A 133826-nucleotide genomic window follows, 5' to 3' on the forward strand; every position below is an offset into this window, starting at 1 on the left:
TGCATTATCTAATTTAATCCTCTCAATAAATCTATACTAGTATCTCTCCTTTTTATGGAAAAGAACACTATGACACAGAGAGGTTAGAAATTGCCCACAGGCGTACCTGGGTGGCTCAGTGGGTTAAAGCCTCTGCCTTCGGCTCAGGTCATGATTCCAGGGTCCTGGGATCGAGCCCCGAGTTGGGCTCTCTGCTCCTCAGGGACCCTGCTTCCTCCTCTCTCTGCCTGCCTCTCTGCCTACTTGTGATCTCTGTCAAGTAAATAAATAAAATCTTAAAAAAGAAAAGAAACTGCCCACAGCACACAGCTAGTAAACATTGGAGCCAGGATTTGAACCCAAGCCATTTCAGTTTTTGGGCTATGTTAGCAAAAAAGGAAAATTTATCATAAGAGGGTTGTTATACAACCAAGGGCAGAAATTCAGATGGATTGCGGGATGGGCTGGAACCAGGAGATAGAAAGCTATTGGGAATCCAGGTCTTATTCTTTGATTCTCCTCTCTGCTTTCCAGACTGGATGTGGTAACTTTGATGGGTAAAGGGAAAATATCAACTAAGGGGTACAATAGATCATTTCACTAATCCTGAATTTTTATTTGTCTTGGAAAATTCTAGCACTATCCTCAACTTTGGAGGCCTGCCCAAGTCATTCTATTCTGTGTTTGGGGGAGGGAGGGGTCTCAATTTCCTCATTTACAGAATGAGAAGTTTTTACCACAGGATTCCCTCAGGTCCCTTCCAGTTCTAAAATTCTATGATCCTAAGTGAACCTCCTAGGGCAGAAGCTCATTAATAATAGATTTGAATGTGTGGGTTTGGGGGATAGAATAGAGGAGGGTTCTGAGGAAAGAGGGACAGAATAATTGTTTAAGTGGAGCCTCAGTGTTGAATTACTATTTAGAGTTGGTATCAGGTAAAAGCCTTTGGGCTTTTAAATGGAGGACAGAAAAGACTTCTCGCCTTGACCAGACCCAGTTATTCTGAATGGGATCTCTCTGATCTACGAGCAGTACTCTCTCTTTCTGTGTGTGTGAGCCTGTGTGAGTGTGTGCATTCCTGTATGTGTGAGCGTGTGAAGTAGCCCCCTTGCACAGTGATGTAAGCTGGCTTATATCTCTTTTCTCAGCTCAGAATTTTCTACAGGGCTTTCACCTAGGCCACAGGAAGAGAGCCAGAAGGCAAACCCAAACAGTTGAAGGGCCCCTTGAGCAAGTCGCACATCCATAAAATGAGAGGTTTTGTCTACGTAACCTCTGAAGTCCTGCCCCATTCTGAGCATTTTGTGGTTCTTGGACTGAATTGAAAGCAGCTTTCCTTTTCCTAAATGTTATGTCCTTGGACCAAACCTTGGTCTTTATTCCTCTTCTCTGTTTATACCTGGCTGCCCAGTTTCTTTTTCTGGGTCCCCTTTCTTCCTTGACTCCTCTGAATCCTACTTGCTTTTTAACTCCTTTGGATCTTCTTTGTTTTCTTACATTTTTCTGCAGAATGCCACCCCCCCTACAAGATTACACCCTTATCTGCATCCTGGCTCTTAACTGAGGCTGTCTCCTTAGGCTCCACCAAGGGCCCCCTGGGATCCCCTATAACTGGTCCCTTTCACAGAAGCACACCTTTTTCCAAAGCCAGAAGATCAGGTATTCAGAGGCTCAGGTGACAAACCTGTCAGGTTACAGATATTGTTTCCTGAAAGACCACACTATAGTGTCAGTGGCAACTCTGGCTGCCTGTGGTGCTCTGCCCTTACCTGGCTATCCCACGCAAGGTGAGAATAACCAGAACTCACCTCTTACCGGTGCTCACCTGGAAACATGGCTCTGAGCCTCTGGCCTCTGCTGTTGCCGCTATCCTGTGCAGGTGAGAGGAACAGCAAGCAGGGCTGGGGATGAAAGGGATGGTTGCTAAAAAGAGACTTAAGAATGCAGAGATTAACTGGTTTCTATAAAAGACAAAGGAAGGCGTACCTGGGAGGCTCAGTCAGTTAAGCATCTGCCTTCTGCTCAGGTCATGATCCCAGGGTCCTGGGATGGAGTCTGCATTGGCATTGGCAATTGCTAACTAAGCAAGGAAGCCTGCTTCCCCTTCTCCCTCTGCCACTCCCCCTGCTTGTGCTATCCTGTTTTTTCTCTGTCAAATAAATACTAAAATCTTAAAAAAAAAAAAAAAAAAGATAAAGGAAGATGGGCAGAGACTGGAGCTAGGGAGAAAGCGAAGGTTAAGAAAGCAGGTCAAGGGGAACCTGGGTGGTTCAGTTGGTTAAGCAGCTGCCTTTGGCTCAGGTCATGATCTCAGGGTCCTGGGATTGAGCCCCACATCAGGCTCCCTGCTCAGTGGAGAGCCTGCTTCTCCCTCTTCCTCTGCCTGCCACTCTGCCTACTTGTATTCTCTATCTCTGTGTCAAATAAATAAAACCTTAAAAAAAAAAAGAAGAAGAAGAAGAAGAAGAAGAAGAAGAAGAAGAAGAAGAAGAAAAGGAAGCAGGTCAAGACTTCCTGTAGGCTGATTCAGTAAAGGGACTCAGCTCACCAAACCCTGAGCTTCATCTTCAGATCTAAGCTAGGGCTGGGTTCCAGGGCAAGGCTGAATTGGGTTCTAGGCTCTTCCCCTTGAGTGAGCTCCTGTTTCTCTCTTTACAGTGACTCTGGTCCCTACTGGGATTCAGTCCCTGGACCCTGAGCTCTCCCTCCTGAAGTCATTGCTCTCCACCATGGACCAGGCTCCCCCCGGGTCCCTCAGCCGCTCACAGTTCTCTGCACTCCTAGCCAACATTTCTTCTTCCTTTGAGCCTGGGAGAATGGGGGAGGGACCCGTGGGGGAGCCCCCACCTCTCCAGCCCCCTGCCCTCCGGCTCCACGATTTCCTAGTGACACTGAGAGGCAGCCCAGACTGGGAGCCAATGCTAGGGCTGCTAGGGGATGTGCTGGCACTGCTGGGACAGGAGCAGACCCCCCGGGACTTCCTGGGGCACCAGGCAGGTGTGCTGGGTGGACTCGCAGAGGCGCTGCTAGGAGCCTTAGTTCCTGTGGGACCCCCTACCCCTACCCGCCCCCCATGCACCCGTGATGGGCCCTCTGACTGTGTCCTCGTGGCTGACTGGTTGCCTTCTCTGCTGCTGCTGTTAGAAGGTACACGCTGGCAGACCCTGGTGCAGGTGCAGCCCAGCGTAGACCCCACCAATGCCACAGGCCTTGATGGGAGGGAGCAAGCCCCCCACTTTTTGCAGGGTCTGTTGGGTTTGCTCACCCCAGTGGGGGAACTGGGCTCTGAGGAGGCTCTTTGGGGAGGCCTGCTGCGCACAGTGGGGGCCCCCCTCTATGCTGCCTTCCAGGAGGGGCTGCTCCGTGTCACCAACTCCCTACAGGATGAGGTCTTTTCTATCCTGGGGCAACCAGAGCCTGATGCCAATGGGCAGTGCCAGGGAGGTGAGTGCTGCCAGGTCTGCTGGGCTGTGGCAGGGCAAAGAAAGGGTGAGACTGGGAGAGTCCTCTTCTTTATTGTTTCCCTCCTAGGCAACCTTCAGCAGCTGCTTTTATGGTAAGTAACTCTCTTCCCAGGAACGGAGTTCTGACTGGGCCTGGGAAGTCATCAGTCTCCAGGGTGGAGGAGAGAACTGACAGGAGGGGTGTTGTTTAGTGGCTTTAGAGCGTGAATGACTAGGTTGGTGTCCCAGCTCTACCTTTACCTAGCCATGTGACCTTGGGGAGATTACATTCTCATTCTATGCCTCAGTTTCCCTACTTATAAAATATAGATAGTATTAGCCCCATAGAGTGAGATTGAATGGGTTGATACTGTACGTATAAGCCACTTAGAACTGTGCCTCGCACACATTTCATAAATTTTACCCCATAGAGATGGGATATGGGAAGAAAGGACAAGACTGGATTCCTCCATCACTTACTATTTCAGCACAACAATGCCAGAGCATGGTCAGATTTCCTCAGTTGCTCGGCAGACTTCCTGAAATGAGGCCAACCAAGGGTTGGACCTAAGCTACCTAAAAGCATATGAAGAAAGGAGAAAGAAAGGAGCCAGGTGGACAGAAGGGACTCCAACTGGGGCTCCTCCTAGATGATTTCCTGCCTTGGCAGGACAGATCTCTCTCCCATTTCCACCTAAACCAGTAACATCTATGGTCCCTGGGACCTTTTGGAAAAGCCTATGCTTGCTGCCCCCCTTGCAGGGCTCTGGGCCAGGGTCAGAATGTTCAACTGGAGGAAATGTAAACTGACCAGATGCTGCATGCTCCTCCCTCTACACTCAGGGGCATCCGGCACAACCTTTCCTGGGATGTCCAGGCGCTGGGGTTTCTGTCTGGATCACCACCCCCACCCCCTGCCCTCCTCCACTGCCTGAGCACGGGTGTGCCTCTGCCCAGGGCTTCCCAGCCCTCAGCCCACATCAGCCCTCGCCAACGGCGAGCCATCTCTGTGGAGGCCCTCTGCGAGAACCACTCGGGCCCAGCACCACCCTACAGCATTTCCAACTTCTCCATCCACTTGCTCTGCCAGCACGCCAAGCCGGCCACCCCGCGGCCCCCTCCCAGCCCCGCTGCCATCTGCCAGACAGCTGTGTGGTATGCAGTCTCGTGGGCACCAGGTGCCCAAGCTTGGCTCCAGGCTTGCCATGACCAGCTTCCCGATCAGTTCCTGGAGGCAATATGTAGCAACCTCTCCTTTTCAGCCCTGTCTGGCCCCAACCGCCGCCTGGTGAAGCAGCTATGTGCTGGCCTGCTCCCACCCCCCACCAGCTGTCCTGAAGGCCTGCCCCCTGTGCCCCTCACCCCAGAGATCTTCTGGGGCTGCTTCTTGGAGAACGAGACTCTGTGGGCTGAGCGGCTGTGTGGAGAGGCAGGTCTGCAGGCTGTCCCTCCCAGCAATCAGGCCTGGGTTCAGCATGTGTGCCAGGGCCCCACCCCAGATGTCACTGCCTTCCCACCCTGCCACGTTGGACCTTGTGGGGAGCGCTGCCCAGATGGGGGAAGCTTCCTGATGATGGTCTGTGTCAACGACACCATGTATGAAGCCCTGGCACCCTTCTGGCCTTGGCTCGCAGGCCAGTGCAGGATAAGTCGTGGGGGTAATGACACTTGCTTCCTAGAGGGGCTCCTGGGCCCTCTTCTACCCTCCCTGCCGCCACTGGGACCATCCCCATTGTGCCTGGCCCCAGCTCCCTTCCTGCTTGGCATGCTATCCCAGTTGCCACGCTGTCAGTCCTCTGTACCAGCCCTTGCCCATTCCACACGCCTACACTATCTCCTGCGCCTGCTGACCTTTCTCCTGGGTCCAGGGGCCGGGGGCACTGAGGCCCAGGGAATTCTGGGGCAGGCCCTGATGCTCTCCAGTCTCCCAGACAACTGTTCCTTCTGGGATGCCTTCCGCCCAGAGGGCCGGCGCAGCGTGCTGCGGACGGTTGGGAAGTACCTGGAAGAGGAGGAACTGCCAACCCCACTGGGCTTCGAACCCACTGAAAGCGCCAGCTCTGTTACAAACAAGATGGAGCTGCTGGCTTGCTTCAGTGTGAGTGATCTGCCAAGGTGAAAGCCCTGGGAACAGAGGGAAGGACCTCCAAATGATTTCTCTAATGTTGAGAGGATAATAGTATAGTATACTCTAGTGGTTTAGGCACATAGCTCTGGAGTCAGACAGGCTTGGGTTCACATCTTAGTTCTATGATCGACCTTGGACAAGTTACTTAACCTCTCTGGGCAATACTTTTTTTTTTTTTAATCTATAAATGAGGGTGAATACTCATGCCAATTTTTTGGTAGGGTGGCTGTAAGGATTACATAGATAAGACATGTTGTGGGTTATGTATATAGCAAGGTACAGAAACATGCGATAAATGTTATCTCATTATTCTGACTCTTTGACTCTCCCCCTTTCTGCTCCAGAAGGGAAAGGGATCAAGTTGGAGGGCCCTAATTCTGTCCCTAGAGAGTGAGACTCGGAGGCTGGCAAAATAGAGGAAGATTAGGCAGAAATGAGAAAAATTCAGGGCAACTACAAATCGGAAGACTTGGGTTCTGGGGTCAACTATGTTACAAATTAGGGTGGTGTTAGGCAAATAATTTAATTTAGGTTTTCTGGGCTTCTGTTTCTTCTCTGTAGAGTGAGGGGACTAGAATACATAAATACCATAAGTCATTCATTGGTTCCCTGTTTTATGAAAGGCACTTTGCTAGGTTCTGCAGGGTATGTAAAAATTCCTTACTCCACGCTGGGGTCCACCTTTCTCAAGCCCTGCATCCAGTGAAATGATTTTAGACAGATTCATAGCAATTTGGTTCCGATCTCCAAGTATTTATTTATTTATTGAGCCAGCAATGAGCCCGGCATGGAAAGGGATACAGGAGAAGTTAGAGACATTGTCCCTGGCCTAAAAGAATTTACTATCTGAGGAGACACACATCCTAGCTTCAGACAAAGAACAAGCATCCTAGGAAGAGGAGTTGGAGTGCCTGGGGAAGCTTCAGGAGGGACAGAGGAAATATCTCCTGGCATCCTATCTGTCTCCCTACCAGCCTGTTCTATGGGATCTGCTCCAGAGGGAGAAGAGTGTTTGGGCCTTGCAGATTCTAGTGCAGGTAACTGTTGGAGAGGCACATGGGTGGGCTGGGTCACAACCCCATGAGGCTGTATCTACCATAACCTCCCACTCCTAGGCATACCTGCACATGCCGCCGGAAAATCTCCAGCAGCTGGTGCTTTCAGCAGAGATGGAGGCTGCTCAGGGCTTCCTGACACTCATGCACCGTTCCTGGGCCCAGCTGCAGGTGGGTATTGAGAGAGGGGGAACCAGGGTGGAGGGAGAAATCTAGGAATCAAGGACACTTAGGACCTGGTGTGCAGCGGGCTTGCCCAGTGGAAGGAGGATCTCGAGAGGAGATCGCAAGGATACTGAGCATTTCCAGAGCCAGCATCCATTCCTGTGCCCCCCACAGGTACCACCATCGGAGGAGCAGGCCCTGGGTCGCCTGACAGCCTTGCTACTCCAGCGGTACCCACGACTCACCTCCCAACTCTTCATTGACCTGTCACCACTCATTCCCTTCTTGGCTGTCTCTGACCTGATGCGCTTCCCACCATCTTTGTTGGCCAACGACAGTGTGTGAGGACCCCGCACCACCCCTCCTGATCCTGCTGGGGTCAAGCTGACCCCACCGGCCTAGGGCAACCCAACCCCTTTCTGAGATCCTCTCTGTTAAAATTAGGGAGAGTCTCCTTCTTGCCTATTATTGTAGGGCTGCAGAGAACTAGGGGACAACTGTTTGGAACAGGGCCAAGGGCTGAGAGCCATTTCTCTCCCCAGCCTGGCTGCCATCCGGGATTACAGCCCAGGAATGAAGCCTGAACAGAAGGAGGCTCTTGCAAAACGCCTGCTGGCCCCTGAGCTTTTCGGGGAAGTGCCTGCCTGGTCCCAAGAACTTCTGTGGGCCGTGCTGCCCCTGCTCCCCCACCTCCCTCTGGAAAACTTTCTGCAGCTCAGCCCTCACCAGGTAGGACATGACCCTCTTAACTTGACCAGCCCATCTTGTGCTAGGTGGGACAGGAGTCCTGGTCGGCTCCTCCCCATAAGAGTCCCACATGACCCCAATACAAGCTGCACCTCCTCATCTCAGATCCAGGCCCTGGAGGATAGCTGGCCAGCAGCAGGTCTTGGGCCAGGGCACGCTCGACATGTGCTACGCAGCTTGGTGAACCAAAGCGTCCAGGATGGAGAGGAGCAGGTGCGCAGGTGAGTGGTTGTGGGGTCGGTGATCAAGGTCACATTGGGAGAGCGGCGAGGATGGCTGCTAGATAGGTTGGGGTCCTAGGAAGGCAGGGGCAAGAAAGTAGGCAAGGGACACAGGCAGTATTGAATTCCGGGACAGAGTCCTATCTATGGCACCCGTATTTCCTAGTTTAGTGGTCAGAATGCCCACTCGCTGTACCCACGTGGTCCCCACCTTAGTGCCAGCTTCCGTGACCACATGAAGGACAGCTTCGTGCCCTTCTCAGGCTGGGGTCCCTCGCCTGTTTCCTGAGCCCTGAGGAGCTGCAGAGCCTGGTACCCTTGAGTGATCCAATGGGGCCGGTGGAACGGGGGCTGCTGGAATGTGCGGCCAATGGGACTCTCAGCCCACAAGGACGGGTGAGCCCCTTGACACAGGCCTACAAGACCCCAGGCTTTTCTTGAGTCAGTGTGGAGGGCTCGCCCAGTCATCTCAACCACACGCGAGCACAATAGTGCCAGCCCTCCTGGACCTCTGCCACCTCTGTTCCTTTATCCATGGTCATTCTTATCTGTTTACCACCTCTTCCAGACCTATGCCATTTGGTTTATGAGACCCCACACATACCCTCTGAGATCTTCAACCCAATCTGTTCCTATCCCAGCCCTGGTTCTAAGTCCCAGACCAGGCCCTAGGAAATCCAAATGCGGGATCAGACAGGAAGTTTAAAGTTCACTTACCTTTTCTCTCCAGTCCCAAAAATTCTTTGGTTACAGGTGGCATATGAGCTTCTGGGAGTGTTGCGCTCTTCCGGAGGGGCTGTGCTGAGCCCCCGGGAGCTGCGAGTCTGGGCCCCTCTCTTCCCTCAGCTGGGCCTCCGCTTCCTGCAGGAGCTGTCAGAGCCCCAGCTAAGAGCCATGCTTCCTGCCCTGCAGGGAACCAGTGTCACACCCGCCCAGGTGGGCCTGTCTTGCTCTCTGGTGTCTACCCTCCAGCCCTGGGAACACCAGTCAAGAGAATTACGATCAGGGATACCATTAGTTCCTCTAGAGCCTCCTCCTTTTTCTCTGTCCCAAGGAGGGACCCCTCATACCCCCTTCTTCAGATCAAGAAGATCCATGGCCAGGCTAGTCAGTGGGGGTGGTAGAGAGGGAGCTACAAGTTTTAGAGGGTAGGCCCTCGGGACTTGTTTCAAACCTGGCTGCCAGGACCTGAAAAGCTGCTGTCTCCTGTCTCCTCCCACCTTAGGCTGTTTTACTGCTCGGTCGGCTCCTCCCCAGACATGATGTGAGTAGCAGCCCCTTCTCAACATCCTCCAGAGGTCCTTGTCCCCCTTTCCCTGCCTCCTGCATCTGCCCCTTTCTTCCCTCCATGCTTCCTCACCTGCCACTTACTGTACTGGGTTTGCTGCTCTTCTTCAGGACTCTTGTCTCTCTTGCTCCCCAGCTGTCCCTGGAGGAACTCTGCTCCTTGCACCCTTTGCTGCCAGGTCTCAGTTCCCAGACACTCCAGGCCATCCCTAGGCGAGTTCTGATTGGGGCCTGCTCCTGCCTAGCCCCTGAACTATCACGCCTCTCAGCCTGCCAGACCGCAGCATTGTTGCAGACATTTCGGGTATGAGAATGGCAGGGAGGATGAGGCCCTTAAGGATGTGGGCTCTGGGGAAGGAGCAGGGAATCTTCCCTTTGGCCAGGGAAGGTCTCCCACACTTCCCCACTTTCTTACACACACACACACACACTGGCAATTTTCATGCAGGGGAAAGATGGAGTTAAAAACATAGGTACGACAGGTGCCGGTGCAGCTGTGTGTATCCCTGGTCAGGTACGTGTGGCATCTCCCAACTAAACTCCTCTCCCCGTCCAAGGGCAGTTTCATACGGCTGGTGCTGCTTCACACACTCCCCCCAAGAGTCCAGGCTGGCTCTGTGCCCCCCCTCCCCAAGACATTAGTTGCCCTCCCCAGTTCCAGAGAACAGGAAAGCATGATCCACACTGGCCTAGAATGTCAAGGCCAACCACCCTGCTTTCAGATAAAGAAACCAAAGCTCAGAGAGGACTTTAGTCCACCAGGTGCCCAAATAGCAGCAAGACTTGCCCGCAGTCGCCTTGAGGTGAGGGCTCTCAGGCGTGCACCGCTCTAGTGGCACAGATCATCCAGTCTTATCCTAGCTGTGGTCCTTTCCTGCCCCCATGGCTCCCTTTACCTACTGCTGCACTGCGACACTCACATGGCCACTGGCAGCCTATCCCCACCACCTGGCCAGACTGCCTGCTTCCCCTACTCCCGCTGAAGCTGCTGCAGCTGGACACCGTGGCTCTTCTGGCTAACCGGAGGCGCTACCGCCAGCTGCCCTGGTCTGAGCAGCAGGTAATTCTCTCCACTTAGCCTAGGACTACCCACTGTGTCCCACCTCTTTTACCCAGCAGCCCTACATTGGGCACTTTAGCCTGAGCATCCTTTATATTTTATAATATGACTTGCTTGGCTCATTTCTTCTCCCTCCTCCCTAATCCTCCATTTCTCTGTCTCTGTCTCTGTCTCTCTGTCGGAGAGGAATGTGCATTTGGGAGAGCAGGAGGCTAATGGGATCTACACGGTGGGGAGGCAAGACTGGGTCCAAAGCATCTTAAGTTCTTAGGCAACTATCTCTGCTGGGGTGCTGCTCCTCTTTTTTCTCTTGTAGGCACAGTTTCTCTGGAAGAAGATGCAGGTGCCCACCAACCTGACACTCAGGAATCTGCAGTGAGTAACCTGTGTTGCGCAGTGAGTTTAATTCAACTAACAATTTTTGAGCACTTACCATGTGCCAGATACCATGTGATGTGTTGGGAGATGTAGGGATGAATGACACATGGTGCCAGCCTGTGGTCCCCCTCTTGGCTCTTTCTCCCTTTACCCTCCTGCCCTCCCACAGGACCACAACTACCCTGATGAGTCTATCTGAATCTACCCAGATTCAGAAAACCTGGGTTCATGTCCCAGCCCTGACATGTATTTGCGATCTTGGGCAAGTCATTTAATCTCTCTAAGCTTCAGTTTTTTCCTTCTATAGAATGAGAATTAAAATGGTACCTACCTCATAGGATGTGGTTATAAAGATTAAATGAGATAAGGCATGTAAGGGACTTAATAGAGTGGCTGGCCCTGTGCAAGCTCCCAATAGACATTTGCTGTTGTTAGTTTGATCCGGTTAGTTAATCAGAACCACTGGCCAAGGAGAATAAACAGGAATAAGTAAGTAGAAGAATCATGGTCTTCAGAATCTAAAGATCTAGCTCTAGGCTCAGTTTAGCATGTTTGTAGGAGAATAATGTGGGGAACTTCGCTTGACCTCTGTGAATGTTTATTTTCCTCTCTGATAAACAGTGATGATGTGGGGAGCCAATGAGAACATCCGTGGAAAATCATATCTCAAACTATAAGTTACTGTAAATGAGCATCTGTACTTGTGTTGATACAATGAGCAGACAGACCATGGCATGTGATGAATGAGCATCTGTCCACTCACATACCTACAGGGCTCTGGGCACCCTGGCAGGGGGCATGTCGTGTGAGTTTCTGCAGCAGATCAACTCGATGGCAGACTTCCTTGAAGTTGTGCACATGATCTATCAGCTGCCCACTGGGGTTCGAGGGAGCCTGGTGAGAGGGGGTGCTTAGGCATTAGTTGGAGCAGGGAGGCAAGGACCCTGGATACAGAATCCGGTTCCCAAACTTAAGTCTGTCCTGACATGTTTCCCTACCCTGTCCTACAGAGGGCTTGTATCTGGGCAGAGCTACAGCGGAGGATGACCATGCCAGAGCCAGAGTTGGCAACCCTGGGGCCAGAACTGAGTGGGCTAGATGCAAAGCTACTCCTGGATTTACCGTAAGTGCTCTGACTAGAGAAACTGGCTCCTTAGAAGTCTCAACTTGGGGTAGAAGATCTGCCCTTAGGAAGTGCCCTTAGGTGGTGTTTTTTTTTTTTTTTTTTCTTTTTTTTTCTGATTGTTCCCTGATACCAGTTATAGCCCAAAGTGGAGGATTCTATTCAAAGTTGCTCTATGTCTTGACTGGTTCCCAGAACATGGTCCCAACATGGGACAGCTGAGGGTGGGTAACACGATGATGTGGCCTTCCAAGCAGTCATAATATAATAGGCTACATTAATAGAGATAGACTATCTAAGCTGAGGGGGGCAATGGTCCAATTCTGCCCTAGAGGATTATAGTCTGTTTAAGCAACCATGTTGTCAGTGTGTCAGTGGAGTACAGAAAGAGAACATGTATGAAACATGCATGATAAATGCCTTCAAATACCCCCAAAGGCTATCAAATAGAAAATAGATGGGCATGTTTCTGAAGGGCCATATTGGGCATTGCAAGGACAAAGGAATAAAAATCAGAGTCTTGCAAAATATAAGGAAAATTGATGTAGTGAATTCCCAACATCACAATTCAAGAGGTGTTCAAGCCTAGGCTGGATGGTCCCATAGCAGGAATGTTGTACAGCACATTCAAGTATGGGTAAGGGTCGTGGGGAGAGAAAACTCATGAACCTGAGTCCTCCTAACACAGACTCTGGGAGTTTATGAGTATCTCTCATAGGCCTCTTTTTCCATTTTACCCCCATCTCTACCCCACTGCCATCTAAACTGTAAGTCAGGGTAGAAAAAGGCTGGTGTTAGCCTTCCTAGGGATGAGGTGGTGGTCAAAGTGGTTGACTCCATCCTTACATTTTTATAGGTCTTTCCACAGATTTTTGCCCTTGTGCTACACAGCCTAGTTCCAGATTTGGCAGCCCTAGAATATACAATATCACTCCCAATTTGGGGGCAAGAGGGCTTAAAAATAAAGCCATTCAAATCTTTTTAATTTAGATAATTTTAGAATTCCAAGGACCTAGATAAGGTGAAAGATCCTAGACCATGAGCTGGAAGACCTGAGTCCCTCATCTGTGAAAGAGTAAGAAAAATACCTTTCTTACCTCAAAATCTTGTCATAAGGATCAAATTAGAGAACACCCAAAAGAACTTGGTAAACTGTGTAGCATGATACAAATGAGAGAGGACCTCCTCCCAACAGGTAGAGGAAGGGTGATGCTGTAGAAGAGAGGAACTGGGAGTAAGATCCCACCACCTCTGGGAACCCGTCTCCTAATCTATCAATGGGGTTGATAACTAAAGATAGTTGATATTTGGTGCTTTGGGTTCCATTAGATGGTAGGATCATTGGTCATTTCTTTTCGGGAATACTAGAAGTATGTCATTCCTTTTGTTCCCTCCCTTTAAACACTATGATGGGAATTGCATCTGGGGCAATTTAATATCAGATCCTGTCAGGGACATAAGGTTTATTCTGATGTTACCTCTTTTGTCTGGGCAATGTGGTGTTCTGTGGTCTCTTTTCAACAGGGCTCATTTCTGAGGGCCCCTGTTGTCAAATTGTTATAGGGTCCGGTTGATGGAGAGACTGTCCAATGAATCTATTATGTTGGTGGTGGAGCTGGTACGAGGAGCTCCAGAGCAGCTGCTGGCACTGACCCCACTCCACCGTGTAGCCCTGGCAGAGAGGGCCCTACAAAACTTGGTAAGAGTCCAACCTACCAGACTCAGAGTTGCTGCCTGGATCATTTTTACCTCTCAGACAATGCTCTCTGTCTTCTAGGCCCAGCCCCACACTTTTGATGCCAAACAGGTTCTTGTCCACAAGGCCCTAGCCCCTAGATCTACCTCCAGGTTCTATTCCTTGAGAACCTGCTTCTTATTTCCTATCCACATTCACTGGAGTCCCAGAAATCCTTTGGATTCCATCTCTTAGCCTTTCTGCCTCCACCTATCTGGGCTCCTGATTTAAGAAAGTAAACAATGGCAGTGAACATTATAGGGTTTTGAGTTGGGAGCTTGGAGGGAGAGAAGAATCAAAGATTTTGGTGTCTTGATCAAAGAGTCTGGTCGTCTGAGTCAGAGATGCATTGTCCCAAGGCCTGATGCCCCTCTCTAGGCTCCAAAGGAGACAACAGTCTCAAGGGAAGTGCTGGAGACATTGGGCCCCTTGGTTGGATTCCTGGGGATAGAGAGTACACGACGGATCCCCCTACCGATCCTCCTGGCCCATCTCAATCAGCTGCAGGGCTTCTGCCTAGGAGAGCCATTTGCCACAGAGCTGGGATGGCTCCTGTCGCAGGAGCCTGTTCTTGGGTATGAACCTTCGGAAACTTCCAATTCTAACTCATCCTACACCCACCCTCTTAACCACCATCATCAGTGGCAGCTCATTTAATACACTCAAGGGTCCTTGGAACCCTGAGTCCCCAATCCTAGCATGTCCTCTTTCCCCCTTCCTTTCCATCACAGTTCTCTCAGCATCCCAGCCCCTGATCTTCTTCCTGTCCCCCAGGAAGCCAGAGTTGTGGAGCCAGGGTGAAGTAGAACAAGCTGGACGCCTAGTACTCACTCTGTCTACCGAAGCTATTTCCTTGATTCCCAGGGTGAGGTGAAGGAACAAGGGAGGGAGTAAGGGCAGAGAGGGGACTGGTGAGCTGGTTCTGGGGAGCTAAGGCCAAGGAGGTGTGGGGCAAGGGTTGTAAAGCCTGAATCTGGGGAAATTACTAAAAAGAGAAAAGACTTTAGAATTAGAGCTGCAGCAGCTGGCTCTGACCTTCCTAGATCTCTGCACTCTCCATATCACTTCTCACACAGGAAGCCTTGGGACCAGAGACCCTGGAGCGGCTCCTAGAGAAGCAGCGGAGCTGGGAGCAGAGCAGAGTTGGACAGCTATGTGGCGGTCCACAACTTGCGCCCAAGAAAGCCGCCTTGGTAGCTGGGATTGTACGGCCTACTGCAGAAGATCTCCCAGGTGAAACTACCCAAATATTCTTAAGTCTATTGGAGTGTATAGAAAAGAATATTCAGCAATGGAATCAGAATTTTAGGCTTTAGGTATGATGTGCCCTTTGGGAAGATTTACACACTTTCTGTTCTCTGGGCTTGGTTTTCTAATCTATAAACCAAAGTGGTTAGCGGGATGATCTTCAAGGTCTTTTCTAGTTCTAGGGTTCTATAGCCCTAGAAATTTAGAACCCATTGCACTTTGAGCCCAGGATTTCCCTTTTCCTATTGTCTTATCCCTGTTAACAGTGACCCAGCTTGTAGGCTCGGCTCTGTGCTAGAGTATGGAGCTGACTGCTGGTAAGATGCTTAGGATGTAGGCAGGGGACCCTCTGGGACCTGAGACCTGGGTTCTGATCTAGACCTGCCATTAAATCCCTAGGCAACCTCTTTCAGTCTTCCATTTATATAATGTGGAGCTTGTCCTCTCTAATCACTTACTTCTTCTAATGTCCTTTGAGTCCTGTAATTCTCACACTATAGTAATCCTTTGGCCCATAGTGTCCACATTGCCCTTTCCAAAGGTTGGAGGGGTCATTCCATCTATAGATATCTCTCGGGGCATAGTTTAGTTCCACACTGACTCCCTGTGCCTGCCTTACCTCTTCAGAACCTGTGCCAAATTGTGCAGATGTACGGGGGACATTCCCAGCAGCCTGGTCAGCAACCCAGATTGCGGAGATGGAGCTCTCAGACTTTGAGGACTGCCTGGCATTATTTGCGGGAGACCCAGGACTTGGGCCTGAAGAACTACGGGCAGCGATGGGCAAGGCAAAACAGGTTAGGGATGGAGAGGCCAACATGAGGAAGCTGGTTGGGTGCAGTGTGGAACACAAGGAAATGGATAGCCGGGTAAGAAGTGGGAGAAACAGGAGATTAAAGAATTAGAGAGTTTGGATCCTGAGTAGGGAGTCAGAGGAAAGGAAGCTAGTGCAATGGGTAGAGGGAAGAAAGCAGTGGTTACCAAACTTTACTGTGTATCAAAATTATCCAGGGAGTAGGTTTTTAAAATGCTGATGCAAGGGTCCCATGCCGCTCACTGAAGAATCATCTTAATGCTATGGGGATCTACATTTTAACAGGCATTCCCAGTGAATCTGGTGCACATAAACGTTTGGAAATCATGGACTAAGAGTGTGCTATTCTTCCCTACTGAGACTCTAGCATCTTTCAGTAATGGCCTAGTCAGAGGAACCTTAAACCATCCTCATTTTACAGCTGAGGAAGCTAAAGACCTAGAGAGGCAAGTGACAGCTAAGGTCAGAGGCATGACTAAGACCCAGCATTCTGACTCCTAGAGCAATGCTTTTCCATTCACATTGTTCTTCTCTTTCTCCTAGTTGTGGGGTCCTCCCCGGGGATTCCGTCCTGAGCAGATCCTGCAGCTGGGTCGGCTCTTAATAGGTCTAGGAGAGCGGGAACTACAGGAGCTGAACCTAGCGGACTGGGGAGTGCTGAGCACCCTGGGACAGATAGATGGCTGGAGCTCTGTCCAGGTAACACCTTCCCTTTTTCTACTACCTTCCAAACATCCATTCCACAGGTCCAGGCTTCTAGGTCACCTAAAGCCCAAGGAATGTTTTCCTGTCACCCTCCCTGGCCATTCTTTCTATTTTTAAATACCCCATATTTGTGGCACTAGAAACTCTGTGATTTATTCACTTCGAGCCCCTGCACAGGTAAAACTCCCTCCTGCCTATTTTCCCTGGCCTTCTAGTTTTGGATCCTCAACCTTCCCCATGCCTAGTGGAACTTCTGGTCTTAAGAATATAAGTATATAGTTCAGTAGCACTTGTCACTTCCCTAATCACTTCCTCTTCCAAGAATTCCCCATGATTTCTCTCCTTATTCTCTGCCCTCCATCCCCATATCAGCTCCGGGTTGTGGTCTCCAGTTTCTTGCGGCAGAGTGGCCGGCACGTGAGCAACCTGGACTTCCTTCACCTGACTGCCCTGGGTTATACGCTCTGCGGACTTCGGCCAGAGGAGCTACGGCATATCAGCAGTTGGGAATTTAGGTCACCTGTGGAGGGGGGTTGTGGGTGGAGGTGCTGAGGTAAAGGTGGACTCACTGGGGTTGGAAGGCTCATGAAGGAGTGGTCCCAGGGAGGAAGGGACCTCACTTGAAGCAGTCTCTACTCCCATCTCACAACCATGCGCCCTATCACCGTGGCTGAATCTTCCTCCCTTCCACCCCACTCTTCCACAGCCAAGCAGCTCTCTTCCTGGGCAATCTGCATCTCCGGTGTTCTGAGCAGCAGCTGGAAGTTCTGGCCCAGCTCCTTGTACTGCCTGGTGGTTTTGGTCCCATCAGTAACTGGGGGCCTGAGATCTTCACTGAAATCGGCACCATAGCAGGTAGGGAGGCCGGACCACTGCTGGTTCTTGTTGTCATGGGTTGGTTTCTGTACCATGGCTGGACTGGGTGGAGGACTGCTCTGGAATTCTTCAAGGTGGGAGTCTGAGAAGATATTTAGGTAAGAGGTTGAAGATGTGTTGGGGAAGGTGTATGGTACTTTGGGAGAGGTTGGAGAAGGTCTGTAGGTTTGAAGAGAAGGGGGGAGGGCGGTATACAACAGCGTTTGAATGTCCATCCCACTTGCTTTAACAGCAGGGATCCCAGACCTGGCTCTTTCAGCACTGCTGCAGGAACAGATCCAGGGCCTTACCCCTCTTGCTATTTCTGTCATCCCTGCTCCTAAATTTGCTGTAAGTATTGATGGGCTGGCGTTTGGGGTGACCATGAAGAGCCAGGGCCCAACAGGGGCTACAGTGGATGCACTGATTCCTGTCCCCACCCCCAGGTGGTGTTCAGCCCCACCCAGCTATCTAGTCTCACAAGTGTTCAGGCTGTGGCTGTCACTCCTGAACAAATGGCCTTTCTGAGTCCTGAGCAGCGACGAGCTGTGGCATGGGCCCAGCACGAGGGGAAGGAGAATCCAGAACAGCAGGGTGAGTTCCCAAATGCACAGCCTGACCTCCAACTCCTGACCCAGAATCTGACCCTGGACTTAGTTCTCTCTGGCTCGTAAGACTCACTCAGGGAGATCCCTGGAATAAAGGGATCTAGGCAGATAGCTGCCATCTATTAGTGGTTCCTGGGGAACAGAGGTATAATATTCCTCCCATTCTCTGTCTCATTATAGGTCGAAGCACAGCCCGGGGCCTTCAAGACTGGTCACAACCCTCCTGGGCCATGGCGTTGACCATCTGCTTCCTTGGCAACCTGCTACAAACCTGTCTCTACAGTTAAAGAGAGAGATTGTTGGGAAAGAAACTTTAATAAAGTGCAAATGGAAATGCATTCTAATTATCTTCAGGAAGCCGATGAGGAATATGGGTAAAATGCTAATGCCTTCCACCCACCTGAGAATCAGTGTTCCTGGCATGCCATATCTGGAGACTTCTTTCCATCATAAATAACCCCACTGCTTCTTTTCCTTTCCTGGAGGCTAGTCCCTCTTCACCCCACCCATGAGAAATAACACAGACAGCTAGAGCACAGCAAGGAGTCTTTACTAGGACAGAAGGGAGTTGGGGGCATCCAAGGCAAGTAGAATGGGCCACATTAGAACAAGCAGAAGTCTTGGGGATCTTGAGTCATCTTCTGGGGAGGGGGATTTAATGCTTATTGTGGACAAGAGGAGGAGGGATGCGGATATCCTGGCCTCTCTCCAGACGCCGTTCACAATCAATCAAATAGTTCACGCCATCGATGACCAGCTGCACCAGCTCCACCTGAAGAACACTAACCCTTGATCTCTGCCTCCCATAACTTGAGTTTCCTTCTTCAGCACTGATTTGCCTGCTCTAGGAACTCCTTTCCAGTTGCCTCCCCACTCAACCTGAATTTCATTTCAGATTCCTAGGGCCCATTCACCACCATATTTCAACCCCCACAGACCTATACCTCTCCTAACCCTAATCCCTAAGGATCTCACCTCTGACTTGCCCAGTCGGTCCAAATTAGAGATGTCAAAGACACTGCCTGTGGCAGCTGTGTCCACTCCTCCAGTACCACGTTTCTGGAGCCTTAAGTTCTCCAGGATCTTTGGGAAGCGGCTATCCTAGAGGGGAAGATATAGGGGTTGGGGGCAGGGTCAATAGGGGCAGAGACTGGTTATGCCTGGAACGAGCTCAGAGCCCTTTCCCCTGACATTTCTAGCCACAATATGTCTGGCACCTTTCCAAAATGCTCACCCCCTCCCAACCACACACAGCCACTGTCCTCACTCATGCTCCACTCTAACCCCACAATTCCTTTACTTTGCTTAGCAGAGGCAGTTTGATGTGCACTCCTGCCCGAAGTCCAGTGCCCAGGTTAGACGGACAGGTCAAGATGTATCCCAAACGCTCATTCCACATGAACTCCCAGCCACGTTCCTGGATCAGCCGCTCCACCTGAGTCCATAAAGGCTCTGTTAGTGAAAAGTCAGGGATATGTGAACCCTCCCTTAGCCAGACCTACAGGAACTCTATATCTAGAACCAGAAACTTGGGCTGTGAGAGAATGACACTGTGGGGTGTGTGTGTGTTTGTGTGTAAATGGTTTGTCATTATCATGCATACAAGGTAATTTTGATGTTGCAAGCCCATAATGGTGTGATTACAGCAAAGTATCTTACATGTGAAAGAGGAGAAACTTGGGAGAATGATGCATTTGGGATGATCTAGGGAAATGAGTGGGGGTGGTAGACTGAACTGAGAAAGGGATGATTATTCAATGAGCTCAGCATACATGGATTATCTTTGCTTTGCTAATGAGCCTAGAGTTTGGAAGGGTTCTTTCACACATAAAATGAGGGTGTAGGCTTTGCAACAGGAAGAGGCAAGAAAGCCTTCTGTTAGCTGTGGAAAAAGCACATGTGAGAAGGCAGAGAGAAAGGTGCAAACAGTCCAGAAGAGCCGGACTCATAGTTAAGGGTGTGCGTGAGGGGGTTGGGAGGGAAGTAAGGGAAGGGTATTTTGTTTCACTTGAGCATCCTAATCATGGAGATGGCCATTAGAGTTCAAGACACAGGGTATCTGCCAGAGTACTGGACATGAAAACTACCTGAGTAAAGTGGACTCTATTCATAGTTCAGAAACAAAACAAAACAAAACTATGGTATAGGGGGCATATTTAACAGGCTGGCCAAGGGGAAACCCTTCCATCTAAAAAAATAATAATAGGAGCTAACATTTCCTGAACATTTATTATGGGCCAAGCATTTCACATGCATTATCTCACTTAATCACCACAATAACATAAAAATGTAGGAAGCCTTATTATCCCAGTTTTACAGATGAAACACCTGAGGCATATCATTTGAAAAGTACTTCCCTACCCACTGACAGAATATGTTATCTGTTATTTGCCAAAAATAATAAAAACTTCCCAGCTAGAATCTAAAAGAAGAGGAGCTGTCTTTACAAGTTCAAAATAGAATTGAATATAGGAAAACATACAATAAGAACTGGGTTTATAGGGATTTCTAATCTAGAATAGAATATGGAGACCTAATCCATATAAGACTAAGGAATTCAGTAGAGCCACACATTCTGGAACTTATGCCATTCCATCTTCCATTTTCCCCAGTCTTCCTCCTGCTCTCAGCTTAAAATCTAGACATGATACTTTAGTGAAAATGACAGAATCCAGAGCCAAGACCTACCTTGGCTCAGAACTGGGTGGTTACATTGGAATCATGGACACGCCAATCTTTTACTCCCTACCATGATCCAGGCTCAAATTTTTCCTTATTTGAACACTCCACAAATCCCAGGCACTGGGTTACTCCTTTGTTTATATGGCAACTGCTTTATTTACTACCTTGTACTCATGACATTCTTTCTTTCTTTCTATTCTTGTGTGACCATATATCCTGGTTTTCCCTCAAGAGAGTCCTGATATATTGTCCTGGAGTGACTGATGATAATCCCCTTTGCTATCAAAAGTGTCCTGAGTTGGTTGATAAATTATATAGTCTAGTCTTTGGTTTTTCCTTATGTCCTCCCACACAGTTCCCTTATACACTCTTCTCCAACCTCTTTGAGGCCTCGACAGAATCTTTCAAACACTTTCTTCATGTTGCCACCCTTCTCCATAGAGATGACCCTTGTATGATCCTCCTCATTCACCCAGATCAAGAAGCTCTTCTCGTTGTTGTGCCTGAGAACGGAAAAGAAGAAAAGACAGGGATCAAGAGGCAGGTCCAGAACTGGAGGAGATAAGAGGGGAAAAAAGGCACTTAAGGGACATGGGGACAAAAGAGGTAAGGTAAACCTCATACCAGATCCCACGAGCATCTGGCCAGTCTCGAGCCATTCCTGCTGCAGTCAACAATGGGGACACAGGCTTATCAAATAGGAAGTGATCCTGAGGCAAGTAAAAGAACTTGGTTTAAGAATCTTCACAGTAGCCCCTAGGCCCTCTGGCCCACCCTCCCCCTGGTTCTTCTTTCCATCTGCTTCTCAACCCTGCTCCTTCTCAAGGCCCCTCACATCAATAAGCTGCTGCTGTTCAGCCTCCGTCATCTCACTGAGCCGATAGTAACGTCCAGCCAGGTCACCCTTCAGGCCACTCAGTGCATCTACTACAACACGTTCCACCTCTCGTCGCTCTGCCCGAGTGCAGGCTGGAGGAAGACTGAGTCCGCGGATACTTCGGCCAGTTCTGACTCTCGAGGACAATACATACCTCTCATCAAAGTAGCCAGAACGTATCTAGGGAATAAGAGGAATTAAAGTCACAGGAGCACAGTGGGAACTGAGGGCCTTGGGGATCCTTCAACTGTAAGGATTCTGCATGCATTGGTAGGAGTCCAGTCAGCAAGTACTCCAACGGAAGGGGAAGGGGGCATTAGGAACCCTCCCTCAAACCGCCTACTTTGGGGTATGGTCATTCTCATTTTATACAATTCCTCCCCGCCCCCCAACCAAGACAAAAATCTCAACAGTCTAATGACTCCAAGTCAGGAAATGATTAAGGTGAAGGGATTAGAAAACAGAGTGTTTTACATAAGGCAAAGCAAATCAGAAGGGGAAATGTCTGACCTACCTTGCTGGCATCCAGGTCAGTGGTATGTTTCATTGTTCGGGGGTCATATCCATTGTGTCGCTCTTGTATCACAGGATCAAACAGCTCCGCAAATACCTGATGAGGAATTAAGAGGGAGAGGGTGGTTAAAGAGAGGGGATCCCTTTCCAGGCTTTAGCTATGGACTCATTTCACTGGGTCAGAAAACGTGCGTATGGAAGTGGTCCAGCCTTAAGGGAAAGTGAAGGGTCTGTAGGGGGAAGGTGCTGGGATTACTGGGAAGATGAGTTGGGTCACCAGGGAGACTCTGGGGGCCCCCTACCTCATAGGTCTCCTCATCTCCAGCTACCATGCCCACAGTCTTGATGAAGGGGTGGCCGGGGTTGTCCACGCCAGTCTGGATACACTGATCTAGCGTCCAACCAGTGGGTGTGGTCTTGTCGCAGAGCCGGGCATAGACTGCTGGGGTCAGGTGACTGGCCATGCAGTTGTTGTGCTTTCGGAGGTCTGGGTACTCAGCGCTAGGGAGGGGGCACCCAGTAACCATGGAGGGAGAGCACAGGGGGCCTAGACCCAGGGCAGTCAGCAGGGAGCTATCCAGTTAGCCATGACTGGCTTTGCTCCTTGGGAGGAAGGGAGATTAGAGGGAGCCTAAACCTTGGTAATCTCTTTACGGACTTTCAGGGTCTATTCTTTCCCAACAGTTCTAGCTTCCTCTTGCTAACCGGCTCAATTCCCCCAGATTTGCTCAGTTCTTTCCTACCATTAACACAACATTAGGGATGGGGGAGGGGAAAACCCAAGGAGGGGAATTCAGGAAATGGGGGGAAACAGCAGGAAAGCGAAAAGGATAGTTCCTGGTTTCTCAATTAGGGATTTGGGCAGAGTGGGTGCAGCCAGAACTCACAGGGCCAGAGCGGGTCTTGGGGGCGGGGACTGCGGGTTACAGGTCCCCAGGAATGCGTTTAACCTCACGGTTTTGGCCTCAATCCCTAACCCACTGAGGTCTCCAGACTGTACAGCACTCCACTCCAGAGCCTTCGTGATTATAACCCTTCTCTGTTGCCCGGGTCCTCATCTCCATCCCCATCTTCGTTCCCGTCACCACCTACCCCCCCCCCCGACACCCCTGCGCCTCAGACACTGATACCTCGGGGGATACAGCCTTCGTCGTTCACTGGCGGCTCTTACAGGTTCCGGGCGGAGCAGAAACCCAGCGGCTAGAGACCCAGCTCCAGCCAAAGCCAGGAGCCTGAGCCCCGGGCGGGCGGACAGCAGACGAGAGAAGGGACCAGCCATGCCTTGAGGGTCCGGCTACTCAATCCCGGAGCGGGAGCTGGCGGAGGGCAGGAACGGGAGGGAGGATGCAACCCGGAGGATTGAGGACCGGAACTCGATGCGAGGCTGGAGCCGAAATGGGGGCCGGAGTGGAGGCTGGAGCGGGAGATGGAGCGTGTTCCAACCAGACTGCAGGAGAGGCGCAATGAGCGAGCGGCGGGTGGTGGAAGAGAGGGAGGCCCCAGCCGCAGTCTCCAGGGGTGGGGCTCACGCAGGCTCCGCCTTTCCGCCTGCGACCGGGCTAGGTGTGCGGGGGCAGAGGAGGTAAGCTCCGCCAGGTAGATTAGGGGACCGGAGCTCCCCAACTCTAGGCCGGGGATGCGGGCCCACTTGAGAGGAGGTCGCCCAGATTTCAGCACCAAGTACAGGACAGCACCCGAGGGGACCCGAGAAAGCCGAACACCCTTCCCCCAAGCTTCTCCACTTAATCGGGAACCCGATTCGTCGCTCTGGGTGTGAAGGGGTGACTTTGCACAACCTCTTCTCTAGTTTTTGGCCTTCCCCAGTAACCTCTTCATATCCTCAGGGGAGGCGGCCGCCAGGAGAAACCGCAGAATAAGTACAGATACCAGAGAAAGACAGGAAGAAAACACACAGAGGCAGACACTGGAAAAGACGCTGGTGGCTCAAGGTCACCTTTTCCTTAGAACCAGGAAGAGGACTAAGGAGCCCTTCTGCCCCCCCTGTGCTATTCTTACAAGGTTGTGGAAGCATTCCCTAAGAGGAACCAGAGAAACATTAACTCTTGCCCATTTATATTGTGTTTCCTACCCCCACTCAGCCCCCAAGCCTGAAGCCCTGTCCTGCCTCCACTTCTCATGATCTCCCGCTTCTCCCCACCCCCCTCTCCTCCCCAACCTCTACTTCACTTTTGATCTTTTAATTCTTCATGCTTTATTCAGGTTCAGAAGTGTTTGCTGCCCACGGGGCTCCCTCTGAGTATTCTCTGCAAGCTTGCCTACCTGTTCGTTGCACTGGATATGGAGCTTGGGGTTGGGCTGGGAATCCTTAGTTTCCTCTTTCTCTTCTCCCTTCTCTTCCCTCTTTGTAGCTTCAGTTCCTGGGTGGGAGGAGAGTGTAAGGTGAAGTGAAGGGTGTGGTGAGATGACTAGGTGTAGGAATGGAACAGGCAGGCGCAGGTCTCCAATCACCACAAGTGTTACTTTCTTGGCTTCCTAAGGCTATTTAATACAGTGTGTAAAGGGGAGTGGTGTTCAAGGGCCTAAGGTTGCCAGGGAATCTCTCCCTTCCTACTGGTCCTCTGTCTTCTCTTCTCAAAAGGTGTATATTCTGATTTGAGAGGGTGTGTTCCCACAGTTCAAAGTGTGACTTGACTTAGGTGTAACTTGACCTTTGATTTGGCAGGAAAGAGAATGAATGCTGGAGCCAAAATAGAGATGTGGGGCTTCAGTATGGAAGTCAGGTAAGGTGGGGTGGGTATGGTGGTGTTAGTCCCTTATCTCAGCTATCTTGGTATGCCCACAAGATTGTAAGATACTTGGACATCTTATTTGAGAAAGAGAAATTCCCTTCACATGGTCCTCTGGCCCCACTGAAGAGGCCCTACTGAGTGAGATTCCCTTCATTTCTCTCAGGCTTTCCTTGTGTTCCTTTTTCTCCCCTTCTCATTTGTTGGTATCCTTAGAAGCCATCCACCTTTCTTTTGTGTCTGTCATTTAATTTTTTCTTCTGGTAAGAGAGCAAGTATCGGAGAACAGATAGAGTTCTACAGTTAAGAGTCTCTTTTGGAGAGATGGAAAATGTTACCTGTGGGCTCATTGTCTAGGTTAAGGAGTAGTCATGAGCAAGCAAATATAATTACTTGGAATGGTGTATATTTACCCAGATAAAGAAGGGAGATAATTTTCCAGAGTAGTAGGGTTGTTATTTGATTGAGAGGGTGGTTACTATGATTAAAGAGGTAGGAAACAAGAAGAGAGAATTACAGAAGGAAAAATACGACTTGCCCAGAAGAATAGAGAAAGCACTCAAGTTTGGAGACTAGCCGTTCAAATTTGAATACTAGCTCCACTGAGAAAAGACATGATGTGTGTACTTTTCTTATTCCCTGTGAGCCTCTAACAGCCACATTAAAGCTCACCTTAAAAAATTATCCTATGGCATGCAGGAGGTAATTGATATATATGTATTTGATTTCTTTAATGATAATGATACCAATACTACTTAACATTTATAAGGCACTTTACAATTATAAAGAACTCTTGTATGTGTTATTTCATTGAATTGGATTGTTCCAATGGATAACCAGGGACTCAGCCTACATTTTTCAGGGTGGGGTGAGAAAGACAAGTTAATTACCTAGAAGATGGTTTAATAACTTGATTGAAGGGTTGGAGTGGTGGAGAGAACACGAGCCTGAGTAGAACTCGGGAGGATTCTATTTCCCTTTGGGATGGTCCTTAGAATCATCCCATTCTCATTCAGGATGCCTTGGGGGTCAATATAATGAGGCACCTGACTGAAAAAGTGGTAGGTGAGGTTGCAGAAGAGAAACAGGGAACTTGGAATTGTCTTGGCCAAGGAAACCTAAGTAAGGATGAAAAGATAAGAATAAAAATGCAAACACATACAAAATGCTTTCATATAATCAGTACTGTATGATTAGTTTTTTTGTTGTTGTTTTTTTAAGATTTTATTTATTTATTTCACAGAGCAAGAGAGAGTGTGAGCACAAGCAGTGGGAGTGGCAGACATAAGGAGAGAGAGAAGCAGGCTCCCCATGGAGCAGGGAGCCTGCTGTGCTCCATCCTAGGGTCCTGGGATCATGACCTGAGCCAAAGAAGACACTTAACTGATGGAGCCACCTAGGCGCCCCTGATTAGATTTTTAAGCCACTCTCTTTCAGATGAAGAAATGGAGGCTGTTAGAAGTTCAGTGGCTTGTCCAAAGCTGCACAGCTATTAAAGGCAAGGCCAGGATTCAAACCCAGGTTTGTCTGGTTCCAAGGCTGGAGGAGGGGTAAAGAACGAGCCCAGTGTGGAGATCAGAACTATCTTGTCCAGTCTTCTCTGTCCATCCATTTTCTTGTCTCCTCCATAATAAGTCTCTTTGTTCCTTTCCTTAACTTTCTGATTTGTTTTTCTCTTTGTCTCTTTTTGTCTCCAGTCTACTCCTCTATATCTGTTAACATTTATCGGCTAAGTATGTCATACTCCTTTTGTTTAAACAAACAAACAAACAGAAAACCTGGTTTTGTTTTCAAGGACGTGCAGTGGCACAAAATGTACCTCTTCCTCTGCATCTTGCTTCTTTCCTGCTCTTGGTCTCCCTGTAAAGTTTCTGTCAAAAACCAAGCATCCGGGCTGTGCCGTGCCAACGCAGTTAGAAATCGGAGGAAGGGGAGCATCAGGTTGCATTCCCTCCCCACTGCCGCTAGGGGCCACCCTCCTCCACGCAGAAGTGCGGGCCAACGCAGCCTGACTCTGTTGCCGGTGCGCGCCCTCCGCTGATTGGTGACACTGCAGGGAAGCCGCGCTTTGATTGGGCTGCTGTCAGGTGTCGCTGACGGCAGGTTCGGCTGCGCGAGCGCAGGGAGGCGGGTGAGCGAGGGCCGGGGGCGGTGGGGGAGTGGCTGGGGGCTGGGGGCGGTATCTGAGGGGGTGGGCTGGGTAAAGTGGGCTCGGTTGGTGCTGAGGGCAGTGTTTAGTACCCGCTGGGGGCAGCTTCGGAAAGAGGCCGGGCGGAGAGGCCTCAATGTCAGCGTAGGGAGAGTAAGGCGGGGGCGGGCGAAGGCTGGTGGAGTCGCATCGGAGGGCGGTATTCGTGACCGGGACCTGTGTGAGGAGAGACACCCGAGGGGGTCAGCGAGAGAAGAGCCGGGTTTGAGGATTTGCGGGAGGAAGAGGGAGTCCTGCGTGAGGAGCGGAGGCAGCAGTGGAGCGGGTCAGGGTGGGGAGGTCTGCGTGAGGAAGGGTGGAAGGGAGTCGACGCGGGAGAGGATCGCTAGAGGCAGGGGTTGTTGCAGAGAAGAGGGGACCCTGGAGAAAGCTAGTGTGAGGACGGAACGGATCGTAGGCATTCTTGGTGGGGAATCACTGAGCGTTCGATATAGATATGTTACCAAGTGTAGTGACGACTCTGCGGGTTTCGAGGGCTGCTTAATGCTGGAGAATGACGGAGTGAGAGAGGATTAGTTGGATTATTAATTGGATTAGTTGGTCAGTGGTGGGGGAGGGGCAGCAGTGTTGTGAGTGGTTGGGGAGGGTCAATGGAGAGTCATTTTTAGCAAATTAGGGGAAGAAAGAAGTATGGTTGGGTTGATAGAACAAGGGCATCGGCACAGTACATCAGTGTCAGAATATGGGTATGTATGAAGGAGTAAGCATTGCAGCTATAGGGAATTTAGGTGGGAAGAAGATCGTGTTGGTGGCCTGAGGAGTTTTACCTTGTTGGAAATATTCTGCCTGAACTGTGTATTGTTTCCCCCTTTAGCACTAATGGTGCCCTGTATTAAGTGCGTGTTGATTAAGGAAATTAGAGGACTCCTGCAAACAACCCCGAATTCTAAGGGATAAAGAAGTTTACCCTCTCTTCTGCCTTTTTAGATCTGATTTAACATCCGTGTTTCTGAGATTACCCATCCGCCTCACCCTTTCTCCTTACCTACCTACCTTCTCCCCACCTCTGACCCTCCCTTTTTTTCCGTCCATTTGCATTTATTCAAGCGGGCGTTAGACTGCCCTTTAGCCCTTTTGTAGAGCTTGAAGTTTTCTTTTGTTTCGCAACAAAGTATTGAAGGAGAGGGGGATGGGGAGAAGGGCCCAGAAAACGGGAATAGCTCTTGGAATACCACATCAAATCCCAGCCTCTCAGAGGTACATCTAAATAAATCCTGGCTTATATCATAGCTATTTCTGTCAGGCTTCTATCTTTGCTTTGTTAACTATAAATTTAGGCCTTTCCATTTCTCTTTAGCCCCATGCTTGTGAACAGACTCTTTCCCATTCTATTACACTCCACCCTGCCCAACCCCATTTTAAAGTTATAATAGAATTTCAGGAAAATGACTCTATACATTCAGTAGAAAACCAGGAAGGACTTAATGGGATAAAAGGGTGAAGGATTAGGACTCTTAGACATGAGGGAAAACCCCTGCTTCAGATAAAGGATAAAGGGTGCAAAAAAAATTCAGCTTACTTAAACTATACAGGGACCTTGGGAATGCCACAGAGCATGGAAGTTGGGTCAGTTCACTAAAAAGGAGTTCAAGGAAATAGTGTATTAATCAGGAGGGGGAAGTGTATGTGTAAGATCTGCAAGAGACAACTGGAAATGTGGCGGTGGTGGTGTTTCTTTTAAGATTTTGTTTACCTGAGACAGTGAGTGAGAGAGCATAAGCTGGGTGAGGGAGAGGGAGAAGATGATTCTCCACAAAGCAGGGATCCCTATGTGGGGCTCAGTCCCAGACCCTGGGATCATGACATAGGGCTTGGTCCCAGAATCCTGGGATCATGACCTGAGCTGAAAGCAAACGCTTCACTGACAGCCACCCAGCCTCCCAAGTCCTGGAAATGTTAAGTACTGGAAATGTTAAGTCGAAGGAGCATGTTGTAGTTGAGTAGTGGAGTTAAGCAGATGGTAAAGACTAGAAAGGTCAAGGTCTGCATAAAGGTTAGCTCTAACTTTCTAATTGCAATGGAAGGATTTAAAATAAAAATACAAAGTAATTGTTGAAGACTATTTAAAAAGTCCATAAGATGAAATCCATTTACTTATGGTGTTTGTGGCTTTCATTAGAGTCATTGTTTAGTATTTCTGAGAACTTTTAGAGAATGTGAAAAATTGCTGCTGGGTGACTCAATTATATTTTTGGAAAAAAGCAGCATATACTTATCCCTGCAAGTTAGTATTAACAAATGTTAACCTTTTGTGTATTTGCCTTAGATTTTGACATATTTCAAAAAATTGAAGTAAACATTACAGATAAATTTGTAAAGTTCCACTCAGATCCTTCTCACTTCATTTTCCCCTCTCAGAGGTAACTATCACCATGACTTTAATGTCTTTCTTTTCCAGTCCATATTTTTAGGCTTTTACTAATTATGCATACAGTCCTAAATTTATGTAATATTTTTTACTTATGCAAACTGAATTGTACTGCATGTGTATTTCTGCAGTTTGCATTTGGAAATTGTCCATATTGTTACAGCTTTGATTCATTTTTAAAAACTGCTGTTTTAAAAATTGCTGTTATCATTTGTATTACTACACTGTATTTATCCATTCTACTTGTGACCTCTGAATTTTCAGTTCTTCCTGTTACCAGCAGTAAGGTTATGAACATCTTTGCCCATGCCTTGTTATGTGGAAGAGTTTTTTACTGCAGAAATTCTCAGCCTCGACACTACTAACATTTTGGACTGGATAATTCTTTGGTGTGGGGGAATATCCTATGCATTTTAAACTGTTAAGCAGCATCCTTGGCCTCTACTCATTAGATGTCAATAGCACTAGTTGTGACAACCAAAAATGCTTCCAATCAAATGTCCCCGACCAGCATAATCACAATTAGTTAAGAACCACTGTGGTAGGTGTATGTATGGAGAAGTGGAGCTACCAGATTGTTCTAACTCAAGTGTAAGTTTTAAGATACTCTACTGATAATGGCTCTAGACAAAATTTTATCCTACTTGAGCTTCTGGTGTAAGGAACTTGACTTAGAACAGACTTGGGTCTGTAGTACCAGGACATGGTAGAGAGAAAACTGATGTTTCGGTCTAATAATGGGTTAGAGGCTATTGTATGGATACCTGTATCCTCAACCTCCCAGTCAGCACTAGACCTCTTTCCTTGGCAGATTTTTCTGGACTTGGGCATTTGTCTTTTAAAGTAGAACACGTGAGGGAGGGACAGAGGTTATAGAGGATTTTAATGTTCTGATATAATGCTAAGGACATAGGGTTCCCTCAATAAATCTTTTTTGAGTTAATCCTTGGTAGGAATGAAGATGGGGCTTAAGGTCAAAAGCAGTAGAGCGCTCACATTCCCTCTGCCCTTTAATTAAATTTCTGAGTTCAACACTACTGTGGGGAGATGGTAAAGGGATAGGGACATTTTGGAATGAATCCAAAATGTGAAATGTCACTCTAATCTTTTCTTCTGGTAGGAATCAACAGTAGCCTTCCATGAGGAACTGCCTTTTCCACTTGCTGCTGGAGTTAATGGTGTTTCCTGCTGGCAGAATCGGGGACATGCCAGCATTGTAAGGGTTAACCTGCTTATTCTCTCACCAGTCTCATGGTTGGGAAAAGGAAAACCTTCCTTTTCTCTTAGGCATCTTTAGTCATGTAAAGTCATAGTCTGTCAAGTCATAACTCATGTGCCTCCTTTCCTGTTGCTCCTTCCTTTTTTTTTTTTTTTTTAAGATTTTTAAAATTTATTTGACAGAGAGAGAGATCACAAATAGAGAGAGGCGGGGGGAAGCAGACTCCTTGCTGAACAGAGAGCTCAATGTGGGGCTCAATCCCAGGACCCTGAGATCATGACCTGAGCCAAAGGCAGAGGCTTAACCCACTGAGCCACCTAAGCAACCCCCTGTTTCTCCTTCCTATCATAGTTTTGTTTCGTTTCCCCTAGTCTCCTTGTGGTTCCCTCTTTATCACTCCACATGCCCCATTCCCACCACTATAATAGAGTTTGGATTCTGAGCTAATGGGATACCCTCCATTGCAGAGCGGGATGAGTGGGTGCTCCGGCGGGGATGTGGTCACTGCCGGCCAGTGAGGGCGAGAGTGCCACAGCCCACTTCTTCTTGGGAGCTGGAGATGAGGGCCTGGGCACCCGTGGAATAGGCATGAGGACAGAAGAGAGTGACAGCGAGCTCCTTGAGGATGAGGAGGATGAAGTGGTAAGACTAAGGAAAATGATATAACTTGGTGTTGGGACCCTTTTCATAGAGAGTTGAGATTCCATTGGTTGGAGACACTTCTCTGCTCTCTTGAGATGCATAGGTTTCCTGTTATAAACAGACCTTATCCCGATTAAGTGGAGAGGCAGTAGAAATTGGTTAGATTACCTCTCTTTCAATCCCCTGCCATTATGCTCTCATCCTGTTGTATCATTGTTATTGGTTCTCTGGCCCTTTTGCCTGACCACACATTTCCTGCCATGGAAAGACTCCTATTCTTTAGGCAGTAGGAATCCCTACATGCACTCCATTCTAGACTGAGTTAGGAGACAAAATTTACTCCATAGTAAATGTTACTACAAAGTCCTGACAAGGAACTCTGTGCCCAGAGGAGATGAGATGGGGTTTCTTAATAAGGATGGTCTCAGTGGAAAGTTCTTAAGTTCCTGACAATACTTCTTCTCTATAGCCTCCTGAACCTCAGATCATTGTTGGCATCTGCGCCATGACCAAGAAATCCAAGTCCAAGCCAATGACCCAAATCCTAGAACGACTCTGCAGGTTTGACTACCTAACTGTTATCATACTGGGAGAAGATGTGATCCTCAATGAACCTGTGGAAAACTGGCCATCTTGCCACTGCCTCATCTCTTTCCACTCCAAAGGTTGGAGTCTGGAGGAAAATGGGAGGGAATAGAGTTGGGAATGGTGGACTGGGAAATTACTGTCAAATAGTACAGAGGTCATCAGCTCTTCCTGACCTACTGGAGAACAGTGCGGAGAGGTTTGCTTTCCCAATATCATGGAAGAGTTGCTGGAGGTGGTTTAAAGGTCTCATGTGAAGCTCAGAATCTAAGTCTCTGAACGTCTCTGACTGCACTGTGTCTCTGGAAGGACTCTAAAAATAATATCTTTTTCATTTTTTCCTGATTGATATTCTAGACTTGGGAAGTTGGGCAGAAGGACAAGTAGTTGGTTGGATGGGTGGAGGAGTTTAGTGGGAACTTTAATACATCTATTTCTCTTGATCTTTTCTCTCTCTCTTTCACGTTTTTTCTTTGATCTATTTCTTTTGTCTATCCCAGGATTTCCTCTGGACAAAGCTGTTGCTTACTCCAAGCTTCGAAACCCCTTTCTTATCAATGACCTGGCTATGCAGTATTACATCCAGGATAGGTATAGCTTTCTGTTGATTGGTGGGATGGTTGGCCCTGAGATCATATCCATTTATAGAGCCCTCTCTGGGAGGAGCAAAGTCAAACAAACATGCCTAATTTTTGTATCATGCCCTCTTGAGTTCTCTACCCTGATATCTACCAGTTCCTCAGCAAATGAAATCCCTAGCCTCTTCCCTTGGTCACCATTGCCCACCTCTCCCAGCTAATTTATTTGGGGGCAACAGGAGGGAGGTTTACCGGATCCTGCAGGAGGAAGGCATTGATCTGCCTCGGTATGCTGTGCTCAACCGGGACCCTGCCCGGCCTGAGGGTGAGTACTTGGCTTTGTCCAGTCCTGCCCTGCCTTGCGTTCTATGACTTAACCCAGTTGTCCATCCTCTAGACATCTCCATATACTACTTATCTCAGTGAGCCTTTGGTTATTGGGTTATGTGAGAGTTAGAGCTATGGGTCTTTTAACAGAGCCTTGGACTTCTTATGTAGGTACTACTATATTTATATGCCACATAAATATTGCTGTACCCATTACTAACATGGTCATAGAAATTGGGGGATTATGGAGATTAAAACTCAGAGAAATGGGAGTTGGAGGTATTCTACAATTCTCAACCCTGGAAATGACCACATACCTTTCAGAATGCAACCTGATAGAAGGTGAAGACCAGGTAGAGGTAAATGGAGCTGTCTTCCCTAAGCCATTTGTGGAGAAGCCAGTGAGTGCAGAGGACCATAATGTTTACATCTACTATCCCAGTTCAGCTGGAGGAGGAAGTCAGCGCCTCTTCCGTAAGGTATGGGAGACATTTGAGCATTTGGGGAAGTCAGATAGGTAGAAGGACAAGAATGTGGTTGTGGGGAGGGAAGCTGGAGGATGTGAGGACAATGTGGAGGCAACACTTTTTTCTTCCTTTTCTTCCTGAAGATTGGCAGCCGAAGCAGCGTTTACTCTCCTGAGAGCAGTGTCCGAAAGACAGGATCATACATCTATGAGGAGTTTATGCCAACAGATGGCACAGATGTCAAGGTTATGGTGGATATAGGGATTTAAGAAGTCATAAATGTCTGGGTGGGATGGGGTGCTTGGGAAGCAAGTAGAGGTGTATGGAGAGATTCATAGAAAATAAAGCGTGAATGTGATTTGCTTTTGTATTCGGGTGAAGATAGTGAGAGAAGTGGACCTTTACATGTTACTATCAGAACAAGGGCAAGGGTAGTATGGAAAATGGTATAATGTTGGTAAGTTATTTCTTAACGAGGACTAGATAATAGATCTGGAGGCTCAAAGAGAAACTTTCATAAAGATATTTTGGTGGGACTCAGTGAGAAAAATGTTGGTCTCCTTGTTCTTTGTACTCAGGGTTTTTTATTTTTGTTTTTACTCTTGAAACTAGTTTTCAGACCTAGTGCTCATATTATCTTCTCATATGCAGGATGAGCGGTGGGCATACTCAGTGATGCTATGTACCTGCAGGTATATACAGTGGGGCCTGATTATGCCCATGCTGAAGCCAGAAAATCTCCAGCTCTGGATGGGAAGGTCGAGCGAGACAGTGAAGGGAAAGAGATTCGATATCCAGTCATGTTGACTGCCATGGAAAAGCTGGTGGCCAGGAAAGTCTGCGTAGCTTTTAAGGTGGAGGAAGGCCCATGGTGGGTGGTGCTGTGGAATGAGGGCACGAGACAGGAGCAGGGGTCTGGGAAGAAAGAGTGGCTCTCTTGTTTTCATCTTGCCTCTTTCCACTGCAGCAAACAGTTTGTGGTTTTGACCTTCTTCGTGCCAATGGTCACTCCTTTGTGTGTGATGTCAATGGCTTCAGTTTTGTCAAGAATTCAATGAAATACTATGATGACTGTGCCAAGATTCTTGGGTAAGGGGCACAGTGGTCTGGACCGGGCAGAATGGGCTTAGAGAAGAGAGTTAGAAAGCTTTTGTTTTATTTTAAATATTGTAAAAAGGACTTATGAGTGAGAAAGGAAAACAGGAAAAGGGCTCCTTACCTTCTTGCCTTCCTAACGTTGCACTCCCCAGTTAAAACTGTTAACAATTTTATACATACCAGTGTGTCTTCTTCTCCCATATATAAGCAACTATATTTATTATACTAAATGTGATCATACTGTAATACTGTTTTGAAACTTTTTTTTTAAATTTACCACAAGTTATTTAAAAATGTGGAAAGAATGATGAATATGGTGAGTATTCATGTGTTCACTGTCAAGCTTTAGAAATAGAATATTAAGAATTGGGGTACCTGGGTGGCTCAGTTGGTTGAGTGGCTGACTCTTGATTTCTGCTCAGGTCATAATCTCAGGGTCCTGGGGATCGAGCCCTGTTTTGGGCTCCACGCTCTGTGGAGAGTCTGCTTAAGGATTCTCCCTCTCTCTGTGCCCCTCCCCCGTTACATTCTTTGTCTCTAAAATAAATAAATAGACCTTTTTTTTTTTTAAATTTTTTTTTTTTAAATTTATTTATTTGTCAGAGAGAGAGGGAGAGAGAGCGAGCACAGGCAGACAGAATGGCAGGCAGAGGCAGAGGAAGAAGCAGGCTCCCTGTCAAGCAAGGAGCCCGATGTGGGACTCGATCCCAGGACGCTGGGATCATGACCCGAGCCGAAGGCAGCTGCCTAACCAACTGAGCCACCCAGGCGTCCCGATAGACCTTTTTTTTTAATGAGATTTTATTTTATTTTGTTTGATAGAGAGAGACACAGTGAGAGAGGGAACACAAGCAGGGGGATGGTGGGAGAAGGGAGAAGCAGGCTTCCTGCCAAGCAGGGAGCCCAATGTGGGGCTCGATCCCAGGACACCAGGATCACGACCTGTGCCAAAGGCAGCCATCTAACAACTGAGCCACCCAGGCACCCCTAAATAAATAGATCTTAAAAAAAAAATAGAATATAGTTGAGGCCCCTACCGTCCCCTTGCTAGTTACATCCCTTTCCTTCCCACCCAGATATAACCACAATCCTTAATTTGGTGTTTGTCATTCCCATGCAATTTTTTTTTTAAAGATTTATTTAATTTAGAGAAAGCGAGAGTGTGGGAGAGAGAAAGTGGGGGAAGGGACAGAGGGAGAGAATCTCAAGCAGACTCCCCAGTAAGCACAGAGCCTAATGTGAGGCTCAGTCTCAAGACCCATGAGATCATGACCTGAGCCGAAAGTGTCAGAAACTTAACCAAACAAACTGCCCCTATCATTCCCATGCATTTGTTAATACTTTACTACATCTTCGGGGAGTTTGGGGGGCATGTTTTTAGACTTTATATAACGTATTCTTCTATAACTTGCTAATTTTGTGAGCTTTATTCACATGTGTGGTGCCAGTTCATTCATGCAATTCTTCATGTTTCTCCTAGGAACACCATCATGAGGGAGCTTGCTCCACAGTTCCAGATCCCATGGTCCATCCCCACAGAGGCTGAGGACATTCCCATTGTCCCTACCACATCTGGCACTATGTGAGCAAAAGTATAAAATCTGGAGTAACCTACTTAAGGCACCTGAGTCAGACCAGTGGTTACTTTCTGACATTACCATCTGACTAGTGGAGCCTGGATATCTTCCAGGCATTTTCCTTGACTTTGCCTATATGCCTAATCTCAGATAGTTTTTCCTCTGTTCTTTGACATGTCGAATAAGATGAAATGATGGGAGTTGGCATGAGGTGGGTTAGAGGAGAGGCTCTAACAACATTCCCTATCTTAGGATGGAACTTCGTTGTGTCATTGCAATTATCCGTCATGGGGATCGTACCCCCAAACAGAAAATGAAGATGGAGGTGACACATCCAAGGTAGGAAGAATGTCCTAATTTAGACAGATACATTCTTATGAAGGAGATGGGGATGGGGCAGCTCCCCAAGGTTTTAACTGTCTCACTCCATACTGAAGCTTTTCCTTATTTCTTCAGATTTTTCAGTCTATTTGAAAAACATGGTGGCTACAAGACGGGTAAATTAAAGCTGAAGCGGCCTGAGCAGCTACAGGTAATGTGGTGACTCTAGATGGGAAGGAGCAGAAAAGATCGAGAAAATGGGATTGGGTGCCTCAATGAGAGGCCAGGATGGAAGAGTAACTTGCCAGGATTTGGGCTCCAGCATGGATGTCCTGTCATTTCCTCTAGGAGGTGCTGGATATCACAAGGCTGTTACTGGCTGAATTGGAGAAAGAACCAGGTGGTGAGATCGAGGAGAAGACTGGGAAACTAGAGCAGCTGAAGTCTGTGCTGGAGATGTGAGAAAGGGAATAGGAAAGGGGAGCCAATGACAGTGAGAACTGGATACTGGGGTACAGAGTAAACTGTGAGTTTATCTTACAGGTATGGTCATTTCTCTGGGATCAACCGGAAGGTGCAGTTGACCTACTATCCTCATGGAGTAAAAGCTACTAATGAGGGGCAAGGTAAGATATAATACCCCCTTCTCATTACCATTCAAGTCTCCTCTTATTCTTAAACCTTTAGATGACTTCTACCTCAAATCACCTTTCTGGGCTCCTCAGAAGTCCTGACATTTAGATATCTCCACTATTTTCTTTAGATGAGACCTATTCTTTGCCCCTTATTCCTGCAGACCCACAGCAGGAGGCCCTGGCCCCATCTCTACTGCTGGTACTGAAGTGGGGGGGAGAACTGACTCCTGATGGCCGTGTTCAGGCTGAGGAGCTGGGGCGAGCTTTTCGCTGCATGTACCCTGGAGGACAGGGTGAGTATTTTGGAGGTAAATAGCAGGGCCTGGGTAAGATGGTTAGAGAATAAGTTGATGGAATGAACATTTAGAGGCAATGGGGAAGTTAATGGGGGAAAGAGCATTCTTTCTTCCATGTGGGTATTTATAGCAGTCCATTCCTGTTCCTCCCCTTTACCCTCAGGTGACTATGCTGGCTTCCCCGGTTGTGGGCTACTTCGTCTCCATAGCACTTTCCGCCACGATCTCAAGATCTATGCCTCTGATGAAGGCCGTGTCCAGATGACTGCTGCTGCCTTTGCCAAGGTGAACACTTAACAGTTCTCCCACAGTCCCAGCTTCCATTAGGTAGAGGAACCAAGAGTTTGGAGATGTAGTTGGAAAACGTTAGGATGTTTATGTGCTGTCTCAGAGAAGTTTCTGCTTGTGTCTAACACATTTTGTACTACTGAGAATAAGCTGAGAATAATTAGTGGGGATAGGCCCTTGACCTATAACCCTCCTCTCCAAGCCAGCTCCCATTTGATCTCTGGGATCTAGGCCTTCTAGGCCTAGAGGAAGTAGACTGGAAGGAAAACTAATAGATGTCATGCTTCCTCTCCAGGGCCTTCTGGCTCTAGAAGGAGAGCTAACACCCATTTTGGTACAAATGGTGAAGAGTGCCAACATGAATGGGCTCCTAGACAGCGATGGTGATTCCTTGAGCAGCTGCCAGCATCGGGTGAAGGCTCGACTGCACCATATTTTGCAGCAGGATGCACCTTTTGGTCCTGAGGACTACGATCAGGTCAGGCTCTCCCTATTTTTGTGCCCAACCTACCCCCATCCCAAATTCCTAGAATTCTAAGTAGTAGTGATCGATAATGGTAGGCACTGCTTTCTGTACAATATCTCCTTTAATCCTTACCCTTTGAGGTAAGTATAGGTCTATAATCTCTTATCTACAATTTCAGAAACAAAAGATTGGGCACCAAAACCTGACATGATAAGACTATTTCTAATTCCTGTTTATTTTGTTTAGTGTAAATAGTCATATATTGTGCTGCAGAAATATAAATGTGTTTAGTTATGCCCTAAGCCCTGTTGGAGGTATTATATAATATGTGGCATATGTACTGTATTAATTTCCTGAAGTTTGAAAATTCTCAGTTCTGAAACTCAGCAGGTCACAAAGTTTCTGAATGAAATAATGTTTCAGTTGTTTATTGATGCATAAAAGACTATCCAACTCAGTGACTTAAAATAATATCCATTCTATTATCTTACTCATAATCCTAGGCTCAGCTGGTCTTGACTGGGGTGTCCCCTTTAGGGACAATTTTAATTGCCCTGCTACTGGCCAGGTTTTGGGGCTGAAACCATCTGAAGGCTCGACTGGATTGCTAAGATGGCTGGACTATCTCCTTCTTGTTCTCCCTATAGTCTTCTCCTCCTGCTTGCTCTCCCTATAGTCCCTATAGTCCCTATAGGGGATCAAGCCCCTGCGCTGGGCTCCCTGCTCAGCAGGAAGCCTCTTCTCCCTCTCCCACTCCCTCTGCTTGTGTTCCCTCTCTCACTGTCTCTCTCTGTCAAAGAAAAAAAGAAAAGATCTTAAAAAAAAAAAGATTTTATTAATTTGTCAGAGAGACAGTACAAGCAGGGGGAGCAACAGGCAGAGGAAGAAGTAGGCTCCTCGCTGCACAAGGAGCCTCGCTGCACAATCCTAGGACCCTAGAATCATGCCCTGAGCCAAAGGCAGAGGCTTAACCGACTGAAAAACACAGGCATCCCATAGCCAGACTTCTTAAATGGTGGTGTAGGACAGACACCACAGAAGCAGAAGCTTCCGAGCTGGTTTTTTTTTTTTAAGGATTTTATTTTTTTAGTATTATTTTTAAAATTGTATTTATTTATTTGAGAGAGAAAGCACACATGCACATACTTGGAGGGAGGGGCAGAGGGAGAGGGAGAAAGAGTTTTTTAAGCAGATTCTGTGCTGAATGTGGGGCTCAAGCTCACAACCCTGAGATCATGACCCAGCCAGAACCAAGAGTCAGATGCTTAACTGACTCTGCCACCCAGGCACCCCTATTTTTTTTTTTTTTAAAGATTTTATTTATTTATTTGACAGATAGAGATCACAAGTAGACAGAGAAGCAGGCAAAGGGGGAAGGAAGCAGGCTCCCTGGTGAGCAGAGAGCGCAATGCAGGGCTTGATCCCAGGACCCTGAGATCATGATCTTAGCTGAAGGCAGAGGCTTAACACCGAGCCACCCAGGCATCCCGGCGCCCCTATTTTTAAGGTTGTGATCTCATGTTTGTGAGATTGAGCCCCACATCAGGCCACCCTCACTAGGGAGTCTGCTTGAGATTTTCTCTCCCTCTCCACATGCCCCTCCTGCTCATGCTCACTCTCTCTCTCTCTCAAATAAATTTCAAAAAATACTTTATTTTTAAGTAACCTCTACACCAAATGGGCTTGAACTCACAGCCTCGAAATCAAAGAGCTGTATGCTCCACCAACTGAGCCAGCTAGGTGCCCCTTCCAAACTCTTTTTAAAAAGTGTAGGCCCAGAATTAATTAATATAATGTAACTTTGTGGTTCTGTTGTTGTTGTTGTTTATTGGTTGCAAGCAGTCACAGGGCCTGTGCAGATTCTAGGCAAGGGAAGGTGACAAAGAATTAATGACTATATTTAATCCACCATAAGAACTGTGGACTTGTACTACTTTTCTCCCATTTTTTTTTTTTTTTAAAGATTTTATTTATTAATTTGACAGAGAGAAATCACAAGTAGACAGAGAGGCAGCCAGAGAGAGAGAGAGAGGGAAGCAGGCTCCCTGCTGAGCAGAGAGCCCGATGCGGGACTCGATCCCAGGACCCTGAGATCATGACCTGAGCCGAAGGCAGCGGCTTAACCCACTGAGCCACCCAGGCACCCTACTTTTCTCCCATTTTGCAGATGAGAAAACCTAGGCTCAGAAGAATTGAAGGAACCTTTCCAAGGTCACTCAGCTAGTATGAACCCAAGAAGTCTAACCTGAGAGCCCAGGCTGTTAGCCACTATAGTACATTGCCTCACAGTATTAATCACAGTGGGTGCCATTACCCAGTGTCATCTTTTTTCTATCTATCCAGCCATGATTGACTAGAGATCACGTGCCAGACAGTGATTTTATGCCATCCTACTACTGGTATCTTATTTCTGATGAGTTCTTTTTTTAAAGAAAATACCTTTTTTTCTTTTTTTTTAAGATTTTATATATTTATTTGACAGACAGATCACAAATAGGCAGAGAGAGAACAGGAAACAGACTCCCCGCTGAGCAGAGACCCTGATATGGGGCTCGATCCCAGGACCCTGGGATCATGATCTGAGCCAAAGGCAGAGGTTTTAACCCACGGAGCCACCCAGGCATCCCAAGAAAATACCTTTTTTAAATTGTAGTACCACTTGAATCATTTTTTAAAACGATTCTTTTTTAATTTTTTTTTTTAAGTACTCTTTACACTTAACATGAGGCTTGAAATCACAACCTTGAGATCAGGAATTGCATGCTCTTTGAGCCAGAGGAATAATTTTTAAGCATACAGTTCAGTGACATTAAGTATATTCAGAGTATTACGTAACCATTTCTGATAGGTTCTTCAGTGAGCTAATAGCTGTGCACATTGCCTGGAGAATGTCATCTTTTGTGTTTTTCTCTGAGCAAGACTTGATAAGGGCAGGACCTTGCTCTCTTATGTTCCAATCCATTGCTCAATGTCAAACTCAAAAAGCTAAATCTCCCTTCCTTCTTTTTATTAGCAAAAAGGACCTGGGTTGAATATGTGCATTCTACCCACAAGCCTCTTGTCCCTTCCCCATTCTTCATGGACTATTACTGTCCTGAAAGCTTGAGCTGGAGCCTCACTCTGAAGCAGGGCCTTTGCTCTAGGTCAGGCTAGCATTTCGTTAAGAGGAATAAGATTTTATTATCTCTGTTACCCATTAATGAAACATTCTGTGGGGATTTTTTTTTTTTAATTTATCAGAGAGAGAGAGAGGGGGAGAGAGTGAGCACAGGCAGACAGAATGGCAGGCAGAGGCAGAGGGAGAAGCAGGCTCCCTGCTGAGCAAGGAGCCCGATGTGGGACTCGATCATGACCTGAGCCGAAGGCAGCCGCTTAACCAACTGAGCCACCCAGGCTTCCCCATTCTGTGGGGATTTTGAAGGGTTTTGGTTTAATCTTTATTCCCCAGCACTTCCCTTCCTTCCTTCCTTCTTTCCTTCCATTCTTTTTTTTTTTAAAGATTTTATTTATTTATTTGACAGACAGAGATCACAAGTATGCAGAGAGGCAGGCAGAGAGAGAGGAGGAAGCAGGCTCCCCGCCAAGCAGAGAGCCCAATGCGGGACTTGATCCCAGGACCCTGAGACCATGACCCTAGCCAAAGGCAGAGGCTCAGCCCACTGAACCACCCAGGCGCCCCTTTCCTTCCATTCTTAATTCATTTCTCTTTCTTTCTTTCTTTCTTTCTTTCTTTCTTTCTTTCTTTCTTTCTTTCTTTCTTTCTTTCTTTCTTCTTGAGAGAAAGAGAGCGCATACAAGCAGGGTTCAGGAGAGAGGCCGAGGGAAAGCAGAGGAAGAATCTCAATCAGACTCCATGCTCCATGCAGGGCCTCACGTAGGGCTCAGTCTCAAGACCCTGAGATCATAACCTGAGCTGAATTCCAGAGTTGGACACTTAACTGACTGAGCCGCCCAGGTGGCCCTCCCAAGTATTTTCCATGTATATATTTTAAATTATTTATATATATGGGGCTCCTGGGTAGCTCAGTGGATTAAAGCCTCTGCCTTCAGCTCGGGTCATGATCTCAAGCCCCATCAGTCCCCTCATCCTAGAACTGATAGTATGCCCTGTAGCCTAGGAATCTTCATTAGAGTGAACCTACAAAATGGATCTTACTTGTGGGTAGTTTCTGTAATAACCTCACAGGATTCTGGTCAATTTATTACCAGTTTATACAGAGCCTATCTTGCTTTTCATCTCCCTGTGCCCGTAGCTGGCTCCTACTGGAAGCACTTCCCTCCTCAACTCCATGGCTGTCATCCAGAATCCTGTGAAGGTCTGTGATCAGGTATTTGCCCTGATTGAAAACCTCACTCACCAGATCCGGGAACGGATGCAGGACCCCAAATCTGTAGGTGGGTATTAATAGTACTATCTTCCCTTCAAGGTTTCAGGTATGGATGGGTTCCTCAGGCACTCCTGTGTCCTCTCCTAAATGTCTGAGACAAGGCAGTCTCATCCCTCTGATTTGACTGCAGATTTTTTAGGGTCTTTTTTTTTTTTTTAAGATTTTATTTATTTGGGACACAGAGAGATATAGAGGGCACAAGCAGGGAGGAAGGGCAGAGGGAGAGGGAGAAGCAGACTCCCCACTGAGTGGGGAGCCTGATGTGGGGCTCAGTTCCAGAACCCTGGGATCATGATCTGAGCCAAAGGCAGATGCTCAACTGATTGAGCCATCCAGGCTCCCAGGGTCGTTTGTTAAGAAATAAAATCTTCGGTTCATTCTGACTGTCCATCTTCCTTCCAGACCTGCAACTCTACCACAGTGAGACACTAGAGCTTATGCTACAGCGTTGGAGCAAACTGGAGCGTGACTTCCGACAGAAGAGTGGGCGCTATGATATCAGTAAGATCCCTGACATCTATGACTGTGTGAAGTATGATGTGCAGCACAATGGGAGTCTGGGACTACAAGGCACAGCAGAGTTGCTCCGTCTCTCTAAGGCATTGGCTGATGTGGTCATTCCCCAGGTGTGTGTCCTAGCCTAGGGGTACGGGCACTGGGAAAGGAAGGGGAGAAAAGCAGAAAGGAGGGATGGTGCGGGGCCCAGGGGAAAGAAACTTAAAGAAAGAATAAGTTGAGTTGCTGTAATTCTCAGTCTCTGCTCTGGCTCTGAGTAAGTCCAAGAGGCTAGCTGAGAAACTTGGAAGAGGGGGAATGTGGTGGATTTGAAAGAAACCCTAGACCTGAGGTGAAGAAAAACATCATCTTGGGCCTAGGAATATGAGGCAAGAGAGACACAAGATTCACTGAGGTACTTATTCCTGGCCTGTGGCCCCTAGGAATACGGGATCAGTCGGGAGGAGAAACTGGAAATTGCTGTGGGCTTCTGTCTTCCACTGTTGCGGAAGATACTACTTGACCTGCAGAGAACCCACGAGGATGAGTCTGTCAACAAGCTGCATCCCCTGTGAGGGAGGGCTGGGAGGGGTGCTGGATGGAGGGAGGGGTGTGTCAGGGAGCCCTTGGGGGAATATAGGTTGGGACAGCTTGGGGAAGGAACCAAGAATAGAAGAGATCCTGGGGCGGAAAGGAGAGAAGTATTTGAGATGGGAGGAAGGAGTTTGTGGAAGGGTGGGAAGAGGATTATGTGATGGTGTGAATGACTTAGCTCTTATCTCAGGTACTCCCGAGGGGTGCTCTCCCCAGGCCGCCATGTTCGAACACGTCTCTATTTCACCAGTGAAAGCCATGTCCACTCCCTACTCAGTGTCTTCCGTTATGGGGGTCTTCTTGATGTAAGGATCTTTTCTCCTCCAATCTATGAACGCTTTTTTCAGCATTTTTTTACTCTCCTCATGTTTCTCTTTTACTGCAAGCTTTCTGTATTCTCTTTGTCTCCCCGCCCCTTCCTTAACTCCCTTGTCCTTGGGCATTAGTTTTCCTCTTCTTGTGTTCTGTAGGAGACCCAGGATGCACAATGGCAGAGAGCTTTGGCTTATCTCAGTGCCATCTCAGAGCTCAACTATATGACCCAGATTGTCATTATGCTTTATGAGGACAACACACGGGTGAGGAGCTAACAGGGTGGGGTGAGGAGGGTACCCCCTCTTTCTCCTCCTTCCCATTTTAGAAAGAAACTTTCAAATCCTTATAACTTGTAGAATTCAGCGATGTTTGATACGGAAGCACAGCATGTCACAGAGAGGAACCTGGAGATTCCTACTGGAACAGAAAGTATTTGGGGTGTTGAGTTAATATCCATCAATATCCATGAGCCAGAGAGATAACATAGAGTATAACTCTGCATTAGGGAGGGTATAGAATTTGGGTTGATGTTATAATGAGTCTTTTTCTCTCAAACATTAACACCTTTTTTAATCTGGCTCCACAAAGATAAGTGTGGTGTTGTATGGATGTGTATGTTGTATGTATGTGTTAAGTGGGCTATTGTGTGTACTGTAGCACAGCTGAATGACTGTGGGAGATAGATGGAAAGAGTTGTGGAACTGGGGTTTAGAAAGTCTTATGGAGTGGTGGATCTCAAATGGTGGAGGTGAGGGAATGAGGATCCTTTAACACTAGACTATAATTAAGGGGAAGATATAATAGATCAGCCCCAGAATGGAGTAAGACATTGAAACATCAGCCCTGGGAGGATATATCCTCTGAGTTCCTTTCTGTTGTCCCTGCTTGGTCTTCCACCACCATATCCAACTTTTCCCACTGCCCCTTCATCTGTTGATGCTCCATAGGATCCCTTATCAGAGGAGCGGTTCCATGTGGAGCTACACTTCAGCCCTGGAGTAAAAGGTGTTGAGGAAGAAGGCAGTGCCCCAACTGGCTGTGGATTCCGTCCAGCTTCTTCTGAGGTGGGTCCAAGTGCTGGGATTTCAAATTAAAGGACTTAGGAACCAAGTGATGGGAAACTTGGAAACAGTGTAAAGAAGTAAAAGGATTGGGGAGTCTGGGATTAGGAGGCTAGAGGCCATAAACACCTTTCTGATCTGTTCCTGATTTTGGGTAGAATGAAGAGATGAAAACAGACCAAGGCAGCATGGAGAACCTGTGCCCAGGGAAGGCGTCAGATGAACCAGACCGGGCATTGCAGACTTCACCCCAGCCCCCTGAGGGCCCTGGGCTTCCAAGGAGATCACCCCTCATTCGTAACCGAAAAGCCGGCTCCATGGAGGTAATGGGAGGGGCTTGAGAGAAAGAAGTGGTGGAATTGCTCATAGGGCAATATCCATGAATCCTCTGAATGCCCTTGGGGGATTCTTGGGACCTTAAGCAGAGTCCTCCTGTCCCTGGTAGACATGTTTTACTTCATTTCTCTTTCACAGCTGGTCTCCCAGTAAGTAAAGCTCCTTAAACTGGCTGCTACTTCTGAGATTAAAGAGATGCTAGTGAGTGGTACTTGAGATTAGGATTTTAAAAGATGAGATTGAGGAGGAGGCCTCTGGATGAATGTGAAAATGCTGTTCTTTAAAAGGAAATATAGTAGAAACAGCATGAACTCTGGGCTGAACTCCCAGTCTGATACTTATAAGCTGTGTGACCTTGGACAGGTAACTTCTCCAAGCTTCAGTTTTTCATCTATGAAACACAAGCAATATCTATCATATAGATGCTTAGTAAACAGTAACTATAATAATAAATCAGTAGCTATTAAAGACCAGGCTGTCTCCATCTCTTTGTTGCCTTGAGTAAAATTATAGCTCAGATAGGAGCAATTACATGACACTTTAATATCATCCTTTTAGGGTTATCTGTACTCATCCCAGAAAGGGAAGCAAGTCTGAAGGGCTCTTTGTCTTCCCTCTGTTCTGAGGAGGATGGTTATGGGCCTGGACCTATGTCCACTGTTTTTGGTGTCTGTCTCTAAGACTTGATTCTAGTTCTCTAGCCTAGAAGGAGGAACTATTATAATGTCACATTGTGTCTAGCTAACTCTGCTGATATTTTTGTTCAGGTCTTTTTTCTTGGAAAGATTTTTTTTTTTACCCTCTTTGACTCAGTGACACTCTTTTTGACCCCATGATTTATCCCTGTCTCAGGAAATTTGTCTGACTGGGGTCCTGCTTTGACAGATAAATCTATTCACCTGGCTCTGTACCAGCTCTCTGTCTTAAAGGAATTGGTCTTTCATTTAGGAGTATCTCAGAAGAATCTGTAACTAGCTTATATAGGTTCAGCCAGGTTTACAGTTCAGATTTTGGAGAAAGCTAAGAAGACAAACTACAGTCTGCTTATTCTTTTCTTCCTGATTATTTTACTGTAGGTTTGATGTTATGAATACTTGGAGCTTCTTTAGTAGGGGTTGGCATTGTTTTCTCTTTGAGGTGTAAGTTAACTTAGTATCTGCAGTTCACTAGTCCCCTACTGACTAACGTGGATCAATCAAGTGGACAAGAATGACGTGTAATCTTACATCAGTAAGCTGCTTCTCCACATCTAAATGTCTTACCCATTCACATGGTCTGCCAGTCTCTCTGGCACAGTTGTGCTTAACCCTTTTTCTTCCTCTGGTTTAATGAGTCGAGAGACAGGCAAAGCAGAGCTCTCAGACTTGGTGAGTTGGCTTTTGTTCTTTGAAGCCTACAGAAAGCTTCCTATTGTAATCGCATTTCTTTGTCTTAGTTCCTTGTGTTGCTTCTACTATGGCTTATCCAGGATGGTGGTTGCCCAAGACATGCTCCTCCGCTTTGCAAGAAAATCTCCTCTCTACTCCTTGGTCACACAGCCTTTTAATATTAATATTTCCTTTTCTTATTCTATAGGTATAGGCATTGCTGTTCTTATCCTTATCAACTATAACCCTCCCCCACGCATCCTTTCTCCTTCAAATTTTTGGACAGTTTTAGTTTTAGAATACAGAATCTGTGCCTTCAGTTCCGCTGTGCCCTAGATGATCATCCTCTCCAGACTTAGAACTAGCTCTGCCCAATGGGCACTGGGGCTTTTGGGAGCCTGGGAGTTAAAGGAGCTGTGACCGGCTTTCCACCCGGTCTGATTGCAGGTCATGAACATGCAGTGCACGGGGAACCTGGACCTGATCCCCTTGCGGGGACGGCGCCGCAGGAGGTCAGGAGACCTCCCCAGGCCTTCCCCAGCCATCGGCCTACAGCCCCGGGCTGTGTCCACCACTCACCTGGCATCCTGCACACAGGTGTCCTCCCCCCTACTTCATCTTCCTTTCCTACCTCTGTCTTTGCCTTTTGGGACCTAGGAATTCCGAACACTATCTGGGGGTGGTGGGGTATGTGTGTGTTGTGTTTCGTGTGATTAGGCCCTTGTAGCCTTTTTAGAAATGTCTCCAGATATGGAAGGGAGGGTTTCCTGGTACAGATAGGAAACCGAGTGTGGTTGCCATAACCACAACTGTCCCATGGAAAGAGGAGAAGGTAGCCAGACTTTCCTTCTTATCACGGCTCATTTATTGTGATTGGCTTTCTGAGTCCTGTGGAAGATTAAGGAACCCTTCTCTGCTGACTACTGAGAATGGTTGAATAATCATTTCTCAGATTTGGGATAGAAGGGCTGTGGGGACAGGCATCTTGGAAATACAAGTGCCATCTGGTATATAGGATTCCCTGGACAGTTCCATCTGCAAAGTACGCTCTACATTCCCTTTCCATTCTTTCTCCCCATTAAAAAACCTTTGGTTCGTACAGATTTTCTGACATTGCTTGGCTTTATAGGGGCAGGAATTCGGGACCTGGGTTTTAGACGTCTTGGTTGAGGTGGCAAAATGATAATATAGAGTCCTTTTTCTCCAGGTGCTTTCTGAGACTTCATCTTCGAGGCCTGGTGGCTACCGGCTCTTTTCGTCTGCACGGCCACCAACAGAGATGAAGCAGAGTGGCCTAGGTATGGTTTTCCAGCATTTCAACTGTAGTTGGGAAAGGGTGTCTGTCTGTTCTAAAAGGTTCTATTGTGGGAAACCTTAGTTACGGGTGTTGGGGTCATCTATTCAATGAATTGTTGGGTGGGGCTAGGGAGGATGAATTGGGAGAAGCCATGTTTAGGTGTGAACTTTGATCCCAGGTGATTGTTTCCATTCCAGGAAGGTGTTTGTCTTTCGGTTTTTTTACACCCACCCCCATTTCTCTGGCTCAAGGGCATTTTTCTGGCTTCCCCTCTCACTCCTTATCTGTCCTCCCGGTCTAGCCCAGACCTTAAGGGACCATGGAGACTCTGAAACTTCAGAGTTATCAGAGACAAAACTATAGAGGTACTTGTGACCTCCTCATAAGTGTCCTGTTGTTCATTTGGAGAACTTGTGCCATGTCTTCCTCTGAGACCTATGTTTATTATATCCCTGCTCTGGCCCCTCCTACCTCCATGCCCTCTCCTTCATCCTCTCCTAATTCTGTAATTTTTTTTCCTTCCTTCCTGAAATTTGAGGGACATATCTGAGACTGGTGTAGTGGCAGAGGCTTCTCTCAGGACTTTGAGGGAATGTCTCTTGATTTTTTTGATTCCTGGAGAGGGGTGGAGAACATCATTCAACCTTTCCTAAGAACACAGACTGCAGGAAGGACCAAGCCTCAGAGGGTATTGTATTCTTTGGGGGTGGGGAGTGGTCCTTGGGAGGGGCTATCTTTGAATACAGGGCCTTGTGAGCCAGTAAGTAAAACTGGCAGTTTGAGACAATTGTGTGGGGTCTGGACTTGGTCCTCTGGCTTCTATCTTGTCCTATTATTCTTTATCTCCTTTCATTTTTCTGTTACTTTTGTCCTTGACACCCAATTTCCTGGCTGCAAAATAGTTAGCTTTTACCAGCAAGGGGGAAAAAGGTTTTTGTAACTTTCCTGGCTAATTATATGGGAGTAGGTTGCCTTCTGGATCCCTGAAATGAGGTAGATGGATTGGGGCATGAAAAATAAACGACAAATATATAGATCTGTGACATGGACTTCTCTTCCCAGAAGTTTCAGTAAAGAATTGGTTTCAGGTAAGCTGAAAATGAGAATAGTTGTGTCTGGTCCAGTTAAGTAGGAATGCTGTCAAGAACGAGACCAAAGTATGAACGTGGGACTGGTTGACAGAGGTGGTAGTAAGGTAGACACTACTGTCTGAGATGATCCTAGGCCTGGACAGGGCAGGATTGGCAGGACTGCACCAGAAAATTATTTAGTGAAGGAAGTAAATGTAGAACAAAGCTTTGGTCGTCTGAGATAAAGCCAGTTAGTTTCAGCTTCTCTGAAGAAAAGTAGACATATTTAACAGTCTATATTATTCTCTGGAACCCCATTCTAGAGCCAGTTTACATATGAAAGGTAGGAAAAGTTGCTGCATAGAGCAGCAATCTTGAATTCCAGATTATTAGCCATCAAAGTTTTCTTGATTTCTATAGTGGTCTTGAAATGCTGAGACCCCTGAAACCATGACCTGCCCCTTGTGGGCTCAAAGGAATTTGACCTTCTTTCCATTCTGACCATCTCTGCTATGTTAAGTTCCCAAGCCACACCCAGGTTCTTGGCTAAGATGGATTTGGAAGTAGAGGGCCAAGTCCCATAAACTTGGGTATCAGTCTCATCTCTTCCTCCCACTCTGTCCTCATGACCTAGAGTAGAAGAGAGGACTATAGAGTCCCAACCCTGTTCTCAGTCGTATTTGGAGCATTGACTAGTTTATTTGCTTCAGAGATTTTTAAAGTTTTATTTACTCCTCTGATTGGCAGTATACTCACTTTGCTTTCTTTGAACTTAATGTGTAGGCTTTGAGCACAGGGCTTATAAGGCTTATAACTTTTGAAAGTAGAAAAAACATGGCTTTTTTTATTGTTTCCTATTTACCAGGTCTTCCTCCTTATTAATAGGGCCCTCAGCACATAGTAGGCATGCTCTCCATGTAATCTCTGGACTCCTCACATGTCTTCAATTTGTGTCTGTCTTCACTTCTTTCTTCTTGATGAAAAAATAGTTGTTTCTTTTCTGACTGAACACAATTGATATTCAGAATCAGGAGACCTGGATTCCAATCTAGTTTAGCTTCTGGGAAACTGTATGAACTTGAGCAAATGAGATCCCTTTTGAATCTCAGTTTCTTTACCTCTAAAATGAGGAAACTGTACTGGATGATCTTTGAGTCCCTTCCAGCTTTAAAAATTCAGTGAGTCTCATACATACTTCTTTTCTTGAGAAAAGTGAAAAAGGCCTGAAGAGAGATAGAAGGAAGGGAATGGAAGGACTTAGGAGGAATTGGAACTTACGTGAATTTGGAATTTGAGCTGAGTGCTCAAAACCTAGTCTCTAGTTTCAATCAAAGTTCTTTCCTTTTAAGTCTATAAGGGGACTATAATTCTGGCTTCTTCAAAATCTATATCCAGGTTAAGGAGCACTGAATTAAATCTAGAGAGATCTACCTATTCTTTTCGTATTCCTAAGTTGTACCTGGAGAGCAGAGTCTACCCCTTTCAGTAACTTTGACTCCCCTAATATGACTAACCCTGTATTTGTAGTGACCTCTTGTATCTACCATGTAGATCTTCAGCAGAATCCCTACCTTGCTTGCCCAGTGTAGCTATGGACAGTAGTGAAATCTGTTTGTGGTTATGCGTAGTGGCCACATATGGGTGGTTCTGAGTGACTATGTGTGTGTGTCTTCATGTTGGCATGTGAAGTTATGTGTACTTCTGTGTGGTAATTGCAGCTTTGTGTGGCTACTAATGCACTCCCGGCCTTGCAGGCTCACAGTGCACAGGGCTGTTCAGCACCACAGTGCTGGGCGGCTCCTCCAGCGCCCCGAATCTTCAGGACTACGCCCGCAGCCATGGCAAAAAGCTACCACCTGCCAGTCTGAAGCACCGAGATGGTATGTGGGTGGGTTTTGGGGGGCAGCTCTTTTCTTCGTTTGTCCCCCAGCACAGATACAGCTCAAGAACCATTCATACTTAAGATGGCACTGACACTGGCCTTATAACAAGTTGCTTCATCAATTATAGAGGGGAGAAGGAACCAAGACCCCACCCACCCCTCCATTTGCATTCCCTCTCAGTGCAATAAATACTACTTATTTACGCTTACCCCTTCATAATCTCCCATATACAGTCCTGCTACATCAATTTACTCCACCTCTATATTCTTTCCTGGATTCTGGCCTGTAGAAGTAAGGACCAAGGATGATGATGATCCATGGTCAGGAAAAATGCAGTGGAGTCTTGACTCAAATCTAGGAAATCAGGGATGGGGAAGTTGGTCAGTCAAGGCAGGAAAGATGATACGGAAAGAGAGTGGGGGAAGGGATGAAAGGTTTTGCACAGATTTTATTTCCAAATGACCATAAAGAGGATGTGGTGGTGAAATTAGGGTTGTCTGTGGAGCCATATTGTGGTAGAGATGACACACAGATTCCTACAAGAAGATTATTCCAAAGGAGAAGATTGAAATGTGGTAGTCAGGAATCCGAGGGGGGTGTTGGAGCAGGTCATACACTAACTGTAAAGAAAAGAGTATATTGCGGGCAGATTCCAGAGCAGAGGGTGGGGCCAGGGGTGGGTATAATCCCCATGATGTCTTTTCTCCCCAGAGCTCTTGTTTGTCCCGGCCGTAAAACGATTTTCTGTGTCGTTTGCAAAGCATCCGACTAACGGTACGTTTGCTTCTGACTCAATGTCATTCCCCCTCATGTCACCTCCAGATACTTAACCTCTGAGTTCTGACACTGACTTTGCCTCTGCCTTCCACTATGTTGACAACGTGCTGTCTCTGAATGAACCGCTCACTAAGTGTCCCTCTTGGGGCATACCCTTTGTTGTGACAAACTTTAGTCTTGGCTGCAGCCTGGCTGCCCTATCTGTGTGGCAACTCAGGGACTTATGTCCATGGTCACCATCATCACCATTCTGTCACTTTTTTTAGCATCATCCCCAAAACATTAATTAAACCCTTCCCTTTCCCATCACATGACTGCTGGGTTTTATACAAATTAAACAATGGTTCTCCTTCATAGGAAGAGAATAGTATTTTCTTTATCATTTCCATGTCTTCTTTTTTCCCCTTACTCCTCAGCTTATACAATTTTGATCTTTCTGTTTTTTTCTCCAACTCCTTGTTGGAGTGAATGACTCATTTGTTTCTCTTAAATGGAGCAGTGCTGCTGCAGTTCCCCATTCCCAAACATACCCCTATGGGTACTGGTCTTGAATTTATGGTTTTCCATCACCATATTCTTAACCACCTATCATTGTGTGTATTTTATGTGGCTCTTGTGCTCCCGACATCTGCTTTATGTTACTACTAACTTAGGGTCTGGGCCTAGAAAATAGGAGCCCAGATTGATTTGGGATAAAGAAAGACGGGAGTAGGAGGCAGTAGGTAAAGGAAAAAGGGATTGTAACCTGAATTATACAGCCTAAATTACCATACAGTTTCCCTGTAGACCCAGCCTACCTAAGACACTGGTATTTCAGAGAAGCTTGAACGCAAGTTGAAATGTCTCCTGGGAATTCGGGGGTGGGGGGTGCTTGGGAATGAATAATATTTCAAAAATATTGAAGAATTGGTCTAGCCGTACTAAGGTGTAAGAGTTTAGAGATCTGTGTAAACTAAAGGGCAGTGGTCTCTTTGTAGGGTGTGGCAGGGCTTCCTCCCTGTTTTATCCTTTATATTCTTAGTTTCTCTTTGCCTTGTATCTTGTTTTCAAGGTAAATCCAGTTTTCTTATACATGGTTTTCTTCTGTCCAAGTACTAAGTTTCTCCAAAGGAGGTAAAATTAGCTTGGCTTCCTGGCTGGAAAAAACTCCTTAGCCAGTGGCAACTGCTAGATTTTAGCCCAGTCAGGCCATACCTCTCCACTAGGCACTGCCAAATTTTAAGTTGCCTAACCCCACCCCCTATCCCAGCTCCCATTTGTGCCTCTAATAGGAGCTCCCCTTTCAGAGTGGTGTGGCTGTGCCTCCAGATATAGTTTCAAATTCTTCTGGCCTTCATGTGCCCCAGTCATCGCCAGAGTAGAACCTCATGCACCAGCCCCAGCCCCCAGCTTGGGACTTGGACTTAGGAGAAGTGTTACTTAGAGTATAGAATCTAGTACTGGGAACTTGGGCTCCTGAAATCAGAGTTAAATCACTGATCTCCTAGTTCTTAGGCTTTGTGAGAAAAGATCCAGATTCATAAAACAGATCCTCAAACCTATTTATCTCCAGTTCCCTGAGGCCTTGATTAGCAGCCTCACCGATTAAAGAAGAGATGAATTAATTCTACCAAAAGGAAGAGAAGAAGAAAGACCTGGATAATTCAGTAGAGTACAGAGAGTAAATTCAAGATCTCCTCTAACACCCTGCACACTTCCTCAGGGGACTTTTGGCCATTCTTCTCCTTGTACTTGAGTTTGGAAGCTAAAGTGCTTGAGAAGCCAGAATCTGGGATCTCCCTGCTGGTATCAGGAGAAATGTGGAGCTATTCTGTCGCTTGCTGAAGATTACCTAGACTTAATTTGTTCCTAAGGACATTATGAGGGCTCTATCCCATGGTCAAATCTTGCTTGACTGAATAGCAGTTACAGAGGGGATGTTCTGTCTGCAAATACTTATGGCACATTAGTGACAACAATATGCACCCTACTGTCCCATTGTCATCATCTCTTTGCTGTGCTGTCTCGCTTTGAAAGAGCAGCTGGAAAACCTGGACCTAGCTTTGGAAAGGAAGCAAGGCAGTACTGTCTCCTTACCTTAATGACAGAACATCTCTCAGCCATCCCTGCTTCAGTAGTGGATACAGAGTCCCCCGAATCCTGAGATTTATATGAACATTTCTTTAAAATCTGTATATTTAGACAAGAGTAAAGGCTGATTAGTCAGTATCTTCATTTTCACATACTGATTCTGTTTTTTACATACTCTGTTTTAAAGGACCTTTATACCTGGTGTCTTGTCAATCTCCTTTGCCATTTGCTTAACACCAGCCCTGTTTATGGCTATTGTAGAATCTCCTCCAGAAGACCTGGTCTGAGCCTTTTCAGCTTCAAACTTGACCTTAATACCCGATACCATTCTTGACCCTCTTCTCTAAGTGACTTTGAATCTTTGTATCTCTATACCAACTTTATAAATACATTGGTTTGTGAAGCAGGTCACAAGTAGGGTTTCTCTAGGAATGAACAGGGGCTCTAGAGCGCTAATCAAGACTCCAGCTACAAAACTGCCCGCTTACCCCCATCCAGAATGATATGATTGCTGTCTGTAAGCACTGACTTAATTATGCACAGTGAAAGAGGGGAGGGCCTCGCTGTATGATGATGTCTCACTAGTCCCTTCTTTTAGACTCATTGTGATGCCGATACTCTTCTTCCCTGTAAGAGATACCCAGTTGTTCTGACCATCTCTGCTTCTCTCTTAGCTCACCTTGGAGCTGAGTGGCCCCACCTCCCAGTAATGCTTGTGCCACTCAGTGCCCCCCTCATTGTCTCTCCCTCTTCTCTTTCTTTATCTTTGTGCTTCCTGCCGTGGTCCTCCCCCATCCCCTCCAGAGCTGCTGGATGACCAGCACCCTGTGGTCCGGTTGCTGCGCAGTTTTTCCTCTGACTGTCCAGGGGGCCGGCCAGTCTCCTTGGATGCCACGCTGGCGCATCACCTGCACCAGTGCTCCTACCACCTGCGCCTCTTCCGGAACTGGCTGCGCTCAGGCCAGGATGACCCCGAGTGCCTCTACGGTACCCCCTGCCACCAAGCTGGCTGCTGTCACTGCCCTGGCTGGGACTGACTGCTTTGCTTATTGCACTTCTGGCAGGAGAGCCCACCTATTCCTTTCTCCTATTTACCCTAAGGTTATGTGACTTGCATTTAGTTGCTTGGATATGGGATTGGAGCCAGACTGCCTGGTAGCTGTAGCATTGGCTGCTCTTCCCCTTACTGTTTTCCTTCGTTATTGCCTCCTAATGTTACCCATTCCCAATTCTGTTCGGTATAGGAGTAGTCTCTTGCCCTGAAATCTGTTCTTGTCTCTATAACCCGCTGCTAATTACCATCCTCAGATGCAAGCGTTTTTCTAGTAGCCATGCTGAGGAGCTAGAGACTGTACTCCTCTGACGCTCCTGCCACAAGAGTACGGGGGTGGGGTCGGGGCACGGAATTGAGGCACAAAGGTCTTAATTGAATCTTTGAAGCAAACAAGGGCCAGAGTTAGAAGATGGTCAGGTATAATCCTTTCTAATTATAGGTTTTACTCGTTAGTGAACAGGAGGCTATGTCTTACATAGATATTGCTGTCCTGCCTACTATTAGTTTCTTTAAGGAGTTATAAAGAAACATAAGAAAGATTGCAGGCTGAAACAATGCTTAAGATGACAATGCTTCTTGATCCTCCCATGGAAACATTTTTTTTCATCAACACGCTCTGGGATTAGGGTTATATTTAGGTTTACCCTTTACCCTAACCAGACTGGTGAACCTACATTGGGATTGTTAGGTTCAGATAGAGAATCAGAATTTATTCTTCTTCCTAGAGATTTTCCTCATTTTCCTGATGGAATAGAGAAATCCTAGCAAGTCGGGGGTTTTCCAGTGAGAGCAGAAGGGAGAAGCTTTGATGTGATGGAAATGACCAAGAAAGAACTTCCATCCCCCAGCCTGTTCATGCATGTTTTTTCCCTTGGCTGAGCTTCATGTGTATTGCATGCTCTCCAGCTTGCTTCCAGATATTCTAGCCTTTCTACCCATATCCCAAATCTGCATGAATCCTTCTTCAGATTCCATGCCTTCCTCCTTAATCCGGTTCTCTTTACACAATTCCTAAAATCTGCTGTTTCTTCCCAGCTCCATGACCTCCCTGCCTCATTTAGACCTTCAGTTTCACCCCTTACCTCTGGACTTTTGTTTTATTCCCCTAGAAAGAGCAAAAGCAATATAGGTGCTTACCCTATTGGAATTCTGTTCGTTTTTCAATGGGTCATTACAGGCTCTCCATGGGTAGGATGAGAGGTGATTTGATTCACTTGGAGGCCTTAGCAGCTAGATTTCTTAGGATTCTGGAGGTGAGAAACAGACACCTGTAGGGGCTCTAAAGAGTTCCCTCTCCTGAAATCTTGGATACCCCATACTCCAAAAGCCACGGATTCTTCTGATGGCTCTCAGGGACTCTCCATGCTTCCTTGGACAGTTGGGGTGTATCTGGCAGGAATAACATTGACTTTGCCCATCTCTTTTCTAATAGGATTTGAAGGGTGTTCCATGGTGCCTACCATCTACCCCCTGGAAACACTGCATAATGCCCTTTCCCTGCGTCAAGTGAGTGAATTCCTAAGTAGAGTCTGCCAGCGCCATACTGATGCTCAAGCACAGGCATCTGCAGGTATGGAGAATACTCTTCTTATCTTGTAGCCCTGTCTCTGTCCCTACTCCTGTCCTTCCTAGAATGTGAGTAGTAAATTAAAAAGATAGGTGCTCCAAAAAGACACAGAACTAGCCTTGAAAAAATTATTTAATTGCATAGGCCAGTTCAACATCATAACTTCCCAAGTTAATTTATAAATTTAACATGATTCCAACAAAAATGCTGTTTTTCTAAAGTCAGACAAATTGAAAAGTTTTGAAAAGGTGTTTTTTTATATATGTTTTTTCATTTGAGAGAGAGAGAGAGTGTGTGTGTGTGTGTGTGTGTGTGCACATGTGCGTGTGCACAAGCTGGGGGGAGGGGCAGAGGAAGAGGGAGAAGCAGCCTCCCTGCTCAGAGAAGGGACCCAGGAACTGGGTTGATCCCACATGGGGCTCTATCCTAGGACCCTTGGATCATGACCTGAGCTGAAGGCAGGCACTTAAGCAACTGAGCCACTCGGGCACCCCAGAGTAATGAAAAGCTACTAGCCCTATCAGATTTTATAACATTCCATAAAAATTCTATAACGAGGGGTGCCTGGGCGGTTCAGTGGGTTAAGCCTCTGCCTTCAGCTCAGGTCATGATCTCAGGGTCATGGGATCGAGTCCCACATCGGGCTCTTTGCTCGGCAGGGAGCCTGCTTCCTCCTCTCTCTCTGCCTGCCTCTCTGCCTACTTGTGATTCCTGTCTGTCAAATAAATAAATAATCTTAAAAAAAAAGTTCTATAACAAAAACACTGTTGTATTCATACATGAATAGAGAGAGACCAATCAAACAAAATAGAAGACCTAGAAGTAGATGAAGTTAGCATTTCAAAATATTGGGGGAAAGACAGACTTTTTTTTTTAAGATTTTATTTGTTTATTTGAGAGAGAGGGAGTGAGCACGAGGGACAGACCGAGAGGGAGAAGCAGGCTCCCCACTGAGCAGAAATCCTGATGCAGGGCTCAATCCCAGGACCCTGCGATCATGACCTGAGCTGAAGGCAGACACTTAACCAACTGAGCTACCCAGGTACCCCAAAATTTTTCAGTAAGTAAAATTGGCACAGCTAAGTGGTCATTTGACAAAAATTAAAATTGAATTCATACTTCATGCTATATATTAAGATATTTGTTCATATATATGGAGTTCATATGTTTCAGAAATCTAAATGTAAAAATTAAGCAATAGGTTGCTCCAAGGGTTTGTCCTTCACAGAAACACCAAAAAAGTCAGTCAAAAACTATCAGAATCTGTTTTGTCAGACCTCTGGAAAATAATCAAAAGTTTGCAGCAACCAGAAAAATGCTAATTCAAGAAAGAGGCACCCTAAGAATGGCAGGAAGCTTCCTATCATTTTTCTTTCTCTTATCCTACCCTCTCCCCCACCTCAACACCAGTCTTACAGATAGCAGAGCATGGTGTCAGTGTGAAGCTCTGGTCCCTATTTCCTAAAGGAGCAGAACAGATTTTATTCTCAAAGAATTGTGTTTATCTAACTTAGCTACTCTAACTTGTCTGACTTGAAGAACTGTCACAAGGTGCTTACCTTTGTTTCATTGAATCAGGGCAGGAAAGTAGCTATGCAGAAAGTGTTCCCTGAAAACATTGTAAGGCAAATGAACAACATAATGCTGCCTGGGACAAAAATTATAATTGAGGCAGACAATAAGTGTGCTGAAAGCCTGGGGTGAAAACTTAGGTAGAGAGTTTCTTTGGAAAATTAAGGCATTCAGTGGATGCCTGGGTGGCTCAGTCAGTTAAGCGTCTGCCTTCAGCTCAGGTCATGATCCTAGGATGAAGTCCCTCATCTGGCTCCTTGATCACTGAGGAGCCTGCTTCTCCCTCTGCCTGCTGCTCTCCCTGCTTGTGCTCACTCTCACTTGCTCTCTCTCTGACAAAAAAATAAATAAAATACATTAAAAAAAGGAAAATTAAAGCATTCAAAAGCCCCCACATATACTAGGGAAGTTAGAAGCCATGTGCATGCCTAGGGAGGGACACAGGAGCAGAAAACACAAGAGACTACCCTAAGATTTTTCCTCTGCCCGAACTCTAGACACAGCACAGGCAAGAATTGAAGGCTAAGAGGGATTTATAAACAGTCTAGCTAAATGTTGAAGGAATACCTCAACAAAGAACCAATCTGCAAAGACAGAGAATTCCCCTCCCCTCCCTTCGCCTCCTTTCCCCCCATCTTCCTCTTCCCTTCTTTTGGTTTTTGGCAGTCAAGGAAATTCTTGTCAGAATACTAGCTGTGGGGCACCTGGGTGGCTCAGTTGATTAAATGTCTGACTTCAGCTCAGTTCGTGATCTTGGGGTCCTGGGATCAAGCCCCGTGTCAGGGAGTCTTTGGGGAATCTGCCTCTCACTTTCTCCCTCTCTCTGCCCCTCTCTCCCTGCTTGTTCTCTCTCTCTCTGTCTCAAATAAATAAAATCTTGAAAAAAAAAAAAACTAAAAAAACAAAAAAACACTAGCTGTGAAATAAGCTAAAGGAACAGAGATTTCAGAGACTACATATGACAAAGACAGACTTAACAAAAATAGCTTAGAAAAGTCAATAAACAGCCACAGCCCACAGCAAACAAGCCCTGGCGGGGGGTGGGGGGAATACTCTGATATTCAGAGTTAGCAAAATTACAATATTCAAAATGTCCAGTTTTCAATAAAATATGCAAAGATACAGTACAGTATGGTTCATTTTCAGAAGAAATGAACAGAAACAGTTGGTAAAGAAGCACAGATGTTAGACTTACTGGGACAAGGAATTTAAATCAGCTATCTTAAATATGTTTAAAGAGCTAAGGGGAATGATAGAGAACTGAATGAAATCAGGAGAATGATGTCTCAGCAAATACAGAATATCATTAAAGATACAGAAAATATAAAAAGAAACCAAACAAATTCTGAGAGTGAAAAGTATAACAGAAATGCAAAATTCACTAGAAGGTGTCTTGGAAGATATGAACAAGCGAAAGAAAGAGTCAGCAAAATTAAAGATAAGTCATTTGAAAATGTCTAGTCTGAAGAGGAGAAAGAAAAAAAGATCAAGAAAAAAATTAACAGAGCTAAAGAGATCTGTGGGACACCATCAAGAATATGAACATACACAGGTGCCTGGGTAGCTCAGTCAGTTAAGGATATGCCTTTAGCTCAGGTCATGATCCTGGGGTCCTGGAATCAAGCCCCACATCAGGCTCCCTGCTCCTCGGGGCACCTGCTTCTTCCTCTCCCTCTGCTGCTCCCCCCAGCTCGTGCTCCCTCTCTTTCTCTGTCCAAAAAAAAAAATCCAACCCAGCATATGCATGATCAGAGTCTCAGAAGGAGAACACAGAAAGAGGCAGAAGAAATATTTGAAGAAATAAGGGCTCTGAAGAGCTCTTTCTCAACTTGGATAAAGACAGAAATCTATACATCCAAATAGTTCAAACACCAACAAGGATAAATTGAAAGAGATCCGCACTAAGATATACTATAATCAGATTGTCAAAAGACAGAAAATCTTGAAAGTAGCAAAAGAAAAGCAACTTATCACATACAAGGGATCTTTAATAAGATTAACAATGAATTTTTTTTAAGATTTTATTTATTTATTTGACAGGCAGAGTGAGAAGCATGCTCCCTGCTGAGCAAGGAGCCCCATGTGGGGGCTTAATCCCAGGACTCTGGGATCATGAACTGAGCCAGAGGCAGATGCTTAACCCACTGAGCCACCCAGGTGTCCCTAACAACCAATTTCTCATCAGAAATCACAGAGGTGGGGTGCCTGAGTGGCTTAGTGGGTTAAAGCCTCTGCCTTCGGCTCAGGTCATGATCGGAGAGTCCTGGGATCAAGCCCCGAATCAGGCTCTCTGCTCAACAGGGAGCCTGCTTCCCTTCCTCTCTCTCTGCCTGCCTCTCTGCTTACCTGTGATCTGTATCTGTCAAATAAATAAATAAAAATCTTTAAAAAAAAAATCACATAGGCCAGAAAGCAGTGGGATGACGTATATAAAGTGCTAAAAGAAAAAAAAAATGTCAACCAAGAATTCTTTGTCTAACCAAACTGTTCAGAAATGAAGAAGAAATTAAGACATTACCAGGTAAACAAAAGTTGAAGTTTTTCACAAGTAAAACTGGCTTACAAGAAATGCTGAAAGCTTGGGGCGCCTGGGTGGCTCAGTGGATTAAGCCGCTGCCTTCGGCTCAGGTCATGATCTCAGTGTCCTGGGATCGAGCCCCGCATAGGGCTTTTTGCTCAGCGGGAGCCTGCTTCTCTCTCTCTCTCTCTCTGCCTGACTCTCCACCGACTTGTGATCTCTCTCTCTCTGTCAAATAAATAAATAAAAAATAAAATCTAAAAAAAAAAAAAAAAAAAGAAATGCTGAAAGCTTTTTGGGATGAAATAAAACGATACTAGATAGTTACTTGATACCATACCAAAAAATGAAGAACCCTGGTAAAGGTAATTATATTGGTAAATATAAAAGTCAGCATTTCTGTATTTTTGGTTTGTAACTCCTTTTTTTTTTTTATTTATTTGACAGTGAGATCACAAGCAGGCAGAGAGGCAGGCAGAGAGAGAGAGGAGGAAGCAGGCTCCCTGCTGAGCAGAGAGCCCGATGCAGGGCTCGATCCCAGGACCCTGAGATCATGACCTGAGCCGAAGGCAGAGGCTTTAACCCACTGAGCCACCCAGGCGCCCCTGTAACTCCTTTTTTTGTTTCATGTATAACTTAACACACAAATGAATAAAATAGTCATTATAAGTCTGTATTAATGGGCATGCAATGCATAACGATATAATAATTTGTGACAATAACATAAGGTGAGGACTGAGCTTTATAGGAGCAGAGTTTTTATGTTACTGAAGCTAAATTTGCCATCAATTCAAACAAGATTGTTATAAATTCAGGATATTAATTGTATCTCCATAGTAACCACTATGAAATATCTAAAAAATGTACAGAAAAAGAAATAAGGGAATCAATATGATACACTACAAACATCATTTAAACACAAGATGAGGGGTGCCTGGATGGCTCAGTCAGCTGGGTGTTTGCCTTCAGCTCAGGTCATAATATCCAGATCCTGGGGTTGAACCTATGTTGGCCTTCCTACTCAGCAAGGAGTCTGCTTCTCTCTTTCTCCCTCTGCTCCTCCCCACTACTTGTTCTCTGTCTCAAATAAATAAAATCTTAAAAAAAAAAAAAACCACAAAGATGTTAGTAATGGAGGAAATGAACAAAATTTAGTCTAAGATGTATAAAAAATAGTGAAGTGATAGAATTAAGCCCCTTCTTATCATTGATTAGTCTACATTGTAAATGAATAAAACTCTCCAATTAAAAGGCAGAGATTAGCAGAATGGATGGTTTTTTAAGAATGGATTTTTAAAAATATTTATTTATTTATTTTAGAGACAGAGAAAAACTGAAGATGGGGAGTGGGGAGGGACAGAGGGAGAAGGAGAGAAGTCCCAAGCAGACTCCCCACTGAGGGTAGAGCCTGATGCAGGGCTCAATCCCACCACCCTGAGACCACAACCTGAGCTGAAACCAAGAGCAGGATGCCCAACTGACTACCCCCCAGGCACTCCAGCAGAATGGATTTTTAAAAAAATCATCCAACTGTATGTTGTCTACATAAAATTCACTTTAGATCCAACAGTACAAATAGGTTGAAAATGAAAGAATAGAAAAAGATATTCCATGCAAATAATAACCAAATGAGAGCTGGGGTAACTATACTAATGTCAGATAAAATAATCTTTAATTCAAAAATTGTTCTAAGAGACAGATGTCATTATATATTGATTAAAATGTTAATTCATCAAGAGCATACAAAAATTATAAACATACCCACCAAACAACAGAGCCCCCAAATATATGAAGCAAACATTGACAGAATTAAAGGGATAAGTAGATAGTTCTACAATAACAGTTGTAGACTTTAATATCTCACCTTTAGTAATAGATAAAACAACCAGACAGAAGATCAGTAAGGAAACAGAGTTTCAGTAACACTCTAAACCAGCTAAACCTAAGAGACATCTAGAACATCCTACCACCAACAAAATACAGATTCTTCTTAAGTGCACATGATACACCATATGGTAGGTCACAAAAAAATGTTAAATAATTTTAAAAGATTGAAATTATACAAAATACCCTCTCTAGCACAGTGGAGAATGGCGCTAGAAATCATTAATGGAAGGAAAATGAAAATTCACAAATATGTTGAAATTAAACACATTCTTAACCTTCTTCAGGTCAAGGAAGAAATCACATGGGAAATTAGAATATACTTTGAGATGAATGAAAATGAAAATGCAACATTCCAGAAGTTATGGAATGCAGCAAAATCAGTGCTGAGAGAGAAATTTACAGCTGTAAACACCTACATTTAAACCCAGGAAAGATCATATGGGGCACCTGGGTGGCTCAGTGGGTTAAAGCCTCTGCCTTCAGCTCGGGTCATGATCCCAGGGTCCTGGGATCAAGCCCCATATCGGGCTCTCTGCTCAGCAGGAAGCCTGCTTCTCCCTCTCTCTGCCTGCCTCTCTGCCTACTTGTGATCTCTCTCTCTCTCTGTCAAATAAATAAATAAAATCTTTAAAAAAAAATAAAAAAATAAGCCCAGGAAAGATCATAAACCAAAACCCTAACTGTATACCTTAAGGAAGTAAGAAAAGAACAAACTAAACCCAAAGCTAATAGAAAGATTGAAATAATAAGGATTAGAATAGAAAACAGAATCAGCAAAACCAAAAGTTGGTTCTTTGAAAAAAAATCAACAAAATTGACAAACCTTTAGCAGATTAAGGAAAATTGAGTGTTGATGCAAAATAACCAAAATAGGAATAAAAGTGGAGACATTGCTACTGACCTTACAGAAATAAAAAGAATTATAAGAGAGCACTATGGGGGCACCTGGGTAGCTCAGTCAGTTAAGAATTTGCCTTCAGCTCAGGTCATATTCCACACATCTGGCTCCCTGCTCAGTGAGGAATCTGCTTCTCCCTCTCCCACCGCCCCGCCCCCACTCATGGACGCATGTGCTCATTTTCACTCTCTCAAATAAATAAATAGAATTTTTTTAAAAAAAGAACACTATGAACAGTTACATGCCAATGAATTACATAACCTAGATAAACAAATTTCTAGAAGCACATAAACTATAAAAATTGACCCAAGAAGAAGTGGAAAATCTGAACATAATCTATAACACAGAAAAAGACTGAATCAGTAGAAAAACTTTTAACAAAGAAAAGTCCAGGATAAGATAGCTTCACTGGTGAAATCTACCAAACAGTTCTATGAAGCCAGCATTACCTTGATATGAAAGCCAGACAAAGACACCATAAGAAAACAATAATTCCTTATGAATATTGAAGCAAAAATTTCCTGTATTTTTTTGGATAGGTGCGATGCCCAGTGAGGGGCTTGAGCTCATGACACTGAGTTGAAGACCTGAGTTGAGGTCAAGAATTAGATCTTTAACAGACTTAGCCAGCCAGGTGGCCCAGAAGCAAAAGCTCCCAATAAAATACTAGCAAACCAAATCTAATAGCAAGTTGACAAAGTGAGATTTATCTCAAGAATGCAAGGGTAGGGGCGCCTGGGTGGCTAAGTGGGTTAAAGCCTCTGCCTTTAATAATAAATAAATAAATAATAAATAAATAAATAAATAAATAAATAAATGATAATAAATAAATAAATAAATCTTTAAAAAAATCACTTTGAAAAAAAAATCACTTTGAGGAAAATAAATGGTGCTGGGAGAGATAATATTCTAGATTAAAAGAGACTTTGGAGATGTGACAAAATACAATGCATGGTTCATATTTGGATATTACTATAAAAGACATTTGTTGGGGGGGGCACCTGGGTGGCTCAGTCCGTTAAGTGTCTGCCTTCTGCTCAGGTCATGATCCCGGGGTCCTGGGATCAAGCCCCATATGGGGCTCCCTGCTCAGTGGGAAGCCTGCTTCTCTCTCTCCCTCTGCTGCTTCCCCTGCTTGTTCTCTCTCTCTGTCAAATAAACAGATAAAATATTTTTAAAAATAAAAAATAAAAGACATTTGGGGAATAATTGTGGGAGATTTAAATATGAATTGGGTATTAGATGATATTAGGGTATTATTTTTAAATTTTGTAACGTTTGTTAATGGTGTGTGGCTATGTAGGAAAAATTCCTTATATTTTAGAGATGCATATTGATGTATTTCAAGGTAAAATGTTTCATAATGTCTGTCATTTTTTAAAAAGAACTTCCTCATGAAGAAATGGGTGAAACAAATATGGCAAAATGTTAACACACTGATGTGGTAAATATAGGAGATGAAGATATCAGTATGGATTGTACTGGTCTTCCAACAACTTTTTTTAAAAAGGGGGAATAGGAAGAGAGCAAAAATTATTTGAAAATATTCATAATATAAATTTTAAAATATTAAAAACAGTTTATATGAAGGGTCCTTAGGAAATGCTACTTTTCAGCCTGAGAATGTGTAAGTTTGCTTTGACTTATGTTGAGAACGGTGACTCTTGAATGCTTCCTCAAACTTTTTTTCCTTCCTTATTTCTCCCCTGTCTATCCAGCCCTCTTTGACTCTATGCACAGCAACCAAGCCTCAGATAGCCTATTTTCCCCACCCCGTACTCTTCATTCACCCACCCTACAACTCCGGCAGCGCTCCGAGAAGCCCCCTTGGTGTAAGTAATCCTTTTGGAACTGCCTGGAGAAAGGCCAAGAGGGATGGAGGGATTGGTGAGTGAGAGACCTGTCTCATGAGGGAAATGAAGATGAGGGTTGAAAGACCAAGAATAACCAGTAGGGAAACCAGTCTCATCTGTTTCCAAAGTGAGGGAGGATTTGTTTAGTCTGTCTCATTATCTCCATTCTCCATGACCCCTCTGTTTCATTGGAGAGGCTCCTTAAAGGTAGTGTCCCAGAGGGTACTTTGGGGGAACAAAGGACAGAAACTTCATTCTCCTCAGATTCCCATTTGGTCTCTATACCTTTCTCAAGTACAGATGACTTGAGAGAATACCTGAGTGTATAGAAAAGCTGGGAGAAGGAAACTAGAATTTGCTACTACTTTCTACATAACCCTTTTCTCAACTTGTCTGTTCTCAGCTGTTAGTTCAAATTGAAGTGCTGCTTTTTCTCATCTCTTCTTTATAACCTCTAGCCTATCACAAGGTCCCCCTGGGTGGCACAGTTGGTTAAGTACTTGACTCTTGTATTAGGCTCAGGTCATGATCTCAGGATTGTGAGATCGAGTCTGCTTCAGAGTCTCTCTCTCTCTACCTCTGCCCCTCCCACTGGTGCTCTCTAAATAAATAAATAAACAAACAAACAAACAAATGAACAAATAAAATCTCTAGCCTATCACTAATTTTCCTTGGTAACAGTGTGAATAGTGGAGTCACAGGGACTTCCTAGTGTAATTGTAGGAGATCCTGGTGACAGAGAGAGGATAAGAACCAGAGACACCAGTGATGGAAGAATCCTTTCCTTATTCAACCTGCCTCCAGAAAATAACTAAAATCAAACATGGCTTTTATTACTTCATTGGATAGGAGTGAAGCAAAAATTCATATTTCAGCATTGGGTTAAACAGTTGCAGATCGGCACCCTGTATGCAGAAGAAACATTCCGTTCCGACACCAAGAGCTCTTCCGCTGAATTTCATATTATCTTACATTCACCTTGTCATTGCTCCTTTTATCTCTCTCCCGGAATGTTTATAGGTTTTGTGCCCCTGGAAATCTTTTTTTGAGTATAGTTGATATGCAATGTTATACAACATACTAGTTCAACAAGACTATACATTATGCTGTGATCACCACAAGTGTAGCTACCATCTGTCATAATACAATGCTAGTACATTACCATTTACTCTATTCCCTGTGCTGTACCTTTTGTTCCTGTGACTTACTCATTTCATAACTGGAAGCCTGTATCTCCCACTCCCCTTCACCCATTTTGCCCAGCCTCTCACCTCCCCTTCACATCAGCTTGTTCTCTGTATTTTAGGTCTAATTCTGCTTTTTATTTGTTTGTTTATTCTTTTTTTTTTCTTTTTGGAGTCTGCATATAAGTGAAACCAGTGGTGTTGGTCTTCCTTTATTTCACTTAGCATAATATCTTCGAGGTCCATCCATATGGTCACAGATGGTAAAATCTTATCCTTTTCATGGTTGAGTTATATTCCTCTGTGTGTGTGTGTGTGTGTGTGTGTGTGTGTGAATCTTCTTCTTCTCCTTCTGTTTTTTTTTTTTTTTTAATGCATCTGCTTTATCCATTCATCTGTTGGTGAACACTTGGGATATTTCCATAACTTGGCTATTGTAAATAATGCTACAATAAACATAGGGATGCATGTATCTTTTGAAGTTAGAGTTTTCATTTTCTTTGGGCAAATACTCAGTAGTGGAATTATTGGATCATATGGCAATTCTATCTTAATTTTTTGAGGAACCTCCATAGTGTTTTCTGCAGTGGCTACATCAATTTACATTCCCACCAGCAGTGCACAGACTTTCCTTTTTTTACACATGCTCTCCAGCACTTGCTATTTCTTGTCTTTTTTTTTTTTTTAGTTTTTATTTTAATTCTAGTTAGTTAACATAAAGCGTTCTATGTTATTTCTTGTCTTTCTGATTCTAGCTGTTCTGACAAGTGTGAGGTGATTTCTCACTGTGGTCTTGATTTGCATTTCCCTGATGATTAGTGCTATTGAACATCTTTGCATGTGTCTGTTGGCCATCTGTATGTCATCTTTGGATGTCTGTTCAGGTCCTCTACCCAGTTTTTAGTTGGATTATTTGGGGTCTTTTGGTGTTGAGTTGTGTAAGTTCTTTATATATTTTAGATGCTAACCCTTTATTGGATATAACATTTGCAAATATCTTTTATCATTCATTACGTTGCCTTTTTGTTTTGTTGGTGGTTTCCTTTGTTGTGCAAAAGCTTTTTTTTTTTTTAAAGATTTTATTTATTTATTTGAGATAGAGAGAGCGAGAACACAAGTAGGCAGAGAGAGGGGTAAGCAGGCTCTCTGCTGAACAAAGAGCCTGATGTGGGGCTTGATCTCAAGACCCTGAGATCATGACCTGAGCCGAAGGTGGAGGCTTAACCCACTGAGCCACCCAGGTGCCCCTCCTTTGTTGTGCAAAAGCTTTTTATTTGAATATAGCCCAGTAGTTTATTTTTGCTTTTGTTTCCCTTAGCCTCAGAAGACATGTCTAAAAAAATGTTGCTACAGCTGATGCCAGAGAGATTACTGCCTGTGCTTGCTTCTAGGATTTTTATGGTTTCAAGTTTCACATTTAGGTCCTTGATCCATTTTGAGTTTATTTTTGTGTATGGTGTCAGAAAGTGGTTCCGTTTCATTCTTTTGCATGTAGCTATCCAGTTTTTCCAGCACCATTTACTAAAGACTGCTTTTCCCCCTGCTATATTCTTGTCTCCTTTGTCATAGATGAACTGACCATATGAGCATGGGTTTCTATTCTGTCCCATTGATCTATGAGTCTGTTTTTGTGTCAGTACTGTTTGATTACTACAGTTTTGTAGTATATCTTGAAATCTGGAATTGTGATACCTCCAGCTTTGTTCTTCTTTCTCAAGATTGCTTTGACTGCCTCTGGAAACTTTATATTTCTCCTGCTTCTGCTTTTTTCTTTCTTTGAGAGGGAGAGAGAGAGAAAGCATGAGGTGGGAGAGGAAGAGGGAGAAGCAGACCCCCTGCTGAGCAGGGAGTCCCATGTGGTGCTCCATCCCAGGACCTGAGATCATGACCTGAGCAAGAGGCAGATACTTAACTGACTGAGGCACCCAGGTGCCCTTCCTGCTTCTGCTTCTGTCTGACCTCTTTGATTTGCCTGAATCAAACCACTAAGTGAATATTAAGGCTACTTCTATCCTTGGGTAACTCTTTCTTTTTCTTCTTGTTTTTAATCTACTATCACATCTTTGACTCAGTATGAGGTATGAAGCTTCATTGGTAAATATTTTCTTTAGAGTTTGTCTGCCGTAAATAGGCCCTGTTGGCCCAAACCATGTTCCTCTTTCTTCTGCTTGAAGCATGCCACCTGTGGCTCTTTATAGAAAAGAGAAAACTGGCATGCCCTAAACTCAATGGCTGATTCAGCCTTTTCAGGCTCAGGCTTGCCAGCTTTCCCAGGTTCTCTTTGATGACAAGATATTCAGGTGCCCCCTATATCCAAATTCTATCATTATTTATATTAGAATACTTTGAATATAAAATTAGAATATCATTAATAAATACATTTACAAAATGAAACGTAGATTAGTCCCCTGCTAGAGGTCAGTGAAGTAGTAGAGATTGGGGTAGGAATTGTCCCCCAGTGTAATTGAGCCCTTCATTTTATTACTTTCAATATGGGATAATTAATTTTTGTGTTGTATATATCTTTTTTTTTTAAAGATTTTATTTGTTTATTTGATAGAGAGAAATCACAAGTAGATGGAGAGGCAGGCAGAGAGAGAGAGGGAAGCAGGCTCTCTGCTGAGCAGAGAGCCCGATGCAGGACTCGATCCCAGGACTCTGAGATCATGACCTGAGCCGAAGGCAGCGGCTTAACCCACTGAGCCACCCAGGCGCCCCGTGTGTTGTATATATCTGTAACATCCACAAGCCTCTAACATTGTGTGTCCCAAGACTTAGAAGGTTCTTGACCTTGGATCCATGGATGGATTTCAGGGTTAAGTCTTTGAGCCCCAGGAATTATTTGTGAAAATTAGTACAAATATCCATATGTATATTTTTCTGGTAAGATTGCCCATGACTGTCATTAGAGTTTCAAAGGGTTCAGTGACCCCCCCCACCCAGGAAGATTAATTAAGAAACTTTGCTGTTTAGAGATTCCATGGAAGTCTTCAATCTTCAGGTAATTTTCCTTCCTGCTGTTTTCATTCACAAGATTTTTTCTACATTCTCCTGCATAACTGCCTCTTGGGCTATAAACAATGATTACCTTTGCCCCAGAAATACATCGATTGCTTTAAAAAAATAATTCTTTACAAAAGATGTACCTAGGATTTAATTGGGAGTATTTCAATGGAATTTAATTGGGAGTATCTCAACAAAAAACAAAAGGCCATTAAACCTCATTCCCTCTCCACCCCACATGTTTACCCTAAACCTACAGAATTAGAATCTCTAAAGATAGAACCTTGAAATTCGTATTTTTAAAAATTACCTCATTATGAACCACTGGGATACAGCTTGGTATGCTTCCAAAGTAGGAAGTAGACCATGTGAATTCAGAGTTGGGTTGGGGGTATATTTTTGAAAAAACTGGATGAAGTGGGACTCATCACTCTCTCCTGAAGTCTTAGATGTACCTTAGCGCTCCTGTGTACTCCTGTAGTGTACATTAGGTCAGAGTAACAGTTCCTGAGCTGGGCTAATTGAGCAATCTCTGCATAGCTTGGGAAGAATTCAGACTCTAGCATTTGAACTGCATTCACAGAATAGAGCCTGACTTGGTCTCCTGACTTTGTTTTACAGACAGCAGTGGCCCTTCCAGCACTGTGTCAAGTGCTGGTCCTTCCTCCCCCACTGCAGTGGATGGTAACTGCCCTTTTGGCTTTAGTGATCAACCTTCTGTAAGTTCACACATGATTGAAGAACATCAAAGCCTTGGGATGCTCCCTAGGAATGGAGAACAAGAGTTCCCCATTGAGGGGGTGCAAGAACCTTTTGAACCAAACCAGTCTTCACAGGAACCACCTGTGGAAACCAGCCAGCCATGCCAGGAGGTTGCTGAGGTGATCAGCCAGCCCTGCCAGGAGGTTCCTGACATCATCCAGCCATGGCAGGAGAGCCATGACAACGTTGACCAGATATGTCAGAAGGTTCCTCAGATCCACCAGCCATGCCAAAAGGCGAGCCACTTGTGCCAGAAAATCTCTGATGAAGCTTGCCAGCTTTGCCTGGAGAACCCTGAGGTCAGCCATCCATCCCAAGAGGTCCCTGTGGAAGTTGGCAGGCTGGCCCATGGGTTCCCTCGAGGGGTTGGTGACCTAGTCCAGGAAATCCGTATAGAAGTTGGCAATCCAACCCAAGAGACCCCTGAGGAGCTCAGCCAGCCATGCCAAGAGTTCTTTGCAGAGGTTAGCAGGCTGACCCAAGAGGCTTCTGCAATCAATCTGTTGTCTCAGGACATTCTTGAGGCTGATAAACCATCCCAAGAGTTCCCTGGTGAGGGTGATCTGCAGGTCCAGGAAGTCCCTGAGGTTAATCGGGAGTCCTGGGTGGCCTCTGAGGTGATTGACCAGCTGCCTGGAGAGGATATTCCCCAAGCCCAGTATCCATCTGGTGATCCAAACCCTCAGAGCCAGTCTTTAGCCCATGACCAGTACTCACCCCTTCCACCAGCAACATGTGATTAATCATGTTCTCATTAATGGTATCACACTATACCAGCTATTTGAGCTAGCAACTTCTTCTGTTGGCTAACTCGCCTGCCAGTGTAAGACCTTGGATCTCACCAGAGGTGTCTGAGGAAGCAGCCCTCTTGGCATGAAGCCAAGAACTGTGCCAGAGCTGGGCTTGAGAAGGAGTCGGTTTGATGCTCAAAGCAGCCATTGACTCCTCACTTGACCGTTAGACTGGAATAGGATTTCCGTCAAGGGGTGGGCTGATCTATCATTACCCAACCTCCTCTGAGCATCCCAGGAAATTCCAGCTTGTTAAAGGAAATGCCATTTAACTGCTGAAGACACCATCCAGGGACAGCAAGTGCAAAAGAGGGCTTCAAGGTCTCCACTTTTCTGGGGAAATATTCACAACTTCACAAGGTACCCTTAGACCATATGTGCATTCAGGAGGACTCTTGTGTTTGCTAGCACTCCTCTGGTGGGCCCAGCACGTCTGTCTGAAATGTCTGGGAAAAAAGAGAGGCCCCTTACCAACAAACATCCACTGTGGCCACTAATCTTTAGATTGGGCTTATGGGTGTTTTGTTTATCATCCCAAATTCCCCCTCTGCCCCAGACCTGTCCCAATAGCTCCAGGGAATAGTAGGTATTAGATTCCTGTGAAAATTTAAGAATAACTACTTAAAATGCTCTGGGGGTTCTTGGCCAATCTGTGAAGCTGGGCCTCTTTTTGTTGTGGGGCTACTTGGCTTAAAAGATGATGTAGTAGAGAAAATCAGGTTCTATTTTGAGCAATCTGCAGAGATCAATATTGTACAGACATGAGCAAAGATTATATATATATATATTTCTGTAGTGGTGCCAGGGACAGACTGGCCAAAGACCAAACACTCCAGGGTCCCCAAGAGGTATTTCCTTTTGTCATTGTGTCTTTAGGGTCAGGTGTGATTATGAAGCTTTTCCCAAAGATATGGGGATGGGAATGGGTGTGGGTAGGAGGGGTAATGCAGTCACTGGAGTGGGATGGCCGGAACATTATGAGTGCTCAATAAATATGAAATAATAAGAGTGGTGATGGTGGTGATATGTCCTTTTGAGTTCAAGAATATAAATCCATCCTGTCTGTGATTGAATTAATCTGAACCACTCAAAAGCTGTTGTAGTTGAGTGGAAAGGGACCATAAGATAAAGAGATCAGGCATCCTAGAACATCCAGGGCAGTCATCCTGTGGCAGTCAGCCCACCATCCCAAAATGTTATCTGAGTGGTGGTGTCAGGGAGAGTTTCTATCTCTGTGAAGCACCACTGAGTACTTGCCTTCTCACCAGACCCTTAAAATCACCCTCTTAGTTTTTCACTCTGATGCTTTGGAGTGTCTGGAGGAGTTGATATAAAGGGGTTATGGTCTTTCTGTGCCTCCTTGAAATACTTATATTGGGAGAGCCCAGAACACTGGGAGGACTGCAATATCCCCTTTCCCATATATTTACGTTCTCAACCTGGCCTCTCCTGATATACCCAGGACTATGAAGGGTTTCCCTGCAGGGCAAAATTCAGCCTTTACTCAGTACAAGTCCTAACTGCATAGGTAAGTGCTCTTTTCAACCTCATTAGACTCTGGATCTCTTAGGGCTTCTCAACTGTTTGCCTGTTTGGTGTTCCCTTATCCAGGGTATTTAATGGTGGTTATTCAGTCCTTGGCTCTTGACCCCAAAGTAGGTAGATCCTCTTCCTAGAATCCCTGCCCCTCTTCCCTCCCCCAAACCAAATGTATCTCCCCATCCTAGGCCCCTCTTACTCATACTCTGGTGTTCTCATTTTCAGAAATTAGCTGGCTCCCGTATCTTTTTCTCCCTTTATCTACCCTATGTTCTCTGGCCTCCCTGGGTCCTGGAGCTGCTTTCAGTTATCAAAGACATTGAGATAAATGACAGTGGTGGGAGAAGCAGAGAGGTAGAAGCCAAGGGCTAGCAACTAAGCAATGTATACAGTCAGAAAAAGCCTAAGCAGCACTACAGCATCTGTAATGAACTTGATTTTATTGTTAGAATTGGAGGTGGCTCCATTACAGCAGCTGGGAACTATAGCAGGGAAGTGTGGGGAGGAGCAGAGCACAGCAGCACAGGGAGGGAGGGAGCTAGGAAGAAAACAGGCCGGCTCATTTTGGTTTCCACACAGTCCTTTGGCAGAGAGCGCCCTGGCGAGTGTCTGGATTTCTCAGTCCGGCAGTAGTCTGGCAGGGCTGCTCATTGGCTTGCTTGGGGAGAGGTCCTCTCCTGGGGTGTTTTGTGTTTTTGTGTGTGTGTTTTTTGTTGTTTTTTTTTTTTTTTTTTTTAGCCAGTTTTCATCTTACTCAGTAGGAGTTCAGCTTTAGCTCAGCTTCGTCTCCTTCCCTTCCTCCCTCTCATCTTCCCCAAGTTCTCTGGCATGGCCTCAACCTCCCAGATCCTCTGTTCAAGAGTTTGGGGCTGGAAAGGCAACCAGTGTTCCCATTTCAGCTGCAGGATGGTATAGTGGAATGTTGGGGGAGTCACACATTGCTGGGGTGTCAAATGTTGGGATGTCAGGCAGTGGCTTATTTTTAACCCATTACACACCAGGCCACAGCAGATGACCACATGCAGAGAAGCCAAGCAGGGGACGAAAAGGGATGAGGATAACTGGAATGGGTGGGTGAAAACTTCAAAAGGTCAGGGAGCTTGGACGAATTCGGGGATTGGGGCTGGGCTCTCCTTGCCCCTTTGTGCTGCCCAATAGGCCTGGTCTGAACACAGCTCTGGGATGTGAATGGTATGAAGCAGGGACTGGGAGGATAAGCAACTTTCTTCTCTCACCAGTCTATTGGTCAAAAGAGCTTCAAGTTTTGGACTGAGACATTCAGATATGGAGGGAAGCAGTGGGATAGTGTAGCAGTGGTGGACCCCTGAACCCCTGCTGGAACCTAGACCCTGGTGGGTAAGGGAATGGGAGATGGAGGAGAGAGCGCAGCTCTGGGCACCTCACTGACAGAATCCTGCCCCCCAGGTCACATACATTACTACTGGAGATCCTTCCTTAAGATGCTAAATAAATAGAGATAAAGAGGTCCCCGGGTCTGGGGATATGATCTCGCTCTATGAAGGAGGAGGTTGCTGAGATCCACCCTTCCTCCCCCCGCAATACAAACTCTTGGTAGTGTTAAGAGAAGGGGTACTCTGGGGTTCTCAGGCATCAGATGACTTCCTATCCTAATTTTTACCCTCCTTCTACCCTCTCCCTGTTGCCTTTGGTTTTGAAATTCCTTTCGGGTATGGATGAGGGGGAGGGACAACCCTTCCACTTAGCCCAGCCCAAGTTCCCACAATAAGACATCCTGTCCCATCTCTCCCACCCCAGCTCCCACGTCCCTCAACCCCAAAGGACTCAGCAATAGCCATTCTCTAAGGGAGCTGGGGGAGCAGATCCTTGGGGAAAGGAGAGTAGTTCTCTCAGAACTCAATCTTGCAGGCTGGGAAGGACTCATCCTGCATGACCACGGTGCTGCTGCTAGCCAGGACCAGGACGTTCAATTGTTGCTGCTGCTCATGAGTCTGCTGGTACCACTCACGAGTCACCTCTGTGTCATGAGTAGGGATCAGAGTCACCTAGGAAGGAGACAAGAAGTGCCTGATGTGACAATGTGAAGAGAAGTGAGGAGGATGGGTCATCATGCCTGATGGTCTAGGAAGTAGTCCCACTGTCCACAGAAAGGGCTCAGTCCTTTTATGAATAGAGACTGTGTTCCACTATTGCCTCTGAGTAAGCTTCGACCAGACCTCCTCTTCAGCATCCCTTGCCACTCACCTGAAGATTCTCCCCCCACTGGGCCTTGCCCTCCAGCAACGCATCCAGCACAGCCCGGCTCGGCTCTCCATTGACAGGGTCATTCCCACTGACCACATAGTAGGATGCACGCACTCGACGGAAGAAGTCAAGGTCAGCAGTCTTGCCACTGCAATGATTTGGGATATAGGCGAGATCCACGTACACAGGGGGGCCAGAGCCTCCTTTGGAACCCAAGGCGGCTGTAGAGATAAGCCAGGACTCATTGGAGAGGTAAAGTAGAAAACTTTTAGCAATCTTCTTCTTCCCACAGCCCCTCTACTCCTGGAGTTTTTGACCAGCCACACCCAACCCCAACCCACCAACTCTCCCACCTTTTATTTTATACTTACATGATCCTGTTTTGAGTCCATTGACTAGGCCTTTGGACATGGGGCTGTGTCCATCCTTTTCCTCTGCTGGGGTGACCTGGCTTGGAGTGCTGCGTGGTCGAGGTGGGACCCGGGATGCTCGATCTGCAGGCCCTTTACCAGGGGTGGGTGAGCGTTTTCCCCGAAGATCCAGACGCCGGGCAGGAGATGCTGGCTTGGCCCTGCCTGGGGCCCTGCGCCCTACTCTCCCCTGTGCCTTCTCCTTTTCCCGTAGCTTTTCTACCCTCCCAGATTCTGAGCTGAGCCCCTCAGGGTCAGCCATGCACACATCAGGGCGAGGAGGGGATGGGCGGGGGTCTGGTTGAGGGATAGGGGGTGGGTCATGGCCAGGCCTGGGATGGTGAGTTCCACTGACCCCCCCAGCTTTGTCCACAGGCAGGAAGTCCCCATCTTCATCTGAGTCGAGGGCTGCCTCAGCTGTGATGGACGGACACTCCTCAGTTTCTGGTGGAACATCAGAATCTGATTGTGAGGAGCCTGAGTCACTGGCTGATGTTGGGGGTGTCTCATCAGCCACAGGGCATGGGCCCCCTGTGGCCCCTGGGCCCCCTGCCCGGCGCCGTCCCCCTCTCCCTACTAGCCGAGCTTCTTCACTTGAGAGGTCACCTTCATCAGTGGATTGGGGCAGAGGTGGGTTCAGAAAGGATGGGGAGAGTTCCCCACGGTGTGGCCGAGGCTCAGCAGCACATCCCTGGGGCCCAGCCTCAAGCTCAGGGGAGACACTCCTGGGTTGACCTCCAGAAGCCCCTCCAGGGCACAGTGGCTGCTCAGGGGAGAGTAGCGCCTCAGGCCGGGAACTCCTCTCCGCTCCCTCAGGCCAGTCCCCACGTTCCCAGGCAGGGCAGGTCTCAGCTGCTGCTTTCTCAGCCTTGGCCAGGGCAGGGCCTGGGGGATTGGGGCTGGTTTCAGTTGGGCCATTGGTGGCACAATCGCCAGAGGGACTCTCAGAGGGACTTGACTTCTTGGTGGGGGTCCCTGTGCACTCCAGGTGGCAGGGCAGAGTGCTATCATCCGTGTCTCCAGGCAAGCCTGGAGCTGGAGCTGGGGCCAAGTCCAGTGAAGGTGGGGGTGCTGGGCTCAGAGAAGGGAGATCCCAGATGCTGTGGGCAGCTGGTTCCATTCCTGGGATCAGCTCTCGGGACCCCCGTTCCGCAGCCTCCAGGCCAGGAGGGAAGCGCTCAGCCACACTTGAAATCACAGGTGTGGTGGCCTCTGAGGAGGAGCCTTCAGACAGGGCTGGTGAAGCAGGTCGTGGCAGACTGGAAAGGAGAGGAGCCTCGGGAGAGCTGGGTGATGGAAGCTGGGGCAGCGAGGAGTCCAAGCTGGGGGCCTTGGTCACTTCTAGATATTCATCATGCCGGGCTCTGGTGGGGGGCCCCGGAGCCAGAGCCAGAGCTCGGTCCCCGGAGAAGGCGAGGGAGCCACAGGGTGCCGAGCGGGGTTCAGCAGGAGAGGGCAGCTGTGGAGGAGCTGGCTGCAATGAGGAGAAGCCAAAGGCTGAAGCAGGGAAGTCCAGGCTGGGTCGGGCAGGACCTAGGTGTGAGTCTGAGGGAGGGCTGGAATGTACCTCACTTTCAGGCCACAATGTGGGGGGCCCTGCAGAGACAGGGTGAGGGGGACTTGGGGACTGGGCCTCTTTCTCTGGCTGTTCCCGAGCCCCCTTCTCCAGCTCCGAGTCACTAGTGCTATCTTCCCAGTGACCGTGGCCTGATTCCTTGGGGGATGGGGTTCTCCTGTCTGGGCTACAGCTCAGGATATTACCATTAAGAGCAGGGCTTGGGCCTTTGCTCAGTGGGATAGGAACACGGGGGGGCACTGCAGGTGGGGTAAGGCTGGGCTCCACACTCAGTCCTGGCTCAGGCTCCTGTCTGGGGGGTAAAGTGGGTCCTGCCAGGGCTGCATAGCTAAAGGTTGGAGTGTCAGATTGGAGACTCTTGGGTGAGACAGGAGATGAAAGCTCCTTCTCTGCAGACGGGTTTCGGCCAGCAGCCTCTTCCTTGGCTGAGATGTGTGGCAGCCAATCCCCAGCTGCCCCAAGCGGAGGCTCTCTGGTGGGGCATGCAGGACCAAGCCCAGTGAGCATCATCTGCTCATAGATGTCTGCATACTGAAAACTTCTCTCATCAGGATAGGGTGTGGGCTCTCTCTCCTCGGGCTCCATCTGCTCAGGCTCCTTGGTGGCATGGCTCTCGCTGGCCGCTGGGACCTTTGAGTTTTGAGGGCTGCTGCCAGGAGCACCAGTTCCACCTTCTTCTTCCCTTTCTCCTTCAGCCTTGCGGTAGTCCTTCCCCAAGGGGGAGTATGGCCCACCTTCCAACTCCGCTGCTGCCTCTTGCACTGTCGTCACCACACTGTCATACTCAGCTGTGCCCCAGAAGGGCGCAGGAGTGTGTGGCTCTGGGGCAGGTGTCGGGGGAGCTGGAGCTGGGGAGAGGGGTGCAGGGGGCAGGGGTCTGTCCTTGGGCACCCATGGTGGGATGTCAGCCAGCCACGAGGGGGTGGTGGGTTCATTCCTCACAGGAGGCATGGGCTCAGGCTCTGGGATAGGGCTTTCCTGTCCTGGGGCTGGAGGAACCCTCTGTCCAACCATCTCAGGTGGGGAGGCTGGAGGAGAAATGATCTCAAAAGGAGAACGGGTCAGCTTGTCCTCTTCCTCTGGTGGCAGCCCAACTGGTGACTCAGCAAGCCAGCGCTCCACCTCCAGCCCCTTCTGTGGTGAGGGATCCTGGAAACCCTTGAAGTCTGAGGCCCAGGGGCTCTGGGGCGCATGTTCCAGTGGGGGCACTTCTTGTTCATCTTCCGGCCCTTCATCGAGGAAAGTGCTTTCCCTCTCTTCTGTGTACCGTGGCCGGGCCCCCTGGCCATCCAGCTCATGAGGAAACCATACCTTGCGCTCACAGCTCAGCTCCCTCCAGTATGTGTCCTGTTCCAGGCCCACATCCTCTCTGCCCCTCCAGTACCTGCCCTCCTGCTCAGGAGAGGTGTCTTCCCATGTCCGAGCAGCCTCTTTCTGTTCTCCAACTGGCTCCACTCTGGACAGGGATGTTTCTTGCCACTCCTGGACCACATCCCGCTTCTTCCCATGCTTTTCTCCCTGATCCTGGGCCTTGTCCTCCTGCACTGGGCTCTCTTCCAGACCCAGAGCTCTGGTATTTTCTAGCAGAGTTTCTTCCTTCTGCTGTATGGCCTCAACTTTTTCTCGAGATTTTTCCTCTAGGATCTTCTCCTTCTGTTTCATGGTTTTATCCTCCTGCACTGGGCTCTCCTGCTCCTGAGTTTTGTTCTTGTCTTCCAGAGCCTTGTCTTTCTCTTCAGCAGCCTTATTGTTTTGTTCCAGAGCTTCAGCCTTCTGTCCCAAGGCCCAGTATTTTTCTTCTAAGGCCTCATCCTTCTTTTCCCAGGCCTCATCCTCCTGTTTTAGAGTCTTGTCTTTTTGTTCCAAGTCAATGTCTTTTTGTTCTAAGGTCTTATCCTTCTGTCCATGAGCCTTGTCCTTCTGTTCAGGGGCTTTGTCTGTCTGTCCTAAGGCTTTGCCCTTCAGTTCAGGGACCTTGTCCTCTGGAGCCTTGTCTTTATGTTTAGTGTCTTTGACTTTTTGTTCTAAGGTTTCATCTTTTTCTTCTAGGATCTTGTCCTCCTGTTCTAGAATTTTGTCTTTTTGTTCTATGTCTTTGTTTTTTGTTTCCAGGGCCTTGTCCTGGAGTCCTAGGACTGTAATCTTTTTTTCTAAGTCTCTGCCTTTTTGTTCTAGACACTTATCTTGCTGTTCTACAGCCTTGTTCTTTTCTTCCAGAGCCTTATCTTTCTGACCAATGGCTGTATCCTTTTGTTCCACAATATCCCTCTGTTCCAGAGTTTTGTCCTGCTGTAAGACTTCATATTTTGGTTCAGGCCCCTCGTCCCTCTGCTCTGGGGTTCTGTCTTTCAACTCTGAAACTTTACCTTCCCATTCCATGGCAATGCCTTCCATGGCAGGGCTTGGCAAAGACTCAGGACTCTTGGTGAGGGAGCTCTCAGGTGTCAGAATGTGTTCACTCGGGCTGCTGATCACACCAGGTGAATGCTTCCCATCTCCCAACAATGTAGAATGGAAGAAGGGGCTGGCAGGTAATTTCCTATCAGGGCTCTCATCTGTGGTGTCTGTCAGAGCAGGGTATGCAGTGGTTCCATCTGGGAGAGGCGACACTGGGGCTGCATGGGGTTCTGGAATAGATGCAGGCACTAGATTGTGAGAAGTGTCCTCAGCCTGCATTAGAGGCCCCTTTTCTTCCTTTCCAAGGCTTAGTTCCCCAAACTGGAGGGTGCCGAGATTTTCTGGAGAGAGCTGCTTAGAAGAGATATCCAGAGAGGTCTCCTTGCTGGGACTCTCTTCTGAGAGAGAAAGTGACTGGGTTTCTTCTGGAGATACCTCTGGCCAAAGGTCTTTGTGTAGCTGCTGCTCTGTCAGGCCAAAGGGAGACCTGGGGATGGCTTGTTGGTGGGCTGTATCTGGGGAGACCACACTGAGTATAGATACGGACTCTGCATCTTCAGGGGAGAGGCTTTGGTCAGGAAATTGGAGCAGTTCATCTTTCTGAGTTTCACCAGGTTCTTGGAGTGATGTTCTCAAATCTCTGGGAAGGGCTTCTGTTCCCAGAATTAGGCCTGGGGGCTCTCTTGCCTCCACAGTCTCAAAGACTATTGCTTTGTCCTGTTCTGGCAACAGCTGGATAGTGCAGCCTGTATGTCCCCCAACAATGCTGACAGGTGCTTCCTGGGCAGGGGGATTCCTGGGAGAAGGCAACTTTCCCTCCTCCTCTAGTGCGACCTCTTCAGGCCCTGGCTTAACTACCTGCTCTATAGCATCTTCCTTGCCCACACCTGGTATACGCCTAGTTCCTCCCCAGGAGCCTGCTTCCTGGAAGTCTTGGGGCTCAGACTTTTCTTCCACTGGGGACTGATGAAAGGGTGTGTGGGTGGCACTGGGTGGGCCAGATGGTGGAGGAGAGGCCATCTTCACTGTGCTATCATCTGGGCTGAGGCAGCGCTCCTCCACTTCTCCAAGGATTGGTTCCCCTGGATGTAGGGTATGCCCAGGGGCACCAAACATCGGAGCTCCAAATTGACTAGAAATTTTCTCAGACTTCTCTGCATTTGTGGTCTCCTCCTCTTCCTCTTCCACAGCTTTCTCTCCAGGCAACCCTCTCCCTGCAATCTCTCCTTTCTTCTCTGACTCCCCAGTCACAGAGAAATCCTCATAGGGTGGTGATTTGAAGCCCTTGTCTTCTTCCAGTGAGGAGGTGGGTGAGATGGTTCCAGCCGATGGCACATAGTCCAAGCCCTGAGTGGCTTCAGTGCGGGATGAGGGGATGCTTGTGACCGTGTCAAGCAGCAGGGAGCTCTTGCCTGTCTCCTCTGTCTGGGGAGCTGTGAGCGATGCCACAGACTGGTCCTCAGCCACAGATGTGGCAAAGGAAGAAAGCTTGTCACACTCAGTGATTGAGGTGGCCGATGACACATGCTCCTCTTCAGCCAAAGGGGCGGCCACCATGTTGGGGGGGTAGGTGAGTTCAGTCTCTGGCACTCCGTAGCCTTTGCTGGAGGCAGTAGGAACAGCACTGTCTGTAGGCTGGCTAGCTTCAAAGGGGCCAGTACCTTCAGCCCCAGGGAGGTCATACGTACTTATAGGAAATCTAGGTGGAGCTGGGCGCTCTTCTGGCTCGTCATGAATCTCCTCATCTGAGATGGTCTGCTCTGTCTCTGAGTAGCCAGGGATTGTTTCATCCTGGATGTAAGAGACATGCTCAGTGGCTCCTGCAGGTGTGGCCAGGCTACTTAGGAAGGACGAGGTCTCCTTCTCAAGAGCTTTGCCTTGGAGTCCTACATCCCGGCCACCGAGGGCCTCCCTGCCCCTTGGAGTTACCTTCAAGGCTTCCTGCATATGTTTTTGGTAAAAACCCTCAGCCTTTGTCTCTTCCTCTTCCTCCTCATCTGAAGGGTGCAACTCCTCCATTTCTTCTAACTCGGCCTTCTCTATCACATCCTCCTTTACCTCGGGTTCACTTTCCTCTCTGGCTTCTGTTCTATCAGGGAGCCTCTCTGTTTCCTTCTGCTTCTTTTCCTCCCAGGTCTCTTTCTCTTCCTCTGTTTCAGCCCCAGAGTCTGGGCCTCTATCCTTGCTTCCTTGTTCTTCAGGGACATCTGAGACAACCTCTTTCTCCTTCATCATAGGTTCTTCGTGTTCCAGCCGTGGGACAGAGGGTGGTATCCCCTGGCCATTTCTGCTCGGAGGTCTCTCCTCTGCAGTGTCTGGAGGGAATGGTTTCTCTCCAGAAACCATTCTTGTGTCTCTTTGTTCAGCCAGCAACCCCCTCTCCTCACGCTTCAGCTCCTCAAAGTCCTGTGTGAGGTCCTCTGGTGAAGACAGAGCCAATTCCCTGTGCCCACTGACTACTGGGGGTGGTACAGCCCCCTTCTGGGCTGGGGGTGTCCGGGGCTCAGAAGACAGCTCCTTCTCTGCACGAGCAGCCCGACTCTTGTCCATTTTGACCCTGCCAGGGGCCTTGGCTTTGTAGAGGGTCTTACGAACCTCAGGGGTAAAGGGCTTAAGGTCTGGCTTGGAAATTTTCTTGACCTCAGGTTTGGTATCTTTCCTCTTCTCCTCCTTTTTGGCATCCTTCTTCTCCTCCTTCCTTCCTTCATCCTTCTTGAGCTCCTTTCTCTCCTTCTTGATCTCTTTTTTCTCTTTGTCTTTTTTTTCTTCCAGCTTTGATATCTTTTCTTTCAGGTGCTTCTTCCCCACCTTGTCTTTGATCAGCTTTCGCTTCTCTGCCTTCAGGGCCTCACTCGACTCTGTCTTCACCCTCTCGGGCTTCATAGGCTTCTCTGGGGGCTTCTCAGATGACTCCTTTATTTTTTTCTCTGTCTTGGCTAACTCCTTGGCCAGTTCTGAGCGAGCTTCCTTGGCTCCCTCTTCAGCCACCTCCTCCCGTTTGGCCAGCTTGCTTACAGCTGGTTTGGCAGTGGCCTTGAGGCTCTCCTTGCTGTCAGCCCGCTGTTTGATTTTGCTGGGTTTGAGGTTGGCAGGCACTGCACCAGAGGCCAAGTCCTTCTGTGTAGCCACAGGGTACCGCAGGAAGTCCAGGTGCCTCAGCTTTTCCAGGCCTTCCAAGATCTTATTCTGGGGAGCATTCCCTGGAAAAAGCACACGTACAATTTTCTCAGTGGGGTTGGCTGGTAGCCAGACTACCAGAGCAGTGATAGAGGTCAGGTAGGGCACGGAGATCTCAGCCTCCTTCCCATTAGCCAGCACAATGCCTGTCTTAGCTTTACTGTTGCCTGCCCACTTTTGCATGAGGAACTGCATCTCCTTGCTGTCCTTGACAGGGTTGAGGACATACATGTCCAGCCGGCCCACACCCATTTTGTGAAAGAGGGTCAGTGGCTCAATGGTGTTGCTGACCACACGGTAGAGAGGTTCGGCCTGGATGCCCAGGCGGTTTAGGTGTTGCAGAGTGAGGCAGGCCTCCTCAATGCTGCGCTTGGCTTTCCGGGAGGCATCAGGCAGCCGCAGTTTATCTGGCACGTTGAAGAACACAACTCCAAGCTCAGGGGAGATAAGATTCTTCACCCAGTCGCTGTAGCTACTAGAGCCCTGGGACTGCTCCTCCTCCAGTTCTGCCACTTTGCGCTGCAGGAGTCCATTGATGCCTGGCAGGTTGTCTGCCCCGATGTGTGTGAGCAACACTGAGTCAATGCGGTCCAGGTGCCGCACCAGCTTCCAGAAGCAGGACTTGCGATCAGAACCACCATCCACCAAGATGTTGAAACCATTGACGGCAAAGAGGGCAGAGTCCCCGCGGCCACCAGGGAAGATGTAGCAGCAAGGCTTGGAGAGCTTGAGGAAGCCCCCTGATGTAGGGGGCTCTAGCAGGTCAAAGGGAGATGGCACATCCACAGTCTCAGAGACATACTCGGAGAACTCAGCCACACCATCCATGGTGGGCAGCGTGGGCTCAGGGTTTAGTCGGAGGTGCAGGGTCTCTTGGGAACTGGATAGTCCCAGGTGGCTCCAATCACCCTCCCCTAAGCAGGAAACAGTGAGGAAGGCCTGGATCCCAGGGTCTCTATTGCTGAGCAACTGGGCAATCTAGAAGAATGGGAGACAAAAGGCTGATCAGGTGAGGTAGAGACCTGGGGTTGTCTTAAGCCAACTTAGATTCAATCTGCTAGTCTCCATCGCTTTGTGAGGGGATTTCCTCCTACCTTTCTGCCAGCGTTCCCTCTGGTCAAGCAACCTGAGATTTTCCCATGCTTGGATCCCTCCCCACAGCTCTAGTCCTACCCCATATTCTGTTCCTCCCAGATATGCAGATGTGGAGCTTACCTCTGGGTTGTGAAGGACCTGGGCAAAGTTTTGGTAAGAGTAGGTACCACTCTGAAGGATGAGGTCTCCCCCGGGCTCTAAACTTTGTCCACTCAAGATTAGTAGTTTGTGAGCTGATGGACTGCTAAGGAGATGGTGAACCTGGAAGGGAAAGATGGGAGTGTTCACGGATGGAGGAAACCCAGGGATGGGCCCTGGTTATTCCTGCTTGCCCTCAGTACTGCTAGGACACATTCCCCACTTGTAGGCCCACAACATCTCTAGTGTGGGGCTGGGGATCATAGGGCAGCTTAGATGGTTCAAAGCCAAGTCTAGGCACTTTGGGCCCTCCAGCAGTAGTACTGGCAGAGGCGGGTTATAACATTTCCAGCGAGCCCTAGTGGCAAAGCTCAGGCCCTGATCTTACCTCAGAGCTGATGCTGTCGGCACTGGGGTTTACCAGGATGATGGTCTCTAGGATCTCACTCTGGTGGGAGAGGGTCCTCTGGCCTGAGGGAGGAGAGATGCAGGATTTTGTATTAAAGAGAGTGGGTATAGACTAAAAGGGAGAGGCATTGTGTGGGGCAAGAGAGAAAAGAATATAGTATCATAAAATGGGACTAAGGGGAAAGAGAAGCCCAGCTAGCCTTAGATCCTGCCACTCTGGATACTGCTGAGCAAGGTCTAGGAACTGGCTCCTCCAGCCCTTCTCTTTCAGGGTTTCCTCCTCCCCTCTCACACACTGGCAGTCTTCTCACTCCCTTCATCTGCCACGCCCTCTGCCTGCTCAGTCTGGTACCCATACCCCCTCAGCCCGGAACTTCTGCCTCAGGCTAGCCTATTGACAAGAAGCTTTTGTCCCTCTGGAGCACTAAGCTCCTGGTGCTGCCTGGGGATGGGGGGCTCAGCTGGAGGGAGGGCTCCCGGGATCATGATCCTTACTCAGCTCTCTTCTCACTAGCCTGCCTCTGTCCTAGGCTTTCATGCCAGTAGAATCCCTGGAAATAAGGACATAGACACTTCTTTGCAGTGTCTACAGACTCCCCATCCTCCTTTCCATCCCCTATCCAAGGCCAGAACTCCCATTCCAAAAGACTCAGTTTCTATCTCTCCAAACCTTTGGGGTTTTACAATTCAAAAAGGAGAAACAGGACTGTAATTTCTCATTCTGTTTTCTACTTCCTCAGAGGCCAAGCCTGCACTCAAAAACATACACACAATCATACTATTGCCACCACCATTCCCTCTCCCTCCTCACCTCCATATCCTCAGGCACAAGAGAGGCCTGATTCACTGCCCCACAGCCCATCCCCTGTGAACAGTGTCTCCTGTCATCCTTACCCCTCTCCCACGGACCCTTTGCCATGGAGACGGAAAGCCACAAACTAGAGTTAGGGGCCCACCAACAAGAAACAACCAAGGATGGAGAGATTCAGGGTGTTTCCCACGCCATGGAGAAAGACAAGACAGCCTCAACTCCCCTATCTACTTTCCTTCTCCAGACTCAAGGGAAACACCAAGCAGTGCAGCAAAAAGGTGGCGGGTTCGAAGATAAGGGAGGAGGATGTGGCCATCCCCTGCTCTGGGCCTTCCTAGCTGCTGCATGCAGACTTGAACACTTGGCCTGCAAGGGGGCTATCTGGGAGATAAGGGTGGAAGAGCTCATAACCTTCCCCTAGATTAAGTGATCCAGCTCTCTCCTCTTTCTGGGGTTTGGATGAGAAAAGCCTGGGGCCAGGGCCTTTGTTAGGAGGACAAGCCCTAATGCCAGGATCAGGAAGATCTGGCAGCTTGGGGCCAAACTTGCAGCTGCAGGGAAATGAGCTGTGGATGGGGTCAGAAGAACAAACCTCACGTAAGGTGGATGTGGGTAGGGCCCAAAAGGAGTTCAAGGGTTCTTTTCTATTAACTTGGCAACTGAAGGAAGCTTTGATGTCAATTCAGAGGATGAGAAACACGTTAGAGACAGGCTGGGGCAGGGCTTGGGCTGGTGAGGGATATCAAGGTTCAGGGAAGGGCCAGGCTAGCCATGGTCTGGTCATAGGCATAGGCAGTTCCTGCACTCCCCACAACACAGATGCACAGGCCCAAACAGTCAAGCTAGGATGGTCTGAAGAGAAATATCTGTGGTACAGACTGATTTGCTTTCCTCTTCCTCCCCTTAGCAGCCCATTCCTCATAGTCCCCTGTGTATGACCATTAGACTTCTCTGATCCCTGTTCCTCACCCATGTGCTAATTCTGACAGGCAACGAAATGGTCTGTATCCTGTACCCCTCCTTTTGAGGCCTGGGAGAAAACCTGATTTCTCCCTTCTGCTCCCTCAGCAATCCCACCGAAGGGAGTGGACTTGTTTTTCCTTTTTCTTTGGAAGGGACTTCTTGTGAGGCAGGGGCGCTTGCCACAGCCAAAGCTGGGGTGGAGGCGGGCCCGGGTGCTGAGGCTGAGCAGGCAGGAGGGCAGGTGTCTCCGCAGTGAGGCAGAAGGGGAGGGGGGGCCGCTTGGGCAGCTGCAGTGTGCCGCAGTGTGTGAGTGTATGCGAGTGTGCGCGCTGAGCTCAGACTCCAGCTCCGCCCCCACCCCCCACCCCAGCATGACAAGTCATTTTCTTGGCTGCCTCTGCATGGGGGGGGGAGCAGAGAGGGAGAAGAAACTGGCGCCTCTGTTCCAGAGCCCCCATCTTGGGAAGAGAAGCAGAGATGGGGTGGGGGTGGGGCTGAGACTTGGAACCTGTGAGGTTGACAGGACTTGGGAATGCAGGGCAGCTGCTGGGGAGGGAGTGCTCGCAGCCGGAGGGAGCCAGAAGTGGGGGCTTAGAGTCTCAAGCTGGCCGCGGGGAATGGGAGCGGGGAGCCCACTGTGAATAGGTTGGTCTGCGAAGAGGCGAGTGCCACGTCTTAATGACCCTTTACTCCCTTTCCTTCCCGGTGCCCCAGTGTCCACCACCTTCCCTTACTTGGCAAAAGCTCGCTATTCTGCTCACCCCCAGCATAGAAGCAGTTGAGCAATCCAGCAGCTGACACCAGAGACCCTCCCATTAGGCGCAGTCCCGTAACATCCGCCTTTCCTTCAGATTCTTCTGCTTCTGCCCAAAGATAGCCCCTAAACTCCTCCAGCACCGCGGGCTGCCAGACAGAGCGAGGGACACCATCCTCTGCTGCTGACCCTTGGGTGATGTCTCCCGCCCCAGCCCAGCCTGAGAAGGGACTGTCACAGTCCCGCGTCCAATGGCCTCCACCTGGTCATGGGTCCAGGCCGACCCCACAGCCAGTAATGTTCATCTTCCCTCTCGGTTCCCCCACTTTGCCCATCGTGCTGGGCTAATTCCAAACAAACCAGATATAGGTATCAACTCCTTTCCCGTTACTCCTACGGCAGCATCCCCCCACCCCGCCCCCATGCAAAGCCCTTTGGTTAGGTTCTTACCCTGGGATGTGGGCGGGAGCCCCTCATGGAGGCTGCAGCTCCGGCCTCAGCCGGCAGCTTCAGGGAAGAGTCTGCCGCACTTGGGGTGGGAGTGGGGGGGGGGGCGTTTGATGGGGAGGGCGGCGCCTGGGCGGGACGAGGGGCTGGTCCATGACGAGGCACTGGAGACTTAACTCTTTCTTTGCCTTCATCATGTCATGCTCTGGGGCTTCTCTTTGGCTCTGGGGGGCTGCGGAGCTGTCTAGCAGTTCAAAGAGCCCAGGTGGTTTCCAATGGTCCCAGGGCCGTTCTCCCCCCCGATGCTGTTTAGTCAAGAAAGACCCTTTTAGCATCAGTCAACAGCCCTGTTCTAGGGCACACTGCAGGGACACAGGAGGTTTGGGCTGCCTGGCCCTCCCCCTTTCCTCAGGAACCATCTGCCACCTCTCCCTTCAGACCCAGGGAATGACCTTCAGTTCCTGGAGGAGCAGGAGACAAAGGGACTAGGGACAGGCAAGAATGAAGAGTGGACCACTTGAGATGAAGGCTGGGGAAGGGTTTGTGCTGAGCTCTGTGGGCTTCTGAGCCACAGCTGCAGAAACCCGGGGAGGGTAGAAATAAGTCTCATTTTAGATTGCAGGGTAGGTTGAAATTCCAGAGTGGACACTTGTCCCTAGCCCATCCGGGGTGGGGCACAGGGATTCTGGGAGCTGCTTGTAGTTCTATGTCAGTGCAACACCACACAGTGGCCACACTAGCACTGATACTTGGAATTCTTGGGTCATTGGATCTGAAGAGGCTGGGTGGTTTCTGCCACTCAGTGGCCATTCTGCCACTCACTGACATTCAGTGAAAGAGTTAACAGGGACCAAGGAGAATCACCAGGGGCCCAGGCCCAAGCAAGATTTACTTACTATAGGCCAATTTTTAAGTGCAGCATAAAGTACGTGTTTGGGTTAAAAAAAAAAAAAAGTCTATGACTTTGTAGGGTCTTGTGTCCCTGTACTCTCCTTGTCTCTGTACTTTTTAATTTCTCTCTGATGTCTCTTTCTTATACTATCTTAATCCTTCCAATGTTGGTCCTGTTTCCCTTAGTCTCTACCCCTGACTCAGGAATCAAAAGACTCAAAGGGAGGCTCTTGAGAGCTCTAGCACAAGGTTCCAATCCTGTGATGCTCATGTTCGCACAGAGTCCTTCCTCGCCCTCTTTGCATCCTTCAACCATCCCCAGTCCTGGACAACTCCTAATGCCTTCCACACATTGACATCCACCTACTCAAACCCAAGCACCAGCCCCACCCTTGCCCCAGACTGCCAAGAGCTGCTTTTGAAGGTCAGAGAAGCCAAAATAGTCTCTGCTCTCAGCATCTTCCATCCCCCCCTTAACTGTAGCCAGAGGAGAGGAGGAGCTGAGTCACCAGAACTTGGGGGGGAGGGGGGAGAAGGGAGAACAGAGGAGGAGGAATCCTTGCTCAGATCCGGAGATGCAAAGCAGCAAGATGGCAACAGCCCCATTTGGATTGAGGAGGCCATCTGCAGAGATACACAACACAAACCAGGCTGAGTTCTGAGCATCACAAAAGGAAAACTCCTCCCTTCTTCAACTTCATATTTCTTATTTCTTCCCACCTCAAACCTTCTATCTTCTACCTGCTTTCTAGGGCTCTCTGGAGTGTGCTAAGAAGGAAACTTAAGTAAACATTTGGCTTGAGAACAAAATAACATATCCCAGCCCAATGCAGAGCCCATCCTTATTCTCAGCTGCTGCCCCCAAGGGCCACACCCTGGGCATAGTTCCAACTCACACTAGAGTCTTCCTTCAGCCCTCACCCTCTGAACAGCCACCCACCACAACTGACCCTTCACCTGCTGTATTCCTAGGGTCTCGGCAATGAAATAGTGAGATGCCAAAGAGAGAAACGCCTGAGCTCAGACTCAAAATGCGACTACAAGTCCTGGATTTGAGACCTGACTCTACCATTTTATTAACCATGCTGTTAAACAAGCCACTTAACCTCTCCAAAAGCTTGCTTCCTGAACTATAAAATGAGCATAGTGTTAATACCATCTAATAATGCAGGGAAGAATGAACGGCATAAGAGATGAAAAAGTACTTCATTCCTAGAATCCTGAACCTGCAGTGCACAAATGCCCCTGGAAGTCTGTTTCTCTTTCATGGAGAATTTATGACCAGGAAAATCCTAAATCAGAATCTCAGACCAGACCAGCTCTAGAGTATACCCTTAGCTCCCAGGCAAACCCAGAATTGGAGATGTCTGCAGGAAGGGACTTAAAATACTACTCATGTTTACTGCTTTCCCTTTTCAGACAGCAGTGCAGACCCCCAGTTGTAGGGGTTAATGAGCTACTATATTAATATAGAATGGCTTTCATGTTTGCAGAATAACAGAACCAACACCTTCAGAGCACATCCGTGGAGAGTCACACAGAAGGCCTACAAACTGATCCTTCAGTATGTTTCTTAAAGTCTTAAAATATCAATCATGAATTATAAATTTTGAAAGTCTCTTCATTTCCTGTAGGTGCCCAATAGAAGTATCAGAGTGTTGTTTAAAATCAGTATTCCATGTCTTAATAGTTTCTGGGTTTGTTTTACAATGCTTGGAAGCTCCAGATTATCTGCAGAATTTAGAAAGGAAGGCTCCAAGTCACCCCTGGAGACTTTCTGGTGCAAAATTCACCTTGTAAAGCCTTTACCAGATTTGACCGCTAGAAGGAGCTGGGCCACTGACTGTCCATCAGTGGGTCCTTCCTTGTCTGTGTTCCAGCAGTGAGGAGTGGAGAGTGGATAGGAATGAGTGCACTTGCCCTGATGCTGTAGGATACATGTTTTTCCCTTTCTTGGCCATTTGTCCCAGGGCTGAGGAGAGGTGAGAAGTATGGTGGCCTCGCCTGTGGGGGTGGGGGTGGGGGCAGAAAGGATTAAGTCATAACAGACTAGCATATATCCTTAAGCCCATCCCAGCAGCCTGGTTCCCCTTGCCTCTCTTCTGACGGGAGGCTGAAGGGCGGGACAGTGTCTGCAGCTGCTGTGAGCTGTTGTTTGTGGGGACAGCTGAAAGAGAAGCCAGCAAGGGTGGGGCTATGGCTGTCTTGAGCCCTGTGGGTTTTTCCAGGAAATTCTCCACTGTTCTCCAGGGACATAGATGGGCCACCATGAAAATGTCCACACCTAAAAAAAATTCAGTATGCTAAAGTGAGCATTGGGACTATTGCCCTATGCTCCTCGGGAACACTATGGTAAAACTCTGATTAAAAAAGGTCAAGTAAGGGGCGCCTGGGTGGCTCAGTGGGTTAAGCCACTGCCTTCGGCTCAGGTCATGATCTCAGGGTCCTGGGATGGAGCCCCACATTGGGCTCTCTGCTCAGCAGGGAGCCTGCTTCCTCCTCTCTCTCTGCCTACTTGTGATCTCTCTCTGTCAAATAAATAAATAAAATCTTTAAAAAAAAAAAAAAAAGGTCAAGTAAGTGTTTATATAGTAGCGCTCATTTCTGAAAGGTGCCTGAGGGTAACTATGCACCTCTCTGTTAAGTTTCTTCCCAAGGATCTCCCAATGTTAATCTGAAGAATGGGTAAACGTTTTGGTTTAAGTTCTGTTCATTCTTACACCATTCCAGAAAGCAGCCTACTTTTAAATTTCTGTTCGGAGGACAAAGTTAGAGAATTCAGTGTAAATTGTCAACATCAGCAGATAACCCCCAAACTTCAATACAGTCATTCATTTCAACTGCTGTCATCTCCTTATCCAGCTTACACCGGAGATCCTAGAAGTAATAAACAGCAAAACTGTTGATTTTCAATCATCAGTGCTAATGGAGGGAGCCATGACATGACTAATTCTAAAGAGAAGGCAGTCTCAAAACAGTGAGTAGCTAGCTTCACAGGAAGCCAGTCACATGAAGGAGATGCCAGCTTCATTTTTTTAAATGCTGCACATACTCCTAGGATAATGGAATGTTAGTCATATTAACCCTCTCATAGCCTCTTTTTAGGAGCATCTCTAGAGGAGTCAGTGATCAGGGAAATGACTAAAGATGGGGCAGTTAGCAGGAGGAGTATGAAGAGAAGGGGAAGTGACTATCCACTACACTGGCTAATTGAGAACTATCTGTATAAGATAGGATTTCAGTCATTTGGTGGCAGTGACTTTTGAGTGGTTGGATTTTACATTCCATAAAGGCACTGGCACATGAACTGGTGTGTCAGCATTTACTGATATCATGACCAGATGCCCACTACTTTTATAACGGGATATAGGGCTTTCTGTAGTCACCCTACAGATACTGACATGGAATGATAACTCCTAAAATATTTTCTTAAATCCCTAACCCATTTTTCCCACCCAGCAGAATGGGAAACTGAATCCTGTGAACTTTGATCTCAGAGCCAAATCTGAGTGTGACCAGCTCTTGTGGCAGCAAATCTAGGAGACCCTGCTTCCACCCTGGATTTGATGGTGCTCATCAGCCTTTGGTACCGGGATTCTGCTCTGCTCTGGAGATCTGTTGGCTGAACCAAAGAAGGAACCAGAAATCCTGAAACCATAGGCCATGCAAACTGAGGGAAAGGCACTAAACAAAGACCTGGGAAGGTGACTGGGGGACTCACAGTTCTCTATAAAGGGAAGCAAGAAGGCTAGGATATACAGAAAGGGGAACACAAAAAGAGTGGATTTTTGCATGGGGGATGATTGATCACTCAAGAGAAGTACCTCATTCCATTAGTGCATGTCAACAGCTTTCCTTAAACCACCCTCTTCTCAGGTAGACATTCTGTTCTTCAGGCTCCCTCCACCATTATACCATCTGTCTGCAAAGGGTACTGGATATGCAAGGATAGCTTTGGAGCTTTGCAACTTACCCCTCAAGAGTACCTCCCTTCTGCCCAATCCAAACCTCTCACAAAGCCAGCTCTGCCAGAGAGACTGGAACTCTGCTCTTCTATAACCAACCCTCGCCCAACTGAAACAAATGACACTAGTCCTAACCTTTGACCTCTGAGGAGAAGTGAGCTAGGTGCCGGGTGATGAAGAGTCTCAATTGTTGGTTCAAGTCAAAGGACGATAAGTCAATGTTCCAGGAGAGAATCCCTGTGAGAGAGAGAGAGAGAGAAAAAAAAGAGGGCTCTAGATAAGGTCAGTGGAGGTGGCCTTAGGGGAGTACTTCCAAAGCTCCAGAAGGGGCAAGGACAGCGAGAGGGTAAGGATTGCCATAATCAGCCTCAGTGATGTCTTTAAGAAAGGTGGCTGATACCTATGTCTATTTTCCATCTCGTGCCTTTCTTGAGCTTTGCCTCAGCCAGAGAGAGAAGGGCAGAGTTTAGGCTAAACTTGGTCATTAATGAGTTTGTATATAGTCATTTTCTCGCAGAGTTGCCCAGTTGGGATAGAAGTGACAAAGGCCGGTTCCCAGATATTGGGGGCTCCCTTCCTGGTCTTTACAGTTAAATAATATTCTAGACTCTCCTTCTATGCCCTCTCCTTGCCTTCACCCCTCCCGGGCTTGCTTCCACCCGCAGGTGGCTCCGCAGCACTGCGCCATAGGCAGGCAACTAGAGAGGGAGGTGAGGACTGAGGAGCTTCTGGCCACGAAGGTCACTCTCAGGTTTACCGCTGGCACTGAGAGATTTAAGATTTGTCTGCGGCGTTCAGAAAGCACCTTGTTCCTGTTCAGAGATCCTAAAGAAGAAACTAAGGTAGGAACATGGACTCTGCAGGGGATGGTGAGGACCCTCAAGACATTTGACCAGAGACACTGCTAGTGGGAGGGGTGTGACCAGGGTGGCCCCAGGGGAGCAGAGCTCCCTAGCCTCGGGGAGATTGCAAAAACGCCATGGGATGTGCGGCAGGGATGAGGAAGCGAATGTTAGTAGCTAAAGACGATATGGACGCACGACATGAAAGATGCAGGTGACCAGGACTGATGATACAGGTTAACAGGGAGAGCAGATCTCAGTCCGTGCAACCTAGGGATGGAGAATGCAGACGTACACAGATGGCGGAAAAGCACGGGATGGAGGATGCCCCAAGCATGGCCAGGACAGCGGCTCACCTTGTTCAAGGTGGGCCCGCACGGCCCTCAGCTGACTTTCTGTACCGATATCACCGATCACGATGAGCAAAGAGTGTTTCCGCAGGTCCCAGCGTGCTGCCGCCACTGCGGCTCCGGCCTCGCACAGTGGCTCCGCGGGGTTCTGAGCCAGGAGAGAGCCGGGGCTTCGGAGCCCCAGCCCGGGACTTGTCTCCATGGCAACGCCGCTAGGCCGCCCAGGCCCAGCCTCGGTCTCCATGGAAACTCCGCTGGAGTGCTAGGCCGGCAACGTCCGCTGCAGGGAGAGTGTGCGCGGTTCTTAAAGGCCGGCGGCAGGACCCGTTCATTGGCTGCTGCCTGTCAGGGGGTGGAGCCCTGGCGCCGCAGGGGCCGGGTTGGGGCAGCGGCGTTCTGGCCCTGCGAACACCCGCGGCGGCAGGGTGGTGGCTGCCCCTGTCTTCCCCATCTCGTTTTTTCCATACAGAGCTCCCACCCCGACTTGGGCAGGGGTGGGGCTCTGAGGGACCGGGTGGAGGGGCGAGTCGATTGCCTCGGCGCCGGAAGAAGCTTCTAGTTAGGATGTTTCCGGAATAAGTACTGTCTGGCAATTCCGCAGCCTCGCCAGAACTGAGGGGAGCCATATTGTCCCTCCTGTCTCTCTCCCAGTTTGTATCGTTGTCTCCATCTGTGCCGGTGTATTATCATTGTCTGGTGCATTTTTTTTTTTCCGGTCCTAGATTCCATCCTTAGTTTACTTGTCCTCATCTCCCCAGGCCCGGGGAATGCTCAGGAAGGCTGCGCAGTATTGGAGGGACAGAATGACCTTCCAGCCCTGAGTCCCTGGTGAGTTGTTATTCCGAAGATAGTGGTTGGCTAGTCTCCATCTCTGCTGAGTGCAGGAGTCCAGTGCAATGAGCTCAGACTGCAGCAAGGGGGATTTGAGTAAAACGCACCCGACTACGAGTAAATGTGACACAGTGAGTCTGGTAACCTTGGGAGACAGTGGTGTTACTTCCCCCAGGGATTTCTCAAAACAGAAGGGGCAGTGTTTGAACCGAAGAGGCTGACCAGTCCAAAACCCAAGAACCGGAGATGGGAAAGAGGACTGAGGAGGCTGGCACTGTTAGATGACTGACTAGAACGTCCTTAGGAAAACGGTGTGTGCTGTTTAGTCTTACCTCCCCTGTTCCTCAGTGTGTCCCCATCACTTACTCTGCACTCCAGCATCTTTTACCCAAGAATTGGAATCATTCTGTACATGTATGTATCAGAGAACCTGTCTTTTGTGCTTGGGCTCCAGCAGCACTTTTGGGGGGGGTGGGGGGGATTGGGGGATAGTACAGGGTAGAAAGGAGCACAGTTCCTGATTCTAATCCCCCACCTCTCTGGAGGCCCTGAGGAGGACTAGACAGTGCCTGAATATTAAGTACCTCACTGCAGTCCTAGTCCTTATCATGGGGCATGTATGAGAGCAAAACAGCCAGTCTGCTCTGCAGTCTGTTTGGATATGCCCTTACTTGGAACTAATATTACATGTCAATTTTATCTCAATTTGAAAAAAAATGGACATGGCCCTGAAAATCCTTTCCATAGCAGAGAAGGAGAAATAAGAGTACTAGCAAAATATCAGATGGTGGTGGTGCTTCACCTTGTGTGACACATGAAACAATGTTCTGCTACATCTCCGCCCCACCATTTGCAGATCTGAATCTGGCAAAGCTTGGAGAAGAGATGTGCAGGCCTCATCTTCTGCAATCAGACAAGAGTGCCACGTGGAGGCAGAAAGCCAGAATAGGTTGTAGGGAAAAGAAGGGGACAGTTTCCATGGCAACTGCAGAGATGAGGCCTTTAGCTAGCGTATAGCCTCAGTATAAGGGTCAGCAGCAGTCAACCACAGGCTCTGCTTCCATCGAGTCTGACAACGAGGTTAGACAATAGACCTGAAAAGTATAGGGAAGGACCACACACTGATCAGATGGATGGTAAGGGCACAGATTCAGGTCTATGATCTCAGGCCCTGCTAGAATTAGGTTTTGTTAATTACAGCTGCAAAGGCAAACTATGATAATACTGAAATTGCACATACATGCTGGATGAGCATTCAGCAGGCTGTTCTTTAAAAGGCAGAAAATGTCCTAGAAAGACTGACTGGGGGTATCTCTTAATTACCCCACTCTTTTCTTGGTTTCGTGGTTTTCTTGGTTAATCCCAGCCATTGGGTGATGATCCCAGTGTCATCATCATATTATCAGAAAATATTTTCAAGCATCAAATGGCACACAGCACTGTGTACACAATGCTCCATAAAGAAAACTATGGTGTTTAGCATCAGGATCTATGTTTCAGAATTTTAAAGCCGAAGACAGAAAACATGCACATATGTAAAAGGCACAGAAAGCTGAATAAAAATATTGAAGAAATAGATGCATGAATTGCAAAGTACATAAAAACCCATTTTGTGTTTAGGAAGAGGGTGCTATGGCAGGAGCCTAATAATAAAAGGATCTCACTCAAAGACCAGTCCAAAGGGATTATTGGGCACCTGTGTTATGCATGATTGTGAGGAACACCCATTAGTATGTGGTGGTTATAGAGCCCACTTTGGTATTTCCTTCAATGATGGACCGCTGGAATGACAGAATATGATTTTTTAAAAAACATTTTATTTATTTATTTGTCAGAGAGAACCAGCAGGGGGAGAGGGAATGGGAGAAGCTCCCCACTGATCAGGGAGCTTGACTCGATCCCCAGTCCCTGGGATCATGACCTTAGCCAAAGACAGATGCTTAGCTTACTGAGCCACCCAGGCACCCCAATATGATCTCTTGGGAACTCCCTTATTCTATAGTTTCTTCCACACTCTTGTCATGTAGAATTAACAGATGTAGTGATTATAACCAATGCTTTTCAAACTGTTTGTGGTGAAGGGCTCTTGAATTGCAGAAGGGGTCTCTAGGGATCTACCATTGAAAGGGGAGGTTAGAGGAGATGCAAAAGGAAGATACTAAAAAAAAAAAAAAAAAAGGAAGATGCTATAATAGGCTCTTTCCTTGGGTGTGTACTGCAGTGGGCATAAGGCAGAAAACTGTATAAATCTGGAATAGTATGAAAGGTAATTGTAGCTTTGGCTAAGTGTAAGCCAGTTAAAGGATTCTCAGAACTTCACCAGTTCATAATATGTAGTGGTAAGTTATCGAATGGGTGAATTATGTACATATTTAACAAAGTAGGAGGGCTATATTTAAATATTTTCTGGAAATAATTTCATATTTGGCGTTTAAATTAAATTTAAAAGTTTAGTTGTCCTCTTAAGAAAATTGGAACTTTGTGAAGATTAATTGCACTCATCCTAAATGATGTGTATGTGGGAGAGGAGGGCTTTCAATGCTTAAGGTCTCCATGCCAGCTCTGGTAATTCATAAAGAAGAGACACTGACTCCTCCCTTACTTCTAGCCTGATGAATGTCATTAGTTTTTCTGAGGATCTGAGCTCATTTGGCAGAATTCCAGCCTGCTCTTCTGGATTGCATGGTCTTATCAACTAAAATATCCAAAAGGAGATGCATGCAGCTCAGATTCCCACCCTGTACTCTGTTCTGCCTATAAAGCATTCTATACACAAAGAGAGGAGTGTTGGATTACAGGATTGCTGTGTCAGAGTTTTATCCTTGGCTTTTGGGGAAAATAATGTGATCATAATGTATACTGGCAGCCATAGGGTCACCTCTTAGCATGAACAGCTGGTTTATCTGCGGAGGCACTGAGTAGAATCATCTCTAAAAAGGTTGAGGTAGGGGAGAAACTTACATTTATTACTATGTCTGGCACACAGAGGAGGTCCACAGTAATTATCTGTTGGATAATTTTCCTAATTGCTATTTTCTAACATTAAATAATGGGAAAAACACAGGCATTGAATTTATCCTCTCCCCAAAGAACATTGCAAAAGGACAATGAAGATATTTACCCCTTTTTCTCCCTCACTTCCCTCATTCTTTTGTTGAAGAAAGTAATTCCCAAGAGTAAAAAAAAGCAACATTTAGAGATACTATTTTCCCTTACCCATTCCTTTAGCCTGTGAGATGGAAGTTAGTGTTGGTCTGTGGTCAGTACTTTTCTTTCGCCTTCTGAGCAAAGCTACCTCTTACTACAGGAACTCTATGGGTTTTCTTGGGGTGGTAGAGATGCTGGTCTTTTTTTTTTTTTTTTTTAAAGATTTTATTTGTTTATTTGACAGACAGAGATTACAAGTAGACAGAGAGGCAGGCAGAGAGAGAGAGAGGGAAGCAGGCTCCCTGCTAAGCAGAGAGCCCGATGCGGGACTCGATCCCAGGACCCTGGGATCATGACCTGAGCCGAAGGCAGTGGCTTAACCCACTGAGCCACCCAGGCGCCCCGAGATGCTGGTCTTAAAGGTAATCCAAATCTAAGTGTATAACTTAGTTTTGAGGCCATGCCTGTGTGTGAATCAAATTTTACATCATTTTTTAAAGGTATTTGTGGAATAGAGTTACTTGCCTTGAAGGAGTGCTTGAGTTGAAGAAGTAACATTCCCTTCCAGTATCACAAAACCACAATTACCCTTTCCCCTCCTTCTTATTTCTTTCCTTAGCTTCCTTCATAATATACCCTAACTTCTCTTTCTAATATTACCTCTTTATTTTTTTAAGATTTTATTTATTTGTTTAACAGAGAGAGAGAGAGAGAAAACAAGCAGGAAGAGTGAGAGGGAAAATGGAGCTTGATCCCAGGACTCTGGGGTCATGACCTGAGCCAAAAGCAGATGCTTAACTGACTGAGTCACCTAGGTGCCCCTCTAATATCACCTCTTGCAAATACTTTGCATTAACCCTTAGTCAGTCAATCTGAACCACTTGTGTTTCCTTCACTCTTTCTTTTTTTTTTTTTTTTTAAAGATTTTATTTATTTTAGACAGAGATAGAAAGCATGAGTGGGGGTTGGGGGAAGGAAAAGAGGGAGAGAGAATCTCAAGCAGACTTCATGCTGAGCGTGAAGCCCATGGTGGGGCTTGGTCCCACAATCCTGAGATCATGATCTGAGACAAAACCAAGAGTTAAATGTTTGACCGACTGAGCCACCCAGACACCTCATCCCTCAGTCATTCCTCAGAACTTTCTGTTCAGGTTGTCTCTTTTTCCTTGGTTGCTTTGGTTCATCCTCATTCTCATTTAGTGATTTATTTACTTTACCCTTTTGATTTGCTTTGTTTATAGAACAAGTCCCATCTCATTCCAAAAAGGATTTAAGGAGTATGACCAAACTCAAACACAGCTGCTTCTATGAAACTAACTTCCACAATTGCCAACTGTGTGAACTTGGGCAAGGTACTTATCCTTTCTGTGCTTTAGTTTCCTCTTCTGTAAAATTATAATAATTGCATCCCACCTTATTGTTATTTTGAAAATTAAGTGGGACAATCTCTTGAATATGCTCAGAACAATGTCTGGAATTAATTTACTTATTCATTCCTTCAGTAATATTTATTGAGCACTTACCATGTGCTAGTGCACACAATACACAAAGACTCCTGCTCCTGTGGGGCTTACATTCTAGTGGGGGAGACAGATAATTAGTAAAGAGTTAGATGATATAGTCTGTCAGAAGTGATTTGTGCTGTGGCAAAAAAGAAGATAAGGTAAGTGTGACTGAGAATGCTGATGAGGGCTGTGGTCATGGGGAAGACTGGTGAAGGGATAGGAGAGGTTGCAGTGTTTTGTTTTGTTTTTAAGATTTTATTTATTTATTTATCAGAAGAGAAGGCACAAGCAGGGGAGCAGCAGGCAGAGGGAGAAGTAGGTTCCTGACCAAGCAAGGACACCGATATGGGACTTGATTCCAGAACCCTGGGATCATGACCCAAGCCAAAGGCAGATGCTCAACCAACTGAGCCACCCAGGCATCTTGAGGTTGCAGTTTTAAATGGGCTAAGTGTTATTGAGAATATGAGACTTGAGCAGATTTGAAGACAGTAAGGGAGATAGCCACTTGAATATCTGGCAGAGGAGTCTTGTAGAAAAAGAGGATGGCTAGTACAAAGTAGCGGTGTGCCTGGTACATCCAAGGAATAGCTGGTGCCCATTGTAGCTGAAATGGAGGAGTAAGAGAAAGAAGAGTAAGAGATGAGATTAGGGGAATAACAGGGACCAGATCACATGGGCTTTCCCTTTTTTTTTTTTCTTAAAGATTTTATTTATTTATCTATTTGAGCGAGAGGGAGAAGGAGGACAAATGGATGGAGGGGCAGAGGGAGAGGGAGAAGCAGACTCCCTGCTGAGCAGGAATCCTGATGTGGGCTCTATCCTGTGTCCCAGGGATCATGACCTGAATAGAAGGCAGATATTTAACCAACTGAGCAACCCAGGCACCTCTCTTTTTTTTTAAGAGAGAAAGCACTCAAGTGAGCATGGGCGTAGGGGTAGGGGCAGAGGGAGAGAGAGAATCTCAAGCAGACTCCTCACTGAATGTGGAACCTGAGGCGGGGATTGATCTCACAACCCTGAGTTCATGACCTGAACTGAAATAGAAAGTCAGATGCCTAACTGATTGAGCCAAGCAGGTGCCCTCATAGGGCCTTCCTTATAGGCATTGTTGGACTTTGGTTTTTTTCTCTGAGTGAAATGGGGAACATATGCAAGCTTTTAAACAGAGGGATGAGGGGCACCTGTGTGGCTCAGTTGTCAAGTGTCTGCCTTCGGCTCAGGGTCCTGAGATCCAGCCCAACACTGGGCTCCCTGCTCAGCAGGAAGCCTGCTTCTCCCTCTCTCACTCCCCCCGCTTGTGTTCCCTCTCTGGCTATCCCTCTCTCTCTCTCTGTCAAATAAATAAATAAAATCTTTAAAAAAATAAAAATAAACAGAGGAGTGATATGGCTTGACTTAGATTTTTACAAGATCACTTTGGCTGCTGTGTTGAGAATAATAGACTGTAGATATTGTAAGGGTTACAGTGGGAAGTCTCTCAGGGATCTTGCCATGATCTGGGTAAGCAATGATGTAACTCAGACTAGAGCATGTCAGTGTAGATGGTAACAATCAGTGAGAGTCTAGACATATATTATTTAAAAATTTTTAGTATTTTATTATTTTAAAAAAATTTTTAATTATTTATTTGACAGAGATCACAAGTAGGCAGAGAAGCAGGCAGAGAGAAGTGGGGAAGCAAGCTCTCTGCTGAGCAGGGAGCCCAATGCGGGGCTCGATCCCAGGACCCTGAGATCATGACCTGAGCCGAAGGCAGAGGCTTTAACTCACAGAGCCACCCAGGTGCCCTAGACGCATAGTATTTTAAAGGTAGATCCATCCTGATTTCCTGTCTAGTCAAATGAAAAATGAGAGAGAAAGAGAATAATGACTCCAAAGATAAACCAAAAACTTAAAACCTCCTACTCATAGGAGGACAGAAGAAGCAGACTGTGAGGCAGCCAGGGATGGGAAGGTAGACTTTTAAAAATTTAACTTATTTTGTAGATTTGACTTTGAAATAGAAATGTTTTAAAGAAGTATGAGCCAAAATGAACTCAAAATGAACAATCTGACAAATAACGTGATCAAGTATATTTTTTAATCTAGACATCTATAGAGGAAGATAACCTAATTATAAAGTGGACAGTTTGAGTGGACAGCCACAAGAGAAGATGCACACATGGCCAATAAATACAGGAAAAAGTGCTCATCATTAGTCCTAGGGAAAGGCAAAGTAAAACCACAGTGCAGGGGCCCCTGGATGGCTCAGTGGGTTAAGTCTCTGCCTTTGGCTCAAGTCATGATCTCAGGGTCTCTGCTCTCTGCTCAGCGGGGAGCCTGCTTCCCCCTACCTCCAACCCCTCCTTGCCTCTCTGCCCACTTATGATCTCTGTCTGTCAAATAAATAAATAAAATCTTTTAAAAATTAAAAAAAAAAAAAAACCACAGTGCACTATCACTTAACACCCACAGAATGGCAAAAGTTAAAAAGACCTATAGCACCAAGTGTTAGCAAGGTTGTAGAACAAATAGAACTCTCATACACTGCTACTAGTAGTATAAAATGATATAACTACTTTAGAAAAGTATTTGTAAGTTTTTTGTAAAATTAAACAAATACCTGTCTTATGACCTAGTAGTTCCATTCCTGGACAGTTACCCAAGAGAAATGAAAACACATGTGTCTGCAAAAAGAAAGTTGTGATGGCTGTTCATAGCAACTTTATTCATAATAGCCCCAAACTGGAAACAATCCAATGTCCATCAGTAGGAGAATGGATAAAAAAATTGTGGTATCTTCATGCAATATAAAGATAAAAAAGAAACTACAAATGTACACAACATAGATAAAAAGTAAAAACATTCTGAACAAAAGAAACAAAATACAAAAGAATATTGTTAGTTGGTCTCCTGGGAAAATAATGCCAAGACATAATTAGATGTGCAAAAGAGAGGTGCCTCGATGGCTCAGTTGGTTAGGCAGCTGCCTTTGGTTCAGGTCATGATCTCAGGGTCCTGGGATCAAGCCCTGTGTTGGGCTCCCTGCTCAGCAGGGAGACTGCTTCTTTGCTACTCCCCCTGCCTGTGCTCTTTCTCTCTCTATCTTTCTCTTTCTGTCAGATAAATAAATAAAATCTTTTTTTTTTTGGAATTTTAAAAAATTATTTCTTTTCAGCGTAACAGTATTCATTGTTTTTGCACCACAGCCTGTGCTCCATGCAATACGTGCCCTCCTTAATACCGACCACCTGGTTCCCCCAACTTCCCACCCCCTGCCCCTTCAAAACCCTCAGGTTGTTTTTCAGAGTCCATAGTCTCTCATGGTTCACCTCCCCTTCCAGTTTCCCTCAACTCCCTTCTCCTCTCCATCTCCCCATGTCCTCCATGTTATTTGTTATGCTCCACAAATAAGTGAAACCATATGATAATTGACTCTCTCTGCTTGACTTATTTCACTCAGCATAATCTCTTCCAGGCCCATCCATGTTGCTACAAAAGTTGGGTATTCATCCTTTCTGATGGAGGCATAATACTCCATAGTGTATATGAACCACATCTTCCTTATCCATTCGTCCATTGAAGGGCTTCTTGGTTCTTTCCATAGTTTGGCAACCGTGGCCATTGCTACTATAAACATTGGGGTACAGATGGCCCTTCTTTTCACTACATCTGTATCTTTGGGGTAAATACCCAGTAGTGCAATTTCAGGGTCATAGGGAAGCTCTATTTTTAGTTTCTTGAGGAATCTCCACACTGTCCTCCAAAGTGGCTGCACCAACTTGCATTCTCACCAACAGTGTAAGAGGGTTTCTCTTTCTCCACATCCTCTCCAACATACGTTGTTTCCCGTCTTGCTAATTTTGGCCATTCTAACTGGGGTAAGGTGGTATCTCAATGTGGTTTTAATTTGAATCTCCCTAATGGCTAGTGATGATGAACATTTTTTCATGTATCTGATAGCCATTTGTATGTCTTCATTGGAGAAGTGTCTGTTCATATCTTCTGCCCATTAAATAAATAAAATCTTAAAAAAGATGTGCAAGAGATTTATCTGGGGAGTATATTGGTTATCTATCAATTTGAAACAAATCAACACAAAATGTAGCAGCTTAAAATGGCAAATATTTATCATCTCACATAGTTTTTAAGGATTGGAAACCTAGGAGCAAATTAGTTGAGTTATTTTGGCTTAGGATTTCTCATAAGGTTGTGGTCAAGTTGTTGGTTGAGTTTATAGTAATCTGAAGGCTTGACTGAGGCTGGATATCTCCTTCCAATATGGCTCACTCACATGGCTATTGGCCGGAAATCTTTAGTTCCTTCACCATGTAGGCTTTTCCCTAGGTCTACTTGAGCACCCACATGACATGGCAGCTGGCTTCTCTCAGAGCAAATGAACAAAGAGAAAAGAAGGAAGGAGACAAAATGCCCTTTTATGGCATAGTTTTGGAAGTTAGACACCATTACTTCTGTCTTAGTCTATTTATTAAAAGCAAGTCACTAAGTCTAGTCCACTCTCAAGAGGAGGGAAATAGGCTCTGCCTTTTGAAGGGAATGTCGATGAATTTATGGGCATATCTTAAACCACTATAGGGAAGGATTAGGGAAAGACAGAGAGAGCCTTCAGACCAAGGTACAGGTCTGACATCTGTGGAAGGAGAGAAGGAAGAAATAAATCTTTGAATGGAAGAGTCTTGTCCTACAGCATCATTCCAAGAAAGGTTTGGACTGATGAAGAACCTTTAAGTCAGGCAGGTGGGCAAAATGGTTGAAGGAGATTAATTGAATGGTGATGGATGGTAACACCCACTTATTGATAAGTGAATACTTTGTAATGTGTACAAATATTGAATTATTGAGTTATTGTATTATATTGAGTAACATATACAAATATTGAATTATTGTGGTGCTTGGATGGCTGAGTCAGTAAAGCATGTGACCCTTGAGATAGGCGTTGTGAGTTCAAGCCCCAAGTTGAGTGTAGAGATTACTTAAAGATAAAATTATTTTAGAAACCCCAAATACTGAATTATTATGTTGTATACCTGAAACTAATATGTCATACACCAATTTTACCTTCAAAAATGTGAGCAAATCTATTGGCTTAATGTACCAATTAACCTAAGACCTAATGAATATTAAAATGGCCCTGAAGAACAGGCCCTGGCAAGAAAAAAACAATTCAATAAATATTACATCCTTAAAAAATTACCTTCAAGTCAAAAGCACCTGTTGGAGGCATCTTGCCTATCACAGCATTGGACCTGCTTTTATAGCCCTGCTGTGCTCTGTCATTGGCTGGGATCAGCCTGTGCGAAGTGTGGCTTTGGTGCAAATGCGGTGGTAGATCCCAAAAGGCAGCAGGTAGGGTCATTAGTTATTTATGCCCCCAAACGCAGATTTCAGTGGTGCGTTTTCATGGTCACTACAACTACATACTGCATGGTTAAGTTTTTGTGTAATTCCGGAATGGGCGAAACTAAGCCACAGTGATAGAAAGTAAGAAAGTGGTGGCTTGGAGCTGGGGAGGGTGTGATAACTGATTGCAGAGGGGCACAAGGGAACTTTTGAGGAAGGTGAAAATGTTCTATGTTTGATTGTAGTGGTGGCTACACACACATACACACACACACATTTGTCGAACTTATTAAAATGCTACACAAAATGGGCACATTTTATTGTACATAAATGATATACAAAGTTTGCTAAAAACACAATGAGATAGGACTTTACCATGACAATATCAAATGGTAGTGAGATGTGCAGCACCTAAATTTCTCACGTGTTGTTAGTGGGAGTAAAAAATTATACAGCCTTTTGGAAACTTTGGCAGTTTCTTACAAAGTTAAGCAAATGCCTATCCTGTGACCCAACTGTTCCACTCTTAGATATCTTTGCAAGAGGAATGAATATATATGTTCCTGAAAGACCTATTTGTGAATATTGCAAAAGTTTGTTTATTTATTTATTTATTTACTTATATTAACATATAATGTGTTATTTGTTTCAGAGGTACAGGTCTGTGATTCATCAGTCTTTTTTTTTTTTTTAATTTGTAAAGATTTTATTTATTTATTTGACAGACAGAGATCACAAGTAGGCAGAGAGGCAGGCAGAGAGAGAGGAGGAAACAGGCTCCCTGCCGAGCAGAGAGCCCGATGTGGGGCTCGATCCCAGGACCCTGGGATCATGACCTGAGCCAAAGACAGAGGCTTTAACCCACTGAACCACCCAGGAGCCCCATGATTCATCAGTCTTACACAGTTCACAGTACTCACCATAGCACATACCTTCCCCAGTGTCCATCCCCCAGCCACCACTCCCTCCCATCTTCTTCCACTACAACAACCCTCAGTTTGTTTCCTGTGATTAAGAGTCTTATTGTTTGTCTCTCTGGTTTTGTCCCATTTCATTTTTTCCTCTCTTTCTCCATGATCCTTTGTTTTGTTTCTCAAACTCCGCATATCAGCACGATCATATGATAATTGTCTTTCTCTGATTGACTTGTTTCACTTAGCATAATACCCTCTAGTTCCATCCATGTCATTGCAAAAGACAAGATTTCATTTTTTAATGGCTGCATAGTATTCCATTGTATATATTACCACTTCTTTATCCATTCATCTGCTGATGGACATCTAGGCTCTTTCCATAGTTTGGCTATTGTGGACATTGCTGCTATAAACATTCAGGTGCACGTGCCCCTTAGGATAACTACATTTGTATCTTTGGTGTAAATACCCAGTAGTGCAATGCTGGACTGTAGGGTAGCTCTATTTTCAACTTTTTGAGAAACCTCCACACTGTTTTCAGAGTGGCTGCACCAGCTTGCATCTCCACCAATAGTGTAGGAGGGTTCTCCTTTTCCTGCATCCTCACCAATATCTGTTGTTTACACACTTGTTAATTTTAGCCATTCTGACTGGTGTGAGGTGGTACCTCATTGTGGTTCTGATTTGTATTTCCCTGATGCCAAGTAATGTTGAATATTTTTTCATATGTCTGTTGGTGATTTGGATGTCTTCTTTGCAGAAATGTCTGTTCATGTCTTCTGCCCATTTCTTTTTTTTTTTTTAAGATTTTATTTATTTATTTGACAGAGAGAGAGATCACAGTAGACAGAGAGGCAGGCAGAGAGAGAGAAAGGGAAGCAGGCTCCCCGCCGAGCAGAGAGCCCGATGCGGGACTCGATCCCAGGACCCTGAGATCATGACCTGAGCCGAAGGCAGTGGCTTAACCCACTGAGCCACCCAGGCGCCCTTCTGCCCATTTCTTGATTGGGTTTTTTATTCTTTGGGTGTTGAGTTTGATAAGTTCTTTACAGATTTTGGACACTAGCACTTTATCTGCTATGTTATTTGCAAATATCTTTTCCCATTCCATCGGTTTTCTTTGGGTTTTATTGACTGTTTCCTTTGCTGTGCAAAAGCTTTTTATCTTGATGAAGTCTCAAGAGTTCATTTTTGCTCTTGCTCCCCTTTGTCAAATGCATTTTCTGCATCTATTGAGAATATCATATGGTTCTTGTCCTTTCTTTTATTAGTGTATTGTATCACATTGATTGATTTGAGGATGTTGAACCAACCTTGCATCTCAGGAATAAATCCCACTTTGTTGTGGTGAATAATCCTTTTAATGTACTGTTGGATCCTATTAGCTAGTATTTTGGTGAGAACTTTTGCATCCATGTTCATCACAGTTATTGGTCTGTAATTCTCCTTTTTGATGGGGTCTCTGTCTGGTTTTGGGATCAAGGTAATGCTGGCCTCATAAAATGAGTTTGGAAGTTTTTCTTCCATTTCTATTTTTTGGGACAGTTTCAGGAGAATAGGAATTAATTCTTCTTCCAATGTTTGGTAGAGGGCACCTGGGTGGCTCAGTTATTAACCATCTGCCTTTGGCTCAGGTCATGACCTCAGGGTCCTGGGATCAAATCCCGCATCAGGCTCTGTGTTCAGTGGGGAGCCTGGTTCTCCCTCTGACTGCCTCTCCCCCTGCTTGTGTTCTCTCTCTGACAAATAAACAAATAAAATCTTAAAAAAAATAAATGTTTTGTAGAATTCCCCTGGGAAGCCATCTGGCCATGGGCTCTTGCTTGTTTGGAGATTTTGATTACTGTTTCAATTTCCTTACTGGTTATGGGTCTGTTCAGGTTTTCTATTTCTTCCTGGTTCAGTTTTGGTAGTTTTTGTTTGTTTGTTTGTTTTGTTTTAAAGATTTTATTTTACTTATTTGAGGGAGAGAGAATGAGAGAGAGCATGAGAGGGGGAAAGGTCAGAGGGAGAAGCAGACTCTCTTTGGAGCTGGGACCCCGATGTGGGACTTGATCCCGGGACTCCGGGATCACAACCTGAGATGAAGGCAGTGGCTTAACCAACGGAGCCACCCAGGCACCCAGTTTTTGTAGTTTATACATCCATTTCTTCTGGATTGTCTAGTTTGTTGGCATATAGTTGCTCATAATATGTTCTTATAATTGTATTTCTTTGGTGTCAGTTGTGATCTTTCCTCTTTCATTCATGATTCCTTTCTCTTTTCTTTTTGATAAGTCTGGCCAGGGGTTTATTGATCTTATTAATTCTTTCAAAGAACCAGCTCCTACTTTCATTGATATGTTCTACTGTTTTTTTTGGTTTCTATTTCATTGATTTCTGCTCTGATCTTTATTATTTCTCTTCTCCTGTTGTGTGTAGGCTTTATTTGTGGTTTTTTCTTCAGCTCCTTTTGGTTTAGGGTATTTGAGACCTTTCTTGTTTCTTAAGAAAGGCTTGTATTGCTATATATGTTCCTCTTGGGACCACTTTGCTGCATCCCAAAGATTTTGAACAGTCATGTTTTCATTTCTATTTGTTTCTGTGAATTTTTAAAATTCTTCTTTAATTTCCTGGTTGACCAATTCATTCTTTAGTGGGATGCTTTTTCACCTCCATGTATTTGAATTCTTTCCAATGTTCCTCTTGTGACTGAGTTTGAGTTTTTTTTTTAAAGGTTTTTATTTATTTGTTAGAGAGAGAGAGAGAGATACAGAGCGCAAGCACAGTCAGACAGAGTGGCAGGCTAGAGACAGAGGGAGAAGCAGGCTCCCCGCCGAGCAAGGAGCCCGATGTGGGACTCGATCCCAGGACGCTGGGATCATGACCTGAGCCGAAGGCAGCCACATAACCAACTGAGCCACCCAGGTGTCCCCTGAGTTTGAGTTTTAAAGCATTGTGGTCTGAAAATAATGCAGGGAATGATCCCGGTCTTTTGGTACTGGTTGAGACCTGATTTGTGACCCAGGATGTGATCTATTCTAGAGAATGTTTCATGTGCACTAGAGAAAAATGTGTATTCTGATGCTTTGGGATGGAATGTTCTGAATATATCTGTGATGTCCATGTGGTCTAGTGTGTCATTTAAAGCCCTTATTTCCTCACTGATCTTTTGCTTAGATGATCTGTCCATTCAGTGAGGAGGTGTTAAAGTCCCCTACTATTATTGTATTATTGTCGATGTATTTTTTGATTTCATTATTAATTGACTTATATAATTGGCTGCTCCCATGTTAGGGGCATAGATATTTTAAATTGTTAGAACTTCTTGTTGGATAGAACCTTTTAGTTTGATATAGTGTCCTTCCTCATCTCTTATTATGGTCTTTGGTTTAAAATCTAACTTGTCTGATATATGGTTGCAACTCTCTGAAGTGAAGAAAATATTTTATATCTTGATTGATATGTATGTTTCACAGATACATTTGTTAAAACTCATCACATTATATGACTAAGCACTGTGCATTTCATTGTATTTAAATTTAATCTTGGGGCACCTGGGTGGCTCGGTGGGTTAAAGCCTCTGCCTTCGGCTCAGGTCATGATCCCAGGGTCCTGGGATTGAGCCCCACTTCGGGTTCTCTGCTCAGCAGGGAGCCTGCTTCCTCCACTCTCTCTGCCTGCCTCTCTGCCTACTTGTGATCTCTCTCTGTCAAATAAATAAATAAAAATCTTAAATAAAAAATAAATTTAAAAAATGAATTTAAAAATGAATTGAAAAAATCATTCATTTCAAAATTCATTCATTCATTTCAAAAATTGAAAAAAATGAATTTAAAAAATAAATTTAATCTTAGTTAAAAAAGTAAAAATAGTCACTAAAAATAAAAAACAAAATGAAATAAATTAACCACTGCATTAAATTAGTAGAATTATTTCAAATGACTCTAAAATACACTAATTTAACTGTACTGGTTTTAAAAATTTTTATTGTAAAATACACATAAAATTTACCATTGTAGCCATTTTTTTCCATTATAGCCTATTTTAAGTGTCTTGTTCAGTAACACTAAATATATTCATAGTGTTGTGCAACCATCACCATCTCTATTCCTCTTTTTATTTCATAAGACAGAAACTCTGTACCCATTAAATCAAACCTCCCCATTCCTCCTCTCTCCCCATATCTTGGCAGCCACCATTTTACTTTCTGCCTCTATGATTCTGACTACTCTATATAATTATGTAAGGTATATAAGTACTTCATATAAGTGGATTTGTCTTCTTGTGAGCAACTTATTTTCTGTAGCATAACGTCTTCAAGATTCATCCATGTTGTAGCATAAGTCTTAACTGTACATTTTTTATGAGATGTACCTTAAGGAAAAAATTAAACTGGAGAGGAATGCTAAACTTTTTTCATTGTCTCATTAGTAATAATATTGGCATTTTTCTGAAATGATTTTATATATAGAGAGAGAAAGAGAACAGAATAAAGATTAAAGATAATGTTAACCTTATCAGGAACCAAGTTGTTAATCATAAGAGAGATAGAAATATAAGATCAAGAAACTTTGGTAAAATCCCTGAAATCCTAAAATTTAATTGGAAAAAGCAAAACAGTGACCAATCCAATGTTAGCAATAAGCTTTCCAACCATCCAAACTGTGGTCTCTAAATGTGATTTACTACTAAAACGAACCAAGGCTTCTCAGAACATCTGATTCCAGATCTGCAGCAGGAAATTAACAAGGTGAACTTGGAACATCTTCTTACAACAGAGAACAAGCAAGCTATCAAAGACCACTGGAATAGAGTCAGAACGACTCTGGAGCTAATCTGAAGGGATTTCCAGAGTCCAATGATGTGATGATATGCATTTCAAAATGAGAAATAACTGCAATGTATTGGATATGCTAAATGTGTTAAAATCCATGAGTTCATAATGAGACTAAAAACAAAAATCTCATTGGTCATTTTTGGAGAATGCTAAGGAATTTCATCATTTGGAGAACTATTCTCTATTATGTCGAGAAGCTCAAGTCATCAATTTGAAAACTAGCAAATCAAAAGAAAGAATCAAGCATTTATTCTGCCTTTCCTTATGTAATCAAATGTTTGATGAAGGAAAATTTCTTAGTTACAAGAGAATTCCAGCTAATAAATGAAGACAATATGTTAAAATTAGAATATCACTATTTTGCAGCTCTTAGTGAAATAATATACCTAGGTAATGCTTACCTATGACTGCTAAACTATCAAGTAAAAAAAAAAATCACATTTGAGCCTACTTATCAATTGTAACAAAACAAAAATACATTCAACAAGATGTTATATGTCTCCTGATAAGATGCAATAGGAAGAAACTAGTGATGTAGTATATGTTGGCTAATTGAATTTAAATTAAAAAAAAAAAAAGATGCAATAGGAAGTAAATGATAGCACCTATGAAATATTCTTGCCAAAAAAGAAAAAATGGAACATAAATCATAACAACTCTATATCTAACTGCCTAGATATAGGAAATAAGAAGAGACAAAGAAATACATCAGATGACACCATGGGGATGCAATAAAAAGAAACCCACACTACTGGAAATTTTACAGAACAAATGACCTAGTTTCATCAACAAATATATAAATTGCAAGAAATAAAAATGAGGAGAGATTTACAGATTAAAGGGTAGCTAATAAAAGAATCATCCAAATGCAATGTGTAAATCTTGTTTTGGAACTGCAAAAAAAAAAAAAAAAAAAAAGAGAGAGAGAGAATTGGAGAAATTTGAACACTATATATTTGGTAACATTAAGAAATTACTGTTAATTTTCTTTGTGTTAGTGATATTTTTAAAAGATTCTCTATATTTTACAAACAAATACAAGTATTTATGGATGAAATTATATGGTATCTGGAATTTGCTTAAAAATAATCAGTTGGGAAAGAAGTGGGAAAAAAACAAGACTGGATGTTTGTTGATAATTGTTGAAGTTGGTTGATAAGTACATGGTTATTTATTTTCTTTTTCTATTAAAAAATAAAAAGAATATCTCTAAGCTTTTTGTTATAAGCAGCAGGAAGGATGAAGTTTCATCCCCATCACTGAGATGGGGAAGGCTGCAAGTGGAGCAGGTTTAATAGAAAAGATGAGTTAAATTTTAAGCATATTGAATTTGAGATGTCATTTGAACTCCAAATGGAGATACTGAATAGGCAGTTAGATATATAAATTTGGGATTTGGGAGATAGGTCTAGGCTGAAGATATAAAGTTGGGAGTCATTAACCTGTAATGACATTTATAGCAATGAGTTTGGATTAGATCAAAGAAGGAACAAGAGGGGGCGCCTGGGTGGCTCAGTGGGTTAAGCCGCTGCCTTCAGCTCAGGTCATGATCTCAGGGTCCTGGGATCAAGTCCCGCATCAGGCTCTCTGCTCAGCGGGGAGCCTGCTTCTCTCTCTCTCTCTCTCTCTGCCAGCCTCTCTACCTACCTGTGATCTCTCTCTGTCAAATGAATAAATAAAAAATCTTTAAAAAAAAAAAAAAAGAAGGAACAAGAGTAAACATAGTAAGTGCTCCATAAATATTCATTATAAATATGATTAAAACTATCACTTTTGGGGCGCCTGGGTGGCTCAGTGGGTTAAGCTGCTGCCTTCGGCTCAGGTCATGATCTCGGGGTCCTGGGATCGAGTCCCACATCGGGCTCTCTGCTCAGCAGGGAGCCTGCTTCCTCCTCTCTCTCTGCCTGCCTCTCTGCCTACTTGTGATCTCTGTCTGTCAAATAAATAAATAAAATCTTTAAAAAAAAAATCACTTTTGATTTCTTTCCTCTCTGAACTCCTATAATACTTTTATTGTATTCTGTATGATAGTTACTATAATATATTTACATATTATATGTATAAATGTGGGAAACACACACACACACACACATTTATTTATTTATTTATTTATTTATTTATTTTTAAGATTTACTTATTTGGGGCACCTGGGTAGCTCAGTCAGTTAGGCATCTGCTTATGCTCTGGTCATGATCCCAGGTCCTAGGATCGAGCCCCATGTTGGGCTCTCTGTTCGGTGGGGAGCCTGTTTCTCCCTCTCCCTTTGCTGCTTCTTCTGCTTATGCTCTCTCTCTCTCTGTGTCAAATAAATGAATGGACTCTTAAAAAACCAGATTTACTTATTTATTTTAGAGAGGGAGTGAGGTGTGGGGAGAGGTAGAGAGCGAGGAAAAAAGAGAATCTTAAGCAGACTACCTGCTGACCATGGAGCCTGAGGCAGAGCTCAATCTCACATCCCTGAGATCATGACCTGAGCTGAAACCAAGAGTCAGATGCTTAATCGACTGAGCCACCCAGGCACACTGTGGGAATTAATGTCATAATCATCCTTATATATTGCTCTCCTTCCACTACCACCATAGAGCCAGAATGGTGTCTTGCATATAACTGACTTAAAATCAATAAGTGAACTAGAGTTTGTAAAGAAATTTCTGATCAGTGCTATGGATTTTCTGGCTTCAGTTTCATGAGACTCCCTATACTGATGGGCTTATATGGCTTATATGTTAGCAGGGCCAAAGTGTGTTACTGTAGCTCTTGCTAATTAGCACACTGGCTTTGTATAGCCTAAATCAGCCTTTGGGATCCAGCCCTATCTAAGACAGTACAGAGGAGAAACAAAATCATGATTATATGGTCAATTAATCTTTGACAAAGGAGGCAAGAATATGCAATGGCAAAACATCTCTTCAATAAATGGTGCTGGGAAAACTGGACAGCTACATGCAAAAGATCCAAAGTGGACTACTTTCCAACACGGTACACAAAAATAAACTCAAAATGGATTAAGAACCTAAATCTGAGACCTGAAACCATAAAAATCCTAGAAGAGAGCCCAGGCAGTAATCTCTCTGACATGGGCCATAGCAACATTTTTCTAGATATGTCTTCTGAGGCAAGGGAAACAAAAGCAAACCTAAACTATTGGGACTCTATCCAAATAAAAAAGCTTTTGCACAAAAAAGGAAAACATCAACAAAACCAAAAGGCAACCTATTGAATGGTAGAAGATAATTGCAAATGACATATCCAATAAAAGGTTAGTATCCAGAATATATAAAGAATTTATATGGGACATAGGGGTGGCACAGTTCTTTAAGTGTCAGCCTTCAGCTCAGGTCATGATCCCAGGGTCCTGGGATTGAATCCCAAATTAGGCTCAGTGTTCAGCAAGAAGCCTGCTTCTCCCTCTGCCTGCTGCTTCCCTTGATTGTGTGTGCACTCTCTCTCTCTGATAAATAAATAAATAAAATCTTAAAAAAAAAAAAGAACTTGGGCGCCTGGGTGGCTTCAGTGGGTTAAGCCGCTGCCTTCGGCTCAGGTCATGATCTCGGGGTCCTGGGATCGAGTACCGAATCGGGCTCTCTACTGGGCAGGGAGCCTGCTTCCTCCTCTCTCTCTCTCTCTGCCTGCCTCTCTGCCTACTTGTGATCTCTCTCTGTCAAATAAATAAATAAAATCTTTAAAAAAAATAAAAAAAACTTATAAACTCAACACCAAAAAACCCAAGTAATCCAATTTAAAAATGGGCAGAAGTCTTGAACAGACATTTGTCCAAAAAAGACATACAGATGGCCAACAGACACATGAAAAGATGTTCAGCATCACTCATCAACAGGAAAATGCAAGGCAAAAACCACAGTGAGATACCATCTTACATCTGACAGAGTGGCTAAAATAAAAAACACAAGAAACAAGTGTTGATGCGGATGTGGGGAAAAAGGAACACTCATGCTCTGTTGGTGGGAATGCAAACTGAAGCAGCCACTATGGAAAACAGTATGGCGGTTTCTCAAAAAAATAAAAATAGAACTACCATATGATCCAGTAATTCCACTACTGGGTATTTACCTAAAGAATGTGAAACACTAATTTGAAAATATATATGCACCCTTATGTTTATGTAGCATTATTTACAATAGTTAAATTATGGAAGCAGCCCAAGGGTCATCAATAGATGAATGGATAAAGAAGTATATATATACAATGGGCCATTACTCAGCCGTAAGAAAGGATGAAATCTTGCCGTTTGCAACAACATAGATGGATCTAGAGTGTATTATGCTAAGCTAAATAAGTCAGTCAGAGAAAGATGAATACCATATGATTTCACTCATCTGTGGAATTTAAGAAACAGAGGACCAGAAAAAAAGAGACAAACCAGAAAAACAGACCCTTAACTACAGAGAACAAACAGAGAGGAGGTGGGTGGGGGATGGGTGAAATAGGTGAAGGGAATTAAGAGTACACATTTTTTTTTTTTTTTAAGATTTTATTTATTTACTTGACAGAGAGAAATCACAAGTAGATGGAGAGGCAGGCAGAGAGAGAGAGAGAGGGAAGCAGGCTCCCTGCTGAGCAGAGAGCCCGATGCGGGCCTTGATCCCAGGACCCTGAGATCATGACCTGAGCCAAAGGCAGCGGCTTAACCCACTGAGCCACCCAGGCGCCCCACTTTTTTTTTTTTTTTTTTAAGATTTATTTATTTAGGGGCACCTGGGTGGCTCAGTGGGTTAAAGCCTTTGCCTTTGGCTCAGGTCATGATCGGGCTTTCTGCTCAGCAGGGAGCCTGCTTCCTCCTCTCTCTGCCTGCTTCTCTGCCTACTTGTGATCTCTGTCTGTCAAATGAATAAATAAAATCTTAAAAAAAAAAAAAGATTTATTTATTTATTTGACAGAGAGACAGTGAGAGACGGAACACAAGTGGCGGGAAGTGGAGAAGCAGGCTTCCCGCAGAGCAGGGAGCCCAGCTCCGGGCTCAATCCCAGGACCCTGGGATCATACCTGAGCTGAAGACAGACGTTTAACCAACTGAGCCACCCAGGCGCCCCCTGAAACAAATTTAACACTGCATGTTAACTATACTGTAATTAAAATAATAACTAAAGGGGTGCCTGGGTGGCTCAGTAGATTAAGCATCTGACTCTTGGTTTCAGCTCAGGTCATGATCTCAGGGATGTGAGAAGGAGTCCTGTGTTGGGCTCTACCCTCAGTACAGAACCTAAATGAGATTCTTTCCTCCCCCCCCCTCCCGCTCCCTCTGATCCTCCTTCCCCAACCCTCAAATAAAGAAATATACAAAATCTTTAAAAATAATAATAGTACTTGAAAAAAAAGTACAGAGAGAGGATGGAGACAAAGAGTGGCATGAAGGGCAATATGACATAGTGATATGGGGAGTAGGATACAAAATTGACACCATGTATATGATCTTATATATACACACACTTACCTCAGAGGAGTAAATATTCCATGGCTTAGTCACCCATGCATGAACAGAAATTAGCTTGGTGTCCTTGTCCACTGAAGTGTTTTATTTTCTTATATTTCTCAGCTCCAAAACATTCTCCCCATTGGGACTTAAGAGTTCAGGAATAGCTTTTTGTTTTTGTTTTAATGTGCAAGATGACTTTTCTCATTTTCTCATTGCCATCCTGGCTCTCATTCCTGGCAGTTTCCAAAGGCTCTAAGAATATTCCTTTTCTTGCTCTCATCCTATTCCTATGTTGGGTTCAGGTAAAATTTTCTTGTAGTTTTGGTTAGTACCACCCCTGCTTAGCTCCGATCTTGGATTATTTGGTATTGTTGCAGGATGGCAGGGTCCTTGTCTCAGGGAGTCAAAGAATGAATCTCATGGACAGAAAAGGGTGAAGTGAAGTGAAAGTTTATTAAATGAAGGTGAGAGCAGAAAAAGAAAAACTCTCTTGGGGGCCCTGGGTGGCACAGTCAGTTTGGCATCTGCCCTCGGCTCAGGTCATGATCCCAGAGTCCTGGGATTAAGCCCCAAGCTGGGCTCCCTGCTCAGTGGGGAGTCTGTTTTTCTCTCTCCTACTCCCCCTGATGCTGTTCCCTCTCTCCCGATGTCTCTCTCTGTCAAATAAATAAATCTTAAAACAAACAAAAAAAAAACAAAAACGAGGGCACCTGGGTGGCTCAGTGGGTTAAGCCTCTGCCTTTGGCTCAGGTCATGATCTCAGGGTCCTGGGATGGAGTCCAGCATCCGGCTCTCTACTCAGCAAGGAGCCTGCTTCCCTCTCTCTCTCTCTGTCTGCCTCTCTGCCTACTTGTAATCTCTCTCTCTGTCAAATAAATAAATCTTAAAAAAAAAAAAAAAGAAAGGAAGAATGGAAAAAAAAGAGAAAAAGCTCTCTAGAGTGAGAGGGGTCCCAAATGTGTTGCTACTAAGGGTTTTAAGGGCCAGTCTTTTATTGAAAACTTGACCAGGAAACTTGTAGCCTTGAGATTTTTCTGCCATCTTGGTTTGAGCAGGAACTATTGGTAGCCCCATTAATGACTTACCTCTTTGAGGTCTGGTCATTTTCTATGATTTTAGTGTAGCCGCCAATGAAAAATACTCCCTAATATCCAGGGCCAGGTGGTCTGCTCTATTCCCTTACCTATTTTTCACTCTGTCTTAGAGCTTCTGCCTGCCAGGAATAGTTTCCAGCCTAGTGAGGGCCCCCATCTCTCCCTGCCTATACCTTAACCCTTTCCTAACTCAGTACCACTCTATTGTCTCCTTCTTTCTTTTCTCTCTCTCTCTTTCTTTCTTTCACATCAAGATCAGGAAAATAACATTGATTCAATACTATTATATGCTCTACAGACCTTATTCGGCTATCATCCATACTTCCACTGAAGTTCTTTATAGCAGAAAGAAAACCAAGTTCTTATCCAGGGTTTGGTTCTGGATATCATGTTGCATTTGATGGTTTCAAATCTGTTCAAATCTGAATTAGTTTCTCAGGCTTTCTTTGTCATTCCTGATCTTGGCATCTCTCTCTCTCTCTTTCTCTCCATTTCTTATGTCTCTAATTAAGAACTAAGGGCTGGTTATTTGCACAGTATCTATCAATTTAGGCTTATCTGATGTCTCCTTAGGGTCAGATTAAGGTAATGAATTTTTGGCAGGAATACAATTAAAGTGATGTTATGCCCTTCTCTGTGCATCGTCTCAAGTGACACAAAATGGCATTTTATCCCATTATTGGTGATATTAACTGGAATCACTTGATTAGGCTGGTGAATACCAAATTTTTTTTTCACTGCAAATATACTACTTTATGTTTGTAATAATTTAATACATTTTAGGGAGATACTTTGAAACTAAGTAAATACCCTCTTTTCTACCAATTGTTAGTTTTAGCACAAATGATATGTACTTAAGTCATCTTTATTGTGAAATATAACACACATAAAAATGAGTACAATATATACATAGAAAGGCATGAATTATAAATTATATACCTGTTATTGCCCCTGGTAATAAAAATAGAACATTTCCAAGCACCTTGCTTGCCTCTTAAAGAGTTAAAACCCCGTTACCCCTATAAAATTAACCACTAGTCCTGACTTTTATTGCAATCATATAGTTTCTTTGTTATTATTATTTTTTGTGACCCAGGTGCTCATCTTTAAATACTGAAATTTAGTGTTGTCTCATTAAATTTTTTTTTCTTAGAGGCAAGGGACAGAGAGAGAGCACAAGCACTTGTGCAGGGGATTGCTGGGGGCAGGGCAGAGGGGAAGAGAGAGAATCCCAAGCAGGCTCCCTGCTCATCACAGAGCTGACTCAGGGCTCTATCCTATGACCACAAGATCACAACCTGAGCCAAAACCTAGAGTTAGATGCTTAACTGACTAAGCCACCCAAGTGCCCCTCATTAAAGATCTTTTAAACTAGAGAAGCCTGGGTGGCTCAGTCGGTTAAGCATCTGCCTTTGGCTCAGGTCATGATCCCAGGGTCCGGGGATGGAGCCCCATATCAGGCTCCCTGCTCAGCGGGGATTCTGCTTCTCCCTCTGCCTGCCACTCTCCTGCTTGTTCTCTCTCTCTGAAAAATGAATAAATAAAATCTTTTAAAAACCTCCTAAATTGTAGTACAAGACATATAATATAAACTTTACCATTTTAAACATTTGAAAAAACATTTTTTTTTTAAGTAATCTCTACACCCAGTGTGGGGCTGGAACACACAACCCCAAGATCAAGAGTCACATGCTCCCCAAACTGAGCCAGCCAGTTATCTGCATTTTAAACATTTTTAAGTATACAGTGCAGTAGCATTAAGTACATTCACCTTACACAACCATTACTACCGTACATCTCCAGAACTCTTTCGTCTTCCCAAACTGCAACTCTGTATCCAGGGCCAGGTGATCTGCTCTATTCCCTTATCTATTTTTCACTCTGTCTTAGAGCTTCTGCCTGCCAGGAATAGTTTCCAGCCTAGTGAGGGGCCCCCATCTCTCCCTGCCTATACCTTTACCCTTTTCTAACTCAGTACCACTCTATTGTCTCCTTTCTTCTCTCTCTCTCTTTCTTTCTTTCACATCAAGATCATTGATTCAATACTATTATATGATCTACAGACGTTATTCGGCTATCATCCATACTTCCACTGAAGTTCTTTATAGCAGAAAGAAAACCAAGTTCTTACCCAGGGTTTGGATAAGATAACTCCCCTTTTCCTTCCTCCCCACAACTTCCAGAAACCACTCTTCTGCTTTCAGTTTCTAAGAGTTTGCCAACTCTAGGTACGTCATGTAAGTGGAATCATACAATATTTGTCTTTTCATGTCTGGCTTATTTCACTTAGCAGAATGTTTTCAAGTTCTATCCATGCTGTGGCAGGTTGGTATCACTCTTAAGTCTTTTCTTGTAGTACCGAATTCCAGGGAGTTATGGATTGGAAAGAAAGCAAGAGGGAGGAGAACCAGGAACCCTGGAGTCACTGAATGAGAATTTTAAAGAGGAGGGAATCAGCAACACCATCATACACTGTAAAGGTCAAAGCTAATGAGGTGATTTGACAAGAAATTTTCAGAATCGATTATTAACAATCCTTTTTAGAGTAACTGCTTTGTGCTCGGAACTGTACAAGGCACTAGGTTTATGGACGCAGAAGTCAGATTGCAAAGGATTCCAGAGTTACTGGTATGGAGAAAGCCAAGTTTGGAGGGAAGTAAAACAGAAAGCCTGGGAACTTGATAAAAAGGTAAAATGGAGAGGAGATGCTACCGGGATATGGATATTTGAATACTTCTGAGGAATAATCTCTGAGGAATAATTCTGAGGAATAATCAGGGTAAGGATTACAATCTCTGTCAGTATTCAGATAGGCAAGGATTCCACCTCCTCCCTGTACCCCACCCCAATACCACAATTTTCTGTTTCTGTTTCCAGGTAAGTGGCTCAGAGTGGAGTTAAACTCTTCAGACTGAAATCTGAAAAGACGGAAGACAGAAAACTGCAGCTAATAACGCAGTCACAACTGTGTTTGGAATTGCCTATTTGAGAGAGACTCAGGCTGGTAAGAAGGCCTACAGTTGATTGGCTGGTTGGAAAATGAAGCTAGCCGGAAGGGGGCAGTGTGCTCTGCACATGTCCTTCCATTGCTTCATCTGTGGCAAATTTGGGGCTCTGGAGAGATTAGAAAAGTGGGTAAAAATGTACAAGGATGACAAAGAAAATGTGATTTATACAAGGGCACCTGGCTGGCTCAGCTGGTAGGGCATGCGACCGTTGATCTCAGCGTTATGAGTTCAAGTCCCATGTTGGGTGGAGAGATTATCTAAAAGTAAAAAAAAAAAGTGATATGTACATATAATAGAATACTATTCAGCCTTACAAGGGAAGGAAATTCCTATACATGCTTTTAAAATTACAATATGGATGAATCTTGAGGATATTATGCTAAATGAAATAAGCCAGACACAAAAGGGCAAATATTGTATGATTCCATTTATTTGAGGTACCTAGAGTTGTTAAATTCATAGAGACAGAAAGTAGCATGGTGGTTGCCAGGGGCTGGTGGGAGGGGGGATGGAGGAGTAACTGTTTAATGAGTACAGAGTTTTAGTTTGGGAAGATGAAAAAATTCTGGGGATGGATGGTCGTGATGGTTGCATAACAACGTGAATGTACTGGGACGTCTGGGTGGCTCTGTTGGGTAAGCGTCTGTCTTGGGCTCAGGTCATGATCCCAGAGTCCTGGAATCGAGTCCCACATTGGGCTCCCTGCTTAGCAGGAAGCCTGCTTCTCCCTCTGTCTGCTGCTCCCCCTTGCTTGTGCTCACTGATTCTTTCTCTCTCTCTCTGACAAATAAATAAGTAAAATCTTTTTTTTTTTAATAAAAGTGCATTAGTTTTTTTTTTTTTTTAAGATTTTATTTGTTTATTTGTCCGAGAGAGAGAGAGCAAGAGAGAGCGAGAGCAAGTGCAGGCAGACAGAGTGGCAGGTAGAGAGTCAGAGGAAGAAGCAGGCTCCCTGCGGAGCAAGGAGCCCGATCTGGGACTTGATCCCAGGACATCCCAGCTGCTTAACCAACTGAGCCAGCCACCCAGGCATCCCAAATAAGCAAAATCTTTAATAAAAAAAGTGAATGTACTTAATTCCACAGGACTGTACCCTTAAAAATGGCTAAAATAGTAAATGTCATGTTATATGTATTTTATCACAACAAAAAAAATTGAGTAGGAGCAATGTGGAAAAATGTTAATGTGTGAATCCAGGTGAAAGGGTTTATGAGAGATGACTTTACTATTTTTATTATACTATTTCTTCAAGTTTTCTGTTGCTCTGAAATTCTTTTCAAAATAAAAAGTTTACTTAAAATGAACAGGAGGCAGTTTTATAGAGATAAGATAAAGACCAATGGGCTTGCTTCTACTGCCTGGGTTTCAGGTATCAAGTCTGCCAGGCTCGTGTTAGGAAGTTTATATAGTACCATAGGCAATTATTGAGTACCTTAAGAAATTTACTCTCACATTTTAATTACATCATCACCTCTTTGTTGACTTAACTTCTTCATAAGAATGTAGAGTTGACAACTTTACAATTTTTCCTGTTTTCTTCATATTATTTTAATTATTATGAATTCCTAGTGCACTAGGGACTGTGTTCAAATTCTAACTCTTACTAGCTCTAAGACACTATGCAAATTTTTTCATCTCTCTAAGCTTTAGTGTCCTCATCTGTAACCCTCAGAGAGTATGAGGCTTTTAGGTGGGAGAATGAATGGAAAACAGAGCACAATACCCGCTGCATAGTAACAATGTAATATGTGTTATTAGTTAATTATATCATTGGTATATGACTGGACATGATTGTATAGGTCCAAGTGCAACAGAAGGTATGCAGGGGTCAGAATCAACTATCCTTAAATGTAAGTTGAAATGTAATACTTTAATATTGCAGCTTAAAAGGGATCTATAATAGTTTTTCATTAAATTCAGTACTTGTCATATCCTCAGTAAAGTTCTCTGCCACTGAATGCCCAAACTGAGTTTCCAGATGAAAACAATAAAGCAAATTTAAGGGTGGGACTAAATAATCTGGGGTTCTTTTGCTTAGAGAAGTCTGTGATGAGACCTCAGAAAAAGACTAACAGGGGCACCTGGGTGGCTCAGTCACAATCTCAGAGTACTGGGATCAAGCCTCTCATTTGGTTCCCTGCTTGGTGGGAAGCCTCCTCCCTCTCCCACTCCCCCTGCTTGTGTTCCCTCTCTCGCTGTCAAAGGAATAAATAAAATCTTAAGAAAAAAAAAGACTAGCAAAGGAAGTATATAGCACTTATATTTATTGTTTGATTGGCTGAAATATATTATAGAATTATTGGACTAGATAATTCCAGCCTTTTGAAAATTTATCCAGTTTTTAAAATTACCAATTAAAGACAATAGAAGAGGAAGTAGCTTTAAGTTCTAGAATAAAGGATTTAGATTAGATGATTAGAAGAAAAATTTCTGACAATGAGGCTTACTAAATTTTAAAGTGAGTTAACATAAAGTCTGATGGGGTTTTCTTGTCTTCAGAGGTAAATTAGATTTCTCTTTCCCTGAGGTGGCTTAGGTAAAGATGCACCTGCAGGTAGGTAGCCCAACTGATGGTTCTTGACAGCCTGAGTCAATAAAGGTCTTTGGCTCACCTAACCACAATTAGTCACAGTCTCAGTGGGTAACCATCTTGCCTGCATTTTCTAATCTTCTTGGGTGATTTAATGATTAATTTGTTATACTGGCTACCAAGGAATTCACAGTTTTGTTTTGTTTTTTTTTTTACAGAGAGAGAGAGAGAGAGCCCCTTCACATGCTCACATGAGGTGGGGCTGAGGGGCAGAGAGAGAATTGTAAACAAGCTTAAGTAGTGGTGGCTTAAGTAGGTAGGCTGCACTGACCTGAACTGAAATAAAAAGTTGGACACTGAACTGACTGAGCCATCCAGGTGCAACTCACAGTTTTTCTTCACAGTTTTATTTAGTAATGGGAATGGCTCAGGTTTATTTATTTATTTATTTTTAGCTATGTTTATTGAGGTTCAGTTTATCCTTTTTGGTGCACAGTTTTGAGAGTTTTAACAAACATATATGATTGCTTTTCAAGTAATCAAGAAAGACTATTTATGTCTTGCTTGGGGAGCGATGTGATAGCAAGACAGAAAAGAGCAAATATATAGTGACTTTGGGGGTATTTTTATGAAAATCGAGGTCAAGATTTGCCTGCAGTAGGAATTGACTGCTTGAGCTCTCACAAGTGGAACAGATGAATTCACTTAAGTCTGTCTCGTGTTGTTAATATTGACCTGCCCTGGTCTTTTTAGAATTAAATTTATGTGGTCACTGGTCTTCTGCAGCATTAGGAGTGGAACAAAGGAGGAGTCAATTACAAATGATTTCAAGATTAAGAACTAGGTGGTGTCTCTGTGTGTTCTATTCCATTTTTGTTCCACTAGTAAAACATTCCAGGGACTCTAATTATATTCTAGTTACAGCAACAATAGATTCTGGATTTTTCAGGATAGATTCATTTCAAAGATTCTGTCCTGTTGCTTCCATAAGTAACGTAAACTCACATGATATACTTTGGTTGTTGGCTTAAAAAATGTGATCACTGTAATTTATAACAGCAGGGAGAAGACTGGTTTATAGGAAGCTCCACTTCCTCTTAGCCTGTATCAAGTGCTAAACTGGGTATTTACAGGGTTGGAAGATCGTGGTTGGGCTGTACCTAAGTCATTCTGAGCCTGGGGTAGAGAAAAAGAACTACCTCCTATTGAATGCCTGCTATGCATATGCTTGGCAGAGTGTTAGGTGATTTCCCTGTTGACAGCTGCTCTGGCTAGAATTCGGTTCCAGATGCAACCACCACTTAAATAAAACAAAACACGTATTCCTCATGGTGTCTAGTTCATTAATACAAGTCACAGCTGCCACACCCTCTATAAGACCCTGGCACCATAATTAGGTTACTAGAGACTCTTAAGGTTTGAAGGGATCTTGAGGTCATCTAGTTAAAGGGGTGGCAGCTGTTCTCTTCACCTCGGAGTCTGCAAATCAATGTGCTCAATTCTCTCAACGGAAGTAAAAAAAATGTCTGGGGATATACTCTCCTTGGGCATCAAGTTCATATAAAAGATAGAACAATGATAAGCAAACGTGAAGCTCGAACTATGTTCCAGACTGCAAAAGGCAATAGGGACCAAAAAAAAAAAAAAAAATTTTTTTTAAACTGGGGCCCTCAGACAATAATATAAAGGAAAACAACAACAACAGCACAAACAAAAAACCTCCTAAAACCAACCCCAAACTGGCGGAGACGTAATGTGAGGGCCTGGAATTCAGTCAGAGGCCCACATAAAAGGATCCTGAGGGACACAGGTAAAAACCCAAAGCATCCTCCTTTTCTTTAGTTTTAACAGCTCTGAAGTACTAGGCATCCTGGATCCTCTTCTTCACCCTTTTATTAGAAAGCTGGGGAACCCTCTCCTTTTCTATGGAAGAGGGTGATAGAAGGGGCCTCAAGGTGCAGGTACGATAGGAAACAGGTCTTTTCTCTTATGTCTCAGTACAAACAATTTTCCTAGAGGCAGGAGAATACATTTCACGCCCTCTCAAGGTCCCTTCGGTTCAAGGATACTGTCATTCTCTGGCTGTACTAGGGGGAGGGCCTGCAACGTCCAGGCTGCCATGGAAACACGCCGCGGTGTTCCTTTTTCTTACGTGGGGCGGGGCACTTTGCCTCAGCCACCAATTATCCACAGGGTTTCTTGAGTGGCGGACAGCAGCAGCGAATGGGCGAGCTGATACTCCGTGACGCGACGGGAAAAGGGGGAGCTCGCGGCCGGCGGCGGCGGTGGCTACAGCGGCGACCTGGGGATCGAGCTGGAGGGAGCTGGGGAGCGTGCAGGGACTTCTAGCTCCAGCGCGAGTGATCTCCCGCCGGGATGCCTGGTACTATTTGTAGAAAAGTGGGGATGCAATGAGCTCTGAAGGCTTGGGTTTCGGGTCTGAAGGGATGGCTGACCGGAGGGGGCGGGGTGACAAGCATGGCGGCGGTGACGGGGAAAGGGTTGGAGGGCCCTGAGAAGGGGGTGGGGAAGCAGTAGCTGGGAAGGCTGGGTGGTCTTGAGGAAGCGTGAAGGGCTGTGGGTGTTCTGGCGAACAGAGATTACAAAGCAGCCTTTTTGGGGGGCCATAGAGGCGCCATAAGGACGTAGGGAGGGTTGTGGGGGATGGAAAAAGAGGCGGGGAAAGAAGAGGTTAGGAAGGGGAGGAAAGGGTGTCTACGGGGAAGGTGATGGAAAAGAAGAGGGAGAGAAGGATTGGCAGGCTGATAGTAAATAACGAGGAAATCAGGCCTTGGGAGGTGTGATAGGAAAGTGCTTGCAGCGATTATAAATATAATCTAATTAGAGCCCTAGACGGGTCCCCTTTCCTAGTTCTTGTACTTCCTCCCCATTATTTAAGCTCAGACTGCGTGAGGAAGGCTAGTAGGTTACACCGAACTGATCTTTTGTTATTCCATTCCAGGGGAGCAGATGGACCCCACTGGAAGTCAGTTGGATTCAGATTTCTCTCAGCAAGACACTCCTTGCCTGATAATAGAAGATTCTCAGCCTGAAAGCCAGGTTCTAGAAGATGATTCTGGTTCTCACTTCAGTATGCTATCCCGACACCTTCCTAATCTGCAGACACACAAAGAGAACCCTGTGTTGGTGAGTGATACCTTGGCTGGAAGTGATTGAGGAGAAATTATTTTTCATTTAATCAAGACCAATCAGCAAACATAAGTACTTAGGAGATCACTCTCTTTTGGATTAAAATTGGTTGTAAAAATGAAATCAACACATTCACAAAAAGTATGCCTCATTTTGGATTATTTCATATATAGTGGGGATATTAAGTATGTATATTTTCTAGGATGTTGTGTCCAATCCTGAACAAACAGCTGGAGAAGAACAAGGAGATAGTAATAGTGGGTTCAATGAGCACCTGAAAGAAAACAAAGCTGCAGGTGAGGTGTTTAAAGTTATTAGTCCCTTTTGCAGGAGTGCTCTTGTGGAGCTGGGTGGATCTAAACATGTGGTTGTGGTGAATGTATATAAGGAGGTTTAGCACAGTATTTGGTGCATAGTAGGCACTCAAAAAGTTGATTTTTTTAATGTAGCTGGTTAGATTGGATTGTCTGCATTTCTAAACTTGCATCGAAGTTTGGTGGTAAATGCCTTTTATACTAATACCCAGTTATTTTTTTCAGAACCTATGGATTCTTCTCATTTGGACACATGTAGTTCCATCAGTCAGGTCATTGAACAGTTACCTCAGCCAAACAGGACAAGCAGGTATACTAGTGTTGACAGGAATTTATTTAAACTTATTAATGGATGAATTCTTTCATTTGTGCCTATTGCCTTATCCCAAGGGTAAAAGGATTAATCTTATTTTTGTGAATTAGAAAGTGGGATTTGAGGATTATATTAACTAGTACATTAATACTGATAGCTAGAATCTCTTTTGTAAAGGTAATAACATTTTTATACCTCTATTATTATTTTTGTGATCTACTTTATGCATGTAAAACAAAATAAGCATTTTTCATTCTTGGCATAGATATGACTTAGTAGGAAAAAAAGCATCAAAAAATATTTAGATATATATATTATCAAAACTGTTAGGCATGCTTTTGATGTACCAACTAAATTATCTTACCTTTAGAACCACAATGTTTAATTCATACCCTAAACAGTGTTGAATTTTTACCTTGTCTTATCTTTAGTTTTATATTGTCCATTTATTGAGTTTATCCTGTTAGGCATTAGTTGGATGTTTGATATATAGTCCCATTTAATTTCATCCGTAAAGTAGCTGTATTGTGAAGACTTTTTATTATTTCCATTACATAAAGGGGGAGATTGATGGGTGAGGAAGTTAGATAACTTGCTGTAGCATACATTGGTTGTAAGTGATGGCTGAGCTTTGAACCCTCCTGACTCAAATGCCTTCTCTTTCTTTTTTACTACTCAGTACTTTTTTTTTTTTTTTTTTTTTCAAGAGAACAAATCTACACCTTTATTTACTTTTCATTAAATTTAAATCCTTGAGGGGTACAGCATCACACGGATTCTGTGGCCAATGGCTTTAGCAGGAAGGTTGCTTCGGAATTTGGCACGAACCATGCCGCTGTTTCCATGAGCACGAGTTACTTTTCCCCAGATTACTCTGGTTTTGTTTGGTTTGCCACCAGGAGTCACTGTGTTGTTCTTTGCTTTGTACACGTAAGCACATCTCTTGCCTAGATAGAATTCCGTTTCATCTCGAGCATATACACCTTCGATTTTAAGAAGAGCTGTGTGCTCCCTCTGGTTGCGGAGACCCCGCTTATAGCCAGCAAAAATGGCCTTGGACCACAGCCTTCCAGACATTATTCGGCGTTTTAGAGGAGTCCTGTTCCCAGCAGGCTTGCGCCCAAAGTTCAGCCCTACTCAGTACTTTTTAATCTTCCTTCTAAAATCTAAGATCAAAGGAGAACTTAGACAACCTCAGGGACCTTGTGATGGCAGGGTAGAAAAGGGAGCAGTCAGAGAGGAGAATGTTAGGTTGAGGTGGTGAAAGAGTATGGTTTTCTCTTAAAAAAAAAAATTCTTTTTAAAAAAATTTCTATTTAATACTCTGCACATAAATTTTTTCTCCCAAATCACCAGTTGGATACTTTAGAACAAGCTACAAATTGGTGGGTTTGTTTCGGCCTGCAGGTTGTTTCTGTTTGGCCCAAACATGGTTGTAAAATATATTTACATTAATTGATAGAATTTTTAAAAGGGGAGATTTTACATAAAACTTGGATATTTTCATCTTCTGGCATTAGCAGTTCAGAGGTAATACAGCTGTTAAATTATTGCTAACAATTGGCTAGAGCTGTGAGTAGCAGCCTACCTCTGCTTAGATGGGAATGAGAGCTATGGTCTGTTATAGACCCTGTAATTCACTGTTGACTATTGAACATGGACACTGAAGCCAAGTATTCACTTATTATATTTTTTAAAAGATTTTATTTATTTATTTGACAGCGAGAGAACAAATACAAGCAGGGGAAGTGAGAGAGGGAGAAGCAGGCTTCCCACTGAGCAGGGTGCCCCATGTGGGGCTTGATCCTAGACCCTGAGCCCAAGGCAGACACTTAATGACTGAGCTACCCAGGCGCCCCCCCAAGTACTCATTTATTGTAGTGCTTTTGCTTTTCTTCTTAGCCACTTCACTCATTTATGTAACCTTATTTTGCTTTCTGTAGGCATTTAAGTTTATGGTACTTCTTTAGGAACATGTGCTTTATGTTTTTGTGGCCCTTGGTTTGAACTAGTGGGAACAGGAATTATGCGTACCCCTTATTGTATATGAAGCAGTGCTATCAGAGAAGGCCCATGCTCTACTTTTCCCTTTTTGCATCAATGTGTTGCCCTTTCTCAAAACAAAACAAAAAACCAAAAACTCACAAAACACCTTGAATGTTTACATTCAATAAATGTGCAGACACTGTGATAGGTGTTTTAAAGGGGCTTTGCCATCATGGAGCTTATAACTTAATAGTTATTGAAATCATTACAGAAGTAGCTATGCAGTTACAATTGTGATCCTTACAAAGGAGGAAGGAAAATATATAACCTAATTTGTGTGATAGAGGTAGACTTCTCTAAGGAATGTAGTCTAAACTATAAATATGAATTTGTTAGCCATAGTTGAGGGGTTGGGCAGAAATTTGGCATGTGGGGGAAGGAGCTTTCTAGACAGAATTATATGTGCAAAGCCCGTGAATCTAGAAAGGATTTGGAGTTGATTTCAAGAGATTGAAAGCCCTTCAAAACACATGTATGTTTATTTTTAAAATGTTGTCTTTATTCATTAATGCAAGTATTTTGAAAAAAAACTGTTTGTGAACTTTTCTACATAAAAGTCCAAAAAGATCTTCCTCTCTTATCTAGTATTCAGTTGATATAAGCTGATGGTCCTAAACATGGATCATCCTAAAATATACTGAAGAACTATAGATTGTTTTATTTCCCTGTCAAACATCTTACGTTATTTTTGTAAAAATTTTGAAATTAAGTAGTCTCTACATTCAACATGGGGCTCGAACTCATAACCCCAAGATGAAGAGTTGCATGCTCCACTGACTGAGCCAGCCAGGCATCCCTCCCTGTTAAACTTTTAAAAAAGTTAAGGCTAAAACATGCAGTTTTAAGAAATAATATTTGGAGATCCTTTGTAAACTTTGCCCTGTTTCCCAAATGGTAATGTTTTGCAAAATAGTATTATAAAATCATAACGAGGCTATTGACGTTGATAAAATCCACTGTATGTACTCAGGTTTCCCTAGTTTTACTTGTGTTTGTGTGAATTTTTATAGTCTAGTTACCTGTGTGTCTACCACTGTGGTCAACATACTGAATGGTTCCAGCCCTCCAAGGATTCCTAGTGCTATCCTTTTATAACCATTAGTGAACCTCTGGTGATCACTAATTAAGACTGTCTGTAGTTTGTGATATTTTGTCATTTCAAAATATTATATAAAGGGACCATATGTTATGTAACCTTTTGAGATTGGCTTCTTTCCATCCACATAACTTTTGGGAGATCTGTCCAAATTGTTGCATGTATCTGTGGTTCATTCCTTTTTATTGCTGAGTAGCGTTCCATGATGTGGATATACCACAGTTAAACCATTTACCTAATGAAGGAAATATGGGTTGATCTGGTTTATGACTATTACAAATAAAGTTGCTCTGAACATTTGCATGCTAGTTTTTGTGAATGTAAGTCTTCAAAGCTGGGATAAATGGCCAGATGGTCACCTACATGTTTAGTTTTTTAAGAAACTGTCAAAGTGTTTTCTGGAGTGACTGAATCATTTTATAGTTTGACTAGCAGTATAAGAGACCCAGTCTCGGGGCGCCTGGGTGGCTCAGTTGGTTGGACGACTGCCTTCGGCTCAGGTCATGATCCTGGAGTCCCAGGATCGAGTCCCATATCAGGCTCCCAGCTGCATGGGAAGTCTGCTTCTCCCTCTGACCTTCTCCTCGCTCATGTTCTCTCTCACTGTCTCTCTCTCAAATAAATAAATTAAAAAAAAATCTTTAAAAAAAAAAAAAAAAAAAAGAGAGAGACCCAGTCTCTCTTCATTCTCACTAGCGTTTGGTGGTATCACTATTTTTTATTATGGCCATTCTGATAAGTGTATAGTGATAATCTCATTTTGAGTTTCCCTAGTGGCAAGTAATGTTGAACATCTTTTCATGTGCTTATTTGCCATCTGTACATCCTTTTTAAGGAAATGTTCATGTGTTCTGTCCCTTTTCTAATAGGATTTTTAAAAATTATGTTTTGAGAGTTCTTAATATATTATAGTTATTAGTCCTTCATAGGATATGTGGTTTGCAGATATTTTTTTCTCACCTGATAGCTTGTCTTTTCATCCTCTTCAGAGGGTTTTTCACAGAACAGATTTTTAATTTTCATGAGACCAGTCAAATATTTTTAACAGAGCAATAAAAATAATTAATTAAAAGATTTTATTTATTTATTTGACAGACAGAGATCACAAGTAGGCAGAGAAGCATGCAGAGAGAGAGGAGGAAGCAGGCTCCCCGCCGAACAGAGAGCCCAACGCAGGGCTCGATCCCAGGACCCTGAGACCACGACCCGAGCAGAAGGCAGAGGCCTTAACCCACTGAGCCACTTAGCCACACTGAGGCGCCATGTTAGGCGCCTCAAAAATACTTAATTTATTTAAAAAAGGGCTTTTGGGGCACTTGGGTAGCTCAGTGGGTTATGTGTCTGACTTTGATTTCAGCTCAGGTCTCCAGCTCAATATTTCAGGGTCATGAGTTTAGGCCCCATGTTGGGCTCCATGCTGAGTGTGGAGCCTACTTAAATAAAATAAAAATAAAAAGATAAAAAGCGCAAAAGAGCTTATAACGAAAAGCAGGGTCCTTTTCCACCCTTGGTCCCTTTTCAAAGAGGCAGCCGTTTAAGTGTGTTTTAACTTCTTTGAGAGGTTGTTGTCCTAGCACTCAAATCTTTTGTAAAGGTAACACCATTATACTGCCATTTCTTAGTTTATCAAATTAAGACAATTAAATTCCATAATGAAAGATGAGGATTTAACTCAAAACACTCCCAAGTTTTGATAATAATTATTTTAGTTCTAAATTTTATTAGCTACTTTTATATTTCTAAATAATGTATTTAAACCTTTGTTTTCTTTTCTATCAGCTTTAGACAATGGAAAAAATTTAACATCAGTATTTTTTGTCTATAATCTGATTTCAGGCCTTTTCAGATTCTTCTAGTCATTCTATGAATATTATTTGTTGGGTGTTTCCTATATGCCAAGCACTGTTGAATTTTGGAGATGAAAAGGACCAGAAGAAATAAAAAATCATAGACCTTAATAGAGCTTACATTCTTGTATGAGAGATACAGCAATTCATAATAAGAAAATAGTATGTTAGATACTGATAAGGGCTGGAGAGAGAAATATAGCAGAGAAGGGTATAGGAAATGTTAGAGGATTTCCAGGTTTAGATAGGGTTACATAAAGAATGTTTCACTGATATGACATTTGATTAAAATTTCTTAAGTGATGTCTGCTGTTATCTGGGATAAGTGCAGTCCAGGCATAGAGAACAGCAAGTGCAAAGGTCCTGAGGTAGCAATGTGCCTGGAATATTTGAGAAATGGCAAGGAGGTTAGTGTGTCTGGAGGAGAGTGATGGAGAGAAGTGGGAGAAGAGGTCAAAGAAGTAAAGGGGGAACCAGAATATGTAAGGACTTACAGGACAGTGTAAGGAATTCAGGTGTTACTCTTAGCTAGGAAGGCATTTAAGGGTTTTGAACAGAGGAATGACATGATGGGATTCAAGATTTTAACAGGATTGCGCTGGCTGCTGGATTAAGAGTAGACTGAAGAGTGAACAATTTTTATTTGTTGATTATGCCTTGTTAAAGCTGGAGAAAAAAATTAAAAGAAGCTATTTAAATAAAATTAAAGAGGAGAATAGACTGAAGGGGGAACAAGGGTAGAGGCAGGAAGACCAATTAGGAGACTACTGTATTTATGTATGTATGTATGTATGAACGTATGTACGTATGTATGGAGGGTCAGTGGCTGCCTTTGGCTTAGGTGGTGCTCCCAGGGTCCTGGGAGTGATCCCTGCATAGGGCTCTCTGCTCAGTGGGCAGCCTGTTTCTCCCTCTCCCTCTGTTCTTGTTCTGCCTGCTTGTGTTCTCTCTGTCAAATAAATAAATAAAATCTTAAAAAAAAAAAAGGTTTATTTATTGTAGAGAAAGTGTATGTGCATACAAGTGGGAGGGGGAGAGGAAGAGAACCCCAGGCAGACTCTGCAGTGAATGTGGAGCCTGGCGTGGGGCTTGACTCCATGACCCTGTGATCATGACCTGAGCCAAAACCAAGAAGTTGGATGCTCTACCAGCTGTGCCACCCAGGCACCCTCTGAAAATATTTAGGCAACATATGTCTTTGGCTAGACCAGAGTAGAAATGGATGAGGAGTGGTGAGATGCTGGGTTTTTTGATTGGATGTGGAATATGAGAGAAAGGGTGGTAACAATGATACCACATTTTTGGTTTCAGCACTAGAAGAATGGAGTTGCTGCTAGAGGAGATGCAAGAGAAGGTCAGGTTTAGATGTATTGAAGTTGAGGGACGCCTGGGTGGCTCAGTTGGTTAAGCAGCTGCCTTCGGCTCAGGTCATGATCCCAGCGTCCTGGGATCGAGTCCCACATCGGGCTCCTTGCTCAGCAGGGAGCCTGCTTCTCCCTCTGCCTCTGCCTGCTATTCTGTCTGCCTGTGCTCGCTCTCTCCCCCCCCCTCTGATAAATAAATAAAATCTTAAAAAAAAAAAAAAAAGATGTATTGAAGTTGAGCTGCCTTTTCATTGGACAGTTGGAGGCAATTGTTGGCAAATCTGGATGGAGCTCAGGGGGATGGTGTAACTAACTGGAGGTTTAAATTGCACAGTCATAAGTATGTGGATGACACTCAAAGCCGAGTCTGGATAAGATCATTAAGGAAGTGGGTAAAGGTGGAGAAGAGCTCCAGGGACTCACTGAGCCTACCAGCATTTAGAGGTTAGGAAGGGACATGAAGCCAAACCACCAAAAGATAACTGAAGAAGAGCCAAAGTATGATTTGTGTTGTGTTTCATTGCTCTTTTACATTTTGTCATGTTTGCTTTTGGACTTTTCTTTCCCTATATTTCCCAAGGTTATATAACTGGTCTAATTGGTTATCGGTAACGTTCTATTTTATTTTTGTGAAAATCTTTACTTAGTCCCATTTCCTTGGATCATGGTCCCCAACCTCGCAAATTTGTTTTTCACTACTTTATGCTCATTATGGTTATGTTTAGTCGTCTTTGTATGAAATATTAAATGTGTAGATAGTTTCGAGGAAGTGAAAAAATGTTACCTGTAATTCTGCCACCCAGAGGCTAATTGCTGTAAACATTTTGGCATATTTTCCCTCTTTTTTGTGTGTGCACTTCATATATGTGTAATTGACGTGTGTAAAGTAAAAGTTTGTTTGCTGACCTTTTTTGCTTAACAACATGGAGTTGTTCCCATGACAGTTAAAACTCTTAGTAACATTTTCCCCAAGTTTTTTTATTTTAAAAGTTTAAACCCACAGAAAAGATGAAAGGATATTGCACATTTGTTCTCTCTGTATGTATGTATACCCACACATATATAAACACACATATGTAAAATACCTGTTTTGGGGGGCTGAATTATTTGAAACTAAGCTGCAGACATCTCAGTTACCCTTATATACTTTAGTATCATTCCCTGTCATGTAATACATTATCTTACATTATCGTAATACTGGTATCACACGTAGGAAAATATTAATTCAGTAGTACCTAGCAAAATAGTTCCTATATAGATTTTCACAGTTGTATCAGATGTCAAAATATACTTTACAATGAACATTGTCTCAAGTATGTTTATTTTTCTATTTAGTTATCCAGGATCCAATCCAGGTTTTTTGCACATTGTATCTGGTTTTTTCAAACTTTTTTTTTTTTTTTAAAGATTTTTATTTATTTATTTGATAGAGATCACAAGTAAGCAGAGAGGCAGGTGGTGGGGGTGGGTGGGAAGCAGGCTCCCTGCTGAGCAGAGAACCCAATATGGGGCCGATCCCAGGACCCTGGGATCATGACCTGAGGTGAAGGCAGAGGCTTAACCCACTGAGCCACCCAGGCACCCCTCAAACATTTTTAATAGCTGCATAATATGTAATTTTATGGATTAGGAAATTATTTAATTATTTCCTTAATGCCGGCCTTATAGGTATTTCTTAATCACAGTAAACATTGAGAAATAAGTTTGTACAAGGATTTTTGCACATTTCAAATTATTTCTTGAAATTATGGAAATTATTGGGTTATAAACATTTTTTAGAGCTTTTTTAGAAACATCTTTCCAAATTGTTCTCCAGAAGGTTCTTTTAGTTTATAGCAAACTAAATAGTTTAGTGTTATAAATAGTATATAATGACAGTGCTCATCTGACCTTAGGTTTGGGCAATGCTGAATGATAGTACAGTATTTTTAATTTTTTTTTTAAAGATTTTATTTATATATGTGAGAGAATGAGAGAGAGAGCATGAGAGGGGAGAAGGTCAGAGGGAGAAGCAGACTCGATATGGGACTGATCCTGGGACTCCAGGATCATGACCTGAGCTGAAGGCAGTTGCTTAACCAAATGAGCCACCTAGGTGCCCTGTAATTTTTTTTTTCTCCTAATTTGATGGGCAACAATTAGTTTCTCTGTCTTTCTACATGTTTAAAGATACTTGTGTTTCTTTTTTTATGAGTTGTCTGTTCATTTATGTCTTAGGGTTCTTCATATGAATTCCTTATGTTCTGTGGACACTATTCTATTTGTTGGAGTATTTTTTCTAATTGTTGTCTTCTACTTTTGTTTATAATGTTTTTTGACCTGTAGTGTTAATTCCCTTTAAATATACAGGCCTCTTACCAGAATTTTATTCAGACTGTCTGATTCTATATACTCTAAGGTTTTTCTTTTTACTAAAATATTTTTGTGAACTGTTGATGTATTTTTGAGTCCCTTCAGTGCACATTTAATGCATATCTTCTTCTTTTTTTTAATATTTTATTTATTTATTTGACTGAGAGAAATCACAAGTAGACAGAGAGGCAGGCAGAGAGAGAGAGAGAGGGAAGCAGGCTCCTTGCTGAGCAGAGAGCCTGATGTGGGACTTGATCCCAGGACCCTGAGATCATGACCTGAGCTGAAGGCAGCAGCTTAACCCACTGAGCCACCCAGGCGTCCCTAATGCATATCTTCTCATGTCACTTGTCAGTAATTCTCTTGAGAGTAAGATTTTTCTCTCCCTGGTTATATTTTTTCAGAGAAAGGTAAAATTCCATGTATGTTTGTTCCTTTCTTCTGTTAAGTATTTGTGCTATTTAATTCTGCACAATGATTTTTGAGTTGTCAGGTGCTTTCTGTAGAAAGAAGCACTAATGGGGGCCACGCCTTTTACGTTTTTC

The 133826-nt window shown here is 45.0% G+C and overlaps 6 protein-coding genes and 1 long non-coding RNA gene across 39 annotated transcripts; 4 read left to right on the forward strand and 3 right to left on the reverse strand.

The window, feature by feature from the left end:
- The first annotated feature begins 1660 nt into the window (after positions 1-1660).
- On the forward strand, positions 1661-17870 carry STRC (stereocilin). Of its 3 annotated transcripts, XM_082735351.1 has the most exons (30): positions 1661-1858; positions 2638-3423; positions 3511-3535; positions 4266-5080; positions 5387-5520; positions 6525-6587; positions 6666-6776; positions 6945-7111; positions 7313-7499; positions 7623-7738; positions 8002-8134; positions 8492-8674; positions 8964-9002; positions 9162-9329; positions 9474-9539; positions 9960-10085; positions 10402-10460; positions 11237-11360; positions 11474-11586; positions 13150-13285; positions 13700-13896; positions 14096-14186; positions 14398-14554; positions 15197-15366; positions 15927-16082; positions 16461-16603; positions 16795-16943; positions 17197-17294; positions 17390-17537; positions 17732-17870. In XM_082735351.1, the coding sequence occupies exons 1-30, from the start codon at positions 1813-1815 to the stop codon at positions 17836-17838; spliced, it is 5013 nt and encodes a 1670-aa protein (XP_082591477.1). In that variant the 5' UTR covers positions 1661-1812; the 3' UTR covers positions 17839-17870. The 3 variants fall into 3 exon arrangements, with proteins under 3 accessions (XP_082591477.1, XP_082591475.1, XP_082591476.1); XM_082735349.1 differs by having other exon boundaries at positions 4266-5520; XM_082735350.1 differs by lacking the exon at positions 17390-17537 and having other exon boundaries at positions 4266-5520.
- Positions 17871-18080: 210 nt separating this feature from the next.
- Positions 18081-24184, reverse strand: CKMT1B (creatine kinase, mitochondrial 1B). 4 transcript variants are annotated; one of them, XM_082735355.1, is made up of 10 exons: positions 23904-24184; positions 22754-22939; positions 21926-22124; positions 21625-21720; positions 21069-21290; positions 20858-20943; positions 20613-20736; positions 18852-18986; positions 18527-18652; positions 18081-18323 (listed from the first exon to the last, which is right to left on the reverse strand). In XM_082735355.1, the coding sequence occupies exons 2-10, from the start codon at positions 22900-22902 to the stop codon at positions 18207-18209; spliced, it is 1254 nt and encodes a 417-aa protein (XP_082591481.1). In that variant the 5' UTR covers positions 22903-22939; positions 23904-24184; the 3' UTR covers positions 18081-18206. The 4 variants fall into 4 exon arrangements, with proteins under 4 accessions (XP_082591481.1, XP_082591478.1, XP_082591480.1 ...); XM_082735352.1 differs by having other exon boundaries at positions 22754-23070; positions 23904-24133; XM_082735354.1 differs by having other exon boundaries at positions 22754-23037; positions 23904-24131.
- Positions 24185-26414: 2230 nt separating this feature from the next.
- Positions 26415-71196, forward strand: PPIP5K1 (diphosphoinositol pentakisphosphate kinase 1). Of its 27 annotated transcripts, none has more exons than XM_082735380.1 (33): positions 26415-26501; positions 30068-30163; positions 30634-30808; positions 31278-31473; positions 31894-31984; positions 32211-32296; positions 32623-32777; positions 32909-33010; positions 33417-33619; positions 33733-33854; positions 35344-35445; positions 35693-35779; positions 35897-35972; positions 36110-36219; positions 36305-36387; positions 36558-36689; positions 36856-36977; positions 37276-37458; positions 41700-41841; positions 42237-42460; positions 42773-42900; positions 43114-43228; positions 43394-43501; positions 44186-44302; positions 44458-44622; positions 46450-46599; positions 47210-47300; positions 50124-50249; positions 50964-51026; positions 53904-54086; positions 55586-55723; positions 64314-64427; positions 69257-71196. In XM_082735380.1, exons 9-33 carry the CDS (start codon positions 33446-33448, stop codon positions 70138-70140), a joined length of 3939 nt encoding a protein of 1312 aa, XP_082591506.1. In that variant the 5' UTR covers positions 26415-26501; positions 30068-30163; positions 30634-30808; positions 31278-31473; positions 31894-31984; positions 32211-32296; positions 32623-32777; positions 32909-33010; positions 33417-33445; the 3' UTR covers positions 70141-71196. The 27 variants fall into 27 exon arrangements, with proteins under 27 accessions (XP_082591506.1, XP_082591490.1, XP_082591501.1 ...); XM_082735364.1 differs by having other exon boundaries at positions 33458-33619; XM_082735375.1 differs by having other exon boundaries at positions 33458-33619; positions 42773-42876.
- Positions 71197-72150: 954 nt separating this feature from the next.
- MAP1A (microtubule associated protein 1A) lies at positions 72151-92461 on the reverse strand. 2 transcript variants are annotated; one of them, XM_082735357.1, is made up of 7 exons: positions 92181-92461; positions 91118-91219; positions 83132-83214; positions 82726-82866; positions 74322-82488; positions 73951-74171; positions 72151-73751 (listed from the first exon to the last, which is right to left on the reverse strand). In XM_082735357.1, exons 1-7 carry the CDS (start codon positions 92416-92418, stop codon positions 73596-73598), a joined length of 9108 nt encoding a protein of 3035 aa, XP_082591483.1. In that variant the 5' UTR covers positions 92419-92461; the 3' UTR covers positions 72151-73595. The 2 variants fall into 2 exon arrangements, with proteins under 2 accessions (XP_082591483.1, XP_082591484.1); XM_082735358.1 differs by lacking the exons at positions 91118-91219; positions 92181-92461 and adding an exon at positions 86130-86217.
- Positions 91751-118208, forward strand: LOC309867099. The gene is made up of 3 exons (XR_014312977.1): positions 91751-91824; positions 92933-93002; positions 118139-118208. It is a non-coding gene; the product is annotated as an uncharacterized lncRNA (long non-coding RNA).
- A 4850-nt stretch (positions 118209-123058) lies between these two features.
- LOC309867097 (TP53-binding protein 1-like) lies at positions 123059-131152 on the forward strand. Its single transcript, XM_082735441.1, has 5 exons — positions 123059-123182; positions 123762-123946; positions 124152-124245; positions 124489-124573; positions 130877-131152. The coding sequence occupies exons 1-5, from the start codon at positions 123176-123178 to the stop codon at positions 130971-130973; spliced, it is 468 nt and encodes a 155-aa protein (XP_082591567.1). The 5' UTR covers positions 123059-123175; the 3' UTR covers positions 130974-131152.
- Positions 125287-125663, reverse strand: LOC309867098 (large ribosomal subunit protein eL33). The gene has a single exon (XM_082735442.1). The coding sequence runs from the start codon at positions 125651-125653 to the stop codon at positions 125321-125323; it is 333 nt and encodes a 110-aa protein (XP_082591568.1). The 5' UTR covers positions 125654-125663; the 3' UTR covers positions 125287-125320.
- Positions 131153-133826: the final 2674 nt, after the last annotated feature.

Source organism: Mustela nivalis, assembly GCF_964662115.1.
Source record: "Mustela nivalis genome assembly, chromosome: 6".
NCBI lineage: Eukaryota > Metazoa > Chordata > Mammalia > Carnivora > Mustelidae > Mustela > Mustela nivalis.

What these genes read in the sequence shown, in the direction of transcription:
- STRC (XM_082735349.1), top strand. Translation starts at nt 1,813, where the DNA reads ATGGCTCTGAGCCTCTGGCCTCTGCTGTTGCCGCTATCCTGTGCAG. An exon ending in CTTCAGCAGCTGCTTTTATG is followed by an intron (nt 3,536 to 4,265) that starts GTAAGTAACTCT and finishes CTCTACACTCAG; the next exon opens with GGGCATCCGGCACAACCTTT. An exon ending in CTGACACTCAGGAATCTGCA is followed by an intron (nt 10,461 to 11,236) that starts GTGAGTAACCTG and finishes ACATACCTACAG; the next exon opens with GGCTCTGGGCACCCTGGCAG.
- CKMT1B (XM_082735355.1), bottom strand. Translation starts at nt 22,902, where the DNA reads ATGGCTGGTCCCTTCTCTCGTCTGCTGTCCGCCCGCCCGGGGCTCAGG. An exon ending in CTGACCTGGATGCCAGCAAG is followed by an intron (nt 21,291 to 21,624) that starts GTAGGTCAGACA and finishes CTTATTCCCTAG; the next exon opens with ATACGTTCTGGCTACTTTGA. An exon ending in ACCGACTGGGCAAGTCAGAG is followed by an intron (nt 18,324 to 18,526) that starts GTGAGATCCTTA and finishes AGTGTTCTTCAG; the next exon opens with GTGGAGCTGGTGCAGCTGGT.
- PPIP5K1 (XM_082735364.1), top strand. Translation starts at nt 30,662, where the DNA reads ATGTGGTCACTGCCGGCCAGTGAGGGCGAGAGTGCCACAGCCCACTTC. An exon ending in GTTATGGGGGTCTTCTTGAT is followed by an intron (nt 43,229 to 43,393) that starts GTAAGGATCTTT and finishes TGTGTTCTGTAG; the next exon opens with GAGACCCAGGATGCACAATG. An exon ending in CTCCGAGAAGCCCCCTTGGT is followed by an intron (nt 64,428 to 69,256) that starts GTAAGTAATCCT and finishes TTTGTTTTACAG; the next exon opens with ACAGCAGTGGCCCTTCCAGC.
- MAP1A (XM_082735357.1), bottom strand. Translation starts at nt 92,418, where the DNA reads ATGGAGACCGAGGCTGGGCCTGGGCGGCCTAGCGGCGTTGCCATGGAG. An exon ending in CTTCTCCTCAGAGGTCAAAG is followed by an intron (nt 83,215 to 91,117) that starts GTTAGGACTAGT and finishes CTCCTCCCTCAG; the next exon opens with GCCAGAGGACCCTCTCCCAC. An exon ending in AGGTCCTTCACAACCCAGAG is followed by an intron (nt 82,489 to 82,725) that starts GTAAGCTCCACA and finishes CCATTCTTCTAG; the next exon opens with ATTGCCCAGTTGCTCAGCAA.
- LOC309867097 (XM_082735441.1), top strand. An exon ending in ACAAAGAGAACCCTGTGTTG is followed by an intron (nt 123,947 to 124,151) that starts GTGAGTGATACC and finishes TATATTTTCTAG; the next exon opens with GATGTTGTGTCCAATCCTGA. An exon ending in GAAAGAAAACAAAGCTGCAG is followed by an intron (nt 124,246 to 124,488) that starts GTGAGGTGTTTA and finishes TATTTTTTTCAG; the next exon opens with AACCTATGGATTCTTCTCAT.
- LOC309867098 (XM_082735442.1), bottom strand. Translation starts at nt 125,653, where the DNA reads ATGTCTGGAAGGCTGTGGTCCAAGGCCATTTTTGCTGGCTATAAGCGG.